At 42.3% G+C, this 103,234-nt stretch overlaps 1 protein-coding gene across 1 annotated transcript; it reads left to right on the top strand.

Moving 5' to 3' along the window:
- The first annotated feature begins 15,240 nt into the window (after nucleotides 1-15,240).
- On the top strand, nucleotides 15,241-101,210 carry REL (REL proto-oncogene, NF-kB subunit). Its single transcript, XM_030196188.1, has 11 exons — nucleotides 15,241-15,346; nucleotides 29,726-29,767; nucleotides 29,872-30,014; nucleotides 42,606-42,754; nucleotides 57,379-57,470; nucleotides 69,639-69,779; nucleotides 78,034-78,138; nucleotides 80,765-80,977; nucleotides 86,599-86,667; nucleotides 92,460-92,531; nucleotides 99,329-101,210. The coding sequence occupies exons 1-11, from the start codon at nucleotides 15,340-15,342 to the stop codon at nucleotides 100,147-100,149; spliced, it is 1,854 nt and encodes a 617-aa protein (XP_030052048.1). The 5' UTR covers nucleotides 15,241-15,339; the 3' UTR covers nucleotides 100,150-101,210.
- The last annotated feature ends 2,024 nt before the right edge of the window (nucleotides 101,211-103,234 follow it).

Genomic DNA, 103,234 nt, shown 5'->3' with positions numbered 1-103,234 from the left:
ATATTTGAACATCTGTATCATGTCACCCTTGTTTCTCCTTTCATCCAAGGTATACATGTTCAGGTCAGCAAGTCTCTCCTCATACGGTTTGCAACGCAAATCCCATACCATTTTTGTAGCTTTTCTTTGCACTGCTTCCAGTCTTTTTACACCTTTAGCAAGGTACGGCCTCCAAAACTGAACACAATACTCCAAGAGTGGCCTCACCAACGATAAGCAGCATAAAATCTATTTTTACTTTTTTGGGGATTGCCAAGTACTTGTGACCTGGATTGGCTACTGTTGAAAACACGATACTGTGCTTGATGAACATTTGGTCTGCTCCAGTACAGCAATATTTATGTACTTATGAAACAAATACACTTTCAGTTTCTTTCTGAAACAAACCATATCCCATTCCAATTTTAAATTCAAATGCAAATCATTCCATCTTATTGCCCTAACAGCAGGAGAACCCCCCCCCCCCCCCCCCCCCCCAAGCATGTGTATTGTTCTATGAACTACCTGAAGAGGGGACAACTTAGCTGCTCATGATGCACTGAATGTACTGGGCAAAATGATTGCTCTTTCTGCAGTAATTCTGCCAGTTCTGTTGGAGCAGCTGACTTCAACATTTTGAACACTATCAATGATATAAATTTAAATGAGGGGCACCCAAACAAAATTCTGTTGACAGACCCCCATGGTAGAGGCAGGCAGCAGACACAACTAAACGTCAGCCGGCGTGGCTAAACAGTAAGATAAAGGAAATCATTAGAGCCAAAAAACAATCCTTCAGAAAGTGGAGAAGAGAACCAACTGAAAGTAACAGGATAGATCATAAGGAATGCCAAGCCAAATGCAAAGCGGAGATAAGGAGGGCAAAAAAGGACTTTGAGAAGAAATTAGCGTTGGAAGCAAAAATACATAGTAAAAATTTTTTTAGATACATTAAAAGCAGGAAACCGGCCAAAGAGTCGGTTGGGCCGCTGGACGAAAATGGTGTTAAAGGGGCGATCAAGGAGGACAAAGCCGTAGCGGAGAAATTAAATGAATTCTTTGCTTCGGTCTTCACCGAGGAGGATTTGGGGGGGACACCGGTGCCGGAAAGAATATTTGAAGCGGGGGAGTCGGAGAAACTAAACAAATTCTCTGTAACCTTGGAGGATGTAATGGGTCAGTTCAGCAAGCTGAAGAGTAGTAAATCACCGGGACCTGATGGTATTCATCCCAGAGTATTAATAGAACTAAAAATGAACTTGTAGAGCTACTGTTAGAAATATGCAATCTGTCCCTAAAATCGAGTGTAATACCGGAAGACTGGAGGGTAGCCAATGTTACTCCGATTTTTAAGAAGGGTTCCAGAGGAGATCCGGGAAATTATAGACCGGTGAGTCTGACGTCGGTGCCGGGCAAGATGGTGGAGGCTATTATTAAGAATAAAATTGCAGAGCATATACAAAACATGGACTGATGAGACAAAGTCAGCACGGATTTAGTGAAGGGAAGTCTTGCCTCACCAATCTAATGCATTTTTTGAGGGGGTAAGCAAACATGTGGACAATGGGGAGCCGGTTGATATTGTATATCTGGATTTTCAGAAGGCGTTTGACAAAGTGCCGCACGAAAGACTCCTGAAGAAATTGCAGAGTCATGGAATTGGAGGTAGGGTATTATTATGGATTAAGAACTGGTTGAAAGATAGGAAGCAGAGAGTAGGATTGCGTGGCCAGTATTCTCAGTGGAGGAGGGTAGTTAGTGGGGTCCCGCAGGGGTCTGTGCTGGGTCCGTTGCTTTTTAATGTATTTATAAATGACCTAGAGATGGGAGTAACTAGCGAGGTAATTAAATTCGCCGATGACACAAAATTATTCAGGGTCGTCAAGTCGCAGGAGGAATGTGAACGATTACAGGAGGACCTTGCGAGACTGGGAGAATGGGCGTGCAAGTGGCAGATGAAGTTCAATGTTGACAAGTGCAAAGTGATGCATGTGGGTAAGAGGAACCCGAATTATAGCTACGTCTTGCAAGGTTCCACGTTAGGAGTTACGGATCAAGAAAGGGATCTGGGTGTCGTCGTCGATGATACGCTGAAACCTTCTGCTCAGTGTGCTGCTGCGGCTAGGAAAGCGAATAGAATGTTGGGTGTTATTAGGAAGGGTATGGAGTCCAGGTGTGCGGATGTTATAATGCCGTTGTATCACTCCATGGTGCGACCGCACCTGGAGTATTGTGTTCAGTACTGGTCTCCGTATCTCAAAAAAGATATAGTAGAATTGGAAAAGGTACAGCGAAGGGCGACGAAAATGATAGTGGGGATGGGACGACTTTCCTATGAAGAGAGGCTGAGAAGGCTAGGGCTTTTCAGCTTGGAGAAGAGACGGCTGAGGGGAGATATGATAGAAGTGTATAAAATAATGAGTGGAATGGATCGGGTGGATGTGAAGCGACTGTTCACGCTATCCAAAAATACTAGGACTAGAGGGCATGAGTTGAAGCTACAGTGTGGTAAATTTAAAACGAATCGGAGAAAATTTTTCTTCACCCAACGTGTAATTAGACTCTGGAATTCGTTGCCGGAGAACATGGTACGGGCGGTTAGCTTGACGGAGTTTAAAAAGGGGTTAGATAGATTCCTAAAGGACAAGTCCATAGACCGCTATTAAATGGACTTGGAAAAATTCCGCATTTTTAGGTATAACTTGTCTGGAATGTTTTTACGTTTGGGGAGCGTGACCTGGATTGGCCACTGTCGGTGACAGGATGCTGGGCTAGATGGACCTTTGGTCTTTCCCAGTATGGCACTACTTATGTACTTATGTAACTTACTTTTTAAATAACATATCAAGCTGCCTCCCTCTGCTTCTTTCTAATAAAAATATTATTTCCCAGTAGTCAAAGAAGGCCTTCCTGTTACTGGGCCAGGAAAAAATTATTTTAATAGAGAGAAGCAGAGGGAGACAGGGTAGCAAGTTAATTTAAAGTAAATTATGTTTTTCATAGTTCGATAGAGGTTCAAGATGGCGTCTGAAACGGACGTGCGTTGCAGCACCTCCTGATCTCTAGTAAAAAAACCTGGAACTTGGGACTTTCCCTATACTTGTTATGGGGAAAAGGAAGGGAAAAACTAACGTGCTCACCTCCACGAGCCGTTCTGAAACTTCCACCATAAGACAGGCGACTCTAGAGGAGATGGGGTTGCAAGCGCTGGGATCCCCGATGGGCACTTCGATAAACCCATTAGAAGATCGGGAACATAGTGTCGAGGGAGCTACATTGAGTCCACCCTCGAATACAGCCCCTCCGAGACCTGGAGATGTTAGAATTGCTTCAGAGGAGCAGAGCTTCGGTGTACCCGACAACGGACAGACCCTGGTTGCTGCAGGAGGAGGCCCCGTAGCAACTTCCTCTCCTGTGGAAACAGCTTGTTTGCGAGGACAGGAGGCACATTCCCTCTCCTCGCACTCACAGGAGAATGCACCCGGAACAAACAGAGGATATCAGAGACCGGCTGTTGTGACTCTAGAGAGTCTTTGGGAAGCAATTCAGGGTTTGAATTCTACCCTGCAGCAATTTTCCAATTCAATGAGAGGAGAGATGGCTGAGATCAAACAAATCCAGGGGGATTTTTCTGGCAAGCTCAAGGGCCACGCTGCCAAGATTGAGGTACTTGAAAATGAAGTTAAAACTTTTAAGAACTTTACCTCGAATGTTTCTAAGGACAAAAACTTTCAGTATCGCAAAATTGAATATTTGGAAAATCAGATTAGGAGGAATAACCTAAGACTCTTAAATTTCCCTAAGTCACCTTTAATGTCACCATTAGAAATGTTTAAGAAATATCTTACAGAAGTTTTACTTATACCTTCTGACCATATTCCACCCATAACAAGAATTCAGTATATTTTGGGTATAAAAAATGCTAGGAATACCTCTTTACCTAATCTGAATGTGACTCAAATTATTGAAAACTCATTGGAAATAATAACGGAAAGGACCACTGTAGTGGTGACGTTTGCCCTTGAGATTGACCGTAATAATATTCTTAAATTGTATTTCAGCCATATAAAAGACAATTTTCTAGGTTCAAGAATTCAAATGTTTCCAGATCTATCGAGGGAAACACAAAAAAGAAGGAAAGAATTTTTGCAATTAAAATCGAGAATCCTGAATTTAGGTGGAACCTTCTATTTGATGTTTCCCTGTAGATGTGTTATTTCCTTAAATTCTTTGAATTACATATTTTTTGAACCGGGGAAACTGTCAGAATTTATTTTGAGTAAAGAGTAGAATAAGAACACCTGATTGTCCAACTATGTATCGGCTGTGCTTATCGTTTGATCCTTCCGTTTCTTATTATTGACTAATTCTAATTTAAATTTTCTTTGTTCTTGAACCAAATTGTGGACAAAAATTAGAAATAATTTTTCCTATCTTTCTTTGTTAAGAATATTATATTTCAAAATTGCCATATGTTTGTGTTATTGCATGAATGTAAAATGAAAATTCATAAATAAAAAATTAAAAAAAAATTATGTTTTTCACACTCTCCCTTTGCTGCCATGGTGCAGGGTTGGTGGGCCAGGTGAACCCCCTTCTTCCTGGGCTCCCCCTACTGTGTGGGGCTGCTTGGGTGAAATGTATGCCATTGAACACCACACATAATTTAAATTGAAGTTTATGAGTAGCCAGTGCAATTGCACTTGGTATAATGTGGCCACATATTGGAGAACCAGAGATGACATGGGCTGCTGCATTCAGTGCTACTTGCACCACCTTGGGTGAATCTCTTTATAAAGACTGTTAATAAATCTTCTTCACTTCACACATGCTTAACCTATAAATATATAACATTGATCAAAGCACTTTGTTATATTGGTAAGGGTGACACAAATGCATCTTTGTGATGAAGCCTGAGTAACTTATCTACAACAGTGTCCTCAGTCTCAGAGATAGTGAATTGTGGTTACAAAGACAGCGTGCATTGTGTTGCAAACATTTTTTTTGTTTTATTACATTTGTACCCCACACTTTCCTACTCATGGCAGGCTCAATGTGGCTTACATGGGGCAATGGAGGGTTAAGTGACTTGCCCAGGGTCACAAGAAGCTGCCTGTGCCTGAAGTGGGAATTGAACTCAGTTCCTGAGGACCAAAGTCCACCACCCTAACCACTAGGCCACTCCTCCACATTTTCCACTTTTCAAAAGTCTATTACTGATGATCCCATTTAGAGTCTTCTTCCTTTATCTTCTTTCTGGTTCTCTTCCTAGGACTGTGCCAAGATGCAATGATGGAGCTTTCAGACTTCCAGGACAGAGAGCAAATTTGGGTTTCAATAGAATTTGCTCCACTTTTTATTTTTTTTGCATAATCAAAGATATTGCAGTGACAGTGTTACTACTTTATCAATGTATCTTTTGGGCAGGTTATCACTGTTTGATTTCTGTGGTACTATATATCTTGTTCGCTGTCTTGTTTTGTTGGTTGTTTCAATAGGATCCCAAGAGAAGATCTGTAGACTAAAGACCAGAAGTGGTAAGTAGTGAAAAGAATGATAGTCCTATATCCCTTGTTTTCACTGAAAGGTGGAAAGTAGTTGCTGGTTTGAGGGAATGACTTGCAGATTTCTGAATTACATAAGAATAGCCATACTGGGTCAGACCATTGGTCCATCTAGCCCAGTATCCTGTTTCCAACAGTGGTCAAGCCAGGTCACAAGTACCTGGCACAAACCCAAATCATGGCAACATTCCATGCTACCAATCCCAGAGCAAGCAGTTGCTTCCCCATGTCTGTCTCATTAGCAGACTATAGACTTTTCCTCCAAGAACTTGCCCAAACCTTTTTTTAAATCCAGCTAACTGCTGTTACTACATCCTCTAGCAAAGAGTTCCAGAGCTTAACTATTCATTGAGTGAAAAAATATTTCCTCCTATTTGTTTGGAAAGTATTTCTGTGTAACTTCCTTGAGTGCCCCCTAGTCTTTGTACTTTTGGAACAAGTAAAATATTGATGCACTTCTCCTCGTTCTACACCACTCAGGATTTTGTAGACCTCAATCATATCTCCCCTCATCCGTCTCTTTTCCGAACTGAAAAGCCCTAACCTCTTTAGCCTCTCCTCATTTGAGAGGAGATCCATCCCCTTAATCATTCTGGTCGCTCTTCTTTGAATCTTTTCTAATTCCGCTATATCTTTTTTGAAATACGGCAACCAAAACTGAATTGCTCTACAACTGCTAACTTATAAAGGGGATCACTGGACTTCATCTGCAGTTTCTTCAGGAGAGATATTCATATTCCTCTAAGATGGAAGAGTGCTCCATCCAGCTGGTACCTGTATGGGGAAAACCCAAGGTGGATCCCTCTCCGAAGACTACCTTTGCTAGGGAATAGTTAGTGAAGAAGCCACTAGTGTAAGACAAAATTTCTGTATTGTTAGATTTTGATTTTCTGTATAGATTGTACCATATCTAAATATACCATTTTTTGCCAAATTATTCATCTGCATCAAGTATCCCGATAAACTGTTTTTCTTTCGGACAATCAAACCCAGAGCAGTTGTGTCCTTTTTAATTGTATTATACCACAAACCTGAGGCTCTTAAAAGACTATGTTTCCATCCTACTGAGAAAGGACCTGGGAAAATAGGGAGTTTGATGACCCCCTGAACTCCTCAAAGAGCCTGACTAAAGACTGGGACAGTAGATAAAATTATAGTTTTCAGAAATGAGCAACTATTTTCTGCACAAGTTTTGTTAATCTTCATTCCCATGTACTGAGATGAATAGATGTGTTTTATTACATTCCAGGATAATGCTCCAGTTCAAGGGAGGTTATAGGTAATGACACTGGTGAACAAAAGATGAAGCATAGACAGTGCCAGCTCATCCACTAGGCAGACTAGGTTGCCACCTAAGGTGGCACAGACACTCGGCCTCCAACATGTCTCTTGTTTCTTTCTTCCACCCTTACCCTACCAAGTGTTCAGGCCTTACCCTCTTTTCTCTGGGGTGGCAATGCAAGAACAGAAAATGCACAGTGGTCAGTGTGAAGCCTTGAGCTTCTGTGCATGCTCAAGGCCTGCCCGCTCTGGCCCCCTCAAAAAAAAATAAGTTGAGGGGGTGGGGGGAGCAACTGGCTAGGGTGTCAGATAATCTTGGGCTGGCTCTGATCGTATTTTCCAGAGACACACATCTTGTTTTTAGTTTAAAACAATTTTTTATTGAACAAACAATAAATCATTACAACCATAAGTCTGTGTGAATTTTTCATTTTTTCTTCCCCCCTTTAACCCCTCCCTCCTCCTCAAAACCTCTTGTCTTATTCTTCTTTGTTACAGCATCCTTTCTTCCTGTATATTTACAATTTCAATATAACTCCTTTTGCTATAGAATTTACATAATAACTTTATGATTAAAGAAGCTCTTACATACAGAACTAGTCCCTCTTTATGTTAAATATGTACATATATGTCAATTTTTTATTAACTATTCTTCCCTTCCCCCTCCCGTTTCCTTCCCTCCATTTTCCCTTACCCGTACTTCCACTCCCTCCCCCCCCCCCCCCCCCCCCCCCAGATAAGGGGTCAAGAATTCTTTATACTGAGATTGACTGTCACCAGCTTGTGGCAGATATTACTCCCTCTTTCATTAAAGGGTCCCTAATCGGTTTAGCACAAAACTGCGTGCTCGTGGAGCCAATGCTTGTATGTATGGTTTCCAAACTAAGTAAAACTCTTTTTGTCTTTTTAATTTCCATTGCACTTCTCGGAATTCCATTAATAGTAACCCATGCAGTCTATTACGCCATTGCCAATATGTAGCAGCCTCTTGGTGGATCCAATTGGCTAAAATGCATTTTTTTCCTATTAAAAATGCTCTATATAGCAAGAGATTATGATGGACAGCACCAGTACCCCCCACCGTCTCCCCTCCCAACAATACCTGTTCTGGGCCCACTGATATATGTTGATTCATTATATGTGCCATGAAATTACATATCTTTTCCCAAAATTGTTTTACCACCGGGCAATCCCACATGGCATGAAAGTATGTACATTGCAGCCCTCCGCATTTTCCACAGTTTGGTGAATCCACTCCTCCCATTTTATACAATCTAAATTTGGAGGTATATGCTCGAAACAACACTCTACCCTGACACTCTCTCAAGTCTGCATTACTTATTTTCTGTGGGATTTGTCTCATGCTGCATAACAACCTTTGTGCAGTGATGTTTTTTTGTAAATCTGCTGTCCATTTTTCCATCAGGTGTGGTAGTGTTCTGTATATAGTGTTGTACATAAGCCGTTTATGTATTAAGGAGATAGATATGGGTTCCTCAGTGGGCCTTTCAAACAGTGTTTCTATCATGCTAGGTACATCAATAGCAAGAGATTGGCGTGGGAGGCTGGCAACATAATGGGATATCTGCTGGTATGCAAATTTATCCATCCACATCATATCTCCTATTCCCAAAGACTCCAATTTTTTAATGCTACCATCAGATTCAATAATATCCTGTAGGAGAATAAGCCCCTTTTGCTGCCATCTTTTAAATCTTTGACCCTCTATACCCGGGAGAAATCCTCCATTCCCTACTATTGGTAATAGTGTGCTGTGGTGCACATCAAACTTCAAAATCTGACCCAAGTCCCTCCAAACCAGTCTAAGGGGACGAATCACTATGTTCCTCCGTAGGTGTGTTGGTAGTTCAGTTAACTTTGCCTGTAGCACGTAATGGAGTTTCAAAGGGTGTATCCACTCTTCCTCCATCATCCTCGGTGTATAGTGTGCTGTTCCCAAAAGCCAGTCCCCTATATGTATAAGCAAACATGCCTTGTTATAGCGTTGTAGGTCTAGGACCCCAAATCCCCCTCTATTCCAAGGGTCCAGCAGATTTTGCCATTTGATTTGTGGACGTCTTTTATTCCAAAAGAATTTGGAAAGCAGGCCCATCAACTTTTTCCAATCTCTTTTAATCATATAAATTGGCAATATCTGAAAGCAGTAAAGCCACCTTGGAAATAATATCATATTGAACAGTGAAATTCTCCCTGACAGTGATATTGGTAGGTTAGCCCATCTCCCTAACATCTGTCTTGTTTGTTCAAATAGCTGGGCTATATTTAATTGGTATAATTGTATTGGATCTCCTGGCAGCTGTATACCAAGGTACTTAAATGAGCCATCGGTTCTTTTAAAGGTACAACGGAGCTGCGCCCATTCCTCCTCAGACATCCATAAGGGCTGGATCTCAGATTTATCTAAATTTAAGCAGAATCCAGAAAACTCGTCATATTCCTTAAATATCTCCAAAAGAGCTGGTAGAGATTCTCTCGGATTCTGAAGTACAACTAGTAGGTCATCCGCAAAGGCAGAGATCTTGAATTGTTCTGTTCCTAAACCCACTCCCTGTACTGTCGCTAGGCCCATAATATCTCTAATTAAGAGGTCTAACACCATTACAAACAAAAGAGGCGAGAGTGGGCACCCCTGTCTTGTCCCTCGGGCTATCGGAAATTGCTGAGAGATCACTCCATTCACCGATACCTCTGCCACTGGGTCCTTATATAAAGTTTGTATGGCTTTTGTAAAGAAACCTCCCACTCCATATGCTTCCAGAACTCCAAACATGAAGACCCACCTCACTCTATCAAATGCCTTGTGTGCATCGAAACTAATAAGGAGTGAGGGGGCTTTCACATGCTTGACATGTTCCAATGCCAGTAATATCTTCCTTAGATTCTTTGCCACAGAGCGTTCCCGGACAAATCCCACCTGTGGACCTAATATCAATTGTGGTAGATACCTAGCCAACCTATCGGCCAAAATCTTTGCAAGTAATTTAGCTTCAAAAGATATCAGGGAGATGGGTCTATAAGATTCTGCCCGATTTGGATCCTTACCTGGTTTTAATAATACAATTATCTACGCTGTTTTCAACGAGTTTGGCAGCTCTCCTCTCAAAACATGTGAGTTAAATACCTTAGCCATACAAGGCGCAATGTCTTCCACTAAAATTTTATACCACTCTGCTGTAAACCCATCCACCCCTGGTGTTTTATATAGGGGACTGGCTCTTATATTCCAACTAATTTCATCCTCTGTAACTTCCGCTTCCAGGACCTCTTGTTGCCTTCTCGTAAGTTGTGGAAGTTTTTGCCCCTCTAAGTATGTTATTGCCTCTAATCCCTCGTCCCCTGGAGGGGCAACACATCTTGTTTTTAAAGTAAAGCATTCTATTTATGAAAGGTGGTACATTCCACTTTTTTTTTGGGGGGGGGGGGGGGAGAGCAACCAGTTTCCTTTCAATTGTTTGCTGGCATTGAATGAAGGCTCTGAGTACAGCACTGTGAACCTTTATTCACAACTACCTGGGAACATTTTCTCTCTTTCATATCACTTTTCATGTTATTTAATACAATCATTACAGTGACATTCTTTGGCAGACTGCATTGCACCAGTGCTCCTTCTGAAACCTTGCAACCGTGGGCCTTAAACCATGTCATTTGGTGTTACTATTGTGCATTCACTGGCACTCTTCTCTCCCCCCCCCCAAAAAAGATATAAATGGTGCAAAAAGAATGGCAGACTTTTTGGCCAGTATTGGTTTTGAACTGTAACCCCACGCACACCTCAGGCTCTGCTCCACCCCAGGGTTTCACTCACACCACCTGGAACCTCTCAGTAGCTGGATGACAAGTTGGGTGCAGACCAGGGCCAGAATAAATCTGGTAGGCCGAGGGTACTCTTTCTGTGGTCACTCTCACTCAAAGGTTAGTAAGCAGTCTCAGTGTTGAACTTCAACATGCTTTACTAACAGTAACTTGAAAAAAAACAGTTCACAAACTTGTCAACTTGGTCTGTACAATTCAGGGTGTTTTTCTTCAGATAGAACAGCACAAAACAGTCTCCACATGGTATCAGGACATTCAAATTCACAGTTCAGTGCTATCTCAAATCTCCTCTATTTGCATATTATTCTCCTCTTGATTAAACTCTCAGGGCCAGATGCACTAAGGTCCTCGGAAGAGCCCTTCCCTTACCGATTCCATAGTGAATCGGTAGGGAACAACCATGCATCAAGGAAATGGAATGCAAATCTCGTTGTAGCTCACTTGCATTCTCTATTCTCTCAGAAGCCAGTTGGCCAGTCGGCCAGTTGAGCATGTGCAGAGCAGCCAAGCATTATGCTGGCTGCTCTGCGCATGCCAAGGACATCCTTTATGGACGTCCTTCACTAAAAAAAAAAAAAAAAAAGGACGTTGTACTTCTTAATTTTTACTCTCGCTCTTCTGTTTTAAATCTTCCTTTGAGACATTTTTCCCTTCCTCATTGGCAGCTGAAGAGAGGGCTAATGGACGATTATGAGGCCCCCCCCCCACGGCCTCTCATCCAATCACAGCACGTTTAGCTGACACCAGTGACAGCTAAACACGCTGTGATGGCTGAGAGAGACCTGGAGGAGGGGCATAATCGAGCACCCTTGAAGAAAGCCAGTCCTGCTCATCAGGGACGTCCTTGTAAAGTGCCTAACATGGACGTCCTTCACTAAACCAAAAAAGGACTTCCTGATGAGCAGGACGGGCTTTTCTTCACGGGTGCTCGATTACGCCCCTCCTCCAGGTCTCTCTCAGCCAATCACAGCGTGTTTAGCTGTCACTGGTGTCAGCTAAACGTGCCGTGATTGGATGAGAGGCCGTGGGGGGGGGGGGGGCCTCATAATCATCCATTAGCCCTCTCTTCAGCTGCCGATGAGGAAGGGAAAAATGTCTCAAAGAAAGATTTAAAACAGAAGAGCGAGAGTAAAAATTAAGATGTACAATGTCCTTTTGTTTTGTTGTTGTTGTTTTGAGTGAAGGACGTCCATAAAGGACATCCCGGACGAGCACTTCGACGGTTTTTTCCCCCGATTGTTTTTTTGTTAAATTTAATTAACATAGTAACATAGTAGATGACGGCAGAAAAAGACCTGCACGGTCCATCCAGTCTGCCCAACAAGACAAACATATGTGTATACCTTACCTTGATTTGTACCTGCCTTATTCAGGGCACAGACTGTACAAGTCTGCCCAGCAGTACTTCCAGCCTCCCAACCACCAGTCCCGCCTCCCATCACCGGTTCTGGCACAGACCGTATAAATCTGCCCTCCACTATCCTCGCCTCCCAACCTTTTTTTGTTGTTGTTTTGAGTGAAGGACGTCCAAAAAGGACGTCTTTTTGGAGTGGGTTTTTTATTATTATTATTATTATTATAAGTGAAGGACGTCCAAAAAGAACGTCTTTGGCGTGTTTTTTTTTTTTTTACAGGTGAAGGACGTCCCTGATGACATTTGTTTTCTTCCGATTCTTTCCTTTGCCCCAATGAGAGGTGTAAACCTCCCGTTAGGTTTTCCACGGTAAGGGGATCGGAAAATGGTAGTGCATCTCATTATAACAGCCTTGCAACGGTAGTGCAGCTCATTATAATAGCCTTTGGATCATCTGCATTCCGTTTTCGTTAGCTGCTACGGTGATCGGAAAATGGCTCGGAGAAGCCTTTTGTGCATGCCATGGTTTACTACTTGCTCGTTAATGGCTCGTTAAGTTTAGTGCATCTGGCCCTCAGTCCACAATTATCTCTGCATAATTTCTTTAGTTACTCTCTGTCCCATCCTGGAACAGGGGTCATTCACACATGCAAAGAAAGTCCTGCCAGAAGTGAGGCATGCCTGCTCCCACTTCTACCTGGGGTATATTGTCCCCCAAGCCAGTGGCATACCAAGGGGACGGTCCATCCTGGGTGCAGGCAGCAAGGGGATGCATGGAGTAGGCATGCAGCTGTCGGCTCTGCCGGTCCCCTGCCCCAGAACAGGAAGTAATGTCAGAGGAGGCAGGGGACCGGCAGAGCCAACAGCCGCATGCCTGCTCTGCGCACCCCCTTGCTAGGAGGAAAGGTAGTGGGGTGATGCGTTGGGGGGCGAACAAGCTAGGTACGCCACTGCCCCAAGTACTCCTTCCTTCCCAGTTTGGGAACTCCCTGCAGGCACCCACTGCCATGTAGCAGAGGCTTCTAATCACCATACATTGCAAACTTCTGCTTTGGTTCCCAGGCCTTTCCCCTCAGTACTAAGGGTCTCGGTAGGGGTGGGCTACCAAAGACCAGAGTCTACTCCAAACAATCTCTATCAGCTCCTGGCCCTGCTCTCTAGGGCTGGACTTTGTTCCGATTTTTCCACCAGGCTGTCAGTGTCAGCTCTATTTCCTTAGTGGCCTCCTTGAAAATCCTCCCACTTTTTTTTTTTTTTGGGGGGGGGGGGTCACAGAGCTTACATTCACAATGCATGTGCTTTGAAGCCCTTGATTCTACCCATTCTACTCATATCTATATTAGTTGAATGTTCTAATGCATGCTTATTAGGTGTATCATTAGTATTATGCTGACATTATATCTCTGATATTTGAATTCCAGTGCTGTCAAATGTGTATACGTTTGATACAGTATAATGGTAGTTCTATTATTAGGTTTCAATTTACTGCTTTCAAGTTTACCTCATTTATTGTATTTATGTTCATTCTTGGTTATTTTAAGTTTTATGTTAACCTGTACCTGCTGTACACCGCCTTGGGTGAATCTCTTCATAAAGGCCGTTAATAAATCCCAATAAATAAATAACATAAAAAATGCTGCTGGTAGGCCTGGTCCAAAATCTCCCTCTCAGAACTGGTTAACATAGCAGCTCTGCATGCCTAGCCTACGAACTGAACTCAGATTCTCTGTATTAACCACCACCTGCATGGTCTCCACATCTCATCTAAATGAAAAAATATCATTTATAAAAGTACAACCAAAATTATGAAAAGTTCACATAAAGCTATTAAATAATATACACTCTTATATAGTGAATTCTAGTTTCTTCCAAACACTAGACTCAGACCAAAACCAACTGAGCAACCATGAAGGATTTAAGTAACATTTTGAAAACATCTCTTTCCTCTTCATGAAAAAGAGACATGCCATGAGCGGATGTAAAGGCTCTTAAAATTCGAGCTCTTTCTGTTTAGGGGTTTGATTTGTAAACTTATTTAGCACCTGCTGGAACGTGTAGTCTTGCTTTTTGTAGGGAATGTAATGGGGGGGGGGGGGGGGATAAGAACTACAAGTCCCTGCATGCAATGGGGTGAACCAGGACTGGATCAACCCTGCCTGCAAATCTGGTTCCAGTTGTCAGCCTTAAATATCAAAATGAAAAAGGAGGTATCCTAATAACTGTCCCCCCAATGTTTAAATACCACAATCAGTGTTGATTTCCAGTGCCTACTGCAGTGTATAAAATTATATGTAGATATTGAATGGTAGCAGTGCAGATGATCCAGGTATAAGCCACCCACCGGAATTTATCCAGGGGTTGGCCAGTATTCAGCACCGGTACCTGGTAAATATTTGGGTAAGTTAGGACAGCTGTTTTGCTGTTCTAACTAACCAGGTAAATGCGCTGATTATCAGAGGACCTCTATTTAGAAAATAGATGGTATAAAACAAAAATTAATTGGTTAGGAAGGGGCTTCAATGGCAACTTCAATAACTGGAACCGAGGACAGTGCCAGGCAGACTTTTACAGTCTGGGTCCCGCAAATGACAAGATGTATTCAGCTAGGCTGGAGAAGGCTTTGAAGGCAACTCCAGTAGGTGGAACATAAGGACAGAGCGGACTTCTACAGTCTATGTCCCAGAAATGCCAATGAAAGACAAAATATGTAATCACACTCATTGTTGATTTAATCATGAATTGAACAGTGAACAGCCATCTTTAAGCAAATGAACAAACATCATGAATTGATAATGAGTGTGACTGTTGGGCAGACTGGATGGACCATTCAGATCTTTATCTGCCGTCACTTACTATGTAAGTCTTCAGAAACCCATTTTTTTGCAAGTCAGCACCACATAAACCAAAATTCCCCTGACTACGTGAGCCAAAGGGCAAATGCGTGAAAGACTGGGGCAGGTGTGGGGGAGCAGGAAGGGCAGATGTCGCCCAGTCCGCAGCAACAAAAACCATTAGATTAATGAAAGCAATGGGGTGAAGGGGGGCGGACTCGGGGACTTTGACAGCTCAGTGTCGTCAGAGCCGCCTCCTCGCAGCGCCCACGGGCCACCAAGCTTGCTTTCCCTGCAGCGAGCCCTGTGAGCATTGCGGAGGCACCGGCGCTTGGCCAGCCGCGCCTCTGACTGACGTCACGCAGCACGAGGGGAATTCCCAGCGAAAGCTCCTGGTAAGGTAGAGTAGGAGAAAAAGCGCGAGCTGTGCGCGCGAGTGCTGGGCCAGGCTATAAGCACCGTCGCAGTTCCAGCCACACGCGACCCTCCCGTAGACATGGAAGGTAAGAGAGATCTCGGTCTGTGCGTGTGTGTTTTTGTGCGCGCGAGCGTGACGGGGGGGGGGAGGTCTGGCGTCGCGTTCTCTCCTTATGGCCGGGACGCTAGGAAGGTTCCTGCCGAAGAGAATGGCGCGGTGGAGCCTTCTTGGGAAGGGAGAAGGAGAAAGTTTCAAACTGTCTCTGATCTCAGCCGCCTCCTGCGATGCGCTAGCAACCCGTACAAGGTCTGATGCACCCATAAGTTTCCCGGGTCTCTGAAAGGCTGCTGCCAGGCATTCTCAGAGCTCCTAGAAGTCTGCTTTTACAAAACCAGAGCGCTAATTTGAAAGAAAACACGCAAACCGAAATCGCTTCATGTTATACGCCAGAGCTGCCAAGTTACTCAATTCCGGGAAGGAAACTTTTCGGCCGGTCCTGTTTTTCAATTTACATCCCAGTTTCATAGTTGTAGTCTCTGATGGGACACCTAGTGTTTATTTTAATGGATAACATCTTGCAGCAGACATGAACTGTCAGAACTCCAGAACTGACCTCTTATTTCCCTCCTGGGACTGGGTAACTTGGCAGCTCTGTTGCAGACTCACTGAAAGTACTTTAGAGTTTCACGCAGAGTTTAAGGAAGACTTAAGGAAGACTTTTGAAGGGAGCAAGAATGCTTTTGATTGGGATCGACTGGTTTCTACAACATAAAAGATTAACAAGTGTTGGACGTTATTGGACAGTTTTAATTTGGTATAAGCAACCTGCATGATGCATGTGTGTGTGTATATATATATATATTTCTCTCTCTGTCTCTATATATCTTAGAACTCTGTACTGGTCACTATAAAAATAGGTTCTATGTAATATATATATATATATATAGTTGGTATATTATGTGTGGAATAAACAGCCTTTCTGTAGATATAATCATCCTTTCTGTTCTGCTGAACACGAATGAAGTGTTGATCTCTGCAGTGCCTATGGATTTTCTTTGAGCTGGGGGTTACTTGCGCAGGAAAAGACTTGGAAGTAGCTAGTTTTTTTTTTTTTTTTTGGGGGGGGGGGGGGTTGTACTGCATTGTATATAATCTATTGTTGATTAAAATATTTAAAGGGGGAAGGTAGTTCTGTTTTTCACACTTCCTCCTATTGATCTCCCATTACTGTTAAAGGTCACAGCCTCTAGTAGGTTCCTTGTTTTTCGCTAGCACCTTTTTTAATATTTACTTCAGTTATTACAACTATCATCTCGGCCTACAAAGCAAGATGCAGCCTCCTCCAGGGCTTTTTGTAGTGCTGTTTATGAGCTGCCTACTTGTTGCACCCACAGTAAACGGTGGGGTTCTTTTGCAAAGCTGCGATAAGAATTGGCCTTAGCATACCCTTTTGTGTGTCTTTACTGCATGCTAAGGCCATTTTTACCGCAGTCACAAAAATGCCTTTTTTCAACTATTTTCATTAATGACTGTGCTCTTATGTTTTCATTAGCATGCAGATATATTTGGCAAAAAAAAATTTTCAATCTTCTTAGGAGCCTTTAGACCTAAACATTTAATCGTATAAGGGTCCTAAATGCAATTAAACTCCCTCAGCCTTATCCATACACCATTATCATACTCATTATACTCCTTTCCATTTTCGCCTCAGCGGTGCTCATATCCAACCCTCATTCAATGTTGGAAATGCTGACTTGCACCAAGTTCTTCATAGGCGATTAATATCGCAATAATTTCATCAACTTTTTAAATTTAAATATATTATAGTTTCCTCCTTAGAGTACTTATCTTAACAGATAATTGGACCGGGGGTTCTGAACTGTCCGACATGCATGTTTTGCCAGCTAGGACTGCCCCCTTTGCCATGTTCAGTGCCAGCCTTTGCAGGGAGAATCCCACGAGTAAACATTGCAAGGCTGACACTGAACACGGCAAAGGGGGCAGTCCTTGACACAGCCTAGCTGGCGAAACATGCATGTCGGACAGTTCAGAACCCCCGGTCCAATTATCTGTTAAGATAGTACTCTAAGGAGGAAACTATAATATATTTAAATAAATTTAAAAAGTTGATGAAATTATTGCGATATTAATCGCCTATAAAGAACTTGGTGCAAGTCAGCATTTCCAACATTGAATGAGGGTTGGATATGAGCACCGCTGAGGCGAAAATGGAAAGGAGTATAATGAGTATGATAATGGTGTATGGATAAGGCTGAGGGAGTTTAATTGCATTTAGGACCCTTATACGATTAAATCATTAGCATGCAGCCATTTTGAAAAATGAACCTGTGAGTGCCACCTATTTAGGAGGCGGTAAGGGCTCCTGCATTAACTGCATGCTAATGTAGGAGTACAGGAATGCTCTCTCTACATGTTCCCTCAAAAATTAGGAAAAAATAAGTAGCACATGGTTAGCATGAGCATATGCCTAAACAAATATGGAACACTTCAGTACATCTTGTGGGGTTTTTTTTTGCTGCGCTAAGCACGCATTAGCGCTTAATGCAGCTTAGTAAAAGGACCCCAGTGACACAAGTGCTGTCAAACCCCAAAGTCCTATTTGGTAACAGAGTGCTAGCCAATAGTTCTATACAGCTCTGCAATTTTAAAGCTAATTCCATCAAGTAAGGTATGTTAAAGATGCTCCCTTTAGTGTCCTTTCATAACAAGGTGAGAATGTGTAACCTTTGCTTAAAGGATTATAAGAACTAATGGACATGCAGCTGTTTATATCCACAGACATGCCAAGTCACGCATTCAGGCCCCTTCTCCAGCTCACACACTTATCTGGCCTGGTCTTGCGCATTAGCTTCCTACTGGCAATTTAGCATTTCTTTATTCACTTTCCTTCCATTACTTCTCTGGCCCAGCATCTCTCCCTTTCTGCTGCCTACCCCCTTGATCTTCCAAATGTACTTGTGCCAGTAGCATAACAGAGACATGGCTTCCAACTGGCACGGGGCCTTTCTTCTGCTTCCTCTGATGCTACTTCTGGTTTCTGGGGGCGGGGCAAGGCAGAGGGAAGATGTGGGACCAGCTGGAAGCATCGTCTCTTCAATGCTGCCGGCACAGGCAATTTTAGAGGATTGTGGGAGGCAAAGAAAGTGAGGGATGCTGGGCCAGAGAAGTAGTGGAAGGAAAGGGAGAGAGAGTGTGTTGGGAGGAGAGAGGAAGAGATGTCAGGATAAAGAGGGGGATAGAGGAATAGAGATGCCAGGACCTGCTGGGAAAGAAGGAAGAGGTAAATGTGCTGGACCCACAAGTAGTAGACAGAAGATAGAGGAAACACCTGCTGGACCCTGGGGAGGGAACAGGAGGGAGGGAAGAGAGAGGGAAAGTTGCTGGCCTGTCGGGGGGGGGGATAGGAGGGGAGGGAGAGATACTTGCACATTAGGGAAAAATAGGGACACAGAACAGATATGTTGGACAGGGCAAGAATAGAGACTTGGGGGGGGGGGGAGACGCTCAATGTGGTAGAAGGATAGGTTCAGGAACACGGGGGTGATGCTGGGTAGGGTAGAATGGGATGCAGAGAAAAGATGGATGGTGCACATGGAAAGAAAAGAAGTGACAACTAGATAAAGAGACTCTGCCAAGACAGTTAAGAAAAAATAGAGGAAAGGAAAGCAGAAACCAGACACTGGGTCCAAAAGTTAAGAAAAAATGACCAGAGACCAAAGGTAGAAAAAATTATCTATTTATTGATTAGAATATGCCAGTTTTTGGCTTGTACACCTGGCAGATCTGGTTTTAGACATGGCTGGGGCCTGCGAGAAGAACTTTCAGCATTCTCCAACATCACATAGGTAAACTTTCAGCTTTGGGATGAGCCACTTTTAGCGTCTCTGTATCCATCTGTGTTAAATGGGATGGATTTGTTTGAGCTGCTTTAACTCTGTGAACAGCCACATTAAAAGTTTGTGAAACAGTGGCGATTCAACTGGTCAAATTTATGCAAACCAAGAAGATGTTTTCCAAAGCAATTGTATTCACCTTCCAAATGTTTTTCATCTTATTTTATGTAATGGCTTATTGTAAGATAAAACACTGTTGTCTTATTTTGATACTTTGTTTTTCAGAGTAGTGAAAACTATAATTGGAGATTATGCGTAGAACTCGAGTCTTTTTGCACTGGATATAGAAATGTGATGGTTGCTGTCCTGTCTTTCTACTGTACATATCTGTGGTTGTATTGTGCACTGATACCTTCAGACTGTTGTTAGTCAAGTGCTTTTGAACAGAGGAAGTTGACAGTATATGCCACATGATACATAAAAAAAACAAAACAAAAACAAGAAGTTGTCCAACAAGTGACCCCCCCCCCCCCCCCGTATGTACCCAGATTGGTGGTCGGGGGAGATATGTCCAGGAGAATCCGCATATACTACTACTAGCGGAGAACTCGAACACTCCACGGAAAGGTGTGAAGGAAAAAAGTGGGATGTCTGACCACAACCTTTTATTATTGGTTGTTTAGAAGCATCCATCTCTCCAGAGGGGGAAGGGGGGGGGGGGGATTGGATTCTGAATCTCAGTTATAATTTGCAGCTGCAAAGCCCAAAGGTACTTTTGTCCCTGTGAACTTCATTGGGAAAGTTTTTTTTTTTTTTTTTATGTGGTACTGTCCTTGCCAGAGAAACACACAGAAGCACGACACTCATACATCCTCAAGTGGAGTGGAAAGACACATAAACAGGGCAGCAGATTTTCATTTTGAAAATGCTTCTGAGCACCATGAGGGCTGATTTTTTTTCTCAGGAGCTAAGTAAACCAATTAGCCACCAAGAGTGGGAACATAACACTGGGGAGCACCTGCTTTTTTCTGCCCTTGGCTTTCTTCTCCCTCAAAACACTGGTCAGGATCAGTGCATGGCATTCAGACTGTAAGTGAGAGATCCTCCACCTGCATGACATGCATGCCTAGTGCTTCTTTATTTTAGTGTATCAACTCTTCTCATACCTCTTCTCCATCGGTTTCTGCTTGTCTTCTAAAAGTTAATTCTTTATAAGTTCATCCTTTATAATTTCTAATTCCCACTTTTGTCTCCCCTTCATTCTATTTATTTATTTATTATATTTGTATTCTGCCTTTTCCAAGGCGGGTACAGGGTTCACATACATAGATTGAATGTTTGACACATACATGGTCTCATTTCACATGTCATGGCTGTTCTCTTGAATGCCTGTCTGTCAGGTCTTTCCTCTTATTTCTGTTGGCTTTCTATTCCTGCCTTGCTTCTTGGCATTAGTTATACTAAACAGACCCTTCCCTGTTGTATCGAACATTGAGTAGAATAGATTGTAGTAGTAAGAAACCCCCCCCCCCCCCCAACATCTTTAGCCTCATTTTTCCTTTGTTATATACGGATGGCATGCAAGGGTGACACACAAGGTACACTTTGCCATCCAGGAGAGGTACAGAGGAAGCCTTTAAAGACTATCCTTCAACATTACTGCTATTGCAGCAGGGGATGCTGCAGTAGCAGTACCCACACTGCCTGCCTCCCTCTCCCTCCGTGGGAACTAAGCGTATTGCCAACATGCTTAGCTTCAGCCAACCGGGATGCACAGGAGACTCTTAGGGCTAGGTTTACTAAGTGGTGCTATGGGCACGTTAGCGTTTTTAACGTGTGTAAATGGTTTATGCGCGTTAAATGCCAACGTGCCCATAGAAGTGTATAGGTGTGTTAGCGTTTAATGCGCCTTAATTTTACAGGCGTGTTAAAAACGCTAACACACCTTAGTAAACATACCCCTTAATTTGAATCTGTACGTAGCCATGAGGACTGGAGACTCTCGGTGATAGTTCCCTCCATATATATATTGAAAGGTTCTTCTTTTCAAATTTGCTGCGAGAGTGGCTTAGAATAGGTTATTTAAGTGGAAAAGGTACTAAGCTGATCTCTGCTGTATCCTCCCAGTGCATAAGGAGCCTAATTCAGAGTAGGGTCATGGCAATATGAATCCATATGCATTTGTTGTGCTTTCTCTGGCATATTGCAGGATTTAAAAGAAAATTTCCAGTATATTGTTGTTTGTGTACTCTTGAAAGCCACTCTATAAAGAGAAATAAAGCAAAATCCCAAAACCAAAAGGTATGAATGAATAAATCTTCAGCAAGAATATATTTACTTCCTTGTACATATCAATGTGTATAACGGAGCTGCATTTTATTATTTTACTATAACATTTTACTATTCGGCTAATAGAGTAATGGGCATTGGGCTTTAACATAACAAATAAATAATAAAAGAAGCAATGTGAAATCAGAGATCAAGTGTTTTTTTCAGTAGGATTTAGCACAGTAGAGCCCCGGATTATTCATATTCAAATTCAATCACCATTTGGCTAAATACGAATAATGTGTTCAGGGCTGAATCGAATACAAATATTCGGTACAGCCCTATGCGTGTTTTGACAAGTGCAGTTGTCAACACAATAAACACATGAGTTTAAATACTTCCTCCAAATGACACCTTAAGTTTCCTTCTGCGACTCTTGAGTGACTTGATATGTCATCACACTAATGGTTAACATTGCTCCAGCCTGACAAAGAAATGCATTTTTGTGCCCAGAATCCTAAAATGATGGTGCATGAATTAAAACTTGCAACTTCAATTATTGGAAAAGTAATGGAAGCGATGCTGAAGGAAAGGATAGTGAATTTCCTGGAAGAAAATGAGTTGGCAAGATCCCGAGACAATATGGTTTACCAAAGGGAAATCGTGCCAAACGAATCTCATTGAATTCTTTGATTGGTGACCGGAGAATTGAACCGTGGATGTGCTATAGACGTAATCTACTTAGATTTCAGCAAGGCTTTTGACACGGTTCCCCACAGGAGGCTCTTATATAAACTGGATGGGCTGAAGATAGGACCCAAAGTGGTGAACTGGATTAAGAACTGGTTGACAGACAGGCCCAGAGGGTGGTGGTGAATGGAATTCGCTCGCAGGAGGGAAAGGTGAGTAGTGGAGTGCCTCAGGGATCGGTGCTGGGGCCGATTCTGTTTAATATATTTGTGAGTGACATTGCCGAAGGGTTAGAAGGTAAAGTTTGCCTATTTGCGGATGATACTAAGATTTGTAACACAGTGGACCACCCCGGAGGGAGTGGAAAACATGAAAAAGGATCTGAAAAAGCTAGAAGAATGGTCTAAGGTTTGGCAATTAAAATTCAATGCGAAGAAATGCAAAGTGATGCACTTAGGAGTAGAAATCCAAGAGAGGTGTATGTGTTAGGCGGTGAGAGTCTGCTAGGTACGGATGGGGAGAGAGATCTTGGGGTGATAGTATCTGAGGATCTGAAGGTGATGAAACAGTGTGACAAGGCGGTGGCCGTAGCTAGAAGGGTACTAGGCGTATAGAGAGAGGTGTGACCAGCAGAAGAAAAGAGAGGTTGATGCCCCTGTACAAGTCGTTGGTGAGGCCCCACCTGGAGTATTATGTTCAGTTTTGGAGACTGTATCTGCTAAGGATGTAAAAAGAATTGAAGCGGTGCAAAGAAAAGCTATGAGGATGGTATGGGATTTGCGTTACAAGACGTAGGAGGAGAGACTTGCGGACCTGAACATGTATACCCTGGAGGAAAGGAGAAACAGAGGTGATATACAGACATTCAAATATTTGAAAGGTATTAATCCGCAAACAAACCTTTTCCGGAGATGGGAAGGCGGTAGAACGAGAGGGCATGAAATGAGATTGAAGGGGGCAGACTCAGAAGAATATCAGGAAGTATTTTTTCACGGAGAGGGTGGTGGATGCTTGGAATGCCCTCCGCGGGAGGTGGTGGAGATGAAAACGGTAACGGAATTCAAACATGCGTGGATAAACGTAAAAGAATCCTGTGCAGAAGGAAGGGATCCTCAGGAGCTTAGCCTAGAATGGGTGGCAGAGCTGGCGGTTGGGAGCGGGGCTAGTGCTGGGCAGACTTATACGGTCTGTGCCGGGGCTGGTGGTTGGGTGGCGGGGATAGTGCTGGGCAGACTTATACGGTCTGTGCCAGAGCCTGTGGTGGGAGGCAGGGATAGTGCTGGGCAGACTTATACAGTCTGTGCCAGAGCTGGTGGTGGGAAGCGGGGATAGGGCTGGCCAGACTTATACGGTCTGTGCCAGAGCCGGTGGTGGGAGGCAGGGATAGTGCTGGGCAGACTTGTAGGGTCTATGCCAGAGCTGGTGGTTGGGAGGCGAGGATAGGGCTGGCCAGACTTATACGGTCTGTGCCCTGAAGAGGACAAATAAAAAAGTAGCACATAGGAATTTATCTTCTTGGGCAGACTGGATGGACCGTGCAGGTCTTTTTCTGCCGTCATCTACTATGTTACTATGTTAACCAAACCTCCATTCAGTCACCTGAAGAGGGGCCTGTTGGTCTCAAAAGCTGGTGTGCAGTGATGTCTTTATCAGGTCTACAAAGGGCCTGGCATATCAAGGAAATGCAAGATAGCATTTACCTGATCTCATTGCCATGGCAACTCTTTAAAACATCTTGAATGATTTACTTGCAACAGCACTTTTCACATGTTAATCTTCTCTATCTATAGTAATCCTCTCATACCTGCCAGATTCTTTTTCATAAGTAACGCCCTGATTTATGTCTGTTTTGAGAGGAGACGTCAATCATTGGCTGAGGTGGTTTTTAGGTTTGGCTAATAGATGAGCAGGTCCTTGTTAATCCACAGTAAAGAACATTTTTTTATGATATCAAGTCACTTCTCTTGAATCATAGACAAATGTAACCATATCTGGGGAAAAGGTGGTTAAAGTAGTGGATCGAAAATGTTGAGACTGGGCCGATGTATATACATTTTATTTATTTTTATTTTTTTCATGTCATGAGTCCATTAGCAGTCTGAAATAGTTACGTTGAACTTGTAACTTTCTTATTTTCTCACATAAAGGATTGTTTGCTGTAACAGAATTCATTAAAACCTCAATTTTATGTTTGTTTCTGGTGACTTAAGTCACCTTTTCCCAGAGATGTTCACAAACTATTCCCCTGTTGGTTTTATGTGTTGGGATTTGTCCAATTTCTGTGTGATGAGGTTCTTGTTAACTCATATTCACAGCTAAGTCCTGACATATTTTATGAAAGAGAGATTTATACCTGACTGTACACTGGGAGTGTAATTTAGGTTAACAAGGTAAGAGGCACCTGTTTTAGACACGTAAGTGCCTGTGTATCTTTATAAAATACTAGCATAAATCTTACAGAAATCATACCTAGATTGAGGGGTGTAGACACTATGCCTGCCCAATGCAGGTGTAAAGCAAAGTTACTCACCTGTAGCAGATGTTCTCCAAGGACAGCAGGCAGCGTATTTTCACATCTGGGGTGATGCCATTCAGTGGAACCCGGTGTGGATGCTGCGCAGTGTATACAGATATTAGAAAATTTTAGTAGCATCCCATCACACAGGTGCCTTCCTGCCTGACACACAAGTGCAAATTCCTCAGTAGGATAGCATAGCTGAAGGAATACAACTCCTAGGGAAGGTGGGAGGGTATGTAAGAATACTCAGCCTGCTGTCCTTGGAGAACATCTGCTACAGGTGAGTAACTTTGTTTTCTCTGAGGACATTTAGGCTATCAGAGGTTCTCAAATGTGAGAATACTATCTACCAGGCCCATTGAAACAACAATAAGGACTCGAAATGTCGAGGCCTTGAAGTCAATCAACCATATACTGTATACATACTAGTTGTAAAGGTGCAGCCTGGAACAGTACAAAACTGGGCCTAGGAGGGTGGAGTTGTATTCTGCAGAACTGTCTGACTACCTTAGGAAGGAACTTAGGTGTGTGAGAAGAACTTGTCTTTTGTGATGAAATGTTATGTAAGGTGGACCAGCGGCTAGGGCCTGAAGCTCACAGAGTCTGCAAGCTGAAGTGACCTTATCAATGCTGGTGCACACCCAGGGTAGATGAAGTCTGAGCAGCCATCAAGGTTGATGGATTGGTCTTACAGAAGTCAGAAAGTGTCTCCTGCTGGACCTGCCGTGCCCTCTGCGTCCTCAACTGCATTTTTAAACAGGGAGATCAAAAGTTAGGCTCATGGTTAGGTCCAAGGCACCCAATGCACTAAGTGTACGAATCCATTATAGAAATCACTGGACTGCATTGGGCGTACCTTTTGAAGCCACTGGGGGGTCTGATCATCGAGAAAAGAATTGAAGCTAAATAAATTCCTCGATCTTGAGCTTCAAAAAGGGGCAAGGCTCAAATCAGTGCTCAGGCCTAAAAGGAGCCTGAAGAGCCGTGCAAAAAATTGAAGAGCTGAAAGCCTAATAAAATAAAGGGGAAGATACTGAAATTAAAAACTATGAAGAAAATGAGAGAAACAGAAGAAAAACCCGCATGGGGATGAATGCACTGAAAAAAAAAATCTGTTGAGAAGCACTGAAAGGAGATTACGAAGATGCGACTTCTGAGCTCCGCAGAATAAAAAGCAGACTGAAGAACCTGCGCTCGCGCATTGGGCGGGAAGGCGCCCATGTATGTGCAGTGGGACACTGCTAGAACTTTCTAATAGCTTTATATTCTGGGCAGCGTCTGCAGCGGGCTCCGTCAGATGTCACCCCAGATGTGAGAATACCGATGGCCTGATTATACTCGGAGAAATGTATATACACACAATTGTGCATATTGTATGTATTTGATAAAAGACCCATGTAAATTGGGATTCCACCCATGCCTTCCCAAACTCCACCCGAGTCCACCTGTTTAGAGATTGACATGGCTCCATGGCTCTGTCCTCATCTGCAGAAGCCTCAAACAATTTTGATTTTATATTTAAACTAGCTGTTGAGCCCGTTAAAAACGGGCTAGTGGGTCGCCGCTGACCCCCCTCCACCCGTCCCGTCTCTTCGCTATTCAACTTACATCTCCACAGCAGGCAGATCAGCTGAGCTGTCGGCCTTCCTTCTCTGCCTGTGTCCTGCCCTCGTGTGACGTAACGTCGCCGAGGGCGGGACATAGGCAGGGAAGGAAGACCAACGGCAGCTCAGCTGATCTGCCTGCTGCGGAGATGTAAGTTGAATAGTGAAGAGATGGGATGGGTGGAGGGGGGGGGTACCAGTGGCGGCGACCTCGGTGGTTCCCTCCCCTTCGCGCAGTTTCCCTCTCTGTCCCGCCCCCCCGTCATCACGTATTGATGCGGGGGCGGGACAGAGAGGGAAGTCTCTACTGCGCATTTGCGAGTGAGTACGGTCACTCGCCGTTTATATGTTTGATCTTTTATTAAAGTATAAAAAGGAACAATATGCTGTGCAATTATTGTGTATAGATTACAAATAGAAAACAATAATAACAGTGAACAGTTATAATAACCCTCCTCACCATCACCCTCTACCCTTCCAACCCCAACAATAGCTGATTCCTACTTCCCCAAGGAATACTAATCCACCCTGTTAAAATGTCCAGGGGTACAAAATACAACCCGTTCTGTATGCCCTAGAGGGGAAGAAATATGCCCTATGAAGCACTGTTATGATTTTTAAATCTGTGGATGAATAAGAAGTCATCAACAATCTCAGGACAATCTAGCTCTCCTATCTTTCACAAGCCTTCCTTCAATAGAAGATATCTTCTTAAAAGAAGACCTGGTAGCAGGATGTACAGGATCCCCCATGCAAATTTTGCTGGTTGTGGCCAGCATGTTTGCTCATTTTACCAAAAAAATCAAAATGTTGTGTGCATCACTCAAGCATAAATAACAGTCCAATTTATTAACAGGCTTCAAAGTAGAAAATGACACGGGGACAAAGTCTCTGTTCCCATCCCCGTGCGATCTGTCCCCGCCCAGTCCCCATCCTCGCGGTTACTGCGGGTCCCCATCCCCGTGTCATTCTCTACACCTGTTGTACAAATACCAGCTTGCACTGCGTATGCTGTTAAGCATGGCCTGTTTTATAAGAGCCTGTTATGTTTTATGCATGGAAATGGTTTAGTTGTTTATTTTCATTAACTATGCACACAAGTGTAGTTGCAGAACTATCTCAAAACATAACAGCATTGATAGCAAAGCGTAACAATCATATGTTTATTTCTTTTGACCCAATAGGAAGGGGGTCGCTGTCGGGAAATGCACCATCTCCAATTGGCTAGGCAGATTGCATTTCCTTCACTTACACCCAGGCTGGGCTGGCGAGGGTCATGTCACGGCTCATAGTGTTAGAGCCATGGCAGCGTCAGTGGCCCACTTGAAGTCAGCCACTATTGAAGAGATTTGCAAGGCTGCGACGTGGTCATCTGTCCACACATTCACATCACATTACTGCCTCCAGCAGGATACCCGACACGACAGTCGGTTCAGGCAGTCGGTGCTGCAGAATCTGTTTGGGGTTTGAATCCAACTCCACCCTCCAGGACCCGATTTTATTCTGTTCAGGGCTGCACTCTCAGTTAGTTGTTCTTCGTAGGTCAATTTCTGTTATGCCCTCGCCGTTGCGAGGTTCAGTTGATCTGGGTTCTTGTTTTGAGTGAGCCTGAGAGCTAGGTATACCCCAGTCGTGAGAACAAGCAGCCTGCTTGTCCTCGGAGAAAGCGAATGATACATACCTGTAGCAGGTGTTCTCCGAGGACAGCAGGCTGATTGTTCTCACCTACCCTCCCTCCTCCCCTTTGGAGTTGCGTTTTGCTCATTCATTTGCTTGTCATTCAACTGAGCGGGAACGGTCGCGCACGGGGTGGGAAGACGGCCGTGCATGCGCGGTGGGCATGCCCTGCGTGCGGGACCGCCCGCGATGTTTTTTTCCGGTTGGTGGGGGCTGCCGTGGGACGTCAACCCAGTCGTGAGAACAATTAGCCTGCTGTCCTCAAAGAACACCTACTACAGGTATGTATCATTCGCTAAGGCCACATTGAGCCTGCAAATAGGTGGGAAAATGTGGGATACAAATGTAACAAATAAATATACATTTGTCTATTCTAATTCTGAAATTAAAACAATAGACATTTTAACCAAGGGTCAGAGAAATTTATATCCCCAGCCAGAAGAGTATGTATAAATGTATAAAAACCTGTTTAAACAACCAGATTGTAGAAACCGTCTGAAGTTGTGTTGTAGTGCAGGCAGCTCCTCAGTCAAGTCACTGCAGTTCACATAAAGGCTTAAGGTTCATTCATGTATAGGCACGTATGTACATTTATAGTGAGAGTTACACAGTTACACAGGAAAATAGTATTCTAGAATAGGATATAGGTAAACCCCTCACGTAGTGTGGAATTCAGTACTTCAGCAAACAGGTTTTCAGGGGCTAGCAAGTGGGTTTTGGTTTCATGTTTCAGTGCTCCGTCTATTAAGCCTCAGTAGAAAGTGGCCTTAGTGCGTCCTTATGCGGGTTTTTCCTGTATGCTAATGCTGTTTTTACTACAGTAATAAAATGATCAATTTTCTATATCTCCTATTGATGGCTATGACTATGACTTAGACCACATCTTCCATCAACTCCCCCTATGCTATCCCTCAAACTATTCCCTCCTCCAGCCACTCCCACCCCCTTATCCCTTGCTCATTTCAACCTTCCTCCTCCTGCCTCTCCTACCCCCTTCTACTTGCCCATCCCACCTATCTGCATATCTCCATCATTATTCTGTTATACCACAGCTTGTAATCTCTCTGCAATACCTTGTAACCCCTATTACTACATAAGCCACACTGAACCTGCCTTGAGTGGGAAAGCGCAGGGTACAAATGTAACAAATAAATGTTGCTGTTATCACTCGGCCGTTAAATATTACTAGCATGTGAGCAATTACTGACACCTATTTGTAGGTGGTAAGGATTAAATCGTTCATTCTGCACTAATCAGCATGCAATAATGTCACTGCATCACTGCACTAACCGACTAGTGTAGAAACGCCCACTCACCGCTCCCAGGCATGCCCCCTCCGCAAAAAAAAAAAAAAATTATGTGGGAAGCGTGCGCCAATAGGAAACTTACACAGGACACCTGAGCATGTTCTGCAGTAAGAAGCCCTTTTAATATGTGGTAAGCGTTGCTTCTGTCAGGGTTCACTGTGAAGGATGTACGTGGGTGGTTACACATTTGATGCTTTGTAGTTTGTGAGCTCTTTAGGTGGGGGAGGGGGTAGCAACAGATATGATTGCAATGTGAACGGGGAATTATTTGTACTAATTTGTTTTGTACTTTGAGTATGTTGTTGATTTTTTCCCAATAATAATAAAATAAATAAAATATATATATTTTTTTAATGTGGTAAGCACATGCTAGCACTTGCCACAGCTAGTAAAATGACCTCTAAAATTTTTTTCAGCACAAGTTATTGGGGAAATATTTGTTTCTGATACACTGAAGTGCTTATTGTTTATGCAGCCAGTTGATGTCATCATGGGAAGTTTTCATATTTCTTCTTTTCTCTTCTCTTTTCCCCCCTCCCTCTACAGTACAAAATCCTCGAACTTTTTTCCAAAAGCACTCACTGTTAGGTAAGATAACATTGCTAAGATTCCTTTCGTTTTTAAAAGAAGAACATAAAGCTGCTTTCACCACATGAACAAAAATCAAATGCAAACTTTTTTTTTTTTTCTAGGTGGTGTAGAACAATATGTAGAAATGTTTGAACAGCCCAAGCAACGGGGCATGAGGTTCAGGTACAAGTGTGAAGGTCGCTCGGCAGGCAGCATTCTGGGAGAACGCAGCACAGTAAATAACAAGTCGTACCCATCCATACAGGTAAACCGGCACAGATTAACTCTTACTTCAGATTTCTTTATTAATGTTATTCATGTAACAACTTAATTAACATGTGACAGTTACAGGTGGCTTACAATAAACAGTTACATCGCTGTCAGGCTTTTACATCACAACCTATTATGCTCTATCCCTTGCTTCAGAGATTTGTTTTAAAACAGTTGCGCTAAGAAAAGTTCAGGTACACAGTTCACTTGGCAGGACAGGGTTGAAGAGAATAGAGTATAATCAGAGAATTGGTATCTGGGGCTACTTTCTGAAGCGAGTACTTATCGGGAAGTAGGTTTGTTTTATTTTTTTCCCCCTAATAAGTGAAAACATTAAAGATGAATTAGATGGCTCAGCGAGTTTATTGAGATGACAACAGCCTTTTCTGTCTTTAACTCATCGGTTTTAAATCCAGGGTCTAGGTTACCAGTAGTGACCAAAGCCATCTGGTAGGTCTGTATGAAGTGAGTTTAGTGGTCTTAATCTAGTTCTCATTGGACAGATGCTAACATTACTATATAAAAACAAACAAACCCTACTGTCCACAATGACACTCTGTAGGCACCTTTATTAACAGTTTGAGCAGAGGATGAACTTCCCTTTTACTTTAAATGTACTCCATCCAGAGCAAGTCTGAGCACATCAGCTGGGTGGAAGTTACACTGACAGTACCCCTATTGTTCTTGTTATATGAGTCAGTAAAGTATTTTGGTTTCTAGTACTGATTAATCTGCCACTGTTCATGACCACTGAATTAACTAGAAAAATGTAAATCTATGTATTTAAAATAGGAAAAAAAAAAAGTAAAATATCCCAAGCAATAACTCGGAGGGCATAATCACAAGTTGAAAAGTGTTTGGTTTATTCTGCCATGTACTTTTGACCTCTGAGGAATGACTATGATAGTAAGTTCATTGTTAAAATGTGCAGTCCTGAGATCGCATCTGCCAAGGAGGACAGCGTGTAGTGGAGACAGTTCAAAGGAGCGACTCTAAAACGGTGCACAGCCCTGTGCACTGTAAGTCATTTATAGAGACAGTAAAGGAGTTTTAACTATGCAAGAAGATATGTTACAAGTATTCAGATATTGAGCATCCTTCAGCAAGGTACAGAAAAGTAGCGTTTACACAGCATGAAAAGCTAAGAGAGAGAAGGGAGCACAGAAAAGAGGAAGTACAGAAAGAATGTGAGTAATGCTTTTTCACTGAGACAGTGGTTACATCCGGAACACAGTGGAGGTTATAAGAGCCACAACAGTGGAAGAATTAAAGCATTCCAGTGCTGTCACAGGTCTTAGGCCTTCTACTTTCCTTCCCCTGTCACCAAGGTTCTTTGGTTTTAAGTACAAGCCCTAAGACCCGTGACAGCACTGTAGGCAAGTGCAAATGAGACTGATGTGGTGGACTAGGTGAGCCTTTTCTGCCAACATCTTCCACATTTCTAAAACTGATACTATGATTAATACATGAGAATTTGGCTGTTACATTCACCACTTCAACCTTCAGCTCTCTTCGGGGTCCTTTTACTAAGTTACGTTAACAGATTTAGGGCTCTGTTTACTAAGGTGCGCTAGCGTTTTTAGCGCATGCTAACTGTAGGCGCCCATAGGCACTAACGCGCCTCTAGCATGGCTTTGTAAACGGGGCTGATAATATGGCACTTAGCAAGCTTGACATTAAAATGGATTAACTCCTGGGTTAACTGCATAATGTGGGTACCCGAGGCAGTGGGAGAAAGAGGCTTATTTCAAAGCATATAGACTTACAAAGTTACATAGGTTACTATGGGCTCATTTTTGACAGAGAAAAGCATTTAAAATGTGGCATAAATTGGCTATTTTTAAAACACATTTTTGAAATGTTTTAATATGCTGTTTGTCAGCAGTGCGTTCAAATCACAAGTGGGGATGGGTGTTGGGGGGGGCTCCAAGTCTTGGACTTTTTCTGCCATAATGGAGGAAAACAAAAATGTCCAGGGCTACATTTTAAATGTTTTGGTCTAGACCTGTGTTTTATCATGACTAAGTCAGAAAAAGGTGGCCTAGATGATCAGATGACTACTGGAGGAATTAAGGCATGACCCCCTCTCATCCCCCCCAAAGATGTGAAAGAAACAGTACGTACCAGCCTCTATGACAGCCTCAGATGTTCTAGCTTAGTCCCTATTAGAGTAGCAAGCAGGTCCCTGGAGTAGTCTAGAAGGCAGTGCAGGGCACTGTAGAGAAGGGGACCCAGGGCCTATAACCCATTTTGACTGTTACACTTGTGGTGGAAAGCAGTGGCGTAGCCAGACTGCCAATTTTGGGTGGGCCTGAACCCAAAGTGGGTGGGCACAAAATTTCTCTCTACCCCCCCTCCCCCAGCAAAATGTAGTCACACTCAGATACATTTGTCACACAGGGTAAAGTGCTGCTTTTCAGTGCATCAGATTTCAGACAATTTATTTAATAGCCTAATCCTTTTCAGTGAGCTTCAGAGGCCAAAACCTCCTGCCTCAGGTCGGTATAATGCTGTTACGGTATCCTCTCCTGACCTAAGGAAGGAAGTATTGGTCTCTGAAACTTTATTAACACCATATTACTTTATCCTAAATTAAAAATACAATTATTTTCTTTACCTTTGTTGTATGGCCATTTACTTTTTCTCATTGTGTTGCTCCCAGTCTCTAGATTCTGCTTTCCTTCGTTTTCGCTTAACTCTTCTGCCAGGGTTTCCTGGCCATTGTCATTTTTCTCTCCTTTTTCTTTGCTTTCTTCAATATTTTTCTGCCTCTCTCTCTCTCTCTGTCCAGATTTAATTAATTCTTACTATCCATTCTTTAATTTCCTACTTATGGCTTTTCATCTTTTTCTCACCCTTGTTCTCCCCATGCCCCTTCTTCTTATTCTCCGTCTTTCACTACTCTCCTTTTCCATCCAGCAGCTCTCTTCTTTCTCTCCCCATCCTTCCAGTGTCTCCCCTCTCTCTCCCCATCCTTCCAGTAGTCTCCCCTCTTCTTTCTGCATCCTTCCATCCAGTGTCACCTCTTTCTCCCCACCCTTCCATCCAGCGTCTTCCTATTTCTCTCCCCTTCTTCCACCCATCTACCCTCTCTCCTGATCCTTCCATCTAATGTCTCTCTCTCCCTCCTTCTAACCAGTGTCTATCTCTCTAACCCTTTTCTGTTCAGTGTCCCTTCTCTCTCCACACTTCCAGTCTAGCCCTTTCTCTCTGCATCCTTTCATCCATCTCCCTCTTTCTCCCCATTCATCCAGTGTCTCTCTTCCTATCCATCCATTTTCCTCTTTCTCTGCCATCCGTTTTCCCTCTTTCTCTGCCATCCTGCCATCCGTTTTCCCTCTTTCTCTGCCATCTTCCGTCTGTTTTCCCTCTTTCTCTCCGATCCTTCCGTTTTCCCTTTTCTCTGCCATCCTCCCATCTGTTTTCCCTCTTTCTGTCCCATCCTTCGTTTTCCCTTTCTTGCCATCTCCATCTTTCCTCTTTCTCCATCCCATCTGTTTTCCCTCTTTCTCTGCCATCCCCATCTGATTTCCCTCTTTCTCTCCCCATCCTTCCGTTTTCCCTCTTTCTCTGCCATCCTCCCATCTGTTTTCCCTCTTTCTCTCCCCATCCTTCTGTTTTCCCTCTTTCTCTCCCCAGTCCCCATCCTGCCATCCGTTTTCCCTCTTTCTCTCCCATCCTTCCGTTTTCCTTCTTTCTCCCCAGTCCCCATCCTGCCATCCGTTTTCCCTCTTTCTCTCCCCATCCTTCCGTTTTCCTTTTTCTCCCAGTCCCCATCCTGCCATCCGTTTTCCCTCTTTCTCCCCAGTCCCCATCCTGCCATCCGATTCAGGCCCACCCGATTCAGGCCCGCCAGCCCCAGCTACAAAAAGAAGAAGCGCTCAGCTGATTGAGCTGAGCGCCGCCACCAACGCTAAAGACGAGAAAAAAATGTTAAAAAAAAAAAGCACGGCACCGCAAGCAGCCTCGAAGCATTGGCTGCTGGCTCTGCAGGCTCCCGTCTCTTACGTCACTGGCCCTGTTTCGCTCCAGGGGCAGTGACGTAAGAGATGGGAGGAGCCTGCAGAGACAGCAGCCAATGCTTCGAGGCTGCCTACGGTGCCGCGGTTTTTTTTTTTTTTTTTTTTTTACATTTTTTTCTCGTTGTTAACGTTGGCGGTGGCACTCAGCTCAATCAGCTGAGCGCTTCTTCTTTTTGTAGCGCCGGCCCTGCTGCTCAACAGGAAAAGCAGCAGTGGCCGGCAATGGGGGCAATGGGAGTGGGCGGGCCAGAGCTGAAATTAGGTGGGCCTGGCCCACCCAGGCCCACCCGTAGCTACGCCCCTGGTGGAAAGTGTAACTCCTAAAGCCCACCCAAAAACTACTGTAACCACATATAGATGACACCGGCAGCAATACGGGCAATTGTAATGTTGTATAGTTGGGTAAAGTAGGTTCTTTGTGGGTTTTAGGGGCCCACCATGCAATATAAGGGAGCAGTGGTGAGATGTGCACCTGGGGCTTTTATGTGAAGTCCACTGCAGTGCCCCCTAGGGTGCTCTACTAATCTGCTGGAAGTGTATGTGGCTAGCCTGCTAACAATGCGGGCTCCTCCTCCATCTCAATGGCTTGATTTTGTGAAATTTTCCCTTGGCCTTTCCCTTCCCCCTTGAAAATGGTCCAAAAAGATAGATGCAATAACAGGTTCTCTTACTAATTCGCAGTAAAAATGGCCTGCTGGGAATGCTCCCTGCGGTGGAAAATAGAAAATTATTTTCTACTGCGGGATTTGGTTCACGCCAAACTCAGTTAGCTCTGGGAGCACGCGCTAGCCTGGCGGTAGTGCCAATTTGGCATGTGCTACCTGTGAGTTAGCCCTCCTGCACCTTAGTAAAGGGCCTCTTTGTATAGCAATGTCTAGCAAATGTTTATTTTTTTGTTTCAAAAATGGCCATTTTGCCGTTTCTAAAATCGCTGTGTCATCACTTGAATTTGAACGTTTTGAGCAAAAACATGCAAAGTTGTATTTAAATGTCATATCGAAATGCCCCTCCACGGAACTTTGTAAGTCTGTGCTTTGAAAATGAGCGCCATTGTGACTTGCCCTATGTCACAAGAAGTGTCTTTGAACTCTGGCTTCCCTCCTTTTCAGCCCATTGCTCTAACCACTAGACCACTGGATGTGCCTTGTGGTCTTTATCTGCTATCTTATTCTTGGACAGTCTATTATTTCACTACTAATCTAAACAAAGTCTCCATGAGCAGATTAGTTTTTCAGGATATCCACAATGAATATACAGGAGATAGATTTGCCAGCACTGCCTCCATGGTATGCAAATCTGTCTCCTGCATATTCATTGTGGATATCCTGAAAACCTGACCTGCCTGCGGCTCTCGAGGACCGGAGTTGCCTACCCCTGGCCTAGGGCAAAAAAGGTATATTTAATGATTAAAGTATACCTTTTTTTGCCCTGGTCAGTGAAGCGCCCACCACCAGCCAGCATTTGGACAAATGCAAGGTGATGCAAATTGGAAAGAATAATCTGAATCATAGTTACCTGATGCTAAAGTCCACCTTGGGAGTCAGCACTCAAGAAGAAGATCTGGGTGGTGTTGTAGATAATACGCTGAAATCTTTTGCTCAGTGTGTGGCGGCAGTCATAAAAGCAACAGGATGCTAGGAATTAGGAAAGGGATGGTGAATAAGACCGAAAATACTATAATGCCTTTGTATCGCTCCATGGTGCATCCACACCATGAGTATTGCGTTCAGTTCTGGTCGCCATATCTCAAAAACGATATTGCAGAATTAGAAAAGGTTCAAAGAAGAGCGACCAGAATGATAAAGGGGATGGAACTCCTCTCGTATGAGGAAAGGCTAAAGAGGTTAGGGCTCTTCAGCTTGGAAAAGAGACGGATGAGGGGTGATATGATTGAGATCTACAAAATCCTGAGTGGTGTAGAACGAGTAGAAGTAAATTGATTTTTTTTTTACTTGTTCCAAAAGTACAAAGACTAGGGGACACGAGGAGGAAGTTACATGGCAATACTTTTAAAACAAATAGGAGCAAATATTTTTTCACTCAATGAACGGAACTCTTTGCCGGAGGTAACAGCGGTTAGCGTATCTGGGTTTAAAAAAAGGTTTGGACAAATGTCTGGAGGAAAAGTCCGTAGTCTGCTATTGAGACAGACATAGGAAGCAACTGCTTGCCCTGGGATTTGTAGTATAGAATGAATGCAACTATTAACATTTTTATCCCAACAACTTTATTGCTCTACAATTCAATCCACTTTGCTTTAGTAAAATTACATTTTTGAAAATGACTTTTACTCGTGTGATTGTGAGTCATTTATCCAGCACAGCTAAAAAGGTTCAACTGCACTAGCAGAAAGTGGATTGTTCAGTTTCCTTCAAATCAGGCCAGTTTACAGTATTACTGATGCCTTCTGACTGGGTCTGTAGGATGTGATCTGAAACACCTGACTTCCGTATAGCAAAGAGTACTTTATCATCATTATTGTCATTATCTGCATTAGACGTGGTGCTGTCTAATTCATCACTTGCATCTTCATCTTTATCGTTGTTATCGTCATTATCATGCTGTCCAGTTACAGAGAAGGTTTTCCACAAAGTTGGAATCATTATGGTGGTCTAGCAGTTTTTTCATCTGATGACAAACTCTTGAATATCTTCAAGAACTTATGCAAGAATGTCAAATATATGGGAACCCTTTGGTCTTAAGGCCAGACAAGCAGACTTCCTCTGTAAAGACTCTTATCAATCCAGTGAACAGTCACTCCAGTGTACAATTTCCCATAGGATGATGAGCACTTTGTTGTGGTACAGTCATATATCACCAAGAATTGCTACCAGCTTCAGCTTTATCTCTGGTTTAAAAGGACCCATCTCAGTACTGTTCTGTTTGGCTGGAGACCAGTAACCAGTTCAACAAACATAGGCAACTCCACTGTTCTTACAGGCTATATTCAATGAACAGCAAAATTTAAGATGAGATGATCCACTGGTTGTGTGATGAGGTTTGCTATAGCAAAGTCTGTTCCCAGTTTAGCTGCTTCATTTGGTTTACTGAGGAACTGTCATTTACCTCTCCCTTCCGCTTTTGCTTTTACCTTTAACTGCAAGCATCACATGTAACTGAGTAAAAGTAGTAAAAATTGGTGAGATTATTACTTCAGTAAAGTAACAATGTTGAGCTGTATTTAAAAGTTTAAAAAAAAAAACAACTTTACTAAGTACAGTAACTAGTTATTATACAGTACTGTACAAACTAAATCCATAGGGCCCTGGTTAGTGATTCTCACCAGACCTGCAGTTCTCTGTGGCAGTCTTCCTCTGTCTACAGGGGGAACATTGTTTACAGTAGCTTTCCACATCTATCTCCTGATTCGGCCAATAAAATCTGTCCCTTACCAGTTGTAGGACTTTATCTGTTCCCAAGTGTTCTGTGTCATCATGGAGCAATGTAAATACCATTTCATGAAACTTCTGTCTGGTAAAGAGGAGATTCCTGGGTTTGAATTCCAGCGATTCCTCCACAGTTGTATGTAACACCCCCTCAGGAGCTATCTGGATTCGGGGGGTCAACCTGACAGGAACCCTCTGAGTCAGATTCATCAGTCTCCTATATATAATGACACCTGGAGGGGCATAATCGAACGTCGCCGGTGAAATAGATCGCCGGTCGATCTATTTTGGCGGCGGCGCAACAGCTGGCCGGAACCGTATTATCGAAAAAGATGGCTGGCCATCTTTTTTTTTGATAATACGGTTTAGCCCGGCCAAATGCCAGAGTTCACCGGTTTGAGATCGCCGGTTTTGTTTTTCAGCGATAATGGAAAAAAATGCCGGCCATCTCAAACCCGGCGAAAAAGGCATTTGGTCATGGGAGGAGCCAGCATATACCTGCAAATGTGTACAGCGCTGCGTATGCCTTGTAGCGCTATAGAAATGATTAGTAGTAGTAGTGCACTGGTCCCCCTGACATGCCAGGACACCAACGGGCACCCTAGGGGGTAACTCTAGAAAAATGTTTAAAAAAAATAGCTCCCAGGTGCATAGCTCCCTTACCTTGGGTGCTGAGCCCCCAAATCCCCCCCCCCAAACCCACTCCCCACAACTCTACACCATTACCATAGCCCTTATGGGTGAAGGGGGGCACCTACATGTGGGTACAGTGAGTTTTGGGGGGGGGTTGTGAGGGCTCAACACTTAGCACCACATGTGTAACAGGTAGGGGGGGATGGACCTGGGCCTTCCTGCCCTGAAGTGCACTGCAACCCATTAATAACTGCTCCAGGGACTTGCATACTGCTGTCAGGGAGCTGGGTAGGACATTGAGGCTGGCAAAAAAAGGTTTTTTTATTTTGTGTTGTATCGGAGGGAAATCACTCCTTCAACATGCGGAAACATCGAGATATTGTTTTTCTTTCTGGAATCTCTTTTAGGTTTTGAAAGCTATTCTTTTGCCTTACCTTTTTCATTCATTTCTTTTGAAAAAACAAAACAGTGGGTTCTTTTACTTTTATTTCATTTCATAACAAAAGGGTTTGCTATCCTTATTACTCCTAGTTTTGCTGACTTCACTTTTGCCTCCCTAGTTTTTCTCACCCAGAAGGTCTTTTACAAAGGCACGCTAACCTTTTCAGCATGCGCTAAATGATAGAGACGCCAGTGGGAATATATTGGCATCTCTAACATTTAGCACATGCTAGCTTGCCTTTGTAAAAGGGGCCCCAGTTAATTAATTTTGATAAGATGGGATGAGTACCTCTGATGTCGTTTTTCTAAAGTATAGGATTCTTATTTTTTGAGTGAACCATTACTGCTTGTATTCTTAGTATTGAACTATACAGTCTGGCTCCCAGGTGACAACCTACTGTGACATTAGAAACACTTTACGCATTTTTAAGTGCTAGGTGTAGTATCTCCTCAAATACAATTCTGTTAATAGTTGTTGGAACAATTCTCACTGCAGAGAAACCAGGATCTCATAGTTTCTAGTTGGTGTTGCAGACAGGATGTCCCATTCAGTATCTGGCTGATTAAACAGAACTTCCCCTTCATTGCAGTATGTGAATGTCTTCAACCAAATCTCAATCCCTCTCTTTCACTTCAGTACATATGTGGATTCCTATTTCCAGAATAACTTACCATGTCACCTTACCTCCAAGCTCTGAGATCTGTTGTTCTAATATTTTTATATATACAATGCCACCTCCTTCTTTGTCCCTTCTGAATAGATTATAGCCAGTAGAACTACTGTATATCCAATTTGCATATCTTCACAATTGCCACTGTAGTCAAGTTACCATTTTCCATGACTTCAGCTAGGTCTGGCCTGTTATTTCCCATATTAGGAACATCTACAAGTGTTTTTCTCTTCTTACTTGAGAGCCTTGCTTCCCCCCCTCTCCCATCCCTGACAATCTACTTTAAGTCTGCCCTCAGTAGATATCCCAGTCTGTGTTGGAAGACACCTCATACATAATACCTGATTCAACAGCTTGGACCCTCGTGGTCCAGGAAATAGAACTACTCTTTTTGACACCAACTATGTAGCCATTCCTTTGTTTCCAGGAAAAACCCTCTGTCTTGGCTTTTTATCTTAATAAGGATTGATGAGAATACCTTGTATGCTCTGTCTACTTTATCCTCATTGAGCTTTGAAGTCATTTTTGATATGTTTTTATAGTGGTACCTTTTCAGTACCATTCATTCCAATGTGGATGATCAGCATTGGATAGCAGTTTGTAGGTTTGATAATTCCTATGAATATAATGTGATATCTGCTGGTGCAGATTGGATTGGATTTATTGATTTGATATACTGCCTATACTGTTGTATCTAGGCAGTTGTCAACAAAATCATAAACATTGTGCAACATACCTACATCATACAACATTTTCTACTTCATCAAAACTGTTAATAAATTACAGTAAAAAAAAACCACCCCTGTCAAGTCAACTGTAGTATTGTTGAACAGTAAGGTCTTCAAAATTTTACGAAAACCGTAATAGGAAAAAAGATCAGAAAAGCAGTGCAACCAGGAATTCTATAATGATGATCCAGTGTATAAAAGCTCAGTTCCAAGTCGACTTCAACCTAACAGTGTCCAAACCAGGTAATTGAAGTCCTTTTTGCGAGGAACACAGTGCATGTAAAGGAGAGTACTTGACTAATTTTCTAGATAAATATTCAGGATGTCCTAATTTTAAGGCTTTAAAACAAGACAAAGCATCTTAAATTCCATTCTTTTTGAAACTGGTAACCAGTGCAAATCATACAAAATTGGGTTAATGTGAATCCGTCTTTTGACTCCAGTTATCACCCATGCAGCAGAATTTCCCACCAGCTGTAGCCGTTGTAAATGGGCTTTACTGGAGCCAATCAGTAATGAATTACAGTAGTCTAATGTACTAGTAATGGATGCATTGACTAGCTAATCAAATTTTCTTTGGTAAATATCGATCCAAGACATCTTCTGGGATATCATATGTGACCATCTCTGGGAAACGGTTGACTAAAGTCTCAGATCCAAAATATTGAGAGTGGCTTATTTTTCGTGTCCTGTGTCTATACTCAGTCTGAAAAGGTAGCATGTGTTTGAACTTCTGTAACTTTTTCATTTTTTTTTTCACATAAAAGGATGGGGTTTGGACTGTTGTATTACAATTTTTTGCTCTAACAGAATTCATTAAAACCTAATTTTTTGTTTCTGGTGATTTTATTAACCTTTTCCCAGAGACGGTAACATGTTTAGTCAACAGATGGATAACTCTGTGTGCCCATTAGAAGGGTGTCAATCACCGCCACCCTTTGCTCTTAGGAGCAGTAGTTTCTAATCCTGCAGTTCTGGAATGTTCAAGTTCCTCTTTTCTCCGCATCATGAGATGGTTCCTCCTCTTCCACGTCAAAGGAAATTCTTGAGCTTGAAGGAAAGTGGACATTTGAAAAAAGTGAAGAGAGGGGACATATTAAAATCCTAATCCTTGAGATAGGAAATAATGCACTTTCGATATATTATTATTATCATTAGTTTTGATTCTGAACACAACTAATGATGTCCTTCCTTAGCATCCCTCCGGACCGGCCCAGGATTGGACTGATGGGTTGTGTACGCCTACCAGCAGGTTGGAGACTGAGAAAAAAACTCTGACTCTAGCGAGCCAATAGGAGCTCTGGTCATGTGACCCTAGCCCCAGATTTTCTCAGTCTCCCAGCAGGTAGGAGTGAGCCCATTAGTCTCTCTTTATTGTCTTTCAGCTTTTTTCTTTATTGTTGGCTTTATTCTGCTTTTATTCTGTGCCACAGGAATTCTTTGAGGCTTGTTAGGTGTTCTTTTCAGTTTGGTTGACTTTCAGCCTCAGGGGTGAAAACTCGGGTGTCCCGGGTCCCTCCCCCCTTCAGTAATTTTTAGAGAACATGAGCAGAGAATTCCTACATTGCTGCTGTGCAGATCTATTTGATGGGCACTCAGCTTATCTTATGAAAAGCAACTTACAGTATTCTAGAATATGCTTCGTTCACCTTCAGTTGATTCCTACTAGTTTATATTGGAAGCAGTCTGATTTCAAATATGTGATTGTATAGCGAATAATATATTACATCGGACATGAAGAATAATGTCTCTTTATTGTTACCAAATATGCTTCATGCATTTTTTTTGAAATTTATCTTGAATGAAGAATTGACAATAGATATTTGATATATTATAATGTATGTAATTGCTAACTTCAGATAAAGACCAAAATTGTCCCTTTAAAGTTTGCGGGCTGTGGAAAAGCAATTATTTATCCTGTGGTGTGTAAGGGATAGCTATGGTAGCTTGCCTTAATGCCAAAAAGGGAAAGGGAAATGGGTCTTGATATACCGCCTTTCTGAGGTTTTTGCAACTACATTCAAAGCGGTTTACATATATTCAGGTACTTATTTTGTACCAGGGGCAATGGAGGGTTAAGTGACTTGCCCAGAGTCACAAGGAGCTGCAGTGGGAATTGAACCCAGTTCCCCAGGATCAAAGTCCACTGCACTAACCACTAGGCCTACTCCTCCAAATAGGTTGAAGGAGAGGAGTATGAAGGTAATTTGGCACCAAAAATCAACTGCCAAGAAGAGTACTAGCTTTAGAACATCATATTTAGCAATTCTGTTTTTAGATTTAGTGAATTTTTTTTTTTAATTAAACAATTACCGTTAATACAACAAGCAGTGCAAGAGAGATTACATTAAATAGCTGAGGTGACATAATAACATGCTTGCAATAAACAGTATAACAATAAAAGAAATTTTACAATATTGCAATTCTTCATACGTTTCCTAAACAAGACTGGCAAGGGAACAGCCTCCCACATTGCTCCCAATCAAAAACCTTAAAGGGTGTTAGACTGCAAGCTCTTGTAGCAATATATTTTTTAAAGTGGCACTTCAGGTTTCATTATCAGATAATGATCATTATATCTGACATACTTTGGTGAAATCATCCTGTTTTCTAACATTATTCCTTAAAATAGGGTGTTGTCAGCGTGTAATAGCGTTTATTTAAACTAGTTTTCAAGGCATCATATAATTGCACTTCTTTTGCAGATCATGAATTACTCCGGAAAAGGCAAGGTGCGAGTTACTCTGGTCACCAAGAGTGAACCATTCAAACCGCATCCCCATGACCTGGTCGGAAAAGACTGCATGGAAGGCTTCTACGAATCGGAATTTGGACCAGAGCGAAGGATTGTCTCGTAAGTGCTGCTTTTAGGATGGTATTCATATTACTGTCTTCCTGTGAAAGAAGTATGCTGTCCTCATTGACTTCAGTTGCATTTCAGATTATTCTGAACCTACCCAAACTTTAGCATTTATCTATGGGGCAAATCTGTAAAGTGAGCCAAAATGCAGTACACCGAGCGTGAATTCTATAATGCCATCTGGGTGACCAGATCCCATTATAGAACACTAGCATGACAGTATTCAATAATATATCTGTATAAATTTTTGACACTCATGCCCCTCACCTGTGCAGACCCCCTTACATTTATGTGACATGTGACTTGCGCTTTCACATTATAGAATACCACAGAGCGTGCCTCTAGCGCTTACACGCATGAATGTAACATTCATATGTGTATGTGCTAATGTTCTATAATCTGTTGGTTCCCAAACCTGTCCTGGGGGAACTCGCAGCCAGTCAAGTTTTCAGGATACCCACAATGAATGTTCATGAGAAAAATCTGCATGCACCTCCTCGACTGCATGCAATTCTTTCTCATGAATATTCATTGTGGATATCCTGAAAACCTGACTGGCTAGGGGTTTCAGTTAAATACAATAAAAGAAGAAATCCCCAAGCAAACCAACAGAGAAAAAAGAAAAAATGGGGGACGACCAATCAAATTCCAAAACCAGGGTTACTAATTTATTAAAAAAGAAAGCAACTGAGCATAAATGTGCAACAAAGCTAAAAAGTCTTCTATTGAAAGTAACCTGTTAGATTCAATAGATTCAATGCAGTCCTGCATTTTAGCGCAAAAAGCGCTTGCCTTGGAAGTTGCAAGCAATTCTAGGGCTTGAAGAGGCACAAAGCAGATCCACTGGACCCCTGAAAAGAGGATGCCCAAAGAATCTGCATTGCAAGACTCTGTGTAGATGAACACTGTACTCTCAAAAGATATACAGCCTCTGTAAGTGTGAAAACACTCCTATGTAACTGAATTTAAAGCACTAAGCGGCCCTTTTACAAAGGCGCGGTAAGGTCTACTCACATGCAGCACGTGCCAAAACGAGACTACCGCCAGGCTAGCGCACACCCACTACCAGTCAAGTTTTCAAGATATCCACAATGAATATGCCCGAGACATGTGTACTGGGTTCTAATGTAATGCAGATTTATATCATGTATATTCATTGTGGATATCCTGAAACCCTTCCCTAGTCTGTGGTTCTTATTTTCAATTTGAAAGCAGTGAATGAGGTTTTTTATTTATTTATTTATTTATTTTATTTTATTTGTAGCATTTGTATCCCACATTTTCCCACCAATTTGCAGGCTCAATGTGGTTTACATTTGCCGTAATGGCGGATGCCATTTCCGGGTAACAGAATTACAAATGGTATTGCGTTCAGGTGCATACCTACATGGTAATATACATGGAACATAACATGCATGGAACAGATCATGGTATAAATATATATCATGCAGGGGCGTATCTGCGTGGGGCCTCAGGAGCCTGGGCCCCCGCAGATTTCGCCCTGGACCCCCCTACCGCTGCCAACCCTCCCCCTCCGTTGCTCGCCTACCTTCGCTGGCGGGGGACCCCAACCCCCGCCAGCCGAGGTCCGCGTCCTCCTGCCGCTGCCGGCTGCCTTTAAAGAATTCCATCAGCTGGCGGGGGACCCCCAACCCCCGCCAGCCAAGCCGAGGTCCTTTCATTTTTCCACTGAAGCTGGCACCGACGAAAGTTTCTTTTGAGTCTGACGCGCTGCACGTTGTACGTGCAGGACGTCACACTCAGAAACAGCTTCATTCTGTTTCTGAGTGTGACGTCCTGCACGTACAACGTGCAGCGACGTCAGACTCAAAAGAAACTTTCGTCAGCGCCAGCTTCAGTGGAAAAATGAAAGGACCTCGACTTGGCTGGCGGGGGTTGGGGGTCCCCCGCCAGCTGACGGAATTCTTTAAAGGCAGCTGGCAGCGGCAGGAGGACGCGGACCTCGGCTGGCGGGGGTTGGGGTCCCCCGCCAGCGAAGGTAGGCGAGCAACGGAGGGGGAGGGTTGGCAATGGCAGCGGCTGGGGGGAGGGGGATCGGCAATGGCGGCGGGGGGGGGGGCTATAATGTGCCCCCTCACTCTGGCCCTGGCCCCCCCTACCGCCGCAGTTCAGATACGCCCCTGATATCATGTGCATATATACATGGTAAATGAGTATACATTATGGAAATGCATGAAGGTACTGGGTAATAAATTGGGTTGTAACATACATTAGGTCATCGGCTATGGAAAGACCATATTCGACATGAGGATTAAAGTGGTAGTTCATTAATATCAGTCAAGTGATAAGATTTCAAGTATGTCTAGGTCGTGTAAGGTCTTATTATTAGTATTTAAGATGGATGTTTATGGTATGCCTTCTTGAACAGATCTGTTCTCAGTAGCCTTGGGAAGATAGATAGGTCTTGTGTGATTTTTATGGCCTTCGGTAGTGCATTCCATAGCTGCGTGCAGATGTATGAAAAACTGGTCGCCTATATGGATTTATATTTTAGCCCTTTGCAGTTAGGGTAGTGGAGATTGAGGAATGTGCGTGCTGATCTCTTTGCGTTTCTGGTAGGCAAGTCTATAAGGTCTGACATATAGGTCTGGGCTTCCCCGTGAACGATTTTGTGGACAAGGGTGCAAACTTTGAACGCAATTCGTTCTTTTAGTGGTAGCCAGTGTAGTTTCTCTCTTAGGGGTTTGGCGCTTTCGTATTTCGCTTGCCCAAATATGAGTCTGGCTGCTGTGTTTTGAGCGGTTTGAAGCTTCTTAATGATTTGTTCTTTGCATCCGGCATAAATGGCATTGCAGTAGTCTAGATGACTTTGCACCATTGATTGTACTAGGCTGCGGAATACTTCTCTTGGGAAGAAAGGTTTGATCCTTTTAAGTTTCTACATTGAGTAGAACATTTTTTTTTGCTGTATTTTTCGCATGATCTTCGAGTGTAAGATTTCGGTCAATTGTGACTCCCAAGTTGTTCTTCCTAATATGAATAGGCTTTTAAAAGCAAATTATAGGGTTGTACTGAATATTCATATTCAATTTGTTTTATGTCTGAGTAGTGCCCCGAATACATTTATTCGTATTCAAACGAATACGAATAATGCAGGGCTCTACTGTGCTAAATCCTACTGAAATAAACACTTGAGAGATGATATTCAGACTGCAGGAGGGAGCCCAGCTTACTCCTGCAGTCAGCGGTTAGGCTTGATGTTCAATGCCGGGCCGTTTCCAGTGACTGGCATTGAATATCCAGTTTATTTTTAGCGGGTTTAACATTAACCGGCTATATCGATATCCGAAGGTAACTCCTTAACTTTAAACTGGCTATTTAAGCGGCCTAATGTGGCTGCCTAGAATAGCCGGATATGGCTTGAATATCCAGGGATACCGGCTATATCGCGCTTACTGGGAATATTCAGCAGGGGATAACTGGCTGTCCCCCGCTGAATATCGCTGCACAGCCTGCTAACTGCCATTTAACTGGGGGGGGGGGGGGGGGGGGTGATCTCTGATTTCATGTTGCTTATTTTGTTTCGTTAAAGCTCAATGCCTGTTTCTTTTCAACCAAATCATATTTTTCATTATTCGTATTCAGCTGAATGGTAAAATATGCTATTCAGTACAGCTCTAATTACTAGTAGTGTTTCATTAGTTTTTATTTGTAGTATAATAGTCAGTTCCTGGTTGGTTTGAGGTTTTTTTTTTGTTGTTGTTTGTTTTACAGTTGATGTTTTAGGGACATATTTGCTAAGCATTTTCTTCATAGGCTTAAAATGAAATGAAAAACCTTCAAACGGCCCTAAATGAGCACAAGATACTTACAGTAAGATGGAAAAGTATGAAATTTGGGTTTCTACAAACAATATCCATGGAGGGTGACACTGAAAAGTCTAGAGATTTTATTTTCTGTTGATGAAACATTCCAGAAACATTATAAAACATTGTTTTATAATGTCTGTAGTTGGACCTCATGGCATGGGGTTCATTCTCTTTCCCTCTCACTTTCAATCCCACTTTGCAGCCTAGAATTTCTAAAATATCTCTGTAAATGGCACCCCCTCTTCTCTCATAGCACATTATGGGATATGCAGCCAATCAAAAGTTTCTTTCTCTAATATCAGTGTAGTATAACTATATGTGATGGACAAGGCCAGCCCAAGGCAAGATGCCGCCTGAGGCAGAGCTGACATGCTGCAGCCCTTCCCGGGAGTTTTACCTCGTCATGGTGATGTTCCAAACCCGGCAGTGGCAGCAATTCCCATACGCTGCCCTTCCACCGCCGTCACCCGCCTCTTCCCTTTACTGAGGCCACCTCTTTTCTTTACTGAGGCCACCTCTTTGAAGTAACTTCCTGTTTCGTCAGAGGCTCAGCAGCCGCAGTAAAGGGAAGAGGCGGGTGCTAGTGGCGGAAGGGCAGTGTATGGGAATCGCTGCTGCTGCTGAGTTTGAAAAGTCACCGTGACAAGGTAAAACTCTGTGAAGCTGCCCCGAGATGTCGCTCCTAATAGTTGGGCTGCCCCTGGCGATGGGGAGGCAGATGAGTAAAGCTCTTTCTCCAGTATGAAGAAATTCAGACCAAAATTATTATAAGGAGCTGGGACTGAAAATCTAAATCCCAAATTCTGTCCTTAATTTGTGTATTTGTCTGTAGGGGAGTGTTCAGTTGCAATGACAGGTTTTAATAATAAGATGCCAAGGAGTAAGTGTCAAATTCTGATGAGTTAGTAAATGACGACAGATAAAGACCTGTACGGTTCATCCAGTCTGCCCAACAAGTAAGGAAGAAGAAAGTAAGTTTTTAGGTCCATGCTAGTAAAGTGTGAGGTCCTAAGCCAGTGATTCCTAAACATGTCCCTGGAGCTCCCCTGCCAGTCAGGTTTCAGGACATCCACAATGAACATGCATGAGACCGATCCGCACACCAAGGAGGCGGTGTATGCAAATTGATCTCATGCATACTTACCGTGGACATCCCGAAAATCTGACTGGCTGGGCTTCTCCCAAGAAAAGTTTGGGAACCCCCTACTCTAAGCTTGTCTAGCTTATATGTAAATCCAGTCCTGAGTGGAGGAGAAGTGCAAAGATGCACTTGGCTTTGTTAGCCAGAAAACTACTTCCCCGGCTGAAACAGCCAATTTCCCACCACACAATGGGACAGCTGCTTCAGTGATTGAAGAGCCAGAAAAACAATTCTGCAAGGAACAAAATGCCCCCCCCCCCCCCCAAAGTACCACAGGAAGTGCATTCTCTCCCCAACAGATAAGTACATAAGTACATAAGTGACAGAGTGCAGATACTTTACTCAGTAAAGTACTTTACTTTACTCAGCAAGGGGTACTGGTAAGATGAGGTTAGACTGAAAAACAAAGCCACAGAATATCCACTGCAAATTTACATTGGAATTTTTATTTTTGTTACATTTGTACCCCGCGCTTTCCCACTCATGGCAAGCTCAATGCGGCTTACATGGGGCAATGGAGGATTAAGTGATTTGCCCAGAGTCACAAGGAGCTGCCTGTGCCTGAAGTGGGAATCAAACTCAGTTCCTCAGTTCACCAGGACCAAAGTCCACCACCCTAACCACTAGGCCGCTCCTCCACCCTATTTCTGTGCCAAGTTCCAGGATTTTAGCAAAGCCTGTAAGTGGGTCCAGAACAGAAAAAATATGAGAACTGTGGAACACTGGTGCAGAGATGTAGCTTGATAAATTGGAAGGCTTAGACATTTACTGCTAAACATTTTGGCACTTATGTAATAGTTATATTTTCAAATAACCTAATGCATCTACTATAATATTCAGTCTGGGTTTGTCCTCTTCCCCCCCCCCCCCCCCCCCCCCCCAGGATATGTGCAGGGGTGATCCACAGCTGAGGAAGGAAAGTCCAGTCAGAATTAAATGAGTTACCAATCCTGCATGACTCTCTTACCTTGGCCAGCTTTCAAAATTAAATCTGCTGCCATAGGATATACCCGCATCCTACTAGCAGCAGACCGTTAAAAGACTTTTGTATTTGTACAGAGAAAAAAAAGACAGCATATAACTGGTGATTATTATGGGGGCAGTTTTGAAAAATGTGTATTCATAGAAGACTGTCTACCCCTTTGAATACTGCCCCTGGGCCGCTGTGGGGAAAAGGTGGAGTGCTGGAAGCATGCACAGCAGTTTCATTTTGAAATCGCTACGTGTTCCCTCCCCATATCTATCTTGCATCAGCAACGGGCCCAGGGTGCTGAAACATCACGGCACTGGCCGCACAATGGATTTTGAAAGGGAAATTCTGGACAGAGTCCCCATTCCAAAATCCTTTTGCAGGCCCATGAATACTAAGTACCTGTAAGCTAAGCAGGAAGAGGGGGATAAATGGATTAAAAACTGCACCTCTGTGCACTGCTTTGGTTTCTAACAAATGTATATCAGGTATGCTGTATGTCAGCTTAGGTATGTGATCATAACACTGCACTATTACCTAAGTAAATAAATAAATCAATCTATAGGCCTAATCAGCTGTACAGTACTTGTCTGTGCCCAAAATGTTTAGTAATGTCATTACTAATAGGTTTGCTTCCTGGTTCAGATATCCACCAGACCTTGATGATGTCATGGTATTTCCATGTGGGATAGATTGGAGGGAAGGGGAATTCCCAAGCACAGATCTGATGCAGTCATATGCAAATGAACCTTAACATGTTTCCATTGCTACAGAATCTTGACATTTTGCAAACCGTCTGCAAATACAATTTCAGCACAGCAAATGGCAGCAAGGATGAACTGCAGTTCCATGTAGTTTTCCCATTTCCAAAATGAAACACTGTGCCTACCTTCCCTTCCAAGGATCCTTCTGTGCTTATCTAATACTTTCTCATGCCCCCCCCCCCCCTTTTTGTTCACTACCTTCACTGGGAGGTTGTTTCACCTTATCTATCAGCCTTTGTGTAAAGAAGTATTTGTAGTCCTGCATCTGTCCCCTTTTAACCTCGTATCAAGGATATAAAAGTTTTCTCTGTGACTTAATTGCCAGGGACAAAATCACTTGCTGTGTTCTCCCCCCCCTCCCTCCCCCACCCACCAATGATCATCTTTATGGCAGGTGTGCATTTATTCCCCAGAGAATGCACACTCTGACCCAACTCCTATGCAAATCAAACCGTCCCCCCAAGGTGCAGTCCTCCTCTCTACATCTCCCCATCCCTCCTCTGCACTTGGGCTCAGTGCTCATCTCTCTCCTTTCTTTTTACCTCTTCCTGTCCTCCTAGGCTCTAAGACCATTGGTGCTCCTCTCCGAAGGGGAAGATGTTCCCTAGTGCCACATCACGCCTCTTCTGCAGCTGCTGTGTTCCCTATGAAAACATTGTGCCACTTTCTGACAGCAGAGGGGGGAAGGGGGTGTTTTTCTGGTTCTCATCAGCAGAGAATATCAACTCACCTGAAATATGTATTTTTCATTCTCAGATCACCTTTTTGCATAGATGGACCAAATAAACCAGTTTCTATCCCTGTGCCCAGGTGCTCTAGTTGAAGTTGCTGTGTTGGGTAAAATATTGTTCAAGCTATGGCCCTATTAGCCCACCCCATTCCACTGCCTGTGTTTAGCATTGTGCTCTAGAACTTCCTTTCCTCTGGAAAATGCTTTTTGAGCATTATTAATACCTTTGAGGTGTTTGTATGTCTGTCCCCTGTCCCTCCTAGAGTCAATTGGAGTGGGGGGGGGGGGGTCTCTTAACTGCATCCCCCCCCCCCCCCCACACCGTACTTTAAGTTCTTCGTTCTTCACCAGCAGCAACTCATATCTGCTACTTTTGCCAGCCCCAAGCTTTCCATCTGACTTAGCTTCCTGATCCCTCGAACCACTGGTAAATATTTTTACCTACAAGGGAGAAAACCCATTTTCCTGATTAAGTAAGCTTTTACCTAGGTAAACAGCTTTTGGAAATTGCCCGTATTACATATATATGTACAAAACAGTATATTGTTTAAATGTATGATGTTCGTCTATACATTCTTACAGGGTTGCTCTGGGATTGGGTGAAGTTGATATAATCATGACTTGAATAATTATGAAAATCTGAAAGGGCTTAGGAGCATGAAAAGTAATGGGGGGTGGGGAGACACGAGGCTGAAAGTTTGTCTAGGGTGGTAAATAGCCCTTGTACTTATCTGAAATGAACAAAAGACAAATCTGACTGTCGACCTAATGTAAAGGCCGCAGGCTCTGTGGGGGACATTGAAAGTGCTGTACTTTGGCCCCCTAAACTGGTCTCATTTCCTCCTCCCTCCATAGAGGCTGACTGAATTTCAGTTTCAGATTCGGCACAGAAACAAGACTGAAATCCAGGTTCGGGTTTGAGCCGAAAATGCATTGGCATTTTCAGCTGAAACCAAAACTCTCTGCGCCACCCCCCCCCCCCCCCCCCCCCCCCCCCCCCCCGAGCTGCCTGTTCGACCACTCCTGACGAAAGAGAGTCTTCCCCAACAGTAAGCCCTCTTCGGGCTTACTTTAACAAGCCCTGGTGGTCTTTGTTCTCTTTGGGTGCAGGAAAGAACCCCACAACTTTTTCGGCTTTAGTTCTGGCCAAAACTGAGCTGCGGATTTTTCACCTCAGCTGGAACCAAAACTACCAGTAGGAGAAATAGAAGGTAGATTCAAGAGTGGAAGTGCAGTGTGTTCACTGTCCTCTGTGGTACGTGCTGCTTTCATGGCCAACTGTATTTCATGAGTGCCCCTCCCCCACACTCCTGCACTTGTGATGGTTGCTTTGTTGCTGCTGTTTAGTTGCCGCAAAAGAGAGATGGAGGCCAAGAAATGGGAACAGCAAATAGAGAGACAAATGGACACTAGAACAGGTTAGAAAGAAGTTAGAAAACAAGTGTTACTCATTGTTATGCATTTAAAATTTGTTGTGTGATTATTACTCACTGCTACACAAAATTCCTCTTGTATAGCAGTGAGTGTTGGGGAGTATTTAGTGTCAAATTTTTGTACAAGGAATCTATAATTTCTTTCTTTATACTACTTAAGTAATGTGTACCAATGTTCCTGGTGTGATATTCCCCCTTGCCATATAGAAGTGACTCCTCTGTAAAGAAATATTTTCTGAACAGCTGCCTAAGGCCCGCTTCTGACTTCCTGAAATCCTCATGTATTGCCCTGACCTGATTTCTAGCCAGGTCATTTATCTTCAAATGAACTAAGAAACCAGTCTTGCCTCTTATTTCTTGTGTGACAATCGTGAGAATGCTATAGATCCAGTAGCGCCAGTTCTAGGGTGGGTTACTCTTTGGGAAGGGTGCGAGCAAGGGACAGTCTCTTCCCCCCCCCCCCCCCCCCCCCCGACCATGGCCAGCCTAGACAGAGTGGGTGGGTTAGGTCAGCAAAGAGTCATGTGGCATTCCCAGTTAGTTTTGCACTTGGATCTTGGTAGTGCTTTTGGACACAGTCCCCCCTGATATTCATCTGGTGGCAGTCGGCGTTTTTGCTGTCTGCCACCGGCGTTAAACCCAGATATTCAATGCCGAGCTGTTTCCGGCAACCAGCATTGAATATCCGGTTTCATTTTTGATTGTGGCAACTTAACTGGTTAAGTTGATATTCAGCACTAACTGGTTAACTGCTTAGTGGTTAAAGATAGGCCTCTTATTTATGTGGACTATTTTAACCGCTAAACACAGCTGGTTTGACGCTGAGTATCCATGCCTTAACGGCTATGTTTTGATGAATATCTACGGTTAGGTGCTAAAACGCTATTTAACCAGTCAGGAGCTGTTCCTGGCCTGTTAAATGGTTTTGATTATCGGGCCCAGTGTCCCCAGTAACAGCCCTGCTCATTCTACCCTAAAGCTGGTCCTGATCCTAGTAGGCATTTGAACTTCTTAGTCTTGCCCCTTTGACTGAATCCCCTAGTAGGCAGTTCCTCCTTTCTTGGGATCTTTTTGCTGCTATTTTGTATTCCTTTTCAGTTGGCTTCCACATTCAGCGTTGCCTGTATTATAAAGGCTTGTAGCACCATGAAGGAATTTATTCTCAGATTCACATTATTTATCCTACTTAATCTCACCTTAATTCTTCTGCTCCATGTTTTGGAATCGGATTGGTAAATTCCACAGATGGGGGAGGGGTTGCCGTTTCTTTCTGGCCTATAGCAAATCAACATGATTGGTATGAATCTCTAGCTTTACAGAACTGGGAAGGGACTTGATATATGGCCGTTCTGTGGTTACAGTCAAAGTGGTGTACTTATTTTGTACCTGTATATATTTTGTACAGGTAACTTTCTCATAGTATGGGCCTATTCTGTCCCTTTCTCAACAGCAGCAAGAAAGCAACACTTACTTCCTGCATCTACCTCCTCCTCTTCTGATCTTTCATTTTAAAGACTGGGGGTAATTATAGAACAGGGTGCATGCTTTTCCTTTTTATTATTTTTTTCAGTTAATGTTTTGAAATATTACATATTTCTCACATAAACAAAGGAAAACGTAGAAACTAAACATTTCTTTTCACTGTGTCTTATCAATGGTTTACGAATTCCAGGATTAATTAACTTGCATATCACATATGAAGTATGCCCTTACTTATCCAAATGGTGCACGCTGTATCTTCTCTTTATTTGTCTGTACTTCAGATATTGACTGTATTGTAAGATGATTGTTGTACACTAATTATTATGTCTACTTAATCTCCGTTGTTAGCCACATTGAACTCGAGTATAACTTGGGGTAATGCGGGGTCTTAAACAATAGAGAATGACACGGGAGCAAAGTTTATCCCCATTCCTACGAGCTCTGTCCCCATCCTCGCCCCGTCAGCTCTGACTCCATCTGCGCAAGCCTCAAACATTTATATAGCACACCACCAGAGATATAGAAAGAGATGCATTTACTCCTGTACTGTGCAAAATATAAAAGGTCTTTCATCCTTCTTTGTTTATTTTTTACAGTGCTGCGTAACCCTAGTAGCGCTCTAGAAATGTTAAGTAGTAGTAGTAGTAGTCATCCACTGAAGAAGATACTCCTGCTTGCAATTATGGGTTTATAATGCACCTTTACTCCCTGAAGAAGGAGTTTCTGAAACAGGGTGCTCTGTTGTATTGATATGTTCCAGCGGGGAGATAAGATAAGTGGTTGCCTCTTGCTCACTTTGATTCTTTAATGATCCTTCCCATGAGGCTTATCTGTCTTTAGCAGTTGGATTATTACAAACTTAGTATATAAGTATATAAGTACATAAGTAATGCCATACTGGGAAAAGACCAAGGGTCCATCGAGCCCAGCATCCTGTCCACGACAGCGGCCAATCCAGGCCAAGGGCACCTGGCAAGCTTCCCAAACGTACACACATTCTATACATGTTATTCCTGGAATTGTGGATTTTTCCCAAGTCCATTTAGTAGGAGTTTATGGACTTGTCTTTTAGGAAACTGTCCAACCCCTTTTTAAACTCTGCTAAGCTAACCGCCTTCACTTTCTCCGGCAACGAATTCCAGAGTTTAATTATATGTTGGGTGAAGAAGAATTTTCTCCGATTTGTTTTAAATTTACTACACTGTAGTTTCATCGCATGCCCCCTAGTCCTAGTATTTTTGGAAAGCGTGAACAGATGCTTCACATCCACCTGTTCCACTCCACTCATTATTTTATATACCTCTATCATGTCTCCCCTCAGCCGTCGCTTCTCCAAGCTGAATAGCCCTAGCCTCCTTAATCTTTCTTCATAGGGAAGTCATCCCATCCCCGCTATCATTTTAGTCGCCCTTCGCTGCACCTTTTCCAATTCTACTATATCTTTCTTGAGATGCAGCGACCAGAATTGAACACAATACTCAAGGTGCGGTCGCACCATGGAGCGATACAACGGCATTATAACATCCTCACACCTGTTTTCCATACCTTTCCTAATAATACCCAACATTCTATTCGCTTTCCTAGTCGCAGCAGCACACTGAGCAGAAGGTTTCAGCGTATTATCGACGACGACACCTAGATCCCTTTCTTGGTCCGTAACTCCTAACGTGGAACCTTGCATGACGTAGCTAAAATTCGGGTTCTTTTTTCCCACATGCATCACCTTGCACTTGCTCACATTAAACGTCGTTTGCCATTTAGCCGCCCAGTCTCCCAGTCTCGTAAGGTCCTCTTGTAATTTTTCACAATCCTGTCGCGATTTAACAACTTTGAATAACTTTGTGTCATCAGCAAATTTAATTACCTCACTAGTTACTCCCATCTCTAAATTATTTATAAATATATTTAAAAAAAGTTGATTTAAGAGACTTGATTGTACATACCATCCCAAAGTTATATGCTAGAAGCATAAGGAAAAAGCACAAATAAATTTGTGTTTTCACATTACCAACTGAGGGGGAATGGTGATGTATAGAGCATTCATGTGAGTTGTGCTATACGACAAGGTTCATTGAAATTGGCTCTTTTCTGGGAGCAGCCTATTCTGAATTCTCCCTCTTCACAAATATTATTTATAAACTTTTAAGAAACTGTCTTAGGGGTCTAACAAGTCTCTGTTGTTCTATTTGGGGATTGTTTTTTTTAAATACATTTTTCAAAATATAAAGATGGCACATTCCGGGGATGGTGTTGGGGGAGTGCAACTAGGGAAACTGCTCTTGGCTTCTCACCAGAGAGAGTCCCAAGCCTGATGAAAGCTGAAGAAAGTGCAGCCTGATAGTGGGCTTTGGAGTCCCCTCCCAGATTTCTGCCCTGGGCGCCAGCCATGTTTTAACACTAGCTCTGGCAAAATGTACATTTCAAATTTGACATATTCTAATCACAAAATAGAAAATTAATTTATTTTTTCTACCTTTTATTGTCTGATCATTGTATTTTAAAAATCATGTTGGTTTCAGGCTCTGGTTTCTGCTTCCCTCTGTCTTCTCTTAACTCACTCACCAGGTTCTCCTGTCCGTTTGACATCTCTTCTCTCCCCATCCATCTTCCATTCTGTGTCCCTATCATCCCCCACATTCAGCATCTTCCTTCTGCATCCCTATACTTCCCTGTCCAGTATCTCTCCTGTGCTCATATCCCCAAATCCATCAGTACCTATCATATCTCCCCTCAGCCATCTCTTCTCCAAGCTGAAGAGCCCAAGCCTCTTTAGCCTTTCCTCATAGATAAGTTGTCCCACCCCCTTTATCATTTTCCTCACCATTCTCTGTAACCTTTTCTAATTTCACCATATCTTTTTGTTTTTTTTTTTAAGATGACCAAAATTGCACACAATATTCAAGGTGTGGTCACTATGAAATAATACAAAGGTGGCATAATTTGTTTTGTTCTCCATTCCTTTCCTAACAATTCCTGACATTCTATTTGCTCTTAGCCGCCGCTGCACACTGAGCAGAGGATTTCAACATATCAATGATGGCACCTAAATCCTTTTCCTGGGCGGTGACTCCTAATGTGCAACCTTGCATCATGTAGTTTGGGTTCCTCTTCCCTACATACATCACTTTGGACTTGCTCACATTAACCATCATCTGTCATTTGGATGCCCAGTCTCCCAGTCTCGTAAGGTCCTCTTGTAATTTTTCACAATCCTGTTGTGATTTAACAATTTTGAATAACTTTGTGTCATCAGCAGATTTAATTACCTCACTAGTTACTCCCATGTCTAGATCATTTATAAATAAGTTGAAAAGCAGCGGTCCCAACACAGACCCCTGGGGAACCCCACTATCTACCCTTCTCCATTGAGAATACTGACCATTTAACCCTACTCTGTTTTCTATTTTTTTTTAACCAGTTCTTAATCCACAATAGGACACTACCTCCTATCACATGATTTTCTAATTTCCTTGGGAGTTGTTCATGAGGTATTCTGTCAAATGCCTTCTGAAAATACAATATCAACTGGCTCCACCTTTATCTGTGTGTTTATTCATTCCTTCAAAGAAATGTAGTAGATTGGTGAGGCAAGATTTTCCTTGGCTAAAATCTGTGTTGGCTTTATCCCATTAATTCTTGTATATGCTCAGTAATTTTGTTCTTTATAATAGTTTCTATCATTGTGCCTCGCACTGATGTCAGGCTTGCTGGTCTATAATTTCCCTTTCAATTTCATCCCCAAATGTTTTGAAGAAGAGAGTTAAAGCACAGTTTGTATTTTCCCAGTATGGACTAAAATGTTACATTTCAGTTTTCAGATATTTTATATAAAATGTGTGTGAGTTAAAAAGTGCTTTTGTGTTTCAGTTATTATTAAACATCTTTAGTGTCCAATGTGCAGTAAGTAAGCTGTATGCACAATATTATTATTATTATTATAACCAGTGTAATTTCATACTGGTAACATTTCAGTGTCAATGCATCAATAGAAATCAAACAAAATAAAACATGGAAAAGAAAATAAGATGATACCTTTTTTATTGGACATAACTTATCATCTTATTTTCTTTTCCATGTTTTATTTTGTTTGATTTCTATTGATAACCTTAAGAGTGGACTAACACGGCTACCACACTCCTCTACTTAAGATGAAGTGTCAATGCAGAATTTTCCATCGGTAGCTCACTTAACAATGCTGAAAAGTTCTGTTAACTTAGTGGGTGCATTGAATAACTGCACAGCTCCATTTTATGTGGTCTCTGTTCCAGTTTTCAGAACCTGGGCATTCAGTGTGTAAAGAAGAAGGAAGTAAAGAATGCCATCCACTTTAGAATGTCAAGAAAAATTAACCCATACAGAGGTATGTTGTTCTTCTTGGATAGTGAAGTTCCAGTCTGCTGATGTTGGAGCAGTGTCCCGAAATTGGTTAGTGTTATGCATACCGTGATAGTAATGAACCTCACTCCTAAGCCAGGGTACATGGAGTATAATCTAAGGGCCTCTTACAAAGCTGTGCTAGCGATTCCTACATTGCAAATGAGAGAAAGCCCTTAGGAATTGAATGGGCTTCCTCTCGTTTACCATGCAGAAATCGCTAGCGCAGCTTTGCAAAAGAGGCCCTTAGTCTCTCAAACTTACTGATAATGCTCACTGACGTACTTGCATCATGCTCTGTAAAAAAAACTCTGTGGTCAACGTGTTTAGACTTTCACTTCATATTCACGTCATGCAACAGAAACATCCCAGTTTTTCATCCAAGAGTGTGTGAATCAGCTCGGCTACTGAGATTGGATGTAAGTGAGTTTTGGGTTTTTTTTTAAATTTTTATTTAAATATTTGGATCTAACTTGAACCTCTTCCAGAAGTTCAAGGCGAATTATATTCAGATATAGCAGATATTTTCCTGTCCCCTTAGGGCTTATTATCTTAAGTTTTGTACCTGAAACAGTGGAGGATTAAATGACTTGCCCAAGATGACAAAAAGCAGCAGTAGGATTTCAACCAGGCTTCCCTTGGTTTCAGCCCACTGCTCTAACCATGAGCCTGCTACTCCGTCCCTGTACATACACTCCCTCACATGCTTTAGTTACACCCACCATGCACTCTAAACACACCTCTGCCAACCCCCCCCCCCCCCCCAACTGTCCTCCTACAGATCTGAGTTGATTGACCAAATGGCAGTGGTTAGCATGTGTATTACTTTATTCAGCTATTCAGTCCTGAAAAACAGGAAGTGAATCTTGTGTAAATGAAAGTCCCTTTTGACTAAGTGCTTTCTGTGTAGTGGCTACTTTCTCACTCACACTTTTTTTTTGTTAATCATGAAACACTGAAGACAAATCTCAAAGGTTTCACATTCAGAAGTGTAGTGTTATAGTCTTAAGTCAGTCTTAACAAACTGAGCCAGTCCAGGTTTTACTCCATACCTTATACTGACATGTAGTTAACATGTTCTCTGAGAAAACTAGGCAGACAGTTGTCAAAAGCTTTTATGTGTTTAAAATACATGTTTACCCATGCTCTTCCCCCTTACTGCAGGTGCAAGTGGGTGGGGTTAGGTTGGGGAAGCGAAAGCACATGTGGTGACCGTATTTTCACATTTCTGTGTGCACTCTGTCTTGATTTCAGTGCAAGCGCAAGGTATGTAGATGCTTTCTACCTGTGTTGTCCCTTTGAAATAAAGCCGGCAATCACATGGGTGCCTTTTTAACCCATTAGACTACAAGCCTTCTAGGGAAACCATTTTTATAAAGCGTTTTTCACATATAAAACATGTTTTACACATAGAAAATGGCTCTTCTCAAACTGCTCAGCTGAATACCCACATGTATGCATTCCCAGGGATTGTAAAGTGAGTGGAGCCAGGGGAGATGTGATGTATGCACCTGTTTTAGGATGCATGGAGCACATGCGTATGTTTACATCTTCAGAGCAGATGTAAATTTGTACAAGAGGATGTGTGCACTATTACAGATAGAGATAGATCTGACACCCTTTCATATAAAGGGACATTGCACATAAACACCCTGTTATAAAATTACCACCTATAAGTACAAATCCATAGCTGTTGTAGGGAATAATAACTAGAATAGGCTGTTGGTATAGTGCTACCAGACACAACAGAGTTCAATGTAATAAACTGCACAAGGCTTAGTGCCAGGGCCAGCTCAAGGGATTTTGGTGCCCTGAGCCAACACTTGCTTTTGTTCTTCCATGTTGGGGTCAGCCTTACGGTATGAACTATGCTTATAATCAGGGCTCATACTGCAAGAATGGTCCGTAGAAGGTACCCATGTTTTCTGATCATTTTATTTTTCCATTTGGGTTGGTCTTGGTCTCTCTTTACCATTTTGTTCTTGTTGGTTCTCTAAGTCCTTTTCTAGGATATCATTTTCACTTTGTGTTCCCAGTCTTCTTCCCTTCCAGCCCTATATCTATCCCTGACGTTGATCCTTCTGTTTTCTTTTTTTTCTCCATTTTTCTCATCTGCCTTTCTCTACCTATAACTAGATTATATTCCTCCTCTTCACCCTCCAGTCTCCCCACCCCCATATCTACCAACCAGGTTTCCATTCCCAAGTCTTACTTCCCTAGTCTTCCATTCCCCATCTCTTATTCCTTCCTCCTATTTCCCTCATCCACCTTGTATACTTATCCCCCTCCTTTGCCTCTTATCCTCTTACCACTCCCAGCTCCTTTTCTGCCACTCATCTCCTCTCCACCTCCAGTCCCCCCTCTCTCCTATCCAGATTCCCATTCCCCTTTTTACCTCCTCATTTGGTACCCCCCTTCAAAAACTTGTCCCCCTTCCTTTCTTTCCCACCCTTTCTGTAGATACCCCTCCTTTTTAACTGCCTCCCAAACTCTCCAGGTCCTTCAAACTATCTCCCCTCCTCATCTTTGAATGCTTAATATCATAGCTTTACTTACACCCCTCACCTAATCAGCTAGTCCCTGTAGTCCTCCTAATCCCAAATCCTCACTCAAAATCCCACCTGAGTCCTGACTTAGTCGCTGCCTAACATTGGCTGGGTAAACTGTACAACTGGGCAGAAGACAAGAAGTTGACGTTCCAAGTCTGAGTCCCTGTTCCTCTGCATTCTTTTGTCCTCAGCGTCTGCCCTCTTCCCGCTTCAACTTTCCTAACCATCAGTTGCCCTGATTTTACTCCATACCTATTTATCTCCTTCCCTAGCATCTTTCCTCTGCATATATCCTTGCTTCTCTCTCCTCACAGCATCTGTCCTCCTCTCCATTCTCCCAGCATCAGCCTTCGGCTCCTACCTGTTCCAGAATCTTGATTGTGGACACAGCAGCAGGAGCATGTTTCTTCACGCTTTCCACTGTGCTGTTCCTCTGCTGCTGGTGGCCATGTGTCCAGTTTCAGATGCAAGAAGAGGCACTTCTGTTTTCTCATGATGGGAAATCTTGCGTAAGGGGCTTTCCTATTCGTTTATTTTATTTTATTATCTTGATATACTGCCTTTTGAATTAGCCTCAAGTAGGTTTACAACACAATAAATCAGCAAAATAACAAATAACCATATGTTAATTCTGCTAGACCAGTCCAGACCAATGGATTGAGTCCCTGTACCAGCAGTTGGAGGTAGCGAGAGTGAAATTTTCCAGTGCCATCAGACATAACTGCTGATGCGGCCTGGAATTCTCCAGTTTCTCTGTCCAGCAGATGGTGCAGGTTGGTCTCCTGATTTTAAATCTCATGGCAATGCGGTGGAATTCTAAGTGCACCTGTTTTGTCCGTTGAAGAAAGGAATGTAGCTTAGAGGAATTGATGCACTGGTCCAGCTGTGGCTTTAGTGGGACCTACTTTGTGTTTCCCTCTTGGCCTCTGATAGGAGGATAACCAGTCTTCTTTTCCTTGTACTTCTGATTGCCCCAGACAGACCACATCATCCTTGCTATGCAAACTTTATTCCACTGCTAATGGGCCCTCCATTGCCATTCTCAAGGGTTCTGGACCTGCTGGCTCAAGGCCCAGTGGTCTTGGAAGACCTAGATCCTATCTGGTTTACAGCATAACACTTGAAAGGAGGCATCTGAGAAACAGGGGCTACTTTCCCTCTGTCTAATTCACTCTGCTCAAGGCCTGATGTTAGGGTAACTCCTTGTTCTATGTCAGAGTCTGGCAAGTTTTCAAGCACTGGGGCACAGAGCATAGCTTCTCGCCTAGGTGGGTCCATGTCCCAAAACTTCTAGACCCCTTACAGAGAGGGCTGGAATACTGTCTGACTCTCGGTTCCTTGAAAGTGCAGGCGGTGGTCGTCTCATGCTTCAGAGGTAAAGTTCAGGGGTCCTCCTTGGTGGCACAACCTAACATTGTGTACTTTGTGAACGGGGTAAAACAGATTAAGCTTCCACTCCACTTCCACTCCCACTCCAGCCTAATCCTACCTCAGTGGGATTTTAATTTGGTCTTGAATGTCATGGCAGGTTCCATCTTTGTGACTCATTAAGGGTGCCTCACTGAAGGATCTGACTTTGAAGAAAGTTTGCTTGGTTGCTATCTGCTAAGCCAGGAAGGTCTCAGAATTTCAGGCCTTGTTTTGCAGAGACACATTTCTGTCCTTTTCAAGAGACAAAGTACTGCAGTGTATAGTGCCCTCCTTTATGCTGAAGGTAGTTCACCATTTCAGGTTGTGGTACTTTTGCCTTTTTGGAACTGGGTCAGTCGGAACCTTCACAGACGCTCCACAAGCTAGACATCTACAGAGTTTAGCTTTGATATTCAGAGGTGACAGATTTGTTCCATCTGTCAGACAGGCTCTTTGTGCTGTTTCAGGGTCTGCATAAGGCATTAGTAGCACAGCGTAAAAGCCACCATTGAGGCGGCTTACATCCTTCACAGAAAGAAGGCTCAAGGGGGCCTAAAGGCAGCCTCTGGAGCAGAGAGTTGCACGGGGAAAGAAATCCAACCTGTCCCTGCCAGTCCCCATTCATCCCCGCGGGGAATCAAACCCATCCCCACAAGAATTTAACCTGTTCTCACCCAGTCCCGCAAGAATTTAATGGTACGTAAAAAAAAACATTGCTGTCGGCTCTCTCAGTCTCTCTCTGGGTTTGAGCCACAGCACTACAGGCAAGGAAGAAATGGAAGTTGGAACACTCTGGTGCGCACATGCAAGACTTCTCTGATTCACTGGCACTGTGTGCTAAGAGATCGCCACATTTTTTTATTTTTTATTTTTGTTACATTTGTAACCCGCGCTTTCCCACTCATGGCAGGCTCAGTGCGATGGGCAATGGAGGGTTAAGTGACTTGCCCAGAGTCACAAGGAGCTGCCTGTGCTGGGAATCGAACTCAGTTCCTCAGTTCCCCAGGACCAAAGTCCACCACCCTAACCACTAGGCCGCTCCTCCACTGCCACATGGCAGTAGGTCAGGTGACATCTGATGCTCGTGCCTATGTCGGAGCTGAGGTCTGCGCATCAGCCCGGGAGCAGAGAGGATTAATAGTAACAATCATTATCAATTCATTATTAAATCAACAATGAATGTGATATTATATACTTGATTATGGTCTTTCTGTGGCTTTTCTGGGACATAGACCATAGAAGTCCACCTGGCCCTATCTTTATGTTCCAGCTGCTGGAGTTGCCCTCGAAGCCCACTTCAGCCTATTCATTTTCTCATTTACAGGACACAGACCGTAAAAGTCTGTCCAGCACTGTCCTCATGTTCCAGCCACAAAAGTTGCTGTCTAAACCCTTTCCAGCCCATCCTAAACCAGATTGCCATATATGAGACACCTTAGTAAAAGACCTTAGAATTATATATGGCACTTAAATTTAAGGATACTAAATTTTCCTTAAATTTTAAAGTTCTCAATTTTGCGCTAAAACATCACTCTTATTAAAGAAGTTTGCACTTCCTGTGTTTGACATACCTGAGCACTTAATTTTCAACTTTCGTAGAATGTTGAGCAGATGATTCCTGCAGTTTCTTTATCTGAATTGATTTATCTCCCACTGCTGACAGCACACCAGTGCAAAGCTTGTATAGGGACTCAGTGGCTGACCAAAGTGAATCTAAATTGACCTCCACAGATTACACTAATGGGGGAATTTTCATTTGCCTTCCCCACCCCCAGAACCCTGCGGCATTTTCTGGAGCAAGTGTCTAAACTATCCCCGCTAAAGCTGGAACTCCTTCCATTAGAGAAATAGATGCCATCCCTCCTAGAAGTGCTGCTGGCAACATTCAAAGTTCCACTGCTGTCTGTGCCTCTGGTGTTAAGCTCCCCTGGGAAACAGGAGTTTGGGCTGGGCCTATCAAGCTAAGTGATGCCTAGCTCCCTAGTTCAGGGTTCTTCTTCTCGCCCTCAGCAGCAGGCATGCCCAAGAGGGGCTTCGGCTGTGCAAAGGTCTGAATCTGTCTATCAAAGCCAAGGAACAGGAAGTGGGCAAGAAGGGAGCCTTCACCTTCTCTTTACGTTTAAGGAAATGTTGAAAGAGGAAACGGAGAGAGATGCACAGCACTGTTGTTACACTGCTATCTGTTCCCCTCCCTTAGTTCAGTATCTCTACCTCCATCTGCTGGTAGGGGGTTTCAAGGAACGAAAATATAACAGGTGTGAATAAGTTCAACATGCACCTCACTTTCTTTAATACTGAATACAGTGGGCTCTCTTCTTTTTCTTTTGACCTGGGTTGACAGGAGGAGAACATAGAATCTGTCAGTCTGTCTACTACAGGTAGAACTGGATGACAGGAAGAGGACCATCTGCAGGGTATGGTGGGTGAAAGAAGAATTGGCAAACTGAACACTGATTTTAAGCACTATGCTGCTAAGTTTAGGCATCTCAATTTTAAGGCACCTAAACTTAAATTTGGGTACCTACGTTCTACTGAATATAGATGCCCAATTTCAGTTCTTAAATTGGGATTCATAAATTTGAATACTCAGTGCTTTTTGAATATCGGGCTGTTTATCTAGAATCTTTTATTCACACTCCAATTTTCTCTGCTAAAGATCTGTAATTACATGGGGATGGATAGCAGGATTTTATATAAATTTGCTTGTTTTCAGCTATATGTTTGATTATAAATTCAATCATTCATCAGGACCCTCAATTGACAGAACATTTAGTACAGAAATGAGAGTTTAAAAATAGAGCAAAGGAATTGCATTTGCTTGCTTCCTGTGACACTAACACACATTTTGAAAAAGACCAAATTGTTTTCACCAGATATGGAGGGATTCGTGTGATGCACTGTTGCACTGAGGCGTGATCTCTGTCTGAGAAAGTACTTTATTCAGTTAAGACCAATCAAGCTCCGTTCACTGCAGCATTAATATATGCGGTTAAGGCTGATTTTGTGTACAGATCTTGAGTCACACACAAGGGGATGATCAGAAGCAAACGCCGGTGCTAGAGGCTGTTAGTGCCATACTAGCGCCGGCGTTTGCTACTGCCCCATAATCAGAGCCCCATGAAACAACGCGCTTGAGGGCTCTGAACGCAACTAGCATGCAAATGCATGCTAAACAGCTAAACATATTCATCCCCAATGATCAGCGGCCAGCTCGTGAAAGATTGGGTCGCTGACCGCAGCAAACCCTACACCAGCTCCAAGCTGGCGTTAGGTTTTGCAGATCATTGGGAAGAAATGGTGAGCCCTTTCCAGCATACATTTGCATGCTGGTAGGCCACCATTCCCCCAAACGGCAAACCTGCCAGCGACAGGGGGCTGGAGGTCCGGTGGACCTCCAGTCCCTCCGATGATCCCCCCCCCCCCCCGAGGTTCAGGGAGGGCTGGAGATCTGGTGGGTCTCTAGGCCCCCCTAATTCCCCTCAACAAACAGTCCCAGCCTTATATGGTGTATAGCCCCGCCCAGCGCATTCCAAGATACACTGGGCAGGGCTGGGTGCCGCCATTTTGTGGCGTCGCAGGAAGAGGAGGGAGGCAGGCTACCCTCCCTCCTCCAACCCACCAGGTAGGGGGGTAGGGGGGACTGGACCACCAGGGACCCTTTGCTGGGGGACTAGGGGGGCTAGAGACCCACCGGATTTCCAGCCCTCCCTGAACCTGGGGGGGATTGTCGGGGGGGGACCGGCGGTCCAACGGACCTCTGGCCCCCCTGTCGCTGGGGGGGGATTGGTTGGTTGCCCACTAGGCCACCAAGAATTGATTGTTGAGGGGAATTGAGGGGGGGTCGTCAGGGGACCGGAGGTCCGCCGGACCTCCAGCCCCTGTTGCTCAGGGCAGGGGTAGTTGGGGCCTGGTGGTCCCATGGACCTCCAGCCCCTGTGTTTGACAAGTTTGGGCTTTTGACAGCCCAGACCTGTCAAACAAGTGCGGGAGGATTGTGCTAAGCGCATTCTCAGGCACAATTCTCCCACACTTCTACCCCATGATCAGAGATAATTGCATGCTTAAATTTGCATGCAATTATCTTTGATCATTGCTGCAGTAAAGCCCTGCGCTGTTCCAGCGCTATTTTTGAGCGCTGTTTGGAACAGCGCAGGGTTTTTGATCATCTGCTTGTGAATGAAAATTTCCTCCATCCTGTTTCAGTAAGTTTTAACTGAAATCAAAGTAAGTTATGAATTGATAATTTTGACATGAGCTTTTGTGTTAGACCCAAATGAAACCCATGCCTTTGCTTTTCTTGGTATATTTTACATTTAATGTTTTGCCCAGTGTGCATAATGAACCATGCCACTTATGTGTGAATGACACATCCCACTGATTGCTAGGGTGGAGGAAATGACTGTGATACAAGCATTCATAGTTTAGTGTTTTGACCTTATCTTTGTATGGTGAGCACCATACACCTGCTTGAAGTATATTTCACGTTTTAATCTTGATATTACCAGTTTTAAAGAAACCATAAACTTTGTAGGTGGGGCTGGGGGATGTGTTAACTTCAGGAACAATTAGTGGGCTGTAGGAGAAAACCACTCTGTTAAAGGTTAGCAATTAAATGTGTGTGTGTCTGTATACTTAGCCATGAAAGAAGCACCTGTACGAAAGGTGCTGTCTTGGGGGGGGGGGGGGGTGGCAATTAACATTTGTAATACATAGTTTCTTTACCTTGACTTTCTCCCTCAAGTTGCCCCCCCCCCCAAAAAAAAAAAAAAAAATTCCAGATAGCTCAAAAGATACTTGGCCTGAGGATGGAAAGAGTGCTCCAAGATCATCCTTGGTTCCTTATTTTTTACGGAGGCAGATATTATTTGTCTTCTATCCTTTCCTGGTTATACGTGTAGCTCTTCCATAGTATACTCACTGCCACTATGGTTTCATAAATTTGTATCTTCTAAGCTTAAGAAATTTGCACTGAACAGCAACGGGTATCATATTCAGCCACCAAAGAGGACAATGATCAAAACTGCACACTTTAGTTCATAGCCACTAGTTAATTTTAATATGTGTAGTTTGCAGCAACAGTCAAAGTTTAAAAAAAAAAAAAAAGGCCAGCACAGGCTTCTTTTTGCTATGATTGTTGCCCCCTGAAAAATTAACGCACAGAATGGGAACTGCTTATCCTGCATATAACTTTTCCATTGGAAAATATATACGAAGCTTTGATGATCCAAATCTACATGCCTATGTACGAGCTCCTTCCCTGGCACCACCTCTTTACTCAGCAGGTAGAAGCATTGTTGAACAATGCACTTAGCGTGTGCTAAAAATAAGCATATATTCTTGTGGGCATCTCTAGCCTTTAGCAAGCACTGAAAGCACTAGTGTGCCTTTGAAAAATAACCCCTTAACTTTTATTCACTGACAGATTTGAAAATAAAGCCACAGCACCTGCAGTTAAAATGCTGTTGTATTCACAGAAAGGGCTTAATTGTCCTTCAAAATTTATTGCAGCCCTGTGTACACATATGGAACTATATAAGTTAAATATTCACCCCCCCCCCCCCCCCAATATTCAAAACAGCACCTGGCCAGTTAAATGGTACTTAGGGTCCCTTTTACCAAGCTGCAGTAAAAGGGGCCCTGTGGTAGCATCGGCATATGAATTTCCCGTTCACCAAGGCCCCCTTTAACCACAATGGGTAAAAGAATTTTCTTTCTTTTTTTAAATTTTTTTAAAAGGAAATGGCCATAGGGCAAGTGGTTCACTTACCGCATGGACATTTTCTGGGGAAGCTCTTACCTATTTAGGAGGTGGTAAGTGCTTCTGCACTGACCCAGTGGTAACCAGTAGTTTGCGGGGCTGTTCTTACTGCCGGGTAAACCCCCTAGTGCTAAAATATTTTTTTCATCGCCAGAAATGGCGCACGTTGGGGGCTGGCGCATGGCAAGGTACTGCCGCTATGAAGAAGGGGCCCTTAGCCAGCTGTCTGCGAATTTTCAGCATAACGTGGCCAGCCATGACCCACTGAAAATTTGCGGTTAGCAGCTAGACGGTTATATAGCATGATATAACCGGCTATCTGCCAATTTCCAGCGTGAGTTTGGTGGCCATGTTTGACATGTTCATACCTGGTATATCTTTGGTTGGTTTGAACTTGACTGGCAAGCTCCGAATATCGGCTTGGCCGGTTAAATTCAAACTGGCCAAAAATAAACCAGATGTTCAATGCTGGTCACCGAAAATGGCCTGGCATTGAACATCTGGCATCACCAAAGACCGCGGAAGTTTGCATATATACATATATAATTTTTTTCTGTCCCTGGTGAGCCCAGAAACTGATTTTTTTTTTTTAACCTGGGGCAATGGAGGGTTAAGTGAAGAGGGCACATGCTGGATGGAAGGGGGAGATGAAAAAAGGCAGATGCTGATGGAAGATGGAAAAAAGAGGGCAGATGCTGGATGGGGGTGAAAGAGGCTAGAGTTGGTGAGATACTAGGGGAATAAGAGGAAGTGAAATAGGAGAGCTGGGATGAGGGAAAGAGGTGGCAAGCTCTAGGTAGACACAGTAAAAAGAGGAATTTTGGGACTAGATAGTAAGAAAGAGAGAATTATTTTTGGACAGAGGCAGAAAATAAATTGAAGAAAGCTGAAAGGAGGAGAGAAAAATGGCAAATGGACAGGAAATCCTGGCAAGAAAGCAGAGACTGGGACCAACACAATTGAAAAAAAGTAAATGGCCTGACCAGAAAGATAGAAAAAACAATGTTATTTTCAGGTTGATATAGTGGCCTTTTTATCAAGCGGCGGTAGGGCTACCGAATGGGTAGTACACAGCACAACAGTACTACTGCCAGGCATGCCCAGGCACCCAGTGGTAGTTTTGTTTTTGCTGCACTCCGTTTCCCACGCCAGAAAATAATTTTTTATTTTCTAGTGTGGGGAGCGGGGAATAGGCATGCCCAGCAGTAATCGGGCAGCTCTGCGTGCTGCCCAGTTACCACCGGATTAGCGCACGAGCCCTTAATGCCTACTAAATAGGAGGCAGTAAGGGCTCAATGACTGTGTGCCAACATTTATATTAGCGCATGGCCATTAATGACCTCCATTTTAAAAATAGCCTTTTTCCCCACCATGGTAAAAAGTGACCTGACGCACAACAATCCCATTCATCCACACTACCACAGGCCATTTGTTTTACTGCAGCTTGGTAAAAGGGCCCCTTTTTGTGGTAGTTGTGTTAATAAATACTAATAAATAAAAATAAGAAGTGGAAATAAGGTGTAACTTTTTATTGGATTAATTTTAATACCTTTTCTGTCCTGAGGAGAGTTTTTGGCCTTTGAAAGCTAATTGAAAAATATATTTAGTCCAATAAAATTGTATCATATTTTCTATTTTTTTTTGTTTGTAATGTAATTTTAAAAAACCTGATATATCTGCTATCTTTATATTTTGCACAGTACAGGGGAACATGCATCACAGTTTCTTTTCTCTGGTGTTGCACTGTATGCAGAATCTGGCTTCTTGGGGGTTCAGTTTAATTTTTATTTTTAGTTCATGGTTATTTATTAAGAATAGCTATAAACTACAGGTGAACAAGTAGGGAAAGCATGCAGAGTATGGCTCCTTGCGATGTTTGTGTGTCTGTGCATGTCTGTTTATGTATCTGTAAGAAGTGCTCACGAGATAATAGAAATTTTTCGCTCATGTCAACTCAGTCCTTTGCTCGCAAAGAAAACGTTTTGCTTACATCAACTCAGTCCTTAGAGGGAACATTGAAGCCAAGTAGCAAAGCTATTTCAAGGTTACTATCCTATCCAAAAGCTTTCTGGAATAAGAAAGTTAGTTTACACCTAAAAGTCAAATAAGACATGAGCTTGGAAACTATCTTTGGCGATGTATTCCAAAACAGAGGACCGTTTCTGGAAGCAGTATCTCATACACAGCTGAGTTAGTCTATTGTAAAGAAAGCATGACCCACAACCTTTGTGCATGTCTTTTTTTTAGATGGATCACATGGAAAGAAGCCGTCTTGTAAAGAGATGCTCGGAAAATGGGATAAAAATTGATGATCCCTGTTAGATCAAGTAGTGAGTTAGGTTGTTTTGCTCAGCTAGTTATATAAAGTATGATAGCAGGCAGGAGAAAACAAACAAGCAAAATGAACTTTTAATTCATAGTCTCACTTCTTTTCCAGTCCCTGAAGAACAGCTGTCTACCCTCGAAGATTATGATCTGAATGTGGTGAGACTGTGTTTTCAAGTGTTTCTCCCTGATGAGCATGGTAACTTCACCCTTGCTCTTCCTCCTGTCGTCTCCAACCCAATTTACGATAATAGTAAGTAGTTTAATATCTTATTTCACTTTTTAGCCACAATCAGGTTTCCTGATCTGCTTCTTAGAATGACAGCTCAGGTCACTTCCACAGCTGGTAGAAGCTGTCCACAGTATTTTCTTGCATCATGCATTGCCAGCTTGGGGTTTATAGCAGAAATGTATAAGGTGTTCTCCATTAGCAGAGAGACACATTTCTCAAACATGCCAGGTCCTGCTTTGCGTCTTCCTAGTTTTGTGCTTTTTAAAATTTTTATTTATGCATTGTAGTCACATTAGCCATGTGTATGTCGTCCATTTCTTTCTGCTGACTCTGTTCACCAAATATGACTAGCTCAAGTGTATACATCATGAGTGGAAGCAAAGATAATGTGCTGAGTAATAGTAGTTACCCAAGGCTTATGCAACCTTTTAAACTGAGACAGAATAAAAGGCCAAAAGTACCAGGTAACTCCTGGTCAGATTAATTAGTTTTGGGTCACTTATTTGGATTTAATTACTGTTTTTTCCCAAATCCAAGCTCACATTTCCAATAGGTACACAAGTTATTTCTCTGTCTAAGTAGATATAAAACTAAGTTGTACCTGAGGCATTGAAAGGTGAAGAGACTTGCCCAAGGTCACTTGGAGTACCTATGGGAGAAGCAAGATTTGAAACCTGGCTTTTCTGATATTCACCTTGCTGCTCTAACAACTAGGCTACTCCACCTTTTCAGCTGACAAGATTTTGATGATTCACCCATTTCTGGTGAATATCGTGAAGATGAGCAGCCAGTATGTGGTCAGGCATATGAGTAACTCGATTTTTAGGTGGCATGAAGCACTGGTTAACAATAGAAACAGAATTTCCATACAATGACATAGCGGGGGGGGGGGGGGGCGGATTTTATTAGTGTCTTTTGCACATATGTTGCCTTTTCTGAAATACTGACTGTATTATGTTGATAGGCATAGCTCAGGGATACAGTCTAGATGGAGCAGGGGCAGAATTCGCAAGCGCACACATTAGTTATAAAATACTTTAGTCAGTGTTCACATTTGTGATCTTTACCTGCATACAAGGTGTGATACCTACCAATTATACTAGTATTTTATAAAGAAGCATAGGCACCTACAGGTCTTTATGAAATAGCACCTTAATAGGTGTCTGTATGTGTCCTCTTAATCTAGGCATCCTGTTATAACATGTATCCTAATTTTGTTCAAACATTATCTTTTGTCCGGTCAATATTCAGCTGGTGGTAATAAGCTAAGTTAGACCCAGATAATTCAGTGTTTGGCCATATATGGACACCAGCATTGAATATCCAAGCCTAACTGGATAGGAGGCAGCTGCCAAGAATTATGCAGGTCCCAGCTGATATTCAGCCATTTAGAAGTGAGAGCCACGACAGGTAGGAGCTTTTAAATACAGTGGAACCCCGATTTAACACGCCTCGCAATAACGCAAATCTGCATATAATGTTATCATGTCTCCTTTTGCAACAGATCAGTTTTTGGTTCAGGTATGTTCATATTCTATTGACCCTGCTATAACGCGACCCCACATTTAATGGAGTGATATTTTATGGCTCCCAATTATAGCATTATATCGGGGTTCCACTGTATCAGGCCCTAGATGTGTAGTTTTTTTTATATATCACTGACTTACTGTTTTTATGTTTGGCATCTGTTATTACAATTTTTATTTGTTGCTATTTTTGTCACTTCTATTTTCTTGTTCGTTTGCTTTGGGTGCTATAATAAGTTAAGCAATGGAAGGGTCGTGGGGCACCATTGTTGGTCTGTACTTAGTGCATCAGTTGGCCTTAATCCAACCCTGGCTGTCATGTAGCAACTTTTCTTTTTTATAAGGTTTTGAGTTTAATGTGTTTAAAGAAAAAAAAAAGTGGCCAGGATGCCTTAAAAGAAAGGTCATGGTTAAAAGTGGTATACTGAAGTTGCTGTTTCTAAATCTGCATGGTCATGCTTAAACTACAATCAACGTCAGCACTGCGTAGGCTGTGAGGAAGGGAGAATAGGCAGGCGTGGGTGCCTGAAGTCTTCCTTTACCGTGGTTCAGCCCTGCACTGCTGAGGTGTAAATAGAGCTGCACGTTTCTAACCAAAGAGTATTTATAATGTCATATGGTAATTAAACGTAGCTCGGCACTAGTCTGCTGAGGCTAGAAGATGGGACAGTGAGCAACAGGTCTTCCTTAGTTGGCTATGTAGAAACAAGTTTTAGGTGGTACCATTTTTCCTGGACTAACTCAAATTATATTTATCCAGTATACAAGATTCATATTGTGAAGAAGAAACGAAAGTGAGGCCAGCATCAAAAATCCAAACAGCAATATAACTCCAGGCAGATATACAGTATCCCAATCCTGTCAGTCCATTTTAGGCTGCCCACTTAATAGGAAAGGGTGTTCATGAATGGTGCACCACCCATTGAAACAGCATCAATAATCCTAGATCTCCAAACAATGTGCAATTAATTTGATGTACAAGTATTTTTTAAAATTGTAAATCGCTTAAAGCTTTCATGAGAAGTGCTATATCAATTGAATAAATTGCATTAGGAGTCATATTGGACTCATTTTCTTATGGCCTTCAGGTTAATAATTTATGGAAGAAAACATTATTTAAATTGAGGTAGCTGAGACTGATACATTCATTTTTTTACTCTGGAGGCTTTTTCATTTCTTGTCCAGATGATGATTTTGCCCCATCTGGACTATTGCAATATGCTTTATCTAGGGTTTAGTTCTAGATATCTTAAAAAACTTCAGCTTATACATAAAATTGCTTTGAGATTGTTTGTTTGTTTTTTAAAGTAAAGAAGTTCACTAGCATTTCTGTATTATGGCAAGGCTACACTGGCTTCCAGTAGCCGGACGTATTTTGTTCAAGAAGCTTTGCTTATTACACCATCCACCTGATTTTCGAAAGAGAAGGGCGGTCATCTTCCGACCCAAATCAGGAGATGGCTGCCCTTCTCTTGCGGGCGCCCAAATTGGTATAATCGAAAGCCGATTTTGGGCGCCCCAACTGCAGTCCTTCGTGCGGACGAACAAAGTTCCCGGGGGCGTGTCAGAAGGGTAGGGAAGGCGGGACAGGGACGTGCCTAAGAGATGGGCGCCCTCGACTGATAATGGAAAAAAGAAGGGCGGCCCTAGCAAGAATTTGGTCCGGTTTTTTTTGGACCCCTTGTTTTTTTTTTTAGGTCCAAGTCCCAAAACAGTGCCCAAACTGCCCAGATGACTCGCCTGACTCCCCCAGTGGTCACTAACCCCCTCCTACCAAAAAAAAAGAACTTTAAAAACTTTTTTGCCAGCCTCTATGCCAGCCTCAGATGTCATACCCAGCTCCATCACAGCAGTATGCAGGTCCCTGGAGCAGTTTTTAGTGGGTTCAGTGCACTTCAGGCAGGTGGACCCAGGCCCACCCCCACCCACCTGTTACACTTGTGGTGGTAAATGGGAGCCCTCTAAACCTCCCCAAAACCCACTGCACCCACATCTAGGTGCCCCCCTTCACCCATAAGTGCTATGGTAATGGTGTAGAGTTGTGGGGAGTGGATTTTGGGGGGCTCGGCACCCAAGGTAAGGGAGCTATGCACCTGGGAGGTGTTTTAATGTGTTTTTTTTTTTCATTTTTAAAAGTGCCCCCTAGGGTGCTCGGTTGGTGTCCTGGCATGAGAGGGGGACCAGTGCACTACGAATCGTGGGCCTTCCCACGATCAAATGGCTTGGATTTGTTCGTTTTTGAGATGGCCGGCTTCGGTTTCCATTATCGCTGAAAACCGATGCCGACCATCTCAAATCCGCCCAAATCCTAGGCATTTGGCCGGCACCAACCGTATTATCGAAACAAAAGATGGACGCCCATCTTTTTCGATAATACGGTCTGTCCCGCCCCTTCGCGCCCCGTTCGATTATCCCCCTCCATATCATTTATGGCTCCACTGCTATTTGGCCATTCCTTTAGGTTGCGAGATAAGCTTCTTCTTTGTCTTCCATCTTTTAGTAAAATATGTTTTCTGAGAATAATAAACACTATGTTTTCTGCTGTCATTGTTATTCATTCCTGAGTGGAATTTTCTCCCATTCGCTATTTGAGTAGAGTAGAACTAATTTAATTTTGTAAGGTGCAGAAAACACACCTTTTTGAATGAGAGTCTATTTCCTCTTGACTAATTATGCTGTATCAATTTGTGAAATTCTTACTGTTTTTTTTTTTGTGTATGCCTTGTCATATTACTGTCTAACTGTATACTGCATTGAACCCTGTTCAAGGGAAACAGCGGTTTAGAAGTCTCAATTTACATTACTTTATAAGAAGCACTTTTAAATTGTATGGGGTTGGGGGGGGGGGGGGGAGGAATGGTGAGAACAGAACATCACCTGCCAAAGTTTTTTGTTTGTTTAAACCAAAAAATTGGTCTGCCTGAGAGAGAGTAATTTACAGCACTGCAAAATCATGTTGATTATGCAATTTTATTACACTAGTGCCACTAAAAAAATTAACTATCAACTGAAACTAGTGAATTTTGATAGGAAGAATAAACCTCTTTCAGAGAAGTTTTTTACAAAATGTTTTGAATCACTTCACGTTATGCTGGCTGAGTAATTTAAATGACCTGACGGGCAATAGCTGAAACTGATTGTTGCTGTAAAGAAGGAAAATAGCCAGTACTACTGGTATCTCATGTAGCCACCAATCTGAGAAGTTTTAACAGTAAAACAAACAAAAAAAATCTCATTTACATTTGGATATTCTTGAGGGGAAAGCCCAACTCTCAAGCAAAACTGACCCAGCCCTTCTCAGTGACTCTAGGGAGGACAAGAGATGTGACCTTCATCATCAAGTGCTTTGGGTGTGAGATTGTTGTTCTGTTTGAGTCATCATCACAGGAGTTGTGAAGAAATACTTGTGATTAATTCACATGACCATCTATAGAAAGAAGAGGAAACAGAGACTGAGAGGGTTGCTGGAAGCCAGCTGCCACCATTACTACTGCTGCTGCCACCACTACCACTACAGCTGTGCTGACGAAAGACCTTCCTCCACAGGCCTACAATCCAGCACTGCTATGTCCCACCCTCTCTGACAGCTTCCTGCTAGAATGAGCAGAACACAGTCATAGGGCAAGAACCTGGCAAAGCAGTAAGTGTGGTGCCTGGTGTTCCCCCGCCCTGGATATCACTACCCTGCTTACTGGCTTACCGGGTTCACCGCACCTTGAATACTATGTGCAATTCTGGTCACCGCTTCTCAAAAAAGATATAGTGGAATTTGAGTAGGTACAGAGAAGGTTGACAAAATGATAAAGGGGATGGGACAACTTCCCTATGAGGAAAGGCTAAAGTGGCTAGGGCTCTTCAGCTTGGAGAAAAGACAGCTCAGAGGAGATATGATCGAGGTCTATAAAATAATGAGTGGAACGGGTAGACGTAAATAGCTTGTTTACTGTTGCCAAAAATACTAGGACTAGGGGACAAGTAATGAAGCTACAAAGTAGTAAATTTTAAACAAATTGAAGAAAATTTCGTCACTCAATGTGTGATTAAACTCTGGGATTCTTTGCCAGAGAATATAGTAAAAGCAGTTAGCTTAGCAGGGTTTAAAAAAAAGTTTAGCTAATTTCCTAAAAAAAGTCCATAAACCATTATTAAGATGGACTTGGGGAAAATCCACTGGTTATTTTAGGATAAGCAGCATAAAATGTCAAATGTACAGTTTTGGGATCTTGCCATGTACTTGCAGCCTGGATTGGCCACTGTTGGAAACAGGATACTGGGCTTGATGGACCTTCGGTCTGTCCCAGTATGGCAACACTTATGTTTTCATGTCATAAAGGAAAGGAGCAACTGTAGGGATATTGACACTGTGCAGTCCTATCAATCCATTTTAGGATGTCCACTTGATAGGAAAGAGTCTTTGTAATTGACTCATCCCTTGAAACAGCAGCAATAATCATAGACCTTCAAAAAATGTGCATTGAATTTGGTATAAAAGTATAATTGGATGGTCTTATGGGCAAGTGAGCTAACTTGCTTTTTGGATTTAGTGCATCAAGACATCAATATTTACCTATGGACAGTGGACTAATATAAAACCCAATGAATTCCACAGATTTTTGCATGCGATTGAATGGGCTATGCTGTTGGCCACATGGACAACTGGGCCAACCACCTCAGGTGTGAAAAATGGGTTAGCCTGTTTAGAGCAGCAAGTTGAGAACTAGGGAAGCCAGGGTTCAAATTGCACTGCTGCTCCTTGTGATCCTGGGCAAGTCCTTTAACCCTCCTCTGCCTTAGGTGCAATCTTAAATTTTAAGCCTTTCAGGAACAGAAAAATGCCTACTGGATCTAACAAAACTCACTTTGAACTTTTAAGAAAAGTGCAAGCTAAAGCTAGTACCATAGAGCATTGTGCAGCTAGAAACAATTTACAAGGAGTTAGAATACACCTAAGAAATCCTCAAATGTATCTTTGTCCACTTGGCTCTTGTTTCCTCTTTTAACTAAATGCTATGTTGTTGTTTTTTGTTTTTTTTTTTGTTACATTTGTACCCCGCACTTTCCCATTCATAGCAGGTTCAATGTGGCTTACATATTGTATACAGGTACTTATTTGTACCTGGGGCAATGGAGGGTTAAGTGACTTGCCCAGAGTCACAAGGAGCTGCCTGTGCCTGCAGTGGGAATCGAACCCAGTTCCCCAGGACCAAAGTCCACCACACTAACCACTAGGCCTCTCTATTGCATAGATGTATATTGTGATGCCATGTGGTCATTTGTCTACTAGAGCAGCACTGAGCCTACCTACTTATCTACATAGGATGTCACATGCCTTACAACATGTCCTGATTTTATTTTATTTTTTTGGTCTTTACCATTCTGAATTGGATTGAAACCTGTGATCTAGAGGAGATTCATTTTCTTTTACTTAAAATGTTTAATTTCTTTTATCTTCTGCACTTTGGTTTTCTTTATATAGAAAGATGTGGTAGATGTATATTTTTAGAGTAGATTAGCAAACATTTGGAACTCTTATTCATTCAGCCTAGGGAGGCCAACTGGATCAACCCTGTCAGGCAAATTAAGAACATGTAGGATCTCCCCTTTTGGCAGTCAGCAGGAAAGATAACTTCTTATCTAGCTCAGTGATTCAGAAACTTATCCCAGGGAGTATGTGTGAGAGATCTGCATCCACTGCCTCCATTACAAGTTTTTCTTGTGCATGTTCATTGTGGATACCCTGAGAACTTGACTGGCTAGTACTTTGTCTACATGAGTTTGAGAACCATCGACCTTACCTCAAATTTTGGCCTGTTCCCTCTTGTGTCTGTATAGAGCTGTTTGGTTTTTCAGATCTGTCAGCTTTGTATATTTATGATCTAGTAGGGCATTTAGCTAGCTTGTGTCTTGGTTTTCTCACAGACAGGCTTGCTTAGTCCTAGTAATGGGCCATAAACTTTAACAAGTGTTTGTTTGTTTGTTTGTTTGTTTCAAACAGACTGTGAATTAACACAGAGCCATTTTCAGTGAAGGACCAGAATGAGTGATAGGTATTCAAGGGACAAAGGTTACAAAGGGCAAATGATGAATGTTTGAGAAAAATACCAAAGAAACAGAATTATGTGAAGGTGACCATAGAAGTTAGAGTTGAAGAATACCAGATAAGTAAGAGAGAAAATATAAGGCATTAAGTGATTGGACAAAATTAAACTTCAGTTTTCTGCCTGAGCACATTTTGTTCTAGAACAGAATCTGACAGCTTCCGAAGGAAAACAGAGAGAGAGAGAGATTTTATTTTCCGTATACTGAAACTTGGACAGATATAAATAGTAATTCAATTTTCTGTAATACTGGGGAAAAAGAATTTTTATTGTAACCATTTATTTACTCTAATAAATTTTAGCATTATTATAAAAGAGAAAAACTGAACTCTAAAGTGTTTTTCCTTTGCCAGAAGGGCTTGCTTTTTTTTTTTTAGTCTCTTCTGTTCAGCTCCCTTTTAGAGGCAAGAAGCCAGGGAGTGCCCTATATACCTGTCCTCATTAGTCACTGGAGGTCAGTAAACAGGGGTAGCAGTATAGCCAGAAATTTGATTTTATATGCAGCAAAGCAGACTGAGCATCCTCTATAGAATCAGAGATCTACTGATCCTCCTCCTTTTTATACGTCCCAAATATGAATAGCTTCATGTTGTTGTTTTTAACATGATAATACACAGTCGGTCAATCTCATTAAGTACCCATTTCTTTTAGGAGCTCCCAATACAGCAGAATTGAGAATTTGCCGCGTCAACAAGAACTGTGGGAGCGTAAGAGGAGGAGATGAAATATTTCTACTGTGTGACAAAGTTCAGAAAGGTACTTTGTGTTAGCCTGTATGTCTTTTTACTTTTGGGTGAACAATCATCAGCATTATCTATGAAAATGAATACATGCCATGTACTGTACATTCTGAAGTGGTGAAAAGTGGTGGTGTAGATCCACTGACAAGCATCTTGCGTTTTTTTCTCTTTTAAAGAGGCATTAGCATCTTCAATCCAAAAAAAATAACTGTAAAAATATTTAGAGGTGCTACCAAATGCTGTCAGCCTGGTCAGTGAGTCAATGCCTCCATTGCATTGTAAGTGCTTGATGAATTGATACAAAAAAAAAAGTGTATCCTGTGCTAAATAACCAGACAAATATCAACAAAAACAGTAGAGCAAGCAAAGAAATATTTAATCGAGTGGCTTAATTATTAATCACAGAAGAATAAGTTCGAAAAAGGCTTTCTGATGAATATGATACAGACTGTTTCATTCAACCAGGTCCATGCCAACACGGTAAGCGGGGTAAGCACCACAGGGGGGCACCGACCTCGGGAGGGCACCACCGCGGTGCTTACCCTCGCCGCTTACCTCAGCTCCGCGCCGCTCTGGGGGCTTTAAATCTTTTATCTCCGCCGGTCGCAGCAGCTGAGCAGCGTCAGTGAAAGCGCTGCCGACATCTCCAGCCTTCCCTTCGCGCTCGCTCGTTCGTTCCCTCAGTGTCCCGCCCTCGCAACAAACGAGCGAGCGCGAAGGGAAGGCTGGAGACGTCGGCAGCGCTTTCACTGACGCTGCTCAGCTGTTGCGACCATCGGAGGTAAAAGATTTAAAGCCCCCAGGAGATGAGAAATTGCTGGAAATGGAGGGGAGGGGAGAGCAGAGAGTTGCTGGATATGGATGGAGGAGGGAACGGCAGAGAGGGACATGGATGGGGGGGGGGCAGGGCCCAGGGAGAGGAGAAATTACTGGAAATGGAGGGGAGAGAGGAGAATTGCTGGATATGGATGGAGGAGGGAAGTGCAGAGAAGGACAAGGATGGACATGGATGGGAGGTCAGGGCCCAGGGAGAGAGGAGAAATTGCTGGACATGAAGGGGAGAGAGGAGAATTGTTGGACATGGATGGATGGAGGGAAGGGAAGACAGAGGAAGGAGATGCACATGGATGGAGGGGAAGGGAGAGAGAATAAATGCTGGGCATGGATGGAGGGAAGAGAGAGGAAGGAGATGAGGGAAAAGGGAAGAGAGGAGAAAAACTGCACATGGATGGAGAAAATAGGCAGAAGCTGGATCCACTGGACAGTCAAGTCTGCGAGGACCCAGCTTTTACTTATGGATATAGAGCAAGAAATGAAGAAGGAGGAAAGTAAAGAAATAAATGGAAAGGAAGCCCTGGAAATGGAGTTAAGAGGACAGATAGCAGCAGAATCAGATACTGGGCCAGCATGATCAGAAAAAGAAAGTCACCAGACAACAAAGGTAGAAAAAATCATTTTATTTTCATTTTAGTGTTTGGAATATGTCCACTTTGAGAATTTACAGCTGCTATCTTATTTTGCAATGTATAGCAATTTGTTTCTAAGTATATTGCTGATAATTCCTGTCAGTGTAGCAAGTGGTGAGCGATCATTTTCACGATTAAAAATCATAAAAAATTATTTGCGATCAAGTATTTCGCAAGAAAGGCTTGTAAGCCTTGCCATGATTGCTATTGAGAATGATATATGTGCCCAGTTAGATATCAAAGATTTAATTACTAATTTCGTGAACATGAAAGCACGAAAAGCTAAGTGTGGTTGTAAACCCTCTATTTGTTGAGCAATCCCACAAAGATGCACTCCATCTTTCAGCTCCTATTTCCTTTGCATCTTGTGCCACACGGGGGGGGGGGGGGGGGGGGGGGGGGGGCGCCAACTGATAGTCTGCAGGGGGGCAACAGAGACCCTAGGCACGGGCCTGCATTCAACTGAAGGGAAGCTGTACTAGGAGAGTATAGTGGAGAAAATAGCAGAGTATAGTGGAGAAAATGGCAATCACTGGAAACCGTTTCTGGTTCAGCTAAGTCAAGGTATATTGTTTATTTATTTATTTATTACTGTATTTTAGTAGGAGCTGATTCAAACTATTTAGTAGGAGCTGATTCAAACTATAGCTTAGTTTTGTTTCATTTGCAGAAAAGAATGCCTTAGTCAGTCTGGTCCATTTTACCTCCTCCATGAACCCAGCTGACATGAGTGGTTATGTACCAATTGCACAAGGAGTAAGTAGTTTAGAGGAGCAGATTTCATCAGTTTTGCTCTTTCAAAAAGGCTTACATTTTGCCATTGGGAATTTTTCCCATTGAAAGTACTGGAATGTTTCTATATATCGAGAGCAAGTTTTTCACTGGATAAGCCTAGAAATCTAGTAAATAAGTCTAGGAGTTCCCCTCGTGCAGCTTTGTAAATACTTCTTCCTTTCTTGTTAACATGATTACATGCTTTTATTTATTTATTTATTTATTTATTTATTTATTTATTTATGTAAGTATTAAAAACATATATGGCCAGTATGATACAGATCATAACAAAATAAAATACATCAGTATTTATTATTGGAAATCATAGTTGAAACCCTACAGAGACAACTATGAGAGATAATACTTTTGCCATAGTACTATTTTTTCTGATTTCTTCATCAGATGATATTGAGGTCCGATTTTTCTCCAACACCTGGGAAGCAAAAGGTGTCTTCTCACAAGCTGATGTGCACCGGCAGGTTGCCATAGTATTCAGGACTCCCACGTATTTCAAACCCATCACGGAAGCTGTTACAGTAAAAATGCAGCTTCGAAGGCCCTCAGACCAGGAAGTCAGTGAGCCAGTGGACTTCAGATACCTGCCAGATGAAAAAGGTACAGCTATTCAAGCCTTCTGATTCAGAAATTACAATTTCTTAAAGCTAGTTTTGTTTAATTTGAACTTGGTGCTGTATTTGTTGTTGACATTATTTGCTGGAACAACTCTTCCATTCTCACCACCTATTGATACATATAAAATATCACAGGGGGTATGATATCAATATAGGTAATAGATGTGAGTTAGATTTGCCAAGAATTTATCAGGGCATATGATTCAGAATGAATTTAACAAATCTGCCATTTTATGCATGCTACAAAACATGTAATTAATGGTACTCCCCTACCCTACCATCATTGCCCCTATTTCCATTCAGCAAGCCTACTTTGTTGAGTCATGCCCAATTTGTAACAGCTTAGTCAGCTTTAAAGACGGGATCTCAGAATCTAAACCTGAAACCTTCTAGTTCTGGTACCTGACCTGGTTCAGACTAGTTTCAACAGCAGGATGGGTCTACTAGATGGTCCAGCAGTCTGAAAGCCTGTAAATTGAGGGCAACGTCTACTTCCTGTCTGTGTCTCCTAACTTTATTATAGTTATGCATTTGCTGAAATACCACAGAAATTGCCATGGGTTTCAGCCATTTTGGAAAACCTGAACTCAAGTTTCTGTACCAAAATGACCCCTATTTCAGTTGGATGTGCAAGCCCTATTTTGAATGGATTCTGATCTTTGGGCTAGTTTTTTTTCCACCTTTCTTACATAGTATTCCATTAAGAGTGGCATAATACAAGTTAAAATTCACAAATGAGACAGTGAGAAAAAGATGATTGACACAATTTATTTTTATTTATTTATTAGGATTTATTTACCACCTTTTTGAAGGAATTCACTCAAGGTGGTGTACAGTAAGAATACATTTAGAAAGCAAATATGATGATTTTTGCATTTTATTATACTATTTAGGTATTTATTTATTCGTTGCATTTGTACCCCACATTTTCCCACCTATTTGCAGGCTCAGTGTTGGTTAAACAATAGTAACTGACAAAGAAGGATCAATTGTGCTATTAAAATATTTTGCTTTAAGTAGGTGGAGGATTTATCTAACATCCTAGATGGTAATTTTAAAAAAGGCTTTTGCATAGGTAAAGCCGAAAAAGAGCAAGACAATGAGGCGTATTTTCAAAGCACTTAGGTTTACAAAGTTACGTTGTAACCTATGGAACTTTGTAAGTCTAAGTGCTTTGAAAATGAGCGCTAATGTATTTTTCATTCAGAAAAAGGCATAAAATTGTCCCCCCCTAGTATGTGCATAAGTTTATCCAAACTGAGTAGAGGATTTTCTGGGCATGGAGTTGGGGAGGGCTAGCATTTACGTAGATATTTAATGAAATATGTGGTGGAACAAGCTGGGAAAGGTCACGCAAGCGAAATAGCAGGTATAAATGTATGTATATAATTCCCTGGGGCAAGGCTGCCAAGAGACAAAGCTTGGCCTGGTGCAAACAATCTTCAGGGCCCCAATGCAGCTGTTCTGCTCCCCCCCCCCCCCCCCCCCGTGCCACCACGGCCCCCTCCCTTGGCAGCGAACAAAAGAGAGTGCTCTGTTGGCTACAGGTCCTTCTTCTTGCTGTGTCCCACCTCCTGTGAAGTAACTTCCTGTTTCCACATAAACAGAACACAGCAGGAAGAAGGGTCTGTGGCCAGCAGAGCAGTCTTTTGATCACTGGCGCCGGGCCCTCCTTGGAGGATGGGCCTGGGGAACCTTCCCCCCCCCCTTGAACTTTCCCCCTGGAGTAACTTTCCAAAAAGAAGTAAATGAATACATTTCTTTTTGAAAATTAATGTAACTTATACATGTGTTCAGTGCATAAGTTAAGTGTGTTATTAAAAAAACAACACCCCCTAGACTTCTGAGATTTATTGGGAAATTAAATGCTTTGTCTTTGTGAATACATAAGATTTACATTCTTTATGGGTCAAAAAATCTCTCCTTCACATATCATGTCTGTAAAGGATGTAAATGATCTGCATACATGAGGGACCTCAGGCAATTTAAAAATGATTTGTGAGACATGGCAAAGATCTGTTCAGATGTCCAAAAGCTGTTTAGCATCATAGACACAGGAGAATAAGTGAGAGAATTTGAATAGTGAAAGAGGAAGAAAACTTGGGAACTACTACAGAGAACTGCATTGCCTAACTTTAAATAATGAAAATGACATAGATTGTTATTACTCTCTCCAGATATGTCAAGCAGAAATATGTATGCAAAATACTTGGGGGACATAAATGGTACCATAAGCTTTATTAAATTTAAAATATCTAGCAGTCTTAAATTGACTTTAGCTTTGGAGTGGAGCAGTCGCTTAATGTTCAGAGCAGCAGGCTGAGAACAAGGGAAGAAAAGGTTCAAATCTTACTGGTATTCCTTGTGATCATGAGCAAGTTACTTAACCTTTCATTGCCTCCAGTATAAGCTTAAGGTTTCCTGACCCTGGAGGGTTCACAGATACCTATTGTATCTGAAAGTAACTCACCTTGAACCACAACTGAAAAAAGCATGAGCTAAAAGCTTAAAGCCTTCCTTTCCTTGATAATTCCTTTTCCTTACGCGATGACATATGGCCAGACATGAAAGACAGATACAAAAAAATCATGTGAGCAGAAGTGGGAAGTGCTTTCCTCGGTGCTCTTTTGTCTCTCCCGAGATCTCCACCAGCAAATTTTATTTAGTTAATTTCTTGGCTAGCAGGTAGTATATAACAAATTGACTAAATAAAGCAATAAATAATTCATAAATCCTTGGTAAATAACCACCTTTTCCTAAAGCGTTGAGGTCAGTTTTCAGATGGTTCTTAGGCATGTTTCTGAGGTCGGTCCCAAAGTTTGTTTGCTTTTATCTGCACCTATACATTCACAGTAGTTATTCACATAGGGTATACGTTTGGGCTAGACATGCCAAAACTACGTAACCTGGAATGCATGGCCCAAATATATATGCTAGACATATAGGGGGAGATTCTAAATATGGCGCCTGAAAAATTGGTGTGGAAATCAATGTCGACTAAGCGTGTTCTATAAGCAGCGCCTAGATTTAGGTGCAGTATATAGAATACACTTAGTTGATATCCCAGCGCCTAAAACTACATGCATTCACTTACACCAATGAAAATGTGGCGTAAATCCCGGCATACAGATTTAGGCAGACTGGGCCATATTCTGTACCTATACCTGTGAATTTTGGAATGCCCATGAAACATTTCCCTGTACATAACCACGCCCCCTTTTTGTCTGCGCGCGTTAGAAGTTAAGAGCACTGCATCACAGAATGCGAGTTCTGTGTGTAAATTCTAGTTACCTATTAGTGCTCATTATTGCTTGTTAAGAGCTGTTATCAATGCTTATTAGCTTGTTAAGCCAATTAAGTTATGCAAGTTGTTAAAGAATACACTTGGATTTTGGCGTGGATCTCTAGCCACGCTAATATAGACTCTAATAGGCCTCCAATATCTCTGCCTGTGTGTGGAGGAGGCGCATGAGTACACGTATAGATGAGGCGCATATTTTCAATAGCACATGTTATAAAGGCAATTCTGTAAGGTGTAATATAAGGCACCAGTTTGCAAAGTGGATAAAAAGCTGCACTTACGCACACGGTTTGTGCTGTTAATTGGCAGTTACACACGTGAGTGGTGGGCGGTATTCTGTAAACTTGGCACATGTGTCGGGGCCAGGTTCTGTAAATGGCATCTAAAATCTAGACCCGTTCAAAAAAGGCGCTTAGCTCTATTCTATTCTATATAATGCACCTAAAATTAGGCATGGTGTATAGAATACTGCATAGGGCCATGGAATACGTCTACATTTAAGTACAGCCATTTACACCACTGAAAACCTGGTGTAAATACCTGTGCCTAAATATAGGTGTGTTCCTCCAAATTCTATAACAACGAGTGTAAATTTGAGTAACGCCCACAATATGCCCACACTCCTCCCATGGCCACACCCCTTTTCAGCTATGCGTGTTAGAATTTTATATGCACCTGTTTTTAGAATACGCTTAAAAAGAAGGGCGCATAAATTCCCATTATTGCCAATTAGTGATGATAATTGTTTATCACGATTATCACTGAGTGGCCCAATTTAACGCACGCTATTCACCACACCTTATGTAGAATCTGGGGGTTAGTGTGTAACTGCAAATAGGCCATACCCGTGAGCATGCTATCTAACAACCTCATTACGCTTATCTTAGCCACCCAGCACTGGCTCCTAATTCCATTTTGCATTTGGTATAATTTTCTCTTGCTTGCAAATTAAGGTAATCTATTCAGGGTCCCCTGTTTGTTTGGGGGTTTTTTTTGGCCTGTTTTGCTGCTTGGACAACTCGGCCTCTTTGCTCCCAGTAACAGAACCAGTTTGTTCTACCATCTCCTATAGTTATTCATTTTGAAATATATAGGGTGAATTGCTTTTGAGTAGGGTGGAACTGGTAGACGTGAAGCGTCTGTTTACTCTTTCCAAAAATACTAGGACTAGGGGGCATGCAATGAAGCTACAAAGTAGTAAATTTAAAACGAGTCATAGAAAACTTTTCCTTCACTCAACTTGTAATTAAACTCTGGAATTCGTTGCCAGAGAATGTGGTAAAGACGGTTAGCTTAGCGGGGTTTAAAAAAGGTTTGGATGGCTTTTTTAAGAAAAAGTCCATAGACCATTAATAAAATGGACTTGAGGAAACTCCACTACTTGTTTGTGGGATAAGCAGCATAAAATATTTTGTACTTTTTTTGGGGATCTTGCCAGGTATTTGTGACCTGGATTGGCCACTGTTGGAAACAGGATGCTGGGCTTGATGGACCTTTGGTCTGTCCCAGTACGGCAATACTTATGTACTTATCTAGTACCAGCCTAGTGGAATACATTTATGCAGTTCTCTGCATGATGACTAGTCCAGATCATGTTTAAGGGAACTCTTAAAATTTCCTTATTTATTGGGATTTGTGGTGTCCCTTTCCGAACAGGAGCCTGGGTTGCACATTTCTTTCTTGGTTTTCTATCTTTTTAGCTATCCTTGTGTGAATCACCTTGTCTTTGATTGAAAGGTGATAAACTAAACCCTTCTAAATGTCAGTCACATGACTGTGAAAAAAAGGTTAAGGTAAGCAGTTAATTATGTATTTCTTGAGAATGGTGGCACAGGTAGTGATGATATGTTATTGTCAGGGTATATTTGCAAGGTTTGGCCATTCTCCAGTGTTAAGACCTGTGTAAAAACAATGTAAGAGGAAGATAGGAAGGATCCTGTTCGTCTTCCTTTGGTTTGCCGCAGTGAGCTCATTAATGCAGGTTCTGTTACCATTCTAAAATCTGAGAAGGCTGGACCAATGGACTTTTGCATGCATGCCCACAGTAATCAGACACAGGTGCTGTTTCCTTTGAGTTGGGTCTTTTTCAGAATTCTACAGGTGCCCAAAATTCCCTTCAGTGGTCATCAGATTTCATGTGCTTACCACAGAACCTACCACATAGTATGTGTCACTAGCACTGTAGAATGTAAGCACTGTGCATGACACAATATACTGAAGACAGATGTTAAAGTGCAAGGATGTCGATGTCATTCATAGAAGGAATGCATGTTAATAGCTTTTTAATATATTTTTTCCTTTAGATCCTTATGGCAATCAGGCAAAAAGGCAAAGGACAACGCAAACTTTTCAGAAGCTTATCCAGAACTATGGTGAGTTTAAGGAACAGTTTTTTTGCATTATTACTCTTTTCTGGGAAGAAAGGGCTTTTTTCTTCCTCGCTGCTTACAGAAACTAGTCCATTCAAGTCCCATTGTTACTATTGTATGCATCTTTTAGTTCCTGCTTCTTGCCAGCAAGACTGATCCTCAGAAAAGTAGTCATCTTTTTATTTATTTATTTATTTATTATTCATTTATTTTAAATACTTGTATTCCGCCTACCACCTAGGCGGGTTACAAAAAAACACAAAGAATAAAACAAACAAAATCCCTATCTCTCCCCCTTTAATCTTCTTTACACTGACCAGATGTGGAATCTCTCTATCTATTCCCTCCAGTTAAACAGTTCAGCCCCCATTGTGAGGGGTTCCCCCTTGGGACCTCGTTTTGGTCTTGAGGGCTTTTTCCAAGCCGTCCTTTGAGCCTTTGAAGCACTTGTCATCAAACACCAACTTTAGTGGCTGTTTGTTTGGCTAGGAGAGTATCCAAATAGCTGGCTCTTTCTTTCAGTGATCCTTACCTGTCCTTTTTGGCTCGCTCCATTTACCTAGAAAGGTACCATCCTTTCTTCCAAAGATGGTTTACCCCTTTCATCTTTATTAGGTGATTGCGCTTCCAGCTTTCTTGGAGTTGGACGAATCGGCTCTCCGAACCATTGATAAGCTGGATATACAAAGAAACTTCTACTACTATTACTAATCATTTCTATAGCACTACTAGACATACGCAGCACTGTACACTAAACATGTAAGAGTCAGTTCCTGCTCAACAGAGCTTACAATCAAGACAGACAAACAGGACAAATAAGGCATTTAGAGGGCCTTTTACTGAAGGATAGCTTGAATTATCTGCAGCAGGTCCCATTTTATTCCTATAGGCCCTGCTCCAGATCACTCAAGCTAATCTTTAGTAAAACACCACCCCCTAGGGAATTACATATAGTGTGAATAATAAAACAGACATGAGTACTGATCAAGTGAATAGGAGCTAGAAGTTAAAAGCAGCGTAAAAAAGGTGGTCTTTTAGCCTAGATTTGAATACAGCCAGAGATAGAACTTGAACGTACTGTAGGAAGTGTATTCCAGGCATACGGTGCAATAAGATAAAAGGAGCAGAGTCTAGAGTTGGCAGTGGAGGTGAAGGGTACAGCAAATAGAGATTTACTCATTGAACAGAATTCCCAGGGAGGAATATAGAGAGAGATTAGAGTGGAGAGGTACTGAGGAGTTGCAGAGTGAATGTACACTTGTAAGTCAATAAAAGGAGTTTGAACTGTAGGCGCAAACAGATAGGGAGCCAAGAAAGTGACTTGAGGAGAGGGCTAATATGAGCATAGCAACACTGATAGAATATAAGTTGTGCAGCAGAAGTTTGAATGGATTGAAGGGGAGAGAGATGGTTTAGGGGGAGACCTGTAAGAAGAAAATTGCATTAATCTAAGCATGAGGTGATAAGAGTGTGGATAAGGTTATTGTGCTCAGAAAGGAAGGGATGAATTTTGGGGCTACAGTCTGTGGGATTTGTGCAGAGGAAGAGATAAAGGAGTCAAATATGACCCCAAGGTTACATGCTGATGAGACAGGGATGATGAGCGTGTTATCCACAGAAATAGAGAATGGAGGAAGAGGAGAGGTGGGTTTAGAGGGAAGATAAGAAGCTCATTCTTGGCCATGTTCAGTTTCAGATGACAGTGAGACATCCAGGCAGCAATGTCAGACAGGCAGACTGAGATTTGGGCCTGGATTCCTGCTGAAATTTGTGGAGAGGTAGATCTGGGAGTCATCACCATAAAGATGACACTGAAAACCATGGGAGCAGATCAGAGGACCAAGGGAATAAGTATAGATGGAGAGGTCCCAAGACAGTCCTGAGGTACATAAAATTGATAGTGGGTTAGTAGTAGAGGAGGATCCATGATGGAAGAGATGAGAAGAAAACCAAGAAAGAACAGAGCCCTGAAATACAAATGAGGACAGTGTATCAAGGAGTAGATGATGATCAACAGTATCAAAAGCAGCAGATCAAGAAGGATGAGGATAGAATACAGGCCTTTGGATCTGGCCAGGAACAGGTCATTGGAGACTTTAGCAAGGGCTGTTTCAGTTGAATGTAGAGGGGAAAAGCTGGATTGAAGTGGATCAAGAATAGCTTGAGATGAAAGAATGTCAAGACAACAGTGGTGAACAGCATGTTCAAGTAGCTTGGATAAGGAAGGGGAGAGATGAGGCAATAGTTGGAAGGGCAGGTAGGGTCCAGTGAAAGTTTTTTGAGGAGTGGTGTAATTACATCATGTTTGAAGGCATCAGGAACAGTTACAGTGGAAAGTGAAAGATTGAGGATATGACAGATAGAAAAGATGACAGTAGGAGAGAGTGGGCTGAGTAGAAGGATGGGAATAGGATAAGAGAAACAGGTAGTGAGTTTGGAAGAGGAAGGAAAATGTGCAATTTCCTCTTCACTGATTTCCAGAAAGGTGGCAGGGTTGAAGGAAGGTTGAGAGAATTTATTTATTTATTGCACTTGTATCCCACATTTTCCCACCTATTTGCAGGCTCAATGTGGCTTACAAAGACCTGTTATGGCATCCCATACCAGGGTAAAGAGTACAATTGGTGTTACAAAGAAATCAAGGTAGACAAGAGGATCTGGTCAAGCATTTCTGAACGAGAAATTCTGACTAAGATGTTTTATAGTTAGTTATGTTATGTTGTGTTCTAGTTAGTTATGGGTTATCGTGGTACGCATTGTTGAAGAGAGAGGTTTTCAGAGATTTGCGGAAGTTACTTAGTTCGTTGATCGTTTTCACGTTAGTTGGAAGTGCATTCCACAGCTGTGCGCTCATGTAGGTAAAGCTGGACGCGTGTGTTAGTTTGTATGTCATTCCTTTACAGCTGAGAAAGTGCAGGTTGAGGAAGGTGCGGGAAGATCTTTTGGCGTTTCTGGGTGGGAGGTCCACAAGTTCGTGCATGTAGGTCGGGGCATCTCCGTAAATGATTTTGTGAACAATCGTGCAGATTTTGAACGCGACGCATTCTTTAAGTGGGAGCCAGTGTAACTTCTTTCTTAAGGGTTTTGCACTTTCATATTTTGTTTTTCCAAATATGAGTCTGGCTGCAGTATTTTGGGCTGTTTGAAGTTTTTTTGATGGTCTGTTCTTTACATCCAGCATAGAGTGCATTGCAATAGTCCAGGTGACTTAGTACCAGTGATTGTACCAGTTTCCGAAAAATGGCTCTCGGGAAGAAAGGCTTTACTCTTTTGAGTTTCCACATGCAGTGGAACATTTTCTTAGTTGTATTCTTCCCGTGATTTTCAAGTGTGAGGTTTCGATTGATGGTTACTCCTAGAATTTTCAAATTGTTTGAGACAGGGAGGGAAAAGTTTGGGGTGGTTATGGTGGTGAATTTATTTGTGTTGTGAGGTGAGTATAAGGCATTGTGTTTTTTCTGCGTTGAGTTTTAGCTGAAATGCATCCGCCCAGAAGTGCATGATTTGGAAGCTTTGGTTGATTTCGTTGGCGATTTCCTTTAGGTCACGTTTGCACGGGATGTAAATTGTGACATCGTCTGCGTATATATATGGGTTGAGATTTTGATTGTCTAGTAGCTTGGCCAGAGGTATCATCATTAGGTTGAAGAGGGTAGGAGAGAGGGGGGATCCTTGGGGGACTCTGCATTCGGGTATCCAAGGGGCTGATAACATCGCGTTAGTTGTTACTTGATATGTTCTTGTTGTCAGGAATCCGTTAAACCATTTAAGAACGTTACCTCCAACTCTAAAGTACTCCAGGATGTGTAATAGTATTCCATGGTTGATCATGTCGAAGGCGCTGGACATGTCAAATTGTAGGAGAAGTATGTTATTGCCGGTTGCAATAGTTTGTTTAAATTTATTCATCAAGGTTAGTAGTACTGTTTCTGGGGGAAGGAAGGATGAAGGTGACGTGATTTGAGAACTCAGGGTTAATCTTTATGAACCTTGTTACGGAAGTACTCAGCCATAGTCTGGGGAAAAAGTGAAGGGTGGGGGGATTTGAGATGGAGGCATTTTGAGTAGAGAGTTCACTGTAGCAAAGAGGGTTGGAGCCAAGAGAGTTTGTCAACTGAATGAAGTAGTTTTGTTTAGCAAGTGAAAGAGCAGACTGGAAGGAAGTCAGCAAGAATTTGAAGTTGGCATGGACACAAGATTTTAGCCAAAGGCGTTCATCAGGTTGGGTACAGGAATGTAGGTAGTGGATTCTAAAGGTCAGCCAAGGCTGGGGTTTGGTATGCCTTACAGAATGGGGAATGGGTGGAATGTATCTAGAGCAGAGGAGAGAATAGTATTATAGGAAGAGACAGCCTCATTGACAGACTTGAATAACATTGTGGTTGAGAAGAAGGATGAAACACTGCAAGGGTCAATAGCTTGAAGATTCCTAACTGTATTGGTGGAGATTGGACGGGCCTGGGGTGGGAGGGTGATTAATTGTGAAAGTTATCAGATGATGGTCAGAAAGGGGAAGAACTGAGGTGGTGAAATTGGAGAGTGAGCAGTTGGAGAAGACAAGATCAAGGCAGTGGCTATTCTGATGAGTAGGGGTAGTGGAGCACAGCTGAAGATTGAATGAGGATGTTAAGAAACTGAGAAGAGTCAGAGGGGACATTAGTATGAAGGTTAAAATCTCCAAGAATGAGAGAAGGAGGTAAAGGTTCAAGAAAGAAGAAAAGCCAAGAGTCAGGAAGAAAGGGACTTAATTGGAGGGAGGGGGGTTGATAAATGATCTGCTACTTGGAGAGGCAGAGGAGTGACTAGACGAATGGAGTGGACTTTGAAGGAAGAAAAGCAGTGAGTCTGAGGTGAAAGAAGAAGTTGAAATGTGCAAGAAGGTGAGAGTAAGCAGCTCAACACCACCTCTGAAGGGTGAGGTGTATGTGAGAAAAGGTAACTTCCATGACACAGGGCAGTAGCTGAAGCAGAATCTTCAGGTCAAAGCCAGTGCAAGCAGATGGAGAGTATGAGAAAGAGAGGTCGTAGATAGTTGGTCATGAATTCTCTTCATATGTCAGACAGGCTATTCATATTGTTTCATGAGCCATGCAAAGGTGAAGTGGTCTCAGATTCTACTATTGCCTTTTGGATTAAGGCGGTCATAAAAGCAGCTCACCTGTTCGAGCAGAAAGAGTGTCAACAGGTGTTGGAGCTCACTCAGCTAGAACTCAGGTGAGTTCTTGGGTGGAAGCTTAAGTGGTCAACCTTGAGGATATCTGTAGAGCATCTCCTTGGTCCTTGCTGCATTCTATTCTGCTTTGGTATACAACTCACAAGATAATAATCTTCAGTCTGGACAGATTTTGCAGGATGATATGAGAAGAGAAAATTACCCTTGTATTTCCTTTCCTTGATTCCTGCTAGACCAGTCAAGGGACACACTCAGGAGGATGGTAGAGTCCTGGAGGTCCTTAACTTTGAATATCCGGGTTTATTTTGACCACTAAAAAAAATTAACCAGCTATGCTGATATTCAGCACTAACTGGTTAACATTTTAGCAGTCAAAGATAGGCCTGCTATTTATGCGGCCTATTTTGACTGCTCAACATAGCTGGTTTGGTGCTGAATATCTGGGTGCTGTATAGCCGCTAACTGGGATATTCAGTGGGAAATAACTGGTTAGGCACTTAAATGCTGTTTAATTGGCCAGGAGCCGTTCCTGGCTGATTAAATAGTTTTGAATATTGGGGGGGATAATGTCATTTTATGTAATGTTATTTACTGTGTTTTTCTTTTTCTTATTCTATTTTAGTTCCGTCTGTGTCTGAACAGTCTACAGCAACTCCACTCAGATTTAATGGGGAAGGAATAACTATTAAGAAAGGTATGCTTATGCTTAATTATTCTTTCCAACCCAAGAGAAGTTAGATGGAGATTCTCAACCACTTTTCTGAAATTCTTGTCTAGGGACAAAATAACTCCTTTAAAACTTAACAGGCTGAAACTTGGCATGAGGCGAAAATTGGTAAAAATGCATGAGTTCAAACAGGCCAAATTGTACTTGGGGTTTCAGAGAAATAACCCCCCCCCCCCCCCCCCCCTTTTCCTATCCCAAAAAAAGAATTGCCCAGTTCATTTCTATGGGAAGAGCGCCAGCTTCTGTAGCATAGAAATTTAGAGTGAAACATAGCAGTTAGTGAACAGGCAAGGCAGTTTAAAAAGTGAAACGCCCTACAGCCCCACCCATAACTGTGACACCACCATGCAAACTGCCCATCTCCCAACCACCACACCACATTGCAGACTGTCCCACAACCCAAAGCTAACCGCTGCAATTGCCATGCCACTCCCCTAAAACTACCTCTTCAAATTTCCCCACTCAAAAAAAAAATACTCTCCAACTTCACCACCCCTAAAAACTACCTCCCTCTACAACTACCCCAGCCCCAAAATTAGTCCCCCACAACTGCCTCTACATGCAGTGAGCAGGTCCCTGATTAAGCCATTGGCAAACCTTAAACATAATATTATGTCCACATGTGTAGAGAGATTTGGATTGCCTTTTTTCAGAAGTCAGCACAATTTTACATTTAATTTCTAGAAGGTGGAATAACGGATAATATGTCTGGACATTTTTCTGAGTTCTGTAGTTCTCTCTGCTCCCCCAGTGTGAGTGAACCTGCTCTGCCTGCTTCTATTGTAACTAGCAGCAGATCCTGTGGGTGGTAGGATCCAGCCAATGGGAAGGCAATGGGGGTGGAAGACTAGAAGGCATCTCTAGTCACAAGAAGGAAGGAGGTGATCTGCAGCATAGAAACTTCTGGAAGTGAAGCTTCTGCATATGTGTGTTGACCAGGTTTTATATACCATCATTCAATAAATATCAAAGCAATTTACAATATAAAATAATCAAAAAGAGAGTATGAAATAAGGAGAAGGGAAACAGTCTGGCTGGCACCACATATTCTTCCTACTGCAAAGACAATTCCTAACCACATCTCCCCCCCCCCCCCCCCCCCCCCCCCACAGAAGCTTGGCAAAATAGATAATTATTGAGAGAGGACTTACATCATGGTAGTGATGGTTCTTGTTTGAAGACTTTTGAGGAACTAATGTGTAAAAGGCAGATTCTTGGGTGGAAGCTAGATGTGCTGGGCAGATAATTAGCAGATCTCAATTGTTGCGATGAGGTAGGGAGATAAGAACATCAAAAAGTGCTGCAGGTACCCTGAACGCAATGACTGTCTTAAATTTGACTCTATAACTCACTGGGAGCCAGTGGTATTCCAGAAATAATGGAGTAACATGTTTTTGTAGCATTCACGATGGACTTGGATACAGGTGTTCTGTATTAACAGTAGCCATCTCAAAGCCAATTTCAAAGCCAATTGGCATATGCCATTAAACAAGGAATTATAATAATGAAGTCAACTGATAAGCACTTGTAACAAATCATGAATGATGTCTTTTGTCAGCAAAGAACAGATGGTCCTAATTTGTTTTAATCACTGAAGCCCAGACCAGATGTATTCCACATATTAATAAAGGTGGAAAGAAGAGCGAACAACTGTCAGCATGGTTAAAGGGAGAAGTGAAAGAGGCTATTAGAGTCAAAAGAACATATTTTAGAATATGGAAAACAGATCTGAATGAAGAAAACAAGAATCGGCATAAGCACTGGCAAGTTACATGCGAGGCAACCTATGAAGGAATCTGTGGGATCATTAGATCTTCAAGGAGTAAAAGGGCACTTATGGAGGGCAGGGCCATAGCAGAGAGGCTGAATGAATTCTTTGCCTCAGTCTTAACTGAAGAAGCTGTAAGAGATCTACCTGTACCAGAGATGGTTTTCTTTCAAGGGTGATGATGCAGAGAAACTGGAAGAAATCTTGGCGAACCTGGAAGGTGTACTGAGCCAAATCTGTAACCTGTTGTTAAAATCGTCTGTAGTACCTGAAGATTGGAGGGTGGCCAATGTAACTTCAGTTTTTAAAAAGGGATCCAGGAGTGGGGTTTAGTTGGGACAAAATGTTTAAAAATGTTACGCAGCTCAAACACTGTAATGGTTGATTGTTTATTCTGAGATGGCTGTACCTTGATATAGTTTGAATTGCAATAAATAAGAATAATAATAAAAAAAAAGGGATCCAGGAGTGATCCAGGAAATTACAGACCAGTAAGCATGATATCCGTGCTGGGCAGAATAGTGGAAACTATTATAAAGAATAAAATCATAGACAAACATGGTGTAATGGTACAGAGTCAACACGAATTAAGCCAAGGGAAGTTTTGCCTCACCAATTTAATTTCTTTGAATGCATGGATAAACATGAGACGGTTGATGTAGTATATCTAGATTTTTAGAAAGTGACAAAATCCCTCATAAGAGACTCCTGAGAAAATTAAAAACCCATGGGATAGGAGGCAGTGTTCTATTATGGATTAGGAATTGTTTGATGGATAGAAAACGGGGTAGGTTTAAATGGCCATTTTTCTCAATGGAGGAGGGTGAATAGTGGAGTGCTGTAGGGATCTGTACTGGGACCGGTGCTATTTAACATAGTTATTAATGATCTAAAAATGGGAATGATGAGTGAGGTGATTAAAACGCATGTGGATTGTGAAAAATTGCAAGGAAGACCTTAAGAAGTTGGAAGACTGGGCATCCAAATGGCAGATGATATTTAATGTGGCCAAGTGCAAAGTAATGCACATTGGGAAGAAGGATGCAAATCATAGTTATTTGATGCTAGGTTCCACCCTAGGAGTCAGCACCCAAGATAAAGATCTAGGTGGTTTTGTGGGCAGTATGCTGAAATCTTCTGCCCAGTGTGTGGCACCAGCCAAAAAATCAAACAGAATTCTAGGAATTATTAGGGAAGGGATAGAAAATAAGATAAAGAATATTATATCATCTTTACGCTGATGACTCCCAGATCTCTACCTCTCCACACCAGAAATCTCAGCCGAAATCCAGGCCAAAGTATCAGCCTGCCTGTCTGACATTGCTGCCTGGATGTCTCAGCGCCATCTGAAACTAAACATGACCAAGACTGAGCTTCTCATCTTTCCCCATAAACCAACCTCTCCTCCTCCCCCATTCTCTATTTCTGTGGATAACACTCTCATCCTTCCTGTCTCATCAGCTCGTAACCTTGGGGTCATTTTCGACTCCTCCCTCTCTTTCTCTGCACATATTCAGCAGACTGCTAAAACCTGTCGTTTTTCTCTAATATCAGCAAAATTCGCCCTTTCCTTTCTGAGCACACTACCAGAACCCTCATCCACACTCTTATCACCTCTCGCTTAGACTATTGCAACTTGCTTCTCACAGGTCTCCCACTTAGCCATCTCTCTCCTCTTCAATCTGTTCTAAATTCTGCTGCATGACTAATATTCTGCCAGTGTTGTTACGCTCATATTAGCCCTCTCCTCAAGTCACTTCACTGGCTTCCTATCTGTTTCCGCATACAGTTCAAACTCCTCTTATTGACCTATAAGTGCATTCACTCTGCAGCTCCTCAGTACCTCTCCACTCTCATCTCTCCCTACATTCCTCCCAGGGAACTCCGTTCACTGGGTAAATCTCTCTTATCTATACCCTTCTCCTCCACTGCTAACTCCAGACTCCGTTCCTTTTATCTTGCTGCACCATATGCCTGGAATAGACTTCCTAAGCCGATACGTCAAGCTCCATCTCTGGCCGTCTTCAAATCTAAGCTAAAAGCCCACCTTTTTGATGCTGCTTTTAACTCCTAACCCTTAATCACTTGTTCAGAACCCTTATTTTATCATCCTCACTTTAATATTCCCTTATCTCTTGTTTGTCCTGTTTGTCTGTCCTAATTAGATTGTAAGATCTGTCGAGCAGGGACTGTCTCTTCATGTTCAATTGTACAGCGCTGTGTACATCTAGTAGCGCTTTAGAAATAAGTAGTAGTTATAATGCCTCTGTATCGCTTCATGGTTCGACCACACCTTGAGTATTGTGTGCAGTTGTGGTCGCCGTATCTTAAAGATATAGCTGAATTAGAAAAGGTTCAAAGAAGAGTGATCAAAATGATAAAGGGGATGGAACTCCTCTCATATGAAGAAAAGCTTAAGAGGTTAAGACTCTTCAGCTTGGAAAAGAGACGGCTGAGGGGGGATATGATGGAGGTCTACAAAAACATGACTGGTGTACAAAGGGTAAACGTAAATAGATTTTTTTTTTGTACTCTTTCAAAAAGTACAAAGACTAGGGTACACTCAAGGCAGTTACATGGTACTACTTTTAAAATGAACATGAGGAAATATTTTTTTCACTCAACAAATAGTTAAGCTCTGGAACTCATTGCCAGAGGATGTGGTATCAGCAGTTTACCATATCTGGGTTTAAAAAAGGTTTCCTGGAGGAAAGGTCCACCGTCTGCTATTGAGGTACACATGGGGGAAAACCACTGCTTGTCCCTGGGATCAGTAGCATGAGTCTTGCTATTTTATTTGTGATCGTCAGGTACTTGTGTCCTGAATTGCCCACTGTTGGAAGCAGGATACTGGGCTAGATGGACCATTGGTCTGACCCATTATGGCTATTCTTATGTTCTTATAACTTTTAAATTCAGGATCTAGAATGACTCCAAGAGTTTTGAATGAGGATGTCTAGGCAATTGAATGTCCCTTAAGATATGGAGAAAGCAAAGGTGTAGTAGAATTACCATTGACCCACATCACTTGACATTTTGTCTGGATTAAAAACCAAATGGTGTGTGGTAAGTCATGTGACCATTCTAGACAGTTAGCAAGAGGCTCGAGATCCAACAGTTTAGTGTCAACATAATAGAGCAGCTGAATATCATCAGCAAAAAGAAAGGGACTGAGATTATATAAGAGTGGTGAGAGTAAATAGAAAGATATTTAAAAGAACTCTGCTAGAACTGAGCCCGTGGCACTTCCAAGGTGCTACTCCAGACCCAAGTGAAGACAGTCAGGATAGAAGAAGCTGGTGATTGACTACATCAAATAGTGCAAAGATAGCAAGGGAGATTAGTAGAGCATATTTCCCTGTGTCAAGCTGAAACTTAATTTCTGCTACCAAAGATAAGAAGCAAGTCTCTGTGCTATGATATTGGCCGAAACCAAACTCTTGAGGATGAAGTGAATTTGTTTTGGCAAGAAACTGCAGCTCTAGCAAAACTACTTTCTCTGATTTTCTAAATGAAAACGTTTAGAGACCAGGCAGTAGCTTGAGAGGCTGGTAGGATCAAGAGGATGAATTGTAGCCTATTCCAGTAATTGGGAAAAAGCCCATTTGCCAGGCTGTGATTCAGCAAGACTAACATGGAGTCGGATAGATCTAAGGATGGTCCTTTATTAACAAGGGCAAAAGAGAAATGAACCTCCTTCAAAATTATACTTCAGTGCATTTCTATGGGAGAAGCAGTTTCAATAGCTGTAGTTTACATCACTCTAACACACTTGTGTTACAATGATGTATACTACAAACTTAACACAAAGGAATCCTCTAAGGAAGGCATGAAACCAAACAAGCTTAGTGGTGATTAGATAGCAACACCAGTAATTGAGAAGCAAAGCCAGTGTTGGGCAGACTTCTGCAGTCTGTGCCCTGATCATGTCTGGACAGATTCAGTTTCAGTAGTTGGAGAACAAGTCCAGTGCCAGGCTGACTTCTACGATCTGTGCCTCGATCATGGCTGGAGAGATTTGGATGGGCTGGAGTGGGCTTCTTTGAACTGCTTCAGTAATTGGAGAATAAGGCTAGGGCTGGGCAGACTTCTATGGTCTGTGCTCTGAAAATGGCAAGGACAAATCAAGATCAAGTATGCATATGCAGTATTGCATCATACCTTATGCTATGAATTTATCTTTTTGGGCAGACTGGATGGATCGTACAGGTCTTTATCTGCCGTCATCTAATACCATGTGTGCGTAGAACACAAAAATATGTACCCACCCACACACACATGTGCATTTATATGCAGAGGGGTTGGAAAGAATTCCACGAGCCATGCTTTTAATGCTTTCCCCACTTTTATAACTATACTAATAGAAACCCAGTCCATTTGCTCCACTCATTATACTGCTTCACACTTCTCACTACCCTTTCTTTCCTCATATTTTTACATTCTCTCCATCGCTCCTTCACCCCATGAGCTTGACCCTAACAGTATCTGTAATCCTCAGATCTGTAGCAGTGACGGTTGCTTCCAGCTGTTCTTGCTTCCTTCCATTCCCTATGGGCCAAACCTACGCTGGATGCCATATATTTCTGCATGAGTGACGCTAGCTCTTCCATCTAGTCCTTATCCACTGCTGATGCAGTATTTATTAACTTATAAACACTGGCCTTCACACAGACAGGAGTACCATGTGTGTACCCACATTCCCAGAATAATGGGTACAGGTTATTTATAAAAGATCCCTAATGTTAACACTTAGCAAAATTTAGTATAGTTTTCCTTCCATAAAAAATGTCTCTGTTCATTGCAAATACCTACTATAATACTGTAATGCTGGGAGTCTTGTTTGAGATTAAATAAATTGCTGAGTAATTTGAGTATAATAATTCACCTTGGCTTCTGACATTGTAGAAAATTCTGAGTTGTATTTTTTTCTCTAACATCTTTATCCTTTTGTGTGTGTTTTGTTTTTGTTTGTTTTGTTTTGTTTTGCATCCCTTAGAACCAGCTGTATTGTTTCCTCAACTGTTATGCGAGGAAGCACATTTGGGAACACATCCTGTAAGTACTACGTCAATGCATCCTTTTCATCCTGTAACTAGATCCAGTACAGGTATATTCTGTGCTATGAATACACATCATCCCACAGTGCCACAGAACAAGCAAATAACCCTTCCATCTACCTGGCCTTTACTGAGCTCAGGCACACCAATAAACGCGATTAATACCCAACAGCAAAACAGCAGTTCAACAGACGTGCATAACTCAAGACTGGAAAGCAACAATTCACTCCCTGAAGATGTTCTGCACTGCCTAGATCTCTCGTCACAGTCCATGTACAGGGATAACAACATAAGCACAAATGCTACTGGACCATCTTCTACTCCCCAAACAAATATGTTTAATGTGACTACCAGCAGTCTAAACAACCAGAAGCATTCCTTGAATGTCACTGCACCCTGCACTGGCAACGCAGAGACTTTTGAGGTGAGACACTCAACTGTGAACCCAGAGAATACATATCACACCTTGCTGAAAGCAAAAGAGCACAGGAAACCACTCTTTGCACAACTTTCTGCCAATATACTGGCAGGAGCCACTAACTCTAACGCATCTTCCCACAGTTCACAGACTAGTGTGTTCAACTCGGCAAACTTTAGCCTCCAAAATGGTATTCCCCTTACTGCAGGTGACCAGAATCAAACTTGTGTTCTGAATCATCATTATTATGGAATGGAGGGGAACCAGATTGAGGAGCATTACAACTCACTGGAAAACTTTAATATGGACATTGAATCGATTTTGCAGGGCTTGTCTCAGTGAAAAGAAAAGCCGAATTCCTAAGATACTAGTTTTTCAGCAGGCTGTAGGTTGCTGTGTTTTTCCCCCCCCACTTTTATACGTAAACCAGTTAACTTGGGCATTCCCTCTTTAGTGAACAATTGCCTACCCAAATGAAAATGATTTGATTTTTAAGTTATACCTCCTTCCAAGGATCCCTGCCTTGGGCAATTTACGTAACCCTCCATGGCCTCGGGTGTGAAACTTAGATTGTACAAGGAAATAGCTATGATACACGAGTATAACTCACCTTGATCTCCGATTTGAAAAGACAAATTAAAGCTAAAAACCAAATCCAGATTTTCTCCCTTGAGTGAGAGGGGTAAAGTGCCTTAAGAGTCTCTCTAATGGAATATATTACTGCTACTAAGTGCTAAAGCCTAAACCAGTGTAAAAGAGAACGGTAGCAGAGGAGAGGTAGGCAATGATAAGAACAAAGATCTGGAGTCCTGCGTTGTAATAAATATTGTTCTGCAGGGTTCCACTTCATTTTTGAAATAATATTCTGGGGTTGGGGGTGGAGGGTTAGGTTTTGTGTAGATAAGATAATTATCCGTTAAAATGAAGTTAATTATTATACAGTATTTTTTTTTTATTTCTAAAATGAGCTGATGGTCTTATTTTTCATGTGTTGTTTACTTTTTCTATGAATTATCTATATTTGCTTTCTAGCAAATTAACCCTTTGTAAATGGTAATGACTATGTCATTGTGAAGTCTACTTGATATTTGCTTTAAAATGAAAGAAGGTTCAGGGGAATTGACTGTGCATCAGTCCTTAAATCTAAGAAAATTCGTCTTTATATATAGACTGATGTAAAACAGCAAGTATTATTTGAAATCGCATTACTGTCTTCTTTCTAGGTAAACTGTATAAATGAAATACACTTTTGATCCCGATTCGCTAATCGTTTTATTCATAGACATGGAATGGGAAAAAGGCCTTAATTAAATGAGGCCCTTTATGGCCAAACAATGGAGTCCTTTACAAAGGTGCGCTAGCGTTTTTAGTGCACACTAAAAATAAGCACGCACTAAACGTTAGAGACGTCCTTATATTTCTGTGGGCGTCTTTAGCGTTTAGCACACAGTAATCAGTGTTCACTAAAAACGCTAACGCACCTTTGTAAAAGACCCCCCCCCCCATGTGTTTCTTCTATCTACAAATTATCAAAACGCTTTATGTAAAAATAAAATAGTGTTCAATTTGCATAGGGCCTTTGTGCAGGAAATGGGGGGGGGGTCTTTTACTAAAGCTTAGCTCAAGTCCTCTGCAGCAGGGCCCATTTTATTCTTATGGGCCCTGCTGCAGGTAAGTCGAGCTAAGCTTTAGTAAAAGACCCCCAGGATGTCCAGATCAGCTAATTCTTAAATTGCCAGGTATTTAACAAAATTCTCGTTGAACATGGAGCCTTTTGTAAAATAATATAAAGACATGCAGGAGGAGTATGCATATGCACCCAAGCATGTCCAGCAGCCATTTTAATTAGAATCATGTTTAAAAATATACTTTTGAACAGCACTGAATATGTCTAGTAGCACTATAGAAAAAATAAGGAGGAGTAGCAGTAAAACAAATAGATCAGCACATGAAGTGGTATCACACAGGTAAGTGTTGATCGTTCTATATTTGTAGATGTCGGTACTTACACTTTTAAAGTGCTAAATTTTAGAAAACTGCATGTCCCAAGTGTAGCCAGTTAGAAAAATGTGAATTACGTTTTATTTTTAGACATTTTGACATGGGCTCACACATCACCAAGGTAAGCACAGTTGGTCTGTGAATGAGTGGAGTGAACCCCATGTGCAGAGCTAGTATATATGCTGGCATCCAGCTTTCTTAAAATATACATATATTTCCTTGGTAAAAGCATGAACTCATGTATAATTTGTTTCTGCCCAACACATGCCTACAACCTGGCCCCTTGCAAACTGTATATCCTGTGGCTTTTGCATGTGTAAATAGCAGTTTCTAAAATCATGATCTATATATGCAAATGCTGTATTTACACAACTCTGTCGTACATGCCTTCCCTAATGCCACAAAATCAAATTGACTCCTTTTTTTTCCCATGCACTGCGCTTGTATTTGTCTGAGCTTGCTCCTACATTGTGTGTTTGATTTCATTTATTACATTTAGCCTATTAGTCTTTAAGCAGGTTATATTCAAACACTTACATTACAACAACAGGTCATCATACAAACATAAATCACATTTGGAAAAAAATCAAATACACCAGATCCCATAAAGATTTAAAATATACTTTAACCTTTATTGCAGTAGTATATTCAGGGGGTAAGTTATCAACGTGAGCTACTCTTAACTGGGCTTAACAGTAAAACAACATATCTTGTTAGTACCTAGGTCTTTTTGCAGAAAATGGGACCTGTGGTAAAATAACACATTTTAATGGTGGCCCATGTTGATAACTATACCCCTCGTTTTCTTTCTGAAACAAATCCATATTCCATTCCAATCTTAAATTGAAAGGTGAATCAATCCATTGTATCAACTTAACGGAAAAAAGAAAACCTGAGCTTGGGTACTTGCTTGATGAGTTACCTGGAATAGGACAGATTGGTGGCTCATGATGTATTGAACTTACTGATGCAATGCTTACCTTTCCTGTAATCATTTTGAAAATTCTGGTAGTAACCATTTGCCCTTAGCGTTCTGCTGTGCTGCACAAGCCAAATGTCCTCTTTTTCTACATCTTTGGAAACTCATGTATAAGGTGTTCTTGTGGCTCTCATGCCCATCTGCTCATTGCTGGGCTGTACTGCAGAATGCATGTCCAGGATGGGAAAACAGTATTTTGTGCCTTCACTGCATAACCCAGTGGCAGTGAAAACAGAGATTATAGATAAAAGTTGTCTTTAACTAAAATGCGATTACCCATGCATTTGTACAAGGAGTTGCCTAACAGTTAGTGCAGTGACCTGAGAACCAGGGGTTCCGGATTCAGTTCCCATTGCAGCTCCTTGTGACTCTGTGTGAGTCACTTAACCCTCCATTGCTCTAGGTACAAAATAAATACTGCATATAATGTGTAAACTGCTTTGATTG

Source organism: Microcaecilia unicolor, chromosome 3 (genome assembly GCF_901765095.1).
Source record: "Microcaecilia unicolor chromosome 3, aMicUni1.1, whole genome shotgun sequence".
Lineage (NCBI taxonomy): Eukaryota > Metazoa > Chordata > Amphibia > Gymnophiona > Siphonopidae > Microcaecilia > Microcaecilia unicolor.
Note: the sequence above shows the minus strand (reverse complement) of the source record. Positions and strands in the feature narration are given on the sequence as shown.

Bases quoted from the DNA above. Each gene is read 5' to 3' on its own strand.
- REL (XM_030196188.1), top strand. The intron at 30,015-42,605 runs GTAAACCGGCAC...CTTCTTTTGCAG, and splicing joins AGTCGTACCCATCCATACAG to ATCATGAATTACTCCGGAAA. The intron at 92,532-99,328 runs GTATGCTTATGC...TGCATCCCTTAG, and splicing joins AGGAATAACTATTAAGAAAG to AACCAGCTGTATTGTTTCCT.